The sequence below is a fragment of the Diadema antillarum genome, unplaced genomic scaffold, assembly GCF_040938485.1.
Source record: "Diadema antillarum isolate AM-2024a unplaced genomic scaffold, OU_Dant_1.0 scf00000207, whole genome shotgun sequence".
In the NCBI taxonomy this organism is placed as follows: domain Eukaryota; kingdom Metazoa; phylum Echinodermata; class Echinoidea; order Diadematoida; family Diadematidae; genus Diadema; species Diadema antillarum.
Genome location: NW_027271096.1, coordinates 1,472,378 through 1,585,846, shown reverse-complemented (window position 1 = coordinate 1,585,846; position 113,469 = coordinate 1,472,378). Strand labels below are relative to the sequence as shown.

Sequence of the window (113,469 nt, the reverse complement as noted above, 5' to 3'; positions counted from 1 at the left end):
AAGTCTGACAGAATATTGTTTGTTTTGTTTTTTGTTCAGTTTTGGTTTATTTTAGATGGTAACACTTCAACAATTTGAGGTGTCACATTAGTAGAATGAAATACAGAAAATTAAATTTTGCAAAATGTCCTTTTTTTTAAGGACATTAAATGAGCCCTTGCCACAGCGCCTGGAACAGGCACGGAGAGTGATATTTACAGCAATATTTCTCAGTGAGAGGCTTAGTGTTGAGTTGTTTTCTTTGAAGAAAAGAAGATTTACAAAATTCCTTTTTATATGTTCTTTATATCATTCTATATCATTCTTTTACGTTGACATCACAATCTGTTGCCATATAGAGAAGGCAGTATGTGCAATTAACCAAATCCGTAAAATTCATTATTTTTTTTTTAGGCAAAGCTACCCCTTTAACATAAATGAAAATTTGGGTTGCCCTTGTCAGTCTGGTCTTTTTCCCTCCAAGACACCCATTCAGATACCGCACTTCACTCCAGGTTGATGATTAACCCACATCTGTGAATCATTGTTGAGAAAGCCAGTCAATGAAATATGCTAGTTGTAAGTCGTATGACTGGAGGATGAGACAATGTACGTGAAGGGGATAGGATGATGTCTTGCTTCTTTTTTTTTTTTTTTGGTGTGCGTGTGTGTGTGTGTGTGTGTGTGTGTGTGTGTGTGTGTGTGTGTGTTTGTGTGTGTGTGACTGGGATACCAGCTCCATAATGGTAAAAAAAAAAAAGAATTTAAAGTAAAAAATGGGTGGGATGGGATAGATGAGAATTGCACGGGGTAGGAGATGAGATGTGCATGAGGAAGCTTTGAGACATTTCTGGTTGATTGATGGGACTTAGCGTCATAAATCCAAGGAACGCTATTAAGGTGTCTGGCCATCCCCAGGGACCTAAGTTTGGCTAGCAGTGAAACATTCACTAGAAATTGCTCTTCTTTTTTTTTCCTTTTTCATCTTAAATATGCAATTATTACTGTCTCTGTTGCATGACAGTCAGCTGATTTTGAAAATGCATCCATCACTGATGCACCTGAAAAAGGTTGGTAGAAGGGAAAGAGGAATTAATGACTAACGTACAGTAGACCAGTTTTGGTGTAAAGCTCCCTATGTGAGGTACAGTGTATATTGTGACTGATAACACTACTTTGGGTTACCGATTTTGATGTCAAGCACATTTTTGTACACCTTGAACATCCCAATCTCAAGATTGATTTCCATGGGTATGTCTGACTACAATTAAGGATCTATTGAAAATTTGGCACAACAGTACTATACTGTATACGCTATAATTTTCGCGTATATAAATTTTCGCGAATTGTCGCTGTCACACATTTTCGCGAGTGGTTAAATTCGCGATTGGGGGACCAGAGAAAACATGAAGTGGCAAAGAAAGTGTGAATTTTCAACTTACTAGCAAATAAGAATGATACTAGTTATACACTGCATGAAAAAGACTTGCCAAACTCTGCGAACTAATAAGTTAGAATTCAACATTTTTGAAGTGGTTAAGTCCATCGCGCTAGATTTCTGACGAGTGGTCCCCTTGCGATAATGGATTGGCTCTCTACAGTATTCATAAGTAGACGTGGACATGCGTAAACAAGCTTAGCCAGTATGGTCTGTTCGGTAAGCCGTGACATGGTATACTAGTACTGAAATGTTCGTATCATCAAGGCAAGGGATTCATTTTGGAAGGTAATATTTTCGCGTGTTGTTAATTTCGCGAATAGCTCCCGACTCGCGAAATTTGCGAAAATAAAACCCCCGCAAAATATATAGCGTATACAGTAGTTCCATGGCTCATGAATGGACATGCAACATACACAGTATTAAATCTGCATCATTTTACATAAATTTCATCATGAAGTGTTTATACTTCTTCAAAAATTATCACTGAATAAAATTGAAAATTTAAAAACAGTAACATTTGAGTCTTGCTTTGGCATAAAGTTATTTTCTGTTCAGGTGATAGTATGAAAAACAACAACTTTTAATTTTGGTCATTATACCATAAACAACTATACCAAGGATAGCTAAATACTGATATTGCATTTGTAGGTTGCCTTTAAGGTTATACCCATACACTACATGGTTGATAATGTGCAGACATGAATGTCACCAGACTTAAAAAAAAAAAATGCAGCACACAAAAGCATGAATCATATACAGACAGACAGACTGAAAGAGAGAGAGAGACACACACACACACACACACACACACACATACACACAGGAACAAATGATTGTGAATAAGTTCTCACACAAACTGACATATTTCAGGCTGCAGCTTCTGTTTCCATATGAGAGGACAGCTCATTTGCTAATCTAAATAATACTTCAAGCTGCCCAAAAAGATTGTTTTCTTTATAACAGTTAATGTGCATGATAACACTATCATGAAACCATCAAAAACAAAAATTGCAATGAGCACACCGACAAACACTTTCAATAACGGAAGGCATGCTATAAGCAAGTGTTTTCATTAGATTACATTTCTCTTTATTGAAAAAAAAAAAAAGAGAGGAAAAAATGTCTCATTACAGGCACACTTAAGGTTAGTGCGAAAGACTTCTCTTACATTATGACATATAGGAGTACATTGTGCAGACTGCAGAAAAAACAATAACAACAAATGGATTAAGGAAAGTAAAGGAAATTGCCACTTTTTTCAAGATGTCATCATTGAGGGTAAGTATGAAAAACTAGTGTTCTATTCCTAACAAACTTCCGGTAGTACAAGTGTCAAGAAAACATGATGGCATTTCTTACTGTTGCATGTACTCAAAGGACAACTTCACCTAAATAAATGTCATCATGGATTGACTGAATACAGCAATATTACTAGAAGACGTCAATGAAATTTGAGGAAAATCATACTGTCCCTTCAAAAGTTATGATTTTTTTAAAGTTTTAGTGCCGCTATTGCTGGATGAGAAGACTACAACAGTTTGTGATGTTACTGCAAGGCAATGATATAAGGAAAATATAAAGAAAATTCCACAAAATATCTTCTTCTTCTTCTTCTTCTTTTTCCATGGGAAGTACACATTCCCTCAACTTACCTCACATGTTAATGGTAATATTGTTGCAAAAAGTTTTTTACTACTTCATGAATTTGTGCTCTGTTGGCACCTTCTGCCATCTCTAAATGGTGTTTCAAGGTGAAAGTTATGGCAGAAGTGTTCCTTCTATAAGAGCAACTGTGGCAGCTAGTACTTCATGGAATCATAATCCTTCCGGTGAAGTGATGTTAAATTCTGATGGCGGTGCTCCAAGCTAGATGCCAGGATGCTTGCTATTGCTTGGGGGATGTTTTACTCTTGAGGAACTGCACTTGCCTTCTTAACATTCAATTGAATTGTTTGCCAAATTTCCACAAATTGCTCAAACACATCAGGACTTCACGTGAATGATTAATGAACAATGAAGGAGCATAAGTTGTACCGAATGTTCTGCAGTAAGCCACTTATCTTTTAATGTATAGTTGCAAGATTGTGGATGCTTTGTGGCAATGTGTGGAGAATCGTTTGGCAACATAAAATTAGTGTTAATGAGCAGATTTATCTGATATTATTGAGGAAGTCACATATGAACTTGACACCTTGTTAACTGAGTCAACTGAAAATGACACGTAACGCATTAATGAGCTACTGGACAGTGCACATTCACATTTGATGTTCTGACATTTTTATATAATGCTTTATTGTGGTATACGAAACTCCAATAGTTAAGTTCAGGCTGTGATTCTTAATTTCATGGATAAGCTAACTGCAAGGATAAGCTCTATGGGGTGCCAAGTGTGGCACGATCGATTTCATAATGAAATGACTGATTTTGTAACAAAATCGACCATGTGACATTTGGCGCCCCATAGAGCTTATCCTCAGAGTTAAGGATCACTGTCTGAATGTAACTAATGTGACATTTCTCTTAAAATACTGTAAAAGTGGATATTTTTATGTTGGTAATTTTTCACACTCTGCTAAATAAGATGAATTTTCTGTGTTTTTAATTCTGTGGAATCAAGGCATTACATGGTGGTGCATATAACATGAAAAAGTATTTGCTTGCTTTTATTTTCACATTAGTTTCTGGTCATGTGAAACGAACAAAAGTTTTCCACACCACAAAAATTTCCACTTTTACAGTAGTCAAATTGTAAACACATAAACAGGTATTGTAAAAATTGAACAGAACCACTCATGCAAGAAGTGTGAGTGGAAACGGATCTATACAACATCACGTTTCAATATACATCAGATGATAAAAAAGAAATTACATCACACAAACTGATTCATACATATGTACACTTTAGATATTTTACATTTCATTTATCTTAAAAAAGATATCACGCAATCAAGGCAAGTTTGATCTTTAAGAAAATATCACCGTACAGAGATAATTGAAGTCCATTACCAAAGAATTCGGGCCTCGATTATTAATCCCAGGAAAATAAGAATATAAAAAGAAAAAATAGTGAGACTTCTATCCATCTATGCTCAATTGTTCAGTTGCTCTGTGGAAATGGCAGCTGACACTGATGTTAATCTTCAACAAACCCATGAATTATTGAGAAAAAAATTTCTTCTTTGAACAGCGACAAAATAGTAATGAAATCATCATCTTGTTTTATCACCAATGACAAGAAGATATAAAACATCTTTTTCAATTTAACATATCATGTAGGCATAAGAGAGATACATTCCAACAAAAAATTCATGTGATTTCAAAAATTGGATGGTGCTCAGCACAGATTGATACTGTCTGGATCCAATACTGATAGATGTACAGTGGTAGCCATCTTGGTTTTGCGCCATATTACATAACATTTCCTTTATGTGACATCACTATCACCCTTTGTATGTTTGTGTATGCAATGTGTATGTGTGTGTGTGTGTGTGTGTGTCTGTGTGTATTTAAGTTTGTCTATATGAGTGTTTAAGTTTGTCTATATGTATGGGTGTGTGCATGCGTGTTTGCTTGTGTATCAAGGTCTCTTCAAGCACTCCACAAACTCTTTGGACTGGTGCCAGCTGCATCCTTTCGACGTCATCACGCACGCCGTGTGGTGGTTGGTGCAGGCACTGTGCCACGCGTCCCACTCGCAGCTCATCGTGGGCGCGTCCTCCTTCGTGCCTTCGCCGCAGGGATGCCTCAGCCCACACGTGTCAACCTGTGTGTGTGTGTAGATAAAAGGAGGAAAGTGAAAGGTGGAAATTTGCTCAAATGGGTACAGTAACCATGAAGAAAGTTATATCACAGACGATGACTACCAAGGCTGATAAATTCATCATCACAACCTCATCATCCTTGATGAATTTGAGTGGTAGGAATGCTCACATCCGGTATCATCCATTAAGAGTATTGTCATTGACTAGTTAGTCATCCTGTTTTTGCGAGGCAATGTCAAAAAAAAAAAATCATCTAAAATTAACAAAATGACGATACCAAATAATTGAAAAAAAGAAACAATTAAAAACACAGGAAGGTGATCAGTTTCATTGCATGTGCACTAATGGTACCACCACCAGAGGTTGGATTACACAGAAAGAAAAAAAAAATGAATGAATCATGCTGACTTGCTGAGAGGATAGAATCAGTTAAAGGGATATTTGACCTCAGCTCACACAACCTTATTCTAGGCGAAGAGATTCCTGAACAGCGACAAAATGCATTTTCTTGTGCATTTCAGTGCCAAAGGAAAAATGTTGCTTCATTTTGGTGCTTAACAAATTCCATGGGACCTCAAGAGTAGATTTTTCTTTTTTTTCTGAGTGTTTAGTTTTATTTTGGCAGTCAAACCTAGACCTATCCTGTCTAGTGTGATCTACGTGGCATGTAACACAAAGATTACACATTTAGTTAAGTGATTGTTCTTTAGCAGGGCCAAAGTCATATCACATATGAAAGTTATATCACATGGTTCAGGTTTGTCATGTCTTCATGAGATTTACATACTATATGTAAAGTTTATATCTAACAAAACATTTACAGACATATTTTTAAAAAATAATGATTATGATAAAGAGTGAATTCAATGGTATATTAGTCATCATTACATCGAAGATTAGTGTTGTAATCAGGGTAGCACAGTAACCCAAATTAGAGAGAATAACATTATGAAGTACAAACCAGCCTGCTCTGAAAATACTCCAACCATTAAAACATGACTCATTGCATTTCAACCCCCTAGTTTTGCCCCCCACGAAGGCAACAGGATTTCAACCTGATGAAAAGCTTCAGTGTTTCCCCAGAACTAACATTCACATTCACCCACACATACCATTACATAGCAGTCTTGATACTGTGCATGAATATTACTCCACATGGTCTATGTGTTTGTTTTTGTTTTCAGTGTCTGTCGATTTGAGAAATATTTTAGCCAATTTGAGCAATGTCTCTACCATCTTCTCAATGACACATTGCGAGTTGCAGCTACGGCACTTTACAATTCTTTTGAGAATGCGAGAGGGGGATATATTTACTATCTCCTTGCTCCTTAAAGATCTACAGTGTCATTCCACATGCCAGAGCAGACGAGACGCGGGCGTAAATTTTGTCTGGTGCGCCTGCCACGGCGTCTGCGTCACCAGGAGGAATGGAACTGCAGATGTGCGCTTATCAAAAGTTGGCCATGTTAGATCAATCGATGGCCATTATTTGATTAGGTGGGTGCAGAGAAAGCCACTCTCTGACCTAGAGATGACTCGCTGAATTATTTCACTTCAAAGTTCTGATATTTCTCTTTTCTTCCATCTTGTCTTCCAATCTAGAACTCTTTTAACCATATCTCCAGTCATGATGAGAAGACTCCTATATGCAGAGCCTATTGCTTTCAAGCACATTCTCAAAATCAGGCTGTGTAAACTTCTTGTAGTTAGCCTAACAATGATTTACTTTCATTCCTTCTTCTTCTCTCAATCTGTTTGGTTTATAAAGGTAGGTGTTGAAACTTACTTGACACAAGCAGTTCTCAGCATACCAGTAGCGCAGGCCCCGTCTCTGCTTCGACGTTACTGTCTTCCACTGGGGGTGCCAGTCGCAAAAGTTGAAGTTCAACCCTCTTTTACCAAATGTTCCTGTTAACAATAACAATTACAGTAAAAAGAACACACAAACAATGTTATTTTAGTTCAGGAGAAATGAATTTGGCTTTGGGATTCAATGTTTACTTCAAAAGGTGCAAGACAAGAATCTAGCTTACATCCAAGTTTTCCTTGAGGAGAAGTAGTTAGGCAGTGCAGAAGAATAGACCAGTTTAAGATATGTTTTCAAGGTTTGTGTAAATCTACTTTGTAACTAAGGTTTTTCTTTGAACCAGAAAGCTAGTCCAAGTCTTGCCTGACCTAGCAACAAGTAATGCACATGCAAGGGTTCCAAGTGTTGAAATGTATCTAATAGGAATAGGGGAAGTGCATAGGTTGTTAGTATGTCTGTAGGAGAGAATACGATCTTAAAGGCATAGTTTACCATTTGCAGATGAAACAAATACCCAGCTTTAGTACTTCCAAATAGTTCTAAAATGTGAGTTAGGGATAGAAACAACCAGTGTAAAAATTTGAATCAGTATGATTAATGTTAAGTGTTGTTAAATATACAAAATTTGAACAATAATTATAACAGAAATGTTTCTAGACTAAATTGTCTACAGTTATGGTTCATTGAGAAAAATAGGGATATCTCCTTATATTTTAGGATTCATTGCAAAATTTTTACACGGTTTGATGTTTTGTGATACAACTGATCTACACATATGCATCAAAAGTGATATCTCGAACATCTTTTAAATCACTGCTCCCAATGGTAAACTGTACCTTTAATACGTTAATGAAGCAGCCTATTTCTATTCTGTACTCATATACCTGCATGCATTTATGTATGTGTACATAAAAACATGAAAAAAAAAAAGAGGAATCTTACCCACTATAACATAGACCTCATCACTAATAAGTGTGCCCACTCCGCACATGGAATCATAGAATGGCGAGTAGAGTTTGACCATTGACGAAAGCCGCCTGAACTTGCTGAACCCCTTGTAGACCTTCTGCACGTGACCGGTCCACTCGCGTTGCGACTGGCTGAGCTCCCCCAGAGGCAGCTCGGAGATTTTGGGGTCGCTGATGTTGAAGCGCTGACCGTTGGGAAGCTTTAATACTTGGTTGTATATTTTCACTCTGATGGCTGTGAAACAAAACAGACAGAAAGAAGGTCACAAATTAATGGAAATCAAGTCATTTTTTTTCTCTGAAAAAACAAAAATGATACACTTATTTAGATTGGCAAAATGTCTGAGTGATATTTGGGTCAGCAGTCTTTTTTTAAATGTGTTTACACAATACACAAACCCTCATTGGCATAATTTGCAAAACAAACACAAAACTAAAAAACAAAACAAAAAACAAAACATGTAAATGATGTTTTCCAAAATGGGTTGTCTGATGTGTGGATCTTGTTTAGCTGAATTGCATTAAAGTGATGTTTTTTTTTTATTGTTTTGGTATATATATTTAAGTTCTATATCTGTTTCGCCAAGTCTTGTTTCGGTTTTCTATTCTTAACTGTCATTCCTTGAGTTATTTTTTGGTTTTATTATGGTAACTTCTGTCATCACATATGACATTGATGTTGATCAGGGAATGATTGTGTCCTCATATTTGCAAGGTTAATTGTCTGGGCGAAGTACCAGATGACCGCCTGCATAGCATGCTTGACCTATGATATCATGTGTACTTCAGATCCTAGTGGAAGGCAATACGGAAGGCATACAATATCAGTCCTCTATCTGTCATGCTTCATCCCCATCCGCCTCTTGGACAGGCGGCTGAAAGTACATCATCGTGTGAGCATATCACACAAATGGAAGTGTTACAAACAGCTTATGATGAGCGGAGAATGTCTTGTTATATCCAAAGAACAGTTTTTCATCCGTTTGTTTGTTGTTATTTATCATTTTTTATGAACAGCATGTGTGTGAAACAATATGTATGAGATTTGCTCAAGGTGATTAGATCTGTAGTTGCAGATATAAAGTAATCACTTACTTTGAGATTTATTAAGTCAGCAGGTTAATATTTTCTTCATCTTGTCTTTACAAAAACAACACCAAAAATACTGCAGTGCTACCGTATGGTTATATTTGCCTCAATTATGAAATGATAAAAAATAAATGGAATGATTTGTTTTTATTCCCCCCCCCCCAAAAAAAAAAAATAATAAATGACCTCTAGCTTTAAAGGCATAATTTACCATTTGCAGATAAAACAAAAATCCAGCATTAGTGCTTTAAAATTGTTCTAAAATGCGAGTTAGGGATAGAAAAACCACTGTAAAAAAACATTTGATACAACAGACCTACACATATGTATCAAATGTGATATCTTGAACATTTTTAATGTCACTGCTCCCAGAGGTAAACTGGACCTTTAACGTACACTGCTGTGTAATTGCCCTGTGTAATTGGGTATCTTGCTGAGACTCAGCATGGCAGGAGTGAGCGGTCTAATTCCTTGCAGCCAAGCTCTTGTCTTTAGTGTAGACCCTACATCCACACCACTCAGCGGGAAGAAATCGCAACTTCAACAACTATATGCAGCACTAATAGGCATTCAAATTTATGTTTTCATTGTCAGTAAACTTGTAGCCCCCCCCCCCCCCCCCCAGTTTTTGTATAAATTTTGCCACAAGAGAGAGATATTCATATGTTGCAGCCCCATCTGCTGCAACCGTGAATTAGTAGTTTCGTTGAACTTTAATTGGGAGAGCAGGTTTGATTGTTATGTGGCTTCAGTTGTTGGTGCAGAACCAGATGACTCATTTGGGACTGATTAAGGGTCAGTACAGAGTCAATGTATCCAGTGGGATTAGCTGGTTTTACATGTATTTTTGGTTTCATTTGTTAATGCTAGAATAATTACTGAGCTATTTCTTGTCTCGGTGTATGGCCCTTGCCTTATTCAACCCCCAAAGAAGAAGGAGAAATGAAAACACAACAAATCAGTAGATTGACCACTTTAGTCCAGAGGCAAGCTAACAGGGACTATATCTACATATTTCCACACTCCATAAGACCATATATGGCCTTTGTCTTGGGAGAGGTCAAATTTGAGGTACTACCCCTCCCCCAACCTCATGTGTGAAAAAAAGAAAAGGTGAAGTAATTTTTTGCTCTCTCTGACTTTGATCCGAGCCACACAATCTTTGACAAAATCATTTACTAATCTCCTCTTTGTGATGATCATACAGAAAATATGTAATAAAGGAAATATATAATCTATGTTGAGGGGATCAACTTCCTTGCATAAACTTTTCAGATTAAAAAAAAAAGTTTCATAATGTATAATAAGGAAAGTGTAAAGTTTTAGCATTGCGATGCAAAAATATATCTTATTTGCCACTGTTAAAGGGGATGGCTAGTAACTGATCAGTGGGAATCAGTGGGAATGCTGGAGGGTGATTGTTCCAATCCTTGTGGGATTCATTTAAGAGTACATTATATATCTATTGTTGTGTGAAAATTATTTGCTTCAGAATGGTCTAATATTCAAGTAATGTGCAGTTTAATGTTTCCAGGGTAGCGTGCCTGGTCAGTGACAGGGCATTAATCTGCACATTACTTGAATATGAGACCGTTCTGAAGCAAATAATTTTCACACTACAGTAGATATATAATGTACTCTTAAATGAATCCCACAAGGATTGGAACAATCATCCCTCAGCATTCCCACTGATTCCCACTGATCGGTTACTAGCCATCCCCTTTAACATGCCACAGACAAATTGTTATGAGAGTTTTAAAAAAAAATCAACAGTGATGAGAATATGACTTCGGGCACCTTTTGTACATTTTACATTATGAGATTTAAAAAGAAAATGATAAAGTCTCTGCGTCCCGTTCACACATACCACGCAGGGCAAATTGTTGAAAGAGTTTCAAAACAAATCAAGTGGGACTGACTTTCGCAAATGACCGACCATGATAGTTTACACCACTGCACTAACATTCAATGCATTGTTAAGACAAAAAAACTTTCCTGTGCATTTTGCTTTCGCGAATCATGGCTCCTTGCAAAATTAGTTAATCTTGGCTCCTCCTCGGTAATTAGCAAAAGTTATGTGCACATGAAAATTTCTGGTTTTACATTATATGACTTGATGCAGTCATTGAGATACCTGAAGTCAAAATCATACATACCTACCAAAGGGAATATATTTCCATTTTTTATTTTTTTTTATTGCTTTCTTACAGGTTTAAAAAAAAGTGATACATTGTATTTGTAACAGTGTGAGGGCAAATGGAACATATACTCGTACATGTATATAGGCAAATCTTTCTTCCACAGAGGGCATTTTCAGAAGTTTGACCACAACCTGCTCATATGCCACCTCGTTTATCTCAATCACTTGACAAATCTTATCACAAAGTCGGAGTCCAAAATTCATCTCTATCCCCTATCACTGCTCATTGTGCACAATCCCGGTGTGCTTTGCCACACCTCCCCCGAAGTGTATTCACTCGTTTCTTAGAGAGGAGATAATCTGTAAATAATTTAGCAAGCCAGGTGCACCATTTTCCACAAGAAAAGTCAAGTCTGAATCCATTATATCATTGGCTTTTGTCCTTGAAAACGCAAGAATATCAACAATGGTTTTGGTGAGATCGGCAGAATCGGTGTCACGGAAGAAGGCAAAAGAAAAAGAGACAGAAATATCAGCAAAAAATAAATCATCCGTGACTCGAAATAATTCTAAACTTGTCGGCCGATTTCCTCTCTTTTTTTTCCTGTTTTTCGGGTTGGAGACCATCAATGGGTTCAGGAGGCTATGGTAGTGTCCATTGTCCCAAATAATGCATAGTTGGCACTGTAAAGTTTACAGCAGCTCTTGTCATGCTCAGTGGCATGACGAATCTTAGTTTCATCATGGTGACTTCATTGAAAAGTTTATCACGCATCAAATTCTTGGCTTAGTGCATTCTACAGAGCTCAACACTAACCATTTGTTCTTTCTAGTGGCCTGTTTGGGCAACTAAAATCTTTAAATCTGAAATATTGGTAGCCCAAAAAAGAAATGAAGTTGCCTGAAAAAAAAAGGACAAACGAACATCCATTTTGAATCTTTGTTGCCCGATCAGGCCACCTAAAAAGATAGCCTTTTTGGAAGTTTGGTGGCCCGACATCAATTCTTTTAGTGGCCATGGGCCACTGGGCCACCATTACTGTTTAGCCCTGCTCTGGTGTGAATGATAAACACAGCCCAATGTCCACCAAGATCTCTTCAGCAATGCACTCAGAGCCTTAAAGTGAATGGCAATTGCAAAAGATTATTTGGTATTAAACATAATCAATACACCGTCAGTGCAATTGCAGTTATGATTGTGACAATGTGGATGTGATCATTATATTTTTTTTTTTTAAAATAAATCAACGGTCATTTCCGTTATGATGATCAATATACCCAATACCTTTGAGACGTTACGGGACTGTTCATTGCACTTATCCGTACCACATATCTATCATTACTATAATCGGTATCTGGCCCTGTTCTTCAGAGGGGGCTTAAAATTGTTGATCCCTTGGTTGCTTAATTGCTTTAATTAACAAGCATTCATTGCTTCTAAGCAGTCATGTTAAAGCAAATCAATTCAGTAAATGCTGTATCACCATCATCATCGTAGATAATCATTTTTATAAGTCTGACTGTAGCAAAACTGAGCATTATTGACATCAATATTTTGATTGTTGTTCAAGCTTTCATTTTCATACTGGTAGAAGATTACTGTATACACCATATATTTCGCGAGTCTAAATTTTCGCGAATCGGGAATTCTCGACGATTTCGCGAGTGGTTAAGTTCGCGATCATGGAGTCTCGTACTGAATGGAGAAATGTACACGTGTACGTCACATCCACATCGGGAGCAGGGTCAATATTTTCGCATGTCTTTAATTTCGCGAAGAGCACCTGACTCGTAAAATTCGTGAAAATAAAAACCTCACGAAATATTTGGCATATACAGTAGCTTCGATCACATCCCCCCCGCAAAAAAAAAAAAAAAAAAAATCTGTGCTGTGGCAACAACAGAGTGCAGCTATTAATGCACATTTCCTTTGCTAAAAAGCAAATGTAGAAACTTTGTGAGCCCTGTTAAATTTGCCCCCTTCTTTACAGTTGGTTTATGAAGCATGCATCATTCATATCTTCTTTTAACCCGTTGAAGACTAGTCCTGAGTACATTTGTGACCCGCTACAACAAAAGGATCCGAAAGTCGGGGGAGGAAAATTTTCTGAAAATGGCATGACATTATTCCCTTACTCTTCTACTTTAATTTCATATATAGCACAACGCATAAGATTACTCAGTTGAGGAGATATCGATGATTTTATTAGCGCATGTCAAGTGGTGGTGGAAATCAGAGTTTCGAGAAAAACGCCTTCAAAGTTTTCGTTCCGACGCTATCATGATCAAGGGGAGGCGAGACAGTTTTCACCGCTTGACAATAGAAGGTGTGCTCTTAGCGACCTCCGTGATGTTCATTCAAGCTTACGCAAGCGGTCTACACACGACCAATCAGATATCAGGATGCCACGCACTGACCAATAAGATCACTCCCTCGTTGCTAGGGGCGGAGTCTAGCTGCGGTGCTAAATCCAAACCTTCGGACATGATTCTGTTACGTTGAAGGTCGGAAAATCATGGCTGAGAAAAATGCTGATTTCTTGCCTTTCCTTTGATCATTTAGCTTCGAAATTTCGGCAGATGATAGAAAAAACATTAGACTTTAAAATTATGCCAAAAGCAAAATCCGATTTTTTTTGACCAATTTTGATGAAGTGACTTCAAACTTGATTTTCTCGGCTCAGCCGTCAGCGACTTTAGGATCCTTTTGTTGTAGCGGGTCACATTTGGGCAGGTGTCTATGTTGTAGCAAAATCAGTTCGTTTTTAACGGGTTAACCCATCTCCTACCACATTCGATCTCTTCTAAAAGCTCTTACAGGACCACTGAGTTTCTGTAGACAATTGATTTCAGAGATTTAGAGATCATCCGGAAGAGAAAGAGCTTGGTACCAATCAAAAGGGGAGACTGTGGTACATAGAAATGAGAAAGACACTCAGGTAATGAGGTGTGTCCATTCACGGTTGATATCAGAATTGTACAATAGGACCATAGGGGACACTGGATACACCTTATTGGTGGGTAAAAGAAAAGAGCTGTGAGGTGCTCGAAATGCATCGAGTATTCACCTACAGGATACAGTCAGTGGGTTTGAAACAGGTTTCCTGTTTTTTGTTTTGGATGCATGGCTCCATTGTTCTTGAGTTCTTTTGAAACTCTGCAGTCATCACAGACACATATTCAAATCTGTTTATTGCAGCAGCTTGTGATTGCGAATTGCCCTTTTTCTAACGTGTGGTGATTTCAAGAAAAGGACAAACTGAATGAAGGAAGAAAATTGATTGCAATGATTTGATTAAGATCAAATCATTTATTGATCTCCAGTTCATGCAATTTCTCAGAAAAGGGAAATAAAACCTTTTTGAAACAGCAGATAAAATGCTGGGATCTATAGGTTATTGAGCTCTTTATACAACTAGCTGTATGGAAATACAGGCTTGAAAAAGAAATATATATAGACAGAGAAAGAGATGAGAGAATTATAGAAAGGTGGACAGAACTTTGAGAGATATTTTTTAAAAGGATGGTATAGTTTTGGTTGAGATAGGGCTTCAGGTTTGTAAGATTGTATAAAACTTCTTATGAGATATGAGACAGCATACAATTCAAAGAGGATTTTAAAGTTTATGATGAAAATTTGTTTGGAAATGGCTGAGATATTCCATAACAAAGAGGTGTAATAAAAGTGGAACCCACCTTTTATTAAGATCACTTAATTCGTTGAGTATACTCAGGCAAGTGTCTAAGGAAAATGCATGTTGTAACAAAATCAGCCCATCCTCAACGGGTTAACTTTGTTTTTGGGAGATCTCAGCCATTTCAAAAACAATTTTATCAAACAAACTTTGAATTCATCTTTGAATTGTATGTTCTTTAAAATTTCATAAGTGGTGTCTAATTACATGTATCTCGCAGAAAAAAAGAAATTCAAATCTAGCTAAATCCCCATCTCAACCAAAACTATACCATCCCTTAAAGGGGAAATCCAGTCCAAATATAAGTTAGTCTAATTAGAAAGAGTAAAATATTATGACTTCAACGGTAAAATTTTTGGATGAAATCGGGTGAAAAATAAGGAAGTTATGACATTTTGAACTTTTGCTAAGTTTTTCAGGAAACAGTTCTTGAACGGTCAATATGAATATGCAAATGGCAAAGTGAGCACGTCATACCCTCACAACTTGCCATATACATGTAGTTTGCACATAAAATTTTGGAATTTCCAGTTTTTCATTCAAACACAATTACGCCCTAGGCTCAAATCCTGATATATCTAACTGACCACTATTCTGAAGTTTAATAACATCTTTTAGACTTCAATGACAGAAACATTGAATTTTTGTCATTTTTTTTTGTACACGATCAATAGAAAATTGTGAGGTTATATGACATGGTCAGCTCACTCATTTGCATTTTCATATCCACTGTACAAGAACTGTTTTGCAGAAATAAGCAAAACTTCAAAATGTTAGAACTTCCTTATATTTCATCTGATTTCAGTCATATCTTTACCATTGAATTTGTAAGATTTTACTCTTTTTTTTTATCAGACTCACTTATTTTTGGACTGGATTTCTCCTTTAAAAGCATTGTTAGAGAGAGAGAGAGAGAGAGAGAGAGAAGAGATTGTAAGAAGGGGAGATGAGTTAGTGAGACAGATGTGTGTTGGAAAGGGAGAGAGAAAGATAGATGAAGACACGCAAGGGGCCAGGAGATAAATTTGGAAAAAGAGAGAAGAGATAGAGAGGGAGGGGGGCAGAGAGATCAAGAGAGAGGGTGGAAATAGAAGAGAGAGGATGAGAGATAAAAAGTGAGTGAGAGAAGGCATCGCTGGAATGCACTTTGATGGCAACAATTACCTTGAGGTCACCGAGTGGATGAGTGATCAATTTATTAAAATAGAACTGAGAAGAAGTTACAACTCACTTATAGAGATTGCACGTGTTCAGCTTACATGCAAAAATGCACATTATCACACCTATTGTATTCGTATCTTATATTTATTTATATGCATTCCATAATTATATATATATATCTACTTACATATATCTATATATTCACCTACATATATATGCAGAAAAAAGGGAGAGAGAGATAGAAATAGATAGACAAAAATATATTACGTACATATCATTTAACATTAAGTAGAAAAAGGCCTGTCTGTATTTTAGAGCTTTCTGTACACACAGCGAATGCTTGAAAAGTAAGCAGAGAGCATTTAAGCCCTGCACTCATTCTAAATCTCCTTTGCGCTCGCTGCCCCAGTTTACAAAATCTTCCTCGTCGGCGCTGCCAATCCGATGGAATGGTCACCCTCACCTTCTGTCAAAGGTATCATATCATATCACGTGGCCGGTGAGCGATTATCGCTCTCACCGATCGGGGTCAGTGCGTAGGAGAGGCCGCGCACCACGTTTCGTCTTCCCCCACGCCATGATTGACTGGTCTTTACAGGCATGTGTGGGATTTGCTGGGCGAGATGCGATTTCGGTGCGGACGAGGCTTTTACTCGGGGATTACGGGCAAATCAGGGTGGATTTGGAGGGTCCAGGGCAATGATGATTATGACATTTGCGGTGATGAAAAGTAAAAAAAAAAGAAAAAAAAGAAGAGAGCAGTGAAGGTCATGCAGATATTGAGAATGGTAGGAGAATGTTAAATACCGCCAGGTCAAAATGTTTTTTCCCCCTTGAGTTCAATATTTCACAGTGGGCCTCGAGTTAATGCCCCCCCCCCCCCCATAACTCAAGAGTAAATATTTTAAAGATATCATTATGCTGTGGCCTGCATCCTATTTCATTATCCTTTAGGATGATCACGAATGAATAATCTTTTGGAACATCTGTAGTAAAGACTACCCAAAGAAAACAGTGGCTATCTAGTTGCAAAGCTGTTGGGAAGTGGGGGGGGGGGGCAGTTTGAGATGAAGGAGAATCTCATATTAGATTATAAAAAAAGTGAAAATAATGATGAAAATTAAAGAATTTTTGAAAACTTGTAATTTTCTTCTCTCAACTATCCTACCAAGGAAACCATTAAAGTTCTAGCCCTCATTTGTAATGCTATTGGTGGTAGAGAAAGAAATGCCAGTTGTTTCAGGTGCTTGAAATACAAGCTTTCTGGCCTTTGCAAAATGGTAGCTATTCAAATGAAAATGAATTAGCTTCCAATAGTTCCATTGTGTCTTCTTTCATTTAATTTTCTATGCCAAAAGTGTGGGCAGATTGAGTTCAACAAGTATTGCATTGATAGCAGTAGAGCTCATTGGTTAAATATTGCGGTAGAGTAAGTCAAAACTTCCTCCTTTGTGTTGTACATGTATGCAAGCCTTCTGGGATAGGATGCTATTTCACACACAAGCTGGAAAGCAATTAACACTCTCTCGTGATAATCCTCCTGCCGATCTGTTGAGGGAAGTCTCCAAAACAAGACCTGTTTCAAAAGCACTCATTATCTGGATTGATTGCAGCCTCATTATATACTGCCTTTAGCATTTTCTTTACTCTCAAGCTTATTCAACAGTTTTTGTCAGTTTTTTCCCTATCCCCTTCCTGTTTTCAGTCATTTTTGCGAGTGAATTAAGCTTCTTCAGCACCTCAACATGCCCAGCAAGTCCCCTGTTTTAATGTTTTCTCTCTGCAAACAGACCAGGAACCTGCTGATAGCTGTGTCTGCACTATACCTGTCTTCCTAGGTAATAATTACCCACTGATCAGCCATTGTTTGTTAACCTGCTTTACTGGGACTATGTCCATTGTATACCCAGCTGGAGACCTGTGGAAATTATACCCTGTTATAACTTTAACCCCTTATGTGCCAATGGCGACCAACTTGTACATGTCAATGGAATATTAAAGGGATGGTACAGTATTGGTGGAGATGAGAATTGGGCTTTTAACTTTTTGTGAGATACCAAGAAAACACTTATGATATAGTACAGAACATACCATTTTAAGAGGAATTCAAAGTTTATATGATGAAAATTGGGTTTGGAATGACTGAAACATCCAAAAACAAAGTAAAACAAAGCGATTGTAATAAAGTGTGGGTCCCACACTTTATTAGAATTACTCTTTTTGGGATATCTCGGCCATTTCAAAACCAATTTTCATCAAATAAATGTTGAATTTCTCATAGAATTACATGCTCTTTCATATTTCTTAAGATGTTTCTCATTATCTCACCAAAAATGTTAGAAACCTGAAATTAGGTCTCAACCAAAACTGTATGATCCCTTTAAGGTGATGGTCTAGAGAGGTAATGTGAGATCATTCTGCAATGAGTTGAGGTTTGAATAACTTTAAGGATGATGCTTTCACATGCTCCTTGGTCTAGCAGATTGATAGATATTGCATTTAAGTATATTAATGCATATTTTAAAAAAAGACAAAAAATGCTCAAATTTATGCATAAGGGGAAGGGGGCAGAGAGAAGTTTACTCAGTGCTGAAAAGGTTAAATTATATAATGTTTTGTTGCCATGTCAAAACATTGCATTCATGGTTAATCATTGTTATGTGTGAATCATATTAAATCTCCATGGGTTGACATTCAAATGTCAAAATAGAGACACCATTACAAAATTGTTGTAAGGAAAAAAAGAAGAAACTAAAACAAAAAATGAAGCCAGTGACAAAAGATTCATACCAAGTAGACCAATTAGACAAGAAACCAATGTGATTCTCACTGGTAAGGCACATTCACACTAACAAGTTATCAGTTTTGGGATCATGATGGAAATATTTTTTTTTATATATGTGTGGACAGGCCTATATATCATGGCTTTGATAGAGTATACATTCTGCATGAATATCAAGCCAATTCTATCTCCTTCATATCTCTGACAATGATTCTGTGACTGTGTGAATGTGGGGGATGTATTTTTTAATGATATGAGGATCTCTACAGTGATGCTTGCTTTTTCAACGACAGCCCCATTCCAGCGTTTAGCGTGAATGGTATTTCATCATGCCACTAGTGAAGATATATTGTCTTCCTCAAATTAGAACAACTTTCTTCCTGAATCGGTCTTGACAGTACCTTCATTCTTCATATTCTGTCTCTAAAGTATGAAAGATACGAAAATAGGTTAAAAAAAATCAATTACCAGCAGATGCTCCCCATGCTGGAGCTGCGGTCAGTGATGGTTATTGTCATCCTATCTCTCGTTATCACTGAATGGTGTAATTACGGACTCATCCCTTTGTCCGTATTGAGAAGCGAGGGACGCTCGGGATGCTTTGGGTAGAGCTGCCCTTCTCCATTTATCCCCCCACCCCACTACCTCAATCCTCGTCCGCATCCCTCATTGTTTGAGAGTAAATGATGCGGAGAGCCTGGCTGTCACAACATACACACGTGTTGGCTTCGCTGTGTGACAATAATGATTACATGCTTGTTATGGACTGGACAAAAAGTAGCCTAGCTATAAAATCCTGAACTATTAAGTTGTGGCATCTGTCTAGTTGGTGCTCATTGGTTCATGTATAGTGTACCTTTTCCTGTTTTTTGGTCTCCACATTTTTCACTCTAAAGTAGTTCTATTTGGTTGTAATCATTTATTAAACATGAAACTCTAATCTCATCATGATAATGTGTGCAAGCATAAAAAGTAGAAACATCCACCCCCTTCCAATTAAAAACCATGTCAGACATGTAGGCCCTACAGAAATTGATGTAATCAAAATCAAATGGGATATTGTCAAAATTTTATCCTTGCGCAACTTTTGAGAATACATTGTACAGCAGATATAAGTACTTAGGGTAACATCACAACTGTGATCACTGAGTAAAACAAGTATTCAGTGTTAAATCTAATAATATACATAAAAAAGAAATAATCTTGTCGTTGTAATGTTGCTGGTTTTACGTACCTATATCTATCCTCAATGTTTTGAGATCCTTTGGTGTTCAGAAAATTTTCATAATGTGTAGTGTGAATGGGTGGATGGCTGTGTAAAGTTTGTACAAATTCATAATTTGCTGCATCATACACAAATTCAAACAAAGGTTAGACTTTACCATTGGATGAGAAATATGTTTGGTTTTTTTTCCTGCCAAAATTGACATGCCGGGTTTTTGGAGCCATTTGGATGAGAAATCTATCTAAAATTAGTAAAAAGAAGGAGTCTCACTGAGGCTAATGGACAAAACTAAGTGGACTATGAGTTTAGGGTGGATATAATCCCATTTTGTGAAGCCATAGATTCCTCCAGCACACTGCAGCAACAAGAGGACTTGTTGCCTTCCACTAAGCCATTGTTCCTTGCCAAATTCTTGCACTTGAAAACACCAGCCTGCATGCTCCCAAGACAAAAGGCAGGCGGGTGTGGTCACTCGCACACCACGCGCCCATGCATTCTGCAGCACTGTACCATGGCTCTCTGCACGATATTGCACCGTCAACCCGCCCAGGAGTTCCCTACCTCTCCCTACTAAACAAGTGACAGCATACCAGCTGCCAACTACCCAACCTCCTCAAGCCTATAATCCTCTCTATGTACCTCAATTAACATCTGCTCCATGGGGTTCTTTCTACCCTAAATAAGTCCTGGAACATTTCTTTCTTTCCCTCTCTTCATCCCTCTCTCTCTCTCTCTCTCTCTCTCTCTCTTTCCACGTTGGTTGTTATTGTTGTTTCTACTCAACAGTTGGTACAACTTTGTATGCACCTCTTTCAAACAAAACAAGGGGACTAAGACACATTTCCATCAATAGAGTCCTCTCAATTTTTTCCCCTTTTCTTCAACCCATTCTCCTGGTCCCTCAAAGTCTATTGTTCAGGGGCTATTGTGCTGTCTTGGCTTTATAGGACGGGCGCGTGCCGCTCGCCCCGCTCCGGCAGACTCCAGACCACATTGCTCCATACAATGGCCCTCGTGCCTGGCAACAAAAGCTTGGCTTTGCCTAACTCCATAAAACTCGAATGAAATGATGTTTAAAAATCAATAAATTGTATTTTTTACAAAAAGATGCGCCATTAGCTATGAAGGCGCACTGATGAACTCGCCCTTTCTGTATAAACAAGAATGCGTTTGACACGTGTATTGCTGTTTGTTTGCACGCTAGCTATAAGTACCATAGTGAATATGATTTATAAATCGTACATAAATGTATCGTCTATATTCTTCCATAGCCATTTGCAAGAAAGTAATCTAACCTCTCCTGGAGCAGAATTATACCGCACGATGGTGATATTGCTCTTTTGACTCTCATTTTCCTACTTGGAGATGTACATATTATTAGACTTGTCATCTGCCGCTTTAAAAGTTTCAGAAATGAGCGCCCCTGAGGGTTGTTTTAAATTCATTTAAAGCAGTTGTATTCTTTTTTTTATGTATGTGTGTGTGTCTTTATGTGCCAGTTTACAGATGGAAGTAAAAAACTTGCTGCAAGGGAAGCGAGTTAAAGTTTGTTACATGTAAAACACTGCCCTCTTCTTTTCTTCGCTGAGAAGGGCATTCTATTATCCAGCAAGGACGGAGAAACCTGTGTAAAGAAACCAAAATCAAGGGGATTTGTGGTCTTTTCTCTGCTTTCCCCCAACTTTCTTCACAATGATGTGATAAGAAAGATAGAATTGCAAATTTTCTCTCTTTTCTGGTGGCAACAATTTGTTTCTCTTTTCATATAGGGCTACGCGTATATTTTTGTAATGCAAGACTATTCAAAATAGATTCTTAGTGAAGGCTTAACTAAATTAACTAGAGGCTAGGATTACACAGTTAGCAATTTTTCGTGGGCGGCTTACAATCTCGACTTCTTTATCTGATTGCACATACATTTAGACATTCTGTGTTTGGAGTGCTTTTGTATGATTGAAACAAATTGGGAGTTATTCACAATAAGCCAGCAGCTAGTCATGAATTGACCACATGTAGAAATACTGTTCATTGTTTGCATTCATACAGAGAGAGAGAGAGAAAGAACAAAGTCCAGAGAAAGAGAATAAGTGATGAAGAAATTTGATGAATCATCCTGTTGAAGTCACTAATTGGTGAAGATTTCATTGAACTTCACAGTCTTCCACCCCACCATCTCCCCATTAGAGTCCAGAAATCGTCGGTAATCTCCAATCTTCTGGATGATAATTCTAATCCCCTCAAGCCATCTTCCCTGAGCTATATCTTTATCTCATCTAATCCCCTGCCGTCCTCCAAACACTTCTGCTCCTAATTCTGTGCACGTTGGAGTCAAAAGGAATTATCGCCATGCAGATTTGCAAATCCAAAGGGGGAAAATGTACGAGTCGTGTGGACAATTTTCAGCATGGCTCCATATCCATACTTGTCACCCTGACAAGGAATTATGCCGCAAGGGGGTAGTGCTTTCACACACTTATGCATCAGTCCACATTTGCTATTCTACATACAGAGCCAATTGAGGCCTACCCTATTATATCATCAGTCTGGAAATGACATGAGTATTCTTAAGGAAACTGGGGTTGGATGTGAGTCTTTTAGCCGTGGGTATAGCTTCGGGCTATATATTGGATAATCTCTGTCTCTCCCGTATCCACATCCTGTGCAAATTTTATCCATTGTTACCAAACAGTGACAATAAAGAAACACGATAACAAGTTTAAGCCACTGGTAATGATGCCTCATTACCAACGTACATCCCCTCCCTCCCTCCCCCCCCCCCCCCCCCACATCACCACCGCTGGCTTTTACTGGTGTAAAGAATCATCCTCCCTAACAATTAGCGCTGGTCAGGGCAATGCACAGTGGGGGAGGGAAGCCTTTGTATGTAAGCACATCATTTCTCTCCAAAGAAGATTTAAGATGGCTGAGGGGCATGTTGAGCTGAGACAGGAGAGGAGGGAGGTGGCAAGTGTATGTCCCTTTGTTTGATCAATATTATGGGAACTTATAAACTGTACCTTCTTCTCTCTTACAATTAGTGGCACCAATTAGTTTGCGGTGACTGGCCTGTGTTCATTTTTTTTTGTCCATATCCTCCCCATCTGATAGGTTTCTATAACAAGGAACACCTGATGCGGTGGAAGGATTGGGACAAGAACCTCAATCTTTCTTTCAGTCTTCACCATCTGCCTCACATATTGATTGACTAGCACTCGATCAATAGAGTGAAAGGGCCAGTTTGGAACAGAAAAGTGGGTTGTTTCTTTTGACAACAGGATACATCTGAACATTGTGGTAAAGCTTTACCTGAACCTTGGTTTGGATCTATTTTCAGACTTTTAGGATTTACATGTTGCATTGCTTTCTTCCTACAGCATTGTTTGCTTCTTGAACAAAAGCAAACAAGCAAACAAACAAACAAACAAATGTGCTTATCACTATATGTCAGTATAAGTGAATGATTAATATGAACCTATTAAACAGTCAGGTGATAAGAGTGTTAAGTTCAGACACTTGTGTCGCATTCACACAGACAAACTGCAGGGATATTGGTTCCCTCACTCATATTTTGAATGACAGGACAAAAAAAAGGCCATTCACACACACACACCGCAATGCAAATTATCATGATAATTCCACAATAATCATAGGATATATTAGAATTTGCATGGTGAAGCTAGTCATGCTATCTAGTGGGAGTTTTATGACCAAACAGGCAAAATTCTAAAGATTTGGATCGATTGCGGTGCAAATCTCAAGATATGTATTCCACTTATCCCTGTCAGGGTGAATCCTACTATTGTGGGTTGGAAACAGGTGCGGTCAATCTATAGCAATGACCATCTCTTCCCCCATCATCCAAATTGTACCCAGTTGACCATGGCTTTATTAAATTGAAAGATTTAATATCATTACAAAACTACTCAGTGAGCACAAGCCTGGATGTGCACTTGTGCCTGCACAAAATTCAGTGACAGTACTTCCCTGACCCACCATTACACATTAAGTAGAGCATGGATAAATGTAGATATTGGAAGTGTGTTAGCTGAATTTCTGGAATGGTTTTGTCTCAATAAAAGGTTCATGAACACTTGGTCGAAAATGTCAATGCTTTGTGCACACACTATCCTCCACTTGCTCACTCACAAATCGTGAAACATTCATTCAGTCATGGCAAGGGCATCGATCAGCTTTAGTTACACAGTCAAATGAAATCGTATCAATGTGACGAAGTAAGTCATACAATTTGGCAGTTGAGTCATAATTCATCAGTGTCGGATTTGTCAACTTTCAGATGAAGACCATTATGAGAGTACATACTTTACAAGCTCGGCTGTTGTTTACCTTTTTCTTCCTTTGCTTGCATAAAATATTTGCTCAGTTCCAAGACTTTGAATTCATATTGCATTGGCAACTTCAGCTTCTGAATCATACAACTTTACAACTGCATTATTACACTCTAGTTAGTGCAACCCACTCCATACTGACAATCTTGATTCTGTAATGAAAGTCAGATATTATCTATTATTCAACCTCAAATGATGGTAATGGCCATTTTAATCACTTTGTTCAGTAAAAGCCTGTCAGTTGAAATCATACGCTCTCTTGGCCAGAGAGATGAAATAAAATATAGAATTTTGAAAGCATCTGTTGCTGATTGATAAGACCTGACTCATTTTGTCTTGCCTAGATATTTCATTAACATTTTAAGCAAGACCAAATTTGAGTGTGGTAAAAGCAGAGGGTTAGACAGAGGTGAGAGCTTGAATTTTGTCGGGCTTTGTCCGATCAATCTGTACTCACCATAGTCGGAGTCACAGTAATGCTGCTGGGGATGCTTTGGTAGGCAGGTGCAGGCCCGTACGAGGTCCGACTGGATGACCACGGAGACGATGACGACAACGAGATAGGTGACCACCATCATCCCCAGTTTGGCACAAGCTTGCTCCATCTTGTCTGGAGTGACGTTTGTTTATCACCGGATTGCCTTGCCCCCGCTGGATGGATGAGGGGGGTTCTGCGTGGCTGGGAGTGGGTTCTATTAACCTGCGGTGTCAGAGCGTAACTTCAGGCGTAGAATTCCAGGCGAATTAGATTACATACCCCGTGAGTATCCCATTCAGATTCTTGCCAGCGTTTGAGTCTGGTGCAGTTTACCTCAATTTTTTTTTCCCCGTTATCCCCAAGGACTGTGATGGTAAGGGTGCAAAGGAGCTGAGAGGTGATGTGTAGTACGGGAAGAAAGGTGGAGATTGTTTGAAGCACAAAGTTAAAAGTATTTTTCTCAAAATTGGAGATACACAAGTTGCACTGGTTGGAGATGTCCAGTAAATGTTCACCAGCAACTTTCTTGCAGAGTATGACAAGGATTTATCTTTCTCGTCTGTTCACAAGGTCTGTCGTAATCCCATTTCAGAAATGAAAATCTTGACTGGTAGTACAATGTGTGCAGGGAGGCGCTGTATAGGCGCACCAAGTACCTTCGTCCTCTGCACTTGACTCGGTCTTGACTCTCCTGGTCGGTGCGGCACCCACACCAGTCACTTCAGTTCTTCAGATGAAGGCGATTAGGAGGAGGGATGGCGTGCGTTGTTCATGAGACATCGCACCAATCAAGATGAGGCACGCGAGGGCACGTGGAGCGGAAGATATCTTGTGGATGAATGGGTCCAACACCACAGCCAGACCGCAAACAAAGTCTATTGTCTAAGCTGGAAAGAAAAAAAAATGCAGAGCTGGCTGACTGTAGTGGATTGCCACTACCAGAACGAATGCGGGCTTGCTCTGCACCCCTCAAAACCAAGGCTGATTATGATTATGAGCCAGGAAAAAAAAGGGGGAAGGTGAGGAAAACGAGGGAGGCAGAGCAGAAGAAAATGGGAGAGAGAGGGGAAGACTGAACATGAAAAGAGTTGTACCCCTGTGGCCAACACGCTCCTCAACGAATACGCTCCACCTTCCAATGATGCCAAGCCCTTTTGCTCCCTAGAGCCCCCAGACTCTTCTCTCTCTCTCCTGTTTGCACTCCAGAGCTGAGGGTGGAAACAAAAGAAGTCATGTGGCAGTGTGCCCAAGTAGCCAGCCTGCCAGCACACACGGGCAAGCGAGCGAGCAAGCGTTGGGGTACACAGTTTTTTGGCTTGGGTTAAGCCAGGGCACGCTCTTCTGGAATCAATAACCTCCCCCACCCCCCCAAACTCTTGCCTTGCATCGATGCACATAGATAGACTTTGGAAGCACGGTAAGCTTATGTATAATAGATGAGTAGGCCAGCCAATACATGGATATTTAGCTAGGATTTAATGGTTCGTGGCACGAGCCTTCAGCACCTGGCGTATTCCCCCTTTGTTTACCCACGCGCCTGTGGGTGTACTATGTATCCTCTCTTTGGTTTAGATAGTTCCCTCTCTTTTTTTTTTTTTTATTACCCCCTACCAATCTTTCATTTATCATCCAAACTGAACCCCCATAAATGGAGATAAGTGCTGGAAATCGGCCAGACAAGGGCATATTTGTTTGCTCTCTCTCTCTCTCCCTCTCTCCCTATCTCTCCTTTTTCTCCTCTCTCTCTCCCTCTCTATCCACCTCTCTCTTTCTGCCCCCCCCCCCCTCTCTCTCTCTCTACACAGAGTAGACCAGATAATGATTTTGAATTGGATTTGCAGGTGTACTTGGTATGGGTCCATATTCCACTCCTTGTTGCTCATTCTATACTAGTTGTGATAGTTCCTTCTTTGCTGTCTCTGCTTTGAAAGATTCTACCATCTTTCAATTTCATATCGCGAGCAAGATTGCGCTCAGACTATCGTCATTAAAAACATAGATGTTAATTGAACCAACTCATGACAGTTCATGACGAACTTCCACGTATGACATGCCATTAAAATGTCAAAGTGCATGTACTCACATGTTCTCAATATACACTGACTTGTTCCCCCCCCCCCTCCCAAATTTACAAATTTAGATACCTTTTCTGTGGTATCTATTCTACAAAATCCTTTGAACACTCCATTTTACAAACAGTGTTTTGGATCACCACTTCAAAAGGCTGATCCTGGCCTTGCAAATAATCGATTGAACTATCAATCAGTCATGTTAGCTTTACACTGAGCAAAAATACTTCATCATCTCCCTTCCACTGTGTATTTTTTGCCCTCCCCATCTAACTTCCTCTTAAAACAAATCTTTGTCCTTACTCCTTCTTTATTTATATTGTTCAGAATTTATTCATAATCCAGAGTTTTCATACATTAAGGGCATAATTTTCCATTTGCAGATGAAACAAAAACCCAGCATTAGTGCTTCAAAATATTTCTAAAATGTGAGTTAGGGATAGAAACAACCACTGAAAAATTTGAACCAGTATAATCGAGGTAAGTATTGGTAAATGTATGAAATGTGAACCATAGTTATAATAAAAATGTTTCCAGACTAATCCGTATACAGTTATGGTTTAATGAGAAAAATAGAGATATCTCCTTATATTTTAGGCTTTATTGCAAAATTTTTTTTTGGTAGGATGTTTTGTGATGCAACAGACCTACACATATGTATCAAATGAGATATCTTGAGTATTTTCAAAATCATTGCTCCCAAAGGTAAATAGGGCCTTTAAATCGAAGTCCTCGGGACCGTCATTTTTCTTTTGTTATTGCAGAACAGGTGAAGTATATTAAAGGACAAGTTCACCTTCATAGACATGTGGGTTGAGTGAATGCAGCAATATTAGAACTCATCACTGAGAGTTTGAGCAAAATCGGACAATCCGTTCAAAAGTTATGAATTGTTGAAGTTTCTGCTCAGTCACGGCTGGATGAAAAGACTACTATAGCTCGTGATGTCACATGAGTACAACGATATAAAGAAAGAATAAAGAAAATTCAACATATTTCCATTTTTCTCGCATAACAAAAGAACACTCGACTTCTCTCTTTCAGAAGGCAGGGAGAATAACATTACCCTTAACATACGTCAGTAGCAAGTTGAAGAAATGTGCACTTTATTCAAAAAGTAAAGTTTTGTGAAATTCTCTTTTTATTTTCCTTATATAGTTGTACGCATGTGACATCATACACTGTAGTAGTTTTCTCTTCCAGCAGTGACTGCGCAGATACTTAAGACAGGGCTCGACACTAACGGTGGCCCGGTGGCCCGGGGCCACCAAAAAATGAAAGTCGGGCCACCAAATTTCAAAAAAGGGCAAATTTGGTGGCCCGCCTCCGGCCACCAAAATTTTGTGAAAAGTGTTAAGTTACGTTAAGACGTTGCAACTCATGTGCCTGTCAATGAATATTTATACTTAGTCTTACCATTCAGCAGTTAAATTTGTTAAAGGATGGATGAAAAGGACTGAATGAGTGCCTGAGAGTGAGTGTTGCGAGTTTGTTGAGGTTTATTTATGAGTAGATATGTCCAGCTTCCATTTCTTACTATGATAAAACTTGAATATTTGACTCATCAAAAAAAAAAAGCAGAAATTTTAATGTTTTTTATTGTTTGGAAGGGACCACCAAATTTTTCTTTCGGGCCACCAAAAATTTGAAATTGATGATTTTGGTGGCCCCATCGGGCCACCAAATAAAAAAGTTAGTGTGGAGCCCTGCTTAAAGGCAGCCGATCGCCATCCCTAATGGTACGTAAACTCCGAACGACCGAAGTTTGTGCATGCAATTGCGCAATGCCGAGTCTGGTGCTATATCCATAAACGTGTGGGACAATGCTACCACTGAGACAAGTGTGTGTGTGTGCGTGTGTGTGTACGCATCATTCACAAACATTGTCACCGCGAGCTGCGGTGATTGGAGGAGAGAGGCCAGAAGACGCTGCTGCGGCGTGTGTGTGTGTGTGTGTGTGTGTGTGCGTGTGTGTGTACGCATCATACACAAATATTGTCACCGCGAGCTGCGGTGATTGGAGGAGAGAGGCCAGAAGATGCGTGGCTCTTTTGGCCTCTCTTCATACGCATGCGCACTGAGAGTGTGCGTCCATTCGGAAGCTCTCGTTGCTCGCTCAGACAGCCATTTTGGGTTAGGAGATAAGCACAGGGAGCTCTCTTGTAGCCTACCGTATTTTCGCTGACCCAATGAGCCAGCGCTATTCTCATTCGGGGGTCGCTACATTTGATACAGAATGGGGGAGGCAGCGTGTTGCGTTCGTCTCCGTGCCGCACAAACCACTCGCCACGACTGAGTGTCTTTAAGATATTCGTAACTTTTGAACGGATTGTCCAATTTTCCTCAAACTTTCACTGATGTGTTCTACTAATATTGCTGCATTCTCTCAATCCTTATGTATATGAAGGTGGACTTGTCCTTTAAGACATAATTATACATAATAATTGTGGGACCTAAATTTTTACTTTGTTGCACTGAAGTTTTGTTATAACTGTGTATGTTATGACTGGAGTGCATGTCATATCCGTCTAATCTATCTCTTTTTTTTTTCTCCTGTTCTGTTGTACAGTCAACCTCGCCTAAGTTGAATCTATTTGGACTGAAGAAATAGCTTTGACCTAGAAAAAAATTCAACTTACAAGGGATTAAAGTCAATAGGATATATAGAGAAGCGGACTTGAAAAGACCTTTGACATAGGCAATTGTTCGACTTATTTGTGTGAGGTCGACTTTGGCAAGGTTGACTGTATTTCATTACTTTAAAAAAAACAACAAAACAACAACAACTATGTTTTATTTACTCTCTGAAGGAAAATTCTTTGGAATCATATTTCTTTCTTGCCATTTCTAAATAAGCCCTCCTCTCCTCTCTACCACCTGCTCTGTGAAGATTCTTCCTGTGGCAAAACAGTCATTAGGAAGGAATTTTTTACTGCACAAATATTTAATGTCAATCCTCTTAGCTGCAAGCTGTTTCAATTCCACCCCCTCCAGCAATGTAAACTCCATCTCCAGGGGCTAGCAGAGGCTTACTCAACAATTACAGCTTATCAATTAATCTCCTGTCATTATCATCGAGCTCACAACTGATATTAGGGCACACGCCACTTCAAAAGATCTGCCCTTTTTATTGGAAAAAGTGTGCACATGCTGTGCTGGCTTGGAACTTAGTCCATTTCCAAGGGTAAGGAGCAAAGTACATTAATATTTCAAGCTGGGCCAAAGAATAGAGTAAAACCAATTTACACTGGCAGAAACCTATCTCCCCCCCCCAAAAAAAAGGTATTAATAACAACATCAACAAATTTTCTTTTTGACTTATTATATGTTCTGTTAAAAATGAAAGTTAAAAAGACATTAAAAAATACCTTGGGCTTTACCTTCCTATCACTTTATAGTGTTTTGTTTTTGAGAAGTAAAAATCATATCGTGATAACTTTGTTTTTTGGTTGTTGTTTTTTTTTTTGGGGGGGGGATAAAGACAAAAGGAACAAGCTAATGGTAGAGTAACATACATACACACACACACACACACACACCTTTTTTTTGTTTTATAATATTCTTTATTTGAGTTTCATTCAATGTCAAATCCATATTGACAATAAAATCAATACGTCCACAAACAACCAAAAAAAAGAGCAGCTGTATTCTTCTTTCTTGTGCTGCACACACACACACACACACACACACACACACACACACATACACGCATACACACATACACACACACATACACACACATTATATCAAACAAGATTTTACTAGCAAGTGGAAAATAAGCATGTATACCAGCTATTAGATATAACAAATGCAAATGGCAAAAGACCAGCTTAGTTTAAAGATAAAAAACAACAAAAAAGTGATAATAGTGATTGCAATGATTTTATTTCTTTTTCTTAGAGTAACTTAACTTGCCTGTTTATTCTAAAGTAGCTATCCTCTACAATATATTTCTAACAGGTTTGGCAGAGAGAAAAACAAGTATTTCATTATGGCATGCAACTTCTACTCTTTTCTCTAAATCAAATGGCATCTGTCAGCTGTTGGAGCTGACATTTTGAAATCTGTAACAAATGAAGTTTCTTTGTGAAGATACCCCTGCCACACAGTGATATGCAAATTAGGACTACTATCTTTTCAAGGAAAGTAATTCTATATTTGAAATGTCACTGAATTAATTTTCCATATATCTTTTTTGTTTGTTCCTTAAATATAAGCAGATAAATAGAATGAAATCAGACAAACGGAACTTTTGTAGTTTCATTGAATTTGGAATTTTGAATGTAATGATTTTGATGTAATTATACAGTTTCAGACTTTGTATGAAACAGTCATGTTGATTCTATTTGCATATATGCAAATTAGAAGGGTAATGATGTCATCACTTCCAAAGTCTTTATATGACTTGCCACTGAACAGATATAGCACCACGTCATTGTAGATTGACATTAACCTATTTATGGTGACTTTCAAAGGGGAGGGGGTTGAAGTTGTCAAATTATTGATAATAAAATATGTTTTTTTATGTTCATTTGTATAGAAGTCAGTAGGAGTGGTGTATAGTCATGGTATCATCACTTTTCAAAACTTTTCAAAATGCGTTTCGAATGGCGTTGATGAACGTACACGGTTTAAATGCAATTCTTGGGGTGTGGCGTTTATCTAAGCACAATATGTGACCTGCTATCCGAAAGTCGGGGGAGGACAATTTTCTGAAAATGCCATGATATCATTCCCGTACACTTCCACTTCAATTTCATATTTAGCACAATTCATAAAAGTACTCGGTTGTGGAGATATCGATGATTTCATCAGCGCATTTCAAGTGGTTGAAGAAATCAGAGTTACGAGAAAAATGCCTTCAAAGTTGTCCTTCCGACGCTATCATGGTCATGGGGAGGTGAGACAGTTTTCACCGCTTGACAATTACTAGTAGTAGAAGGCAAGCTCCTAGCGACCTCCGCCATGTTCAGTCAAGCTTAGCACCAGCGGTCTACACACGACCAATCGGTAATCAGGATGCCACGCGCTGACCAATAAGATCACTCCCTCGTTGCTAGGGGCGGAGTCTATAGCTGCCTCGCTAAATCCAAATCTTCGGACACGTTTCTCTTTAACATTGAAAGTCGGAAAATCATGGCCCAGAAAAACGATAATTTCTTGCCTTTCCTTTGATCATTTAGCTTCAAAATTTCGGCAGATGATGGACAAAACATTAGACTACAAAATCAAGCCAAAAACAGAAATTTGATTGTTTTGACCAATTTTGATGATGTGACTTCAAACTCGATTTTTCTCGAATCGGCTGTCAGCGACTTTAGGATCCTTTTGTTGTAGCGGGTCACATATGAAGGCAATTCAAGTGTTGTCACATGCGGAGCTGCTTTGCGCCATTCGACCCGGGAAGTAGAGGTCAAGTGAGGTGCACACCTTTTTTGTAACCAACAGCGTGTACATTATACTAGAAGTTAGTCGTTGTCGTAAAAGCATTTCAAATTGCCCTTTGAATGCCATTTCAAGTTGCCATTTCTAAATGCGCTTGAAAATCATGGTTCATGATTCTGCCTCAGAAATCTTTTAGATGAATGCACCCAATATTGCATATGCAGTTCTGATCAATATAGCTGTTGGTGAAATCATGTGGGAATGTGACATTGATCCTGGGGGGTGTTTCATCAATGTATGTCAGGGCTGACAATTTCAGCAAAATCCTTGGTTTTGATTGGCTGAGATGCTCTGGTCACTGACTGTTACTATGGTGATTCAAGTTGTCAGCGCTGACAAACGTTGATGAAACACCCCCCAGATCTCTTATTGATTTTTTTAATCTAACACACCATTTGTTTTTTTTTTATGCAGAAATGCATTGATATGCTGGATATTGTTAAATGTTTCTTCTGATCTCAATGATTTTGTTAATGAAATTAATGTATATTATCATGAATGTTAGGTTTTTTGTTTTTGGGGTTTTTTTGTGTTTTTTTTTACTCATGTAGGCCTGCATTGTATTATTAATGTTTTTTGGTGATATCACTGAAAAGAAATTTGATTTTGATTTTGACATTATGTCAAAGAAAATAATATCAAACAAACAAACAAACAAACAAAATACTCCTTTTCAGATGCAACACAATGTAAAAAATCAGAACACCAAAGAAGAGCATTTTTTTTTCTATCAAAGAATATTTATTGAATCTATTTGAAGAAAGCAAGCTCAATAAAACAATCAAAGCATGTACACTAAAACAATGTTTTTTTTTCAGTTTTTCAATTCCAAGGCTGCCAGACTTTTCTTAAAGCAAATCAATGATGAGAGAGGGGAAAAGAAATAAAACCAACAATAAAAAGAAGAAAAAAAAACAGACTCGCAGAAATATCCTTTTTTAAAAGCAGATGAGGAACATTGCCAGTTATGGAAATAGAAGGCATTTGTGTCACAAATTTTTGCAATACATCACAACTTACATCACACTTTTTTTTTCTTACTGCATCTCAACTGATAGTACTTCAGCGAGGTCATTAATAAAGTGTACGGAAGACTTGAACACATTGATATACAAAGACAAACCTTTCCACAATTTCAGGGAAGTATGCACAACATTTTGTGAATCTAAGCCAATGAAAACCATTCAAAACTATTGGTTACACTTCTTCATTCATTTGAGATGGCATGTTTAGTTATACATTGTTGCCGATCAATAATATAAATAAAATGACAAAGGCTTGAAAATATTCGTAAATCATTTTTGTTTTCGTCCACATAAAGTTACAGGTGTGGGACTAGGGATTCAGATATTTTTGTTCCATTGAATGCTTGCATGAACATTGTATGATCAACAGAGTGTTATTTTTATGACTGATTAGGTACATTGTAATGTGATATTAGAAATATAGGATGTCATATCAATTTAGAGAGAGACAGACAGACAGATAGACACACAGACACACACAGACATACAGAACAGGTACAACTTCAGCAGAAATGCTCATGAAAAGAAATCTGAGGGGATATTTTCTGTGGAGAATTAAAGATGGATAAACATACCATAAGCAATATGAATATTTACACAAAAAATATATATATTTGACATAATGCTCAAAGTAGCAAGTCATATCATAATGTATGAATATTTACACAAAGTTTTTAATACTTGACTTTGATTTTTCCAAATGAGTATGCATGACAACCATATTTATCTTATGTAGGGTCAAAATACGTCTGATTCTTTTGTTGAAGAAGTAAAGATTAAACAATGATAAACTAAAGTAGAACAAATGCAATGTAAAGAAACTAACATTGCTGACCAATATCATGGTTTAATTAGCGTAACAGAAAAAAAAAAATCTCAATTGTTAGCAAAGGCATTGGTATTGAGATGCTTGGCAGTTAACAATATCAAGTTTTGAGGCAGTTTGATATTTTTAGAGGACAACTGACAAATATCAACAAATGTGTGTGGATTGTGAGCTGTAGAGGGCAGCAGATCAATGTCAAAACCATGTTCATTTCATCTCAACATTTAGGTCAGGAACTTTGCTTCATTGAAAAAAAAAATGTATTAGAAAAGGGAGAGATTGTGATAAGGAGCATTACGATTTTATGGTTATTTCTAGGTGCATTTTGCCAAGTAGACTTAAATGAATGATTACATTGAAAAACATACAACTTCAATTCTAATACATCTGAGTTTATGTTTAATAGGAAGATTAAAATAAATAAACTAGCAATGCAAAATGACATAGTAACAATACCCTTCATTATCTGTACACTTTACTTTACAAAATATACAGTACCTTTCAAATTTCGTTAAAAAGCCTCTGATTTGTGATATCTGGGCCTGAATTCTCATCAATTCCTTCTTTCTTTCCCGTAACGACTCCCATTTCAAATCGGTCTGTTCACATATCAAGTCAATAAAACATCAAGAAGAGACAGGTTTCTTTGTGAAAGAAAAAAAAAGTGACACTGTCGCACCGATCTTTGTTGTACTAGGGAAGTGCCACTGTGTGATAAATGGGTAGATATGTACATTGTACACATTAAAGAGGGTTTCACTCCCTAGCAATAGGTAGTCATCTGAAACCATTCATTCCATGAGTCCATTTCAGTCCTGTTGGTACCGACTGCCATGACAGTCATGATAGCTGGTGATGGTCATGATGATGGGGAGGAGGACGTGGATGAGGAGGAAGAGGAGGAGGAGGAGGAGAAGGAGGATGGTTGGGTGGGGCAGTTTGATGTTCACGGCAGGAAATCCTGGTTTCGCCTCCTGCTTTTCACCCTCCTGCGCACACACCTCTTCATGTCCCCCTTGCCGTACCAAACGCACTGGCCTTGCGCGTCGCCTGTGCAGTAGGCGAACTGGCTCTCGCAGTCAGTACGCAGGTTGGCCATGTCCCACATGCACAGGTTGGGGACAGGGTCCGTTGGGCAGTACCGTCCATAGCATGGGGAGATCTGCAAGAGAATTGAGAGAAAAATGTGTGGAATGCATCAGTTTACATCCTTTTTTTGTTATTAATTGCTTTTGAGCATATCCACTTTGGGAGGTAGCATAGGTGTGCTGAAAATGTTGAGCAAAAGAGATTACTTAGTCTTTCTATGATACCATTTTGATCGATCGATGAAAGAAAATCATCTGCCCAAGGTTCTCTGTTTTTAGGCAATTCAATTTTCTGACTATATTTATCAATACTAAAGGAAGATCATCAAATTTGGCTTGACCATGCAACAGAGTAGACTTTGGATCTGCTTCAAATCACAATAATGTCAAAGTGTATACATTTATGAAAAGATTGGCATTAGTTATGTTTCTGTGATAGGGACCTGTGTATGCAATGTAAACCTTTCTAGCCACTTGTCATGCACGAGTAGATTTATTTGCTTGTTTATTAGAAAATTTGATTATGCAATGGATTTTTTCACTATTCCCAATATCATTGCAGGGTAGTAGGCCAATAAATAGCATCTGATTTTTTTTTAACAGTGGACAAGTAAAAATGTTGTCACAGTTGAATCTATTGTATAAATGGAAGCTGCTACCAATCAAACCGCAATATGTTTCTGCATTATATTAAAAATTGATTAAAGGGATGGTACAGTTCTGTTTGAGATTGGGATTCAGGTTTTATCTTTTTGCAAGATGATAGGAAAAAAAAAAATGCATCTGAAATATTAAAGAGCATACAATTCTAAGAGTAATTAAAAGTTTATTTGATGAAAATCGGTTTTCAAATGGGTGAGTTATACGCAAACAAAATGGTCCTACCTAATAAAAAGATGGGTACAACCTTTTATTACGACCTCTTTGTTTTACTTTGTTTTTGGATATCTCAGCCATTTCAAAACCGATTTTCACTAAAGAAACTTTTGGAATCTTCTTAGAATTGTATGTCTCTCAATATTTCAACTACTTGGTTTTTAATTATATTGCAAAAAGTTAAAACCTGAATCCCCATCTAAACCAAAACTATACAATTCCTTTAAGTTTGAATTCCATGGAAACAAAGAGAATCACAGATATTTCCTTTGTATTCTAAAAAATATATATCTGATGGAGCTGCTCAACACTTAACTTAAAAAGCAAAATTTAGACCGCGTAAGTGCCCATAGAGTTATGGAGGACAAGATGTCAAAGAACTAGTCAATCTGGCAGCAATGACTTTTGTTCAATAGCGCCCTCATGTGGCCACAGCAGTGAACCCAGTTGGAGTTGGTAGACTTTTAAGCCTATGATGCCAGGGTCATATTACGGATGATGTCATAGGATCATCTTTCTAAACTTGCAGGCAACTGGGTTAAAGGGATCACAATATCACAGCCACTCTAAGAATATGAAACACAGTCAGTCCCAGATAGAGCTGACATTGAAATAAATTGATACTTTGGATACATACACTTCAAATACTTCAAATTGACCCCCTCCCCATATTGTTTTTGTCTCGCGAGTTATATTTACACTCTGTACAAATGCAAAATGAATTCTACACCCCCCCCCCTCCAAAAAAAAAAAAAAGGAGAACGAGTAAGCAACAAGAACTATCCTATGTGCTCTTGATGGTGGAAAATATCTTTATGGCAGTAATTCAATGGTTACTTATTTTGCAAAAATTTTTTTTCTTCTGTTTTTGAGGAAGGGGGCAAGGGAAATGTTTGGTATACTTTAACATGACATATGCATGACGTGTTAAAGGGACAGTATAGTATTGGTTGAGGTGAGGATTCCGCTTGTAACTTTTTGCGGGATACTTAGAAAACACTTTATGAAATGTTATAGAGCATGCAACTCTAAGAGGAATTCAAACTTTACTTGATGACAATCGGTTTTGAAATGGCTGAGATATCCAAAAACAAAGTAAAACAAAGCAATCCTAATGAAAGGTAGGTGCCACGTTTTATCAGGATTCCTTTGTTTTGAAATATCTCAGCCATTTCAAAACCAACTATCGCCAAATAAACTTTGAATTCCTCCTAGAATTATATGCTCTTTCATATTTCAGAAGAGGTTTCTCATTATCTCAAAAAAAAGTAATCATAAAATAATGTTGGAAACCGGAAGCCCCATCTCAACTGAAACTGTGCAATCCCTTTAACCCCTGATGATGCACATTTCTTAAATATCAGTACTGACAGATTGTTATGGTCGGCCCTAAATCATAAAACATTCACAAGGGGGCATGTCCAGGAATAGGATAATGATTGCAAGGAAATGATGACTAAAATTACAACCATACCAACAGATTAATTTCATGGTCATGTTGTGCCATTTGCTTGGAAATGAACAAACATTTGGTAAAACCTATGAGTACCCACAAGCCAAAGGATTTTTTTTAGGAAGTTACTATTTGTGGTGCTATAACCCTCCTGTTATTTCCACCAAAATATATAGAGACATTCTATTTTGATGTCACTTGTCACTGTGGATATAGATTTGTTTATTGTTCAGATGACAAAATGACAAACTATACTGCCGAAATCCAGTCAGTGTAGTTGCTTTATGTCAGTATGTCCTTATAATAAATATGTATTTCAGGAAAAAAAAAAATCCCTTGTCTCAACCTGAGATTTAAAACATTCATGAAAGAGAAGGCAATATCATGTTTTTCTTTTAGCTGGTTAAATTGCTTATGGGTTGGACTAAAGTGTTACTGTGGGTGAAAACCATGAATTTATGGTTAATAACCTGTATCTAGATCTATGTATGTTGTCATTATTGTTAATATCATCATATCTATCACGATTATTGTTATCATTATTACTATTTCTAATGTTTATATCACTATAATCATTATTACTTTGATGATTATTATTACTATTATCATCATCAATATCATAATTATCTCATCACCATTATTATTAGTAATTCTAGTAATAATCAGGTATTATTGTTTTTGTTGCTCTTAGTATCTTTACTTTAGTTTATCAAATTTGCTTTTGCCCCCTCCCTCTTGGTAAAAGAAGGCAGGTTGTGTATGCTATCAAATAGACCTTAAGGATCGTATAGTTTTGGTTGAGACCTAAGTTCAGGTTTCTAACATTTTTTGGTGAGATAATGAGAAACCTCTTATGAATATGAAAGAGCATGTAAAGCTATGAGGAATTCTACGTTTATTTGATGAAAATTGGTTTTGAAATGGCTGAGATATCCAATAGAGAGTGATTCTAATAAAGTGTGGGACCCACACTTTATTACGATTGCTTTGTTTTGCTTTGTTTTTGGATGTTTCAGTCATTCCAAACCAGATTTTCATCAAATGAACTTTGAATTCCTCCTAAAATGGTATGCTGTGTACTATTTTATAAGTGTTTTCTAGGTATCTTGCAAAAAGTTAAAAGCCCAATTCTCATCTCCACCAATACTGTAAATAGACCTTAACGGAAGGAATACTCACATCACACTTTCCACACTGCATCTTGTAGTTGTGCTTTATGCCCTGTCTTTGTCGCTTGGTGATATTCTTGTAGCCCGCGATCCAGTTACAGGTCGAGAGCCTCAGTTCTGCATTGTAGAATGTACCTGTGTGAGATTTAGAAAGATATGGACAGAAAACTCAAGCAAAGCATTGCATCAAATCTTCATGCACCCTGTTCACATGCCCTACTCAGTCCACGATTTGCCATCATTGCATATATTTTGCTTGTACTGGCTGCACAACCCTGCACAAATGAATTCATTTTGAATACTCTCCATTTGCAAGAAAAATAACCACAGCTTTGTCATGAAATTTACATCATAGTCAAGGCTTGTAATCTTGTCTAAAATTTTGCTGTACTGCATTTCTACCATTAATGCTTCTTTAAAAAGTAGTGTGGCCTTGAAGAACAGAATAGTTGTGGAAAGCGCTCATGCGTCTCAGAATAATGTGGCACACAGGGAGTCTATACCATGGCACACAGATTGTTAAGACCTGACAAGGCATGTTATTTTTCTTCAGTGATGACTGAAAAGTAATAAAATAACAATTGGAAAAGTTTTTATGATTAAGCTTTGTCAATTTGTTCATGTTTGCAATCATTTGTTAGCAATCAAACCCATTGACATGTGCCAAGTGCACTAATCCACAAGTCGTGGACCTCGACTCATTTTTTTGCTATCACATGTTAGGTGCCTGTTACCGGGCTCAATCTAGGTGACATTTCATGCTTATTATCATAGGGGTACGTTGCCGAACAGCCCACCGGTTTCTGGCTCGTCCCCAACCCTCGTAGGTGAGGGGAATGACGCAGGTTGAACTTGACTTGTGCTATGTTGATGGCCAACGCCCTTTATCCTTTTTTTTCCCTCTCTCTCTCTCTTTGGACAGGTAACCCACTTCACACTTGAATAATTATCCTTCACCTGTTGTATATTATGTATCAGTGCTGGGTCATTGTCTTTGTTGGTATATTATGGTATAGATCAGATTCAACAGTAATAATACATTAAATAATGACAAAACAATTCCTTACACTGCATTCTAATATGGGGATCTTCATTTTTGTCTTCTGTAAAATCAAAATCACATCAGTGGTTTTCGAGGGAGCTGTGCTCTCCTTGACAATTTTTTAAATCATGGTGGTGCTTTTCGTACAGACCGGTTTTTCTAAGAAAAGTTCTTGTAACTTTCTTTTTGGTTTGTTTTCCTTGGTTTTTTCCACAATAACTGCTAATCATTTGCAAATTTAGTGATTTCATTTGATTGTGAAACCATAAAATATATGATAAAAAACAAATCACATCAGTGAAACCAGACAATTACTTTAGGCTTTCCATTCACAAATGCGAAAATCAACAAGAAATGCACGTATGGAAAATGAGACTCCACTGTATTTCTAATTTGCCATTATCCACAATATAGAGCAAAACTACAAGTGTACATAATCAACAATACATGTCTCTCAGAAAGCACACACAGAAATAGATCCCGTTGTGTTTGAAATGTCACACATGCGTGGGACTGGTGTTCATATGTATAGATAGACTTCTCTTAACTTTGGCAGAGAGGACGCGGAGCTGTATCACTTCAAATATCACGGCTGACGCAGCTGTAATGTTTGCATCACGTCATATGTACTTTCCCCAGCCTGTTGCTTTTAAGTCTTTTCTTACAGTCAGGGAAGAGGACTGCAGTTGCACTCTTGATATGTATCTCTGCTGATAGGCTGCACATTTTGGTTTTATATTCAATTCATTGCATTTTCTTTTAGGGATATCCATCTATTTGTTATTATCACTTCTGCAAACAGCTTGTCAACGAGAGAGAATTATGTCCCCTATCAACCAGAGTCAGAGAAAAACGGACAGGATGTTTGGGAATATTTGCCGGATGTCAGTTTTTAATTGAAGGCAATCTTTTGAAGGTGGTCTCGACGGCACCCATGTCAATATTTGGTACCTGTTGCACGGACTACAGCTACCCGTGAACTCTGTACTTATGATGCATGTTAAAGGGGCAGTCTCCCCAAATCCACATGTTGATTTATTTTTTTCGTAGGACTTTGATAAAATGCATGGCCTAGCTCCTGTGGAAGCTACTAAGCATGAAGAAAGATAATGTTTATATTAGCATATCTCAGTATTGAGTCAAATCAAATCATGTTATGTGAAATTCCTTATGATTGGTTGCTATAATTCGTTATAATTGTTCTATTACTCACAAATTCTTGTAAATTTGCCATCAGAGAAGGTGGCATCAGATGGAATTAAATGAAACCTTTTGAACAAATTCCCCACTTTTCCTGAAAAATGTTTTAGTAATTCTTCTGCATGTGCTATAAAATCTCTGAATGTGTTTTGGGAAGCTCTCCATTTAAAGTGTGTGTGTGTCCCTTTTGCAACCGTGTAAATCATATTCCTATCATAAAGTGTTATATTTTAGAGGTAGTCAATGAATGTTCTCAGTCATCCAGGTAAAGTATCTCATGAACTATATCATTAAATCTAGTCAGTCGGCCTGATGAAGCGTCCAACTCCAAATTACAAGTAAGTCCAGTTGACTAGATTTAATGATATAGTTCATTTTAGAGGTGGGTAATTCAGGCCTATGCTCAGAATGATAAAACTAAAAACTTCTCCATGATGGAGGGGACACAATACTATAGAATCCCAGGTAATTATTTGGACCAAAGGAAATAAAAACAGATTCCAACTTTTATTCTTGGTAGAAAAGGAGAACATATTCTCAGGTTACATGGGGTTATTTTTTGTTTTTTCATTTCTGATGTTTGTTACCATAATATTTCATGCACAATTTTTGAAGACATTATTCTTCAATCATGCAAAAATTGTACATGAGACATTTGCACAAGGGATGTACAACTGATCCTTTAAACTTGACTAAGATTTGTGCAGTATACATGTACATGTAGTCATAGATTTGCTGAGCACACATGTAGCCAAGATTTGTCATGTGCGCATCAAACTGGAGATTTGTTTAACACCACTGTGGCATGTGTATTACACAGTCCATACCTGCAGACATATATTTGCTATAATATTCATATACATACAGACAAAGACTTGTTAGCTTTCATGTAACCAAAGATTTTGTTCAAATACACTTTTGTCGAAGAGTTGCTAACTGCATCTAAAGCCAAAAATGTTTCTTTGATTTGTTTAGATATCTGATGAATCATGGACAGTCTAAATCATGAAATGATACATGTCATTTGACTTACAATAGTTGCATGTTTTACCATGCAGGAGGGAATTTATGATGACATGATTTAATATGACCAATACCTTGACTAAGTGTATTATGATGCATGATAAGATCAGTTAGTATAGAATGTTTTCACTGGATTTTTTTTTGTTTTGTTTGTGAATTCTTCTTGAACACATGTTGGTCATGCTAGTAAATTGAAATATACCCCACACTTTCCCTAAATATCACAGAAAGGAAGTGTTTATCATGAAAAAATGTATGAAATGCAAAGAATGTGCTGTGCATTTAGATTACAAGGGTTGCAGTTTCTGTGGATTGGACGGTGTACTAAAAAGTGGAGTGTAGAACCCTACCCCCATTGTGCCTACAAGTATCCTACCATGTGGTGATGAGTTGAAGAATATTGTCATTTGAGACAACTAACAATAAAGAGTAATATCAAAATGCTGGACAGCGTCTTTGCTTTTGGAAGAGTACTCATTCAAGGTTCAAGGCTGCTAAAACTGCCCAATGAAAACCCCTTGTACGTGTTGTAACTCCAAATTCTAAACAGAGAAATGATTTGATTGCTCATCATTGCAAGTGAAGCTGCAGAGAACCCAGTCCACAATGACCGATGCAAAAATTAATCCGTATTGTATGCCGAAAGTCCTGTTATGTCATGTATTATTTACAGGAAGAACTTGGCTGGAAACAGTACGCTGACAGAGTCTTGACCTTTTGGTGGTTGGCTGCATGCAGTTGTAAAGTGCACCTTTAAAGGGTGTGTACAGTTGTGGTTGAGGTGAGGATTTAGCTTTTAATGTTTTGCAAGATATTCAGAAACCACTCTATGAGATGTCAAAGAGCATGCAATTCCATGGGGTATCAAAAGTTTATTTGATGAAAATCGATTTTGAAATGGCTGAGATATCCAAAAAACAAGGTAAAGCAAAGAGATTATAATAAAGTTGTGGCATGTTGCCTTGTATTATTATCACTTTTTTGGATATCTAAGCCATTTGAAAACCAATTTTCATCAAATAAACATTGTACCCTTCTTAAAATTACATGCTCTTTCATATTTCATAAGAGGTTTCTCATTATCTCACTTAGGAATGTAAAAAACATGAATCCCCACCTCAACCAGTTCTGTACAGTCCCTTTAAAATGAAGGAAGAACACGAGGGTTCAAGTATAGAATAGAGGGAGGGAAAAAAAAGCAGAAGGAGGGTGGAGTTTGGGGCTGGATGTTTTCAATCTTTCTTTGCTTACAATACAGGGAGAACATGCCGTGTCATTGTTTAGAAGCCAGACCGGGCAGCCTGCCACGGCGAAGGGCGAAAAATATCGACAATTGATTTTCTGACTAGACCAAAGTGCACCCAACTCGGTACTGGCGCTTCTAAAACTGGTTGAGACTTTCCCTGCCCACCTCCAAATGGACTTTCCAGTCTCTCCTCTGTCTGCCCCCCTTCTCCTCCGCCTTTCCTTCTCAGTTATAAAAGTCATCATAAAGACCTACTTTTTGGTGCATACTATTACTATAAAGATTGTTTTCTTACCATTAACTTTTACAGACCAGTTTTTGTAGATGTGGGAGAAATGGGAAAGGGGGAGGGATGGGAGCTGATAAGGGGAGGCCTTTTACCTTTTGATTTGCATTAGATTTTGTCACTTTTCCGTGAAACTAAATGTGAAGTGCAATGATTCACCAATAATGGACAAAGAAATTATCAGGAGGAGACAGAAAGCAAGAGGGAAAAAAAAGACGAAGGAAAGAGCAGAAGAGGTGGAAAAGGAAAGGCAAATAATAAGATATAAAAGAAAAAGCAGAGAAAGAAGGAGAAGGAGTGGACAAGGTGAGGAAGAGGGCATATTTGACAGCTACATCCCTCACGCCCCCTCATCCTCCACTGTAGCAACACCCATCCAACCCATGCATGGATGACATATCTTCCCTAGCTCATCAGCAGATCTCAGGGAGAAAAACAAAACAAAACAAAATAAAACAGAAAAGAAGAATAAGATGACATATTGGCAGGGACTGAGGCAATCTCTTTGCCATAACTCCACCAGGAGAGGTGTGACCATCTGTTTATGACATAAATATGAGCTTCGGAAGGAACAGCCGCCCAGAAACGAGAGCACTGTTATGCATAACACACACTGAAAGCTGCATGAGATGATGAAGGTTGGGAGGGGGGGGGGGGGCGAGCAGAGAATGACAGAGATTGAGGTAGAGAAAGAACCAGAGGAGTTTCAGACTTAACGAAGAACCAGTTCTTCTGTATGTGCGTAGAGGCATATTTCAAGTCATGTGACTTATTTTTGTCAATCTAGAAAGCAAAGTGGAATCATGTTTTTAAAGTCACTTGTAGCTAACTATAATGTTAGGGAGTGTTTTTTTTTGAGTTTGACTTGATTCTTAATGGATACCTGTTAATGATGTGACCTCTAAATCCTAATTGAGGAGATGAATTATACCTTAACATTGTGTTAACTTCCGTCATTATGCACGCACATCACATGCATACTGCTGCATGCTAGCATATTGAGAGTTTGATTGACATGTCATTGGGTTAGTGGCACAGGTGTTGCAGAGACTCCAACTCTCCCGCTTTCGATGGGAGATCTCCCGCCGAAAGCCCATTTTTGCAAAATCTCCCGTTCTCCCGCTTGAGATTTGATTTCTCCCGCCCTGGCTATGTGTCTCCCGTGAAAGGATTTCTTACTTATTGCCATATCGTATGTTTTGAAAAATAAGCCTAAGATAGCAAGAGAGAGCATCTAGGACCCTAGACTGGACCCCGGCCGCAAGGAATTTTGTGCTTTGCGCACATCAACAGGGAGTCTCCCGTTTGCTAGGGGTTTCAGGCGGGAGAATCTCCAGATCAGAAGGTGCTGGGGGTTGGAGTCTCTGGTGTTGCATGGAACGTTGTTTGTGGTTAGTGGCACAGGTGTTGCATGGAATGTTGTTTGTGGTTAGTGGTACAGGTATTGCATGGAATGTTTGTGGTTTATGACACAGGTGTTGCATGGAATGTTGTTTGTGGTTAATGGCGCAGGTGTTGCATGGAATGTTGTTTGCGGTTAGTGGTGCAGGTGTTGCATGGAATGTTGTTTGTGGTTATTGGCACAGGTGTTGCATGGAATGTTGTTTGTGGTTAGTGGCACAGGTGTTGCATGGAATGTTGTTTTGTGGTTAGTGGTACAGGTATTGCATGGAATGTTGTTTGTGGTTTATGACACAGGTGTTGCATGGAATGTTGTTTGTGGTTAATGACACAGGTGTTGCATGGAATGTTGTTTGCGGTTACTGGTGCAGGTATTGCATGGAATGTCGTTTGTGGTTAGTGGCACAGGTGTTGCATGGAATGTTGCTTGTGGTTTGTGGCACAGGTGTTGCCTGGAATGTTGTTTTCAGTTGACACTCAGTGAGGAGACTCTTTTTGTCATCTGAAAACTCCATACATAACTTTAGGCATGTTGAAAAGTGCACTTTGCGAACGTGATTATAAACAAATGTGAAACATCTCTATGACAGAGCTAGGCAGATGTGGATGCTGATGAGGAAAAACAAGTAGAAAACAAGACAGGAGACGGAAAGAGGCAGCGAGAGGAAACGCTGGTCTAAAAGTAACCTTCTCCAACCAATCAGACAGGAAGCGTTATAAGTAGAAATAAACAGACAGAACTTTGAAATGGAAAATGAGGTAAACTGACAACTTAGTGAAAGCCAGTATGAAGATGATGGATAGCAAAAAATGGGAAAAGTACATGACAAGAAATTTGAAGAAAATGGTGAGGAGGATTTTGTTTTTCAAAAAAGTAGAGAACTTTTATTGCAGAGCAGAGGATATCTGTAAAAAAAAGAGTTGCAAAAATGAATGTGTTCAAAAGCACAGTAGACAGAACTTGATAAGACAAAAGAAAAAGGAATAGAAAATGTTAAAACTGGTAATCATGAAGATGCTGAGAAAAATAGTGTTAAAGACCTGTGAACATGTTGGTGAACATTTTACACACTACTTTGTTTCATGCTCATAAGCATTCAGAGATATAAATGATGCATAATAAAATATGCATAAATGTAAATAGAACTTTAAAGTGGCTACTTGATGTGTATCCTATTCTACAAACTGTATTAGAATTACTGGTTCATTCCAGACTCTGTAAATCATGTCTTGATAGTGACTGATGGCATTTTTTTGCTGGTAGATGTTGGCTCATTAACCCGTTGAGGACGGTTTGATTTTGCTACAACACGCATTTCCCATAGACAGCTGCCCGAGTATACTCGGGACTCGTCCTCAACGGGTTAACCCATTTTGGATGAGTCCTGAGTATGCTCGGGCAAGCGTCTGTGGGAAATGTATGTTGTAGCGAAATCAAATCGTCTTCAGAGGGTTAACAACAATCTTGAACACATGGTATTTCTTACTTGCTTTTACAGATATTATCAATCATCTTGCGTAAGAATTAACACAATTTGCACATGGCCATATCCGAGCCAGCACCTGCAGTGCTCAAGTTTAACCCATTACTGCCAAGATCGCATTATTGCCCATTGGACGAAAGAGTGGAAGACCCCCTCTCGGTAAGCAGTGCATTAACCTAGATTACATCAATTGCTAATTTTGATGGAGAAGGGTTGTGATTGCCGAGGAAATTGATGCTCGTCATTAAGGGGAAGGGTCTGTTTGACCCGGACGGAAAGTATGTCGAAGATGATCTTCCAAGGGTGTCTGCTCAGACAATTCTTGTTTAGAGACATGCATACCATGCCAGTGACCTATCGATTGAGCATTGATGTGCAATTACACTGGCGCAAGGTCATATACAGATATTTTTCTTCTATGTTGAGATGTTGAGCTATTAAACTCATGGCCTCTAGCCCACTTACCCTTTTGGCTCCCCTACACACCCCGATGCCCACCAATTCCCTTCCATCCGTCAACCCCTCTCCCCTTCCTCCCACTTACTCCGCCCCTTTTCCCTTCTCATCTCCTTTGCTGTATCACCGTGGGCTCTTTCCCGATTCCTGGCAGGGACGGAGGCACGTAGGCTCACAATGTATCTGCCATGTTTCTCTCCTCTGCGCGGCACTCATGCTAGCACACTGACAAATTTCTGGCATAGCATCATTCTTGATTTTACACGGCAGGAGAGGGGGAAGTTGGCAGTTTGGAATGGTTATCTCCCTTTGTGCTTTTGTGCCGTCATTGTATTCCATAATCGTAGGTGACAAACAGAGGCTGTTCTAGCAGATGTTGTTGGCTCTGTTCCCATCACCGGAACATTCTACTACAGAAGGGGAAACAAAAATCAAGTGACACCCCCGAGATATAAACGAGCAGCCTGTAATGAATTGCATGTCACTATGATAGTTATGATAAGGTTGCCCCTGATGTAACTTTCAAAGCTGTTATGTCAAAGGCACTATGAACCAAGACCGCTCAAATGATGATATGAGGAGATGCAAAGGATGCCTTTCAAAAGCTGTCATCCGGTTCCATCTAATCATTCTTGTTGAGTCTTGTAAGTTGTAAAGGTAAGAGTCACTCAGGTCCAATCATAGTCCTGATACCACTATGCTTTAGCTTGTTAATTGTTTCCTAATTTCTATCACCGGCTGGGGCATAAGCCTCATTCTTGAACTGATCCCAAGATGTGGTTTTGGTGTCTAGGGCCAGAAATATGTTGGTTGCCTCTTGAGATAAGTTTTGTCAGCACACACTTGTAGGACAAAGCGAATATATATTCTGAAATACAAGCATATGGAAAAACAAGGCCCCCCCCCCAAAAAAAAAGAAAAAAAAAGAAAAAAAAGGACAATCCCAGGAAAAACACAACAACACTTAACCCGTTGAGGATTGGCTGATTTTATATATAACATGATTGTATTTCCCATAGACACCTGCCCGAGTATACTCGGGACTCGTCCTCAACAAGTTAGATACAAACATTGAGTTGTGACAAAGTTTTATGATGAGCAAGTTATTTTGTTGATAATCTCAAGTAATGGTAGACAGTATCCGAAGGCAGAGAGGCATGTTTTATATGCAAAGACAACAAGAACAACAAAAACAGTGAGATCATGAAATAATTTTTTCTGTTACTCCCTCATAATTAGGTTCTTTAACAGCATGCCCCATATTTAGTCGGCTCAGGTGAAGAAATGTAAAAATTAGAATACATGTATACAAAATTGAAATAAAGGTCTTGTTTTTAAGGGAAGGCCAGTCATCCAAATAATGACAGGTGTCCAAGTGTCTATCTATGTTTGCTTCCTTTTTTAAATTTTCGCCAAATAATGTTTTCCACGAAATGGGAGAGGTATCAGCAGGAAGTTGCGCATGCTCTCGACGCGTATCTCGAACGTGCAGCAAGGTCTGGCGTAGCGTGGCCGTGCGACCACCAGGACGCTTCCTGTCTAGCCGATGTCCATCGCTTGGTGATTGGCCGGCAGATGCCTTCGCTCCTGCTGCCATGCCATGGAGAGTAATACATGCCTTTTCCCCACAGACCGCCATATCCATTTAAAAAAAAAATAATTTTGACATGACAGTTTGTGCACATGTGTGTGAATGCGCATGTATATGTTTGCTGCGAGAAGTAAAATCAATCTCCATTTTCAAATTGACTGCAAGGACTGTTATGAAATAAACGATATTGAGTTCATTCATTTTTCAAATATAGTATTACTAAAGATTACTAGAGCATAGAAATGTAGATGGTTCAGACACCAAGAGCTGTATATCTTATAGAAGAAAGATCATTACTTGATTATTTATGGGGGTTGATTTTTTTAATGTCTTTTTTAAGAATCAAAAAGAATATTTATTTGGTATGAGGTAGAAGGAAGAGCAGGTATTGTTCTTGAGTTGAGAAGGTGTGACATATCATCTGGGCTTGACATTGATACTGAGATTGATTAGGAGGTTACGCACTTTGCCAGGACCGAGCATCTGCATAGGTCATTACAAGGTTGTCGCATATGCACATGCCTCGTGCTGATGTGGTTTCTGACTCCAAGTCGAGCGCGGAAAGAGACACCCTATCCATCCACCCCCTCCCCCCCCCCCCCCAGAAAAAAAGTTAATGGTTCCCCCCCCCAAAAAAAAAAAAAAAGAAAAAAAGAAAAAAGAAGTTCTTGCCTCACAATTTCTTGCATACACTAGGTACGTGCCGGTAATTTTGAAGATGGAACCACTTTAGGTTGATCAAAGAAGTATCACATCGATATGATTCTGTGGAGATGGTATATGTCAAGAAATTTCTTTCTCTGTTGTTTTGTTTTTACAGATCTTTCAGTCCTTCTCCCCCCTCCCCATTCTCTGCGTGGTGGAAAGTCGATGATGCGTGCCGGTGCTTAGACGCGATACCTGAGATGCTTGTTGCATTTGGGTTTTTAAATGTCATGGTCATGACGCGAGGGAGGGTGAGAGGGACAGATATAGTAAACGAGAGAGAGAACGAGAGAGTAAAAGATAGAGAAGGAGAGAGAGAGGAACCATCCAAGCCATCCATCAGCGCCGAGTCCGGCAGCAACTGATGTTTTAATGATGGTGTAGCCAGAGGGGGAAGGATACAGCATTGGAAGGGATGCGTGGACAATGACATTCTTACCCCAGATTACCCCAGATTATTAGTTGCACCATCTGAATAAGAGCACAGTGTACAGGGATCACCCTGGTAGTAAGGGCTGGTGGACATCACTCATTTCTTTTTATATCTGATGATGCTTGTTTAACCACTAAAAGTTAGCTCTTAATCCAGAATCCAAAGTTAACAAATCTAATTCCCCTTTCACGCTAGTCTATTGGGGGAAAACCTAGGAGATTCAATAGGGAATCAAATGTGGAACAGTGCCAAAAAGAAAAAGAAATCTTTCAAACTAGCAAATGAGCTCCTGGTTGAAGTTCTCTTGTCTTTTCTTCTTCAGTGAGAGTACACATTATGGTGCATGCGTGAAATGGCCTGCAAGACGTTGGTATGCTGGCCATCTCTTTTCACCAGGGAGTTTACCCGAGATGGATCGAGAGTAAATTTTCTGAAAAGTCACCCAGCATTTTATCTGGATCCCACCTGCAGGTAATTTTCTACTATGAGGTCTCCCAGCTTTGAATGAAGACGTGTTTGGGCAAATTTTCTTTTGTTTCCATTCCATATATGATTTGATTCATTATTTTGTTTCTCCTTTTGTCAAATCAATGTAAATGTCAATGGCTGTCAAGATAGATAAGCAAATGAATGAAAGTAAACAAAATGAATGATGAAATGAATATGTACATGTGGATATAAAGTGTATGTGTGAAAAAAATATACACACACAAACATGTAAATCATACGTTAGAAATCATAGTGAAAGATGAATTTATAAATATCTACTATACTCATGATAAAAATGAATATAAGTCATTGACACTGTCATTTGTAACCAATTTTTTAGATGAAGAAGGACCTTCAAAACCAAAAACACAAAATCAGATATTTCATCTTCTGGAAAAAAAGGGATACAAAAATCCCAAGGGAAAGTTCAAAGAAACAAACAAAAAACAAAGGATAGCAAAGCAGAGCTGAAGAAAAGTTCCACATGTGCTAGAGGGTGAAATCAAAAGTAAAAGTGATTCAGGAAAGATAAAAGTGGAAAACAGTATGATATCCAAGGGCGTTGCTATGGGTTACCTGCAAGGATGTAGACCCCATCTATTTCCAGATCAGTGACGCCACAAGCTGCGTCGATGGCTGCCGTGGTGATCTTAGCATTTGATTTGGCCATCAACAGGTCATCGCCTTTGTAAATTTTCTCCACCTTGACTGTGTACTCCAACTTGATTGGTCGATTCTCGTCCATGTACATTGGTTCAACCCCGGCTGGAAGTTTGACCTGTATCAGATGGATCCATGAATTACAAAACCAAATTGAAAGTGTAGAGTGGTTAGTGGTGATCATGACATTTTTGTCTGTTTGTCATGAAGTGAAGTAGCTGGAGTACTTTCCAATGTTGAGTTTTGAAGAATATTCCAAAAGCATGCAATGAAACTGTCTTTATCTTCTTCTCTCTTTTTTTTTTTGGTATCAAACCTTATATCAATTAGAGTTTAACTTGAGTTTTTCTCAAGCTTTGAACATCTTTCATATGTCACTTAAATTGCCAGCCCTTTGTTTTTACACTCATATAAGATGCCTTTTATAACTTCTTGAAACATTAGCTGTGCCTAGAAATTTGCCTACATATACATCAATAGAATTATGTGACACTATATACACCCTCCTGATTCCAGTGCTGAAAGACATTGTTTGGTCTGGTTGCAATGAATGAAAATGAGAAATGAAGAATGCCTACATGAAATTATGGTATGTAGTTGTAATTGCAAAATACCACTTTTACATCTACTGAAGATGATGAAAGATGGAAGACTGACATTCTTTTTAGCACTCATGTTACGACACCACACAAACACACACAAAAAATATAATACAAAGATCAAAGATCATATTACTGTTCCTTGATCCGTCACTTTTAGCTTATTGTAAAAAGGAGTTACTGTCTCATTAATTAAATAGGCGGATGTTTATTGGGAACATTTCCATTTGATTTTTCTTACATTTTTAACATAAAAATGAATAAAGATGAACCTAATGACTTAGCAGGAACACAAATAATCAGTGACAAATAATGCCATATTACCAAAGTAAACAATGTATATGTTGGGATCTACATACAAAGATAAAAGCTTCCTTTAATGCAGTGCATGTTTAATTAATTGATGTTATTGAATAAGATATTGCAAAATTAATTTATGATTTAAGACCTGATAGGATTTCCCATTACTTGATACTTATACAATGGGGAGGGGTGGGGCGGTGAGGGGAGGGAGTCCTTGATTGGTAGGTTGCTTTAGGTGGTAGGCTTACCTCAGGCTCCCTTGGCTTAGCAGCCAGGCCCAGGGGTGCAGCGATTAACCCCTCCACTGGTGGGATGAGCCCGTCATTGGTCTCCAGTGCCACCATGTCGGAGTCGGAGAAGGAGACCTCACTGAAAGAGGATGACTCGGCCATCGGTTCTGGCTGGGGCTCAGGGTAGATCAGCTCCTTTCCTTTTATTCTGGCTCTGATCACTGTGTAAAGTAAAAGAGAAAGAATATCATAGCATGGGATGACATCAGAATGGAGACTTGGCAGATCATCTTCCAGAATTCTCTGAAAATATTGTTCAGATTCATGTAGACCAGGAGGTCTGTAGGGGATATAAATGGATAACAAATTTTCTAATTGGCATAACAAAGAGAGAGAGAGCTACAGACAGACAGAGACAGACAGACAGACATACTGACGGATATTTTGACAGACAGCAAAAGAAAGACAGAGAAAGCAAGATGCTATAAAATCACATTGAAACTTATTACCAGTATATCTGGGAATTTTATGAGATTTATCAGCAGTGGTTCTATTCACTCAAACAATGCTTGATTAATCATTGGAGAGAGAAAGAGAAAGAGGAAAGGAGGGAGGGGAAGAGGGAATAGAAGGGGCTTCAGAGTGATATGATAAAGTAGGAATGATATGAAGAAACAGGTGCCATATACTTGTTTAAAAATACAATGAGTGCATAAAGCCAACTCCCACTCCTTCCTGTATGAGATGACATAAGAATGGATCAGTCAATTATTTCTGGTTCACTCACACCCAGGACTCTCAATCAATAGGGCCAGTGTGATAGAACCTACAATCAAAAGACCCGAGCAAAAAAAAAAAAAGAAAGAGGAAGAAGTAGGACCACAGCAACGTTCAGAAAAGTTGCCGAGCAGTCTTTGACGTCGAAGGTGGCTCGTTAGTCACACGCTCTCGAAAGTCCACTGATAAGCTGTCTGTTCCAGTCTTTTTGGAACTTTCTGACACGAGGCGATATCTCCTGTGACTCACACTTAACCATCCTGTAAATTTGATCAGATTTTCTCGACCCCATTGTGGGCTACCCCTCTTTTCTCGCTTCTTCCTCCCCCCCTTCCCGTCGTTCCCCTCCCTTCCCCTCCCTTCCCTGCCAATATCAACTACTGAGTATTTACGTTGCTAAAGCGCCCAGAAGCACTGGTCACCTTGAAACAATGCAACAAGTACAAGAGCCCTCGGGAAGAAGTTGCCACAAATGATTTCCCAAAGTAGCTGTTCCAAAGGTTCGTCTCCCGCGAACAACCAGATCTTGCATGCCTGTGAGCCATTCTTGAAAAATAGTTGGAGACATCTGTCATAATTTTGGGGAAATATGGACCAGATTGCTCAAAATATGAGTATGGTGTTTACTGCGTATAAACATAAACATCTGTTATGGTGAAAAGATGCCGAGAAAAATTGGTTAGGAAAAATTCCCCCAGATTATGATCAAAACTTGAAAGTAAGTGGCCTTGTTATGCCAATCAAATTGATGATGTTATTCTTAATGTCATTTGAAACTTTGGAGTTACATTCAATAGGCTTCTGAACTACTCATAGTCAGAAAAATCCAACTTTTAAAACTCCAACTAAAACTGTTTGTTGATCACAGGCATACCAATTAATTTTGTGCTGTAAGACAACATTTGCAGACTGCTACCAATGTTTCAGCTTACTTATGAGCTGGCTAGTTTAAGAATCATTGAATGTAACAGAGTTCAAGCATAATTTGGCTATGTATACTTTATGCCTCATTTAAGGGTGCTGTCAAGTTATAGTAATATGATCTGAGAAGCTCTGCATTATCTGTGATTTCAAGGTACATGTAGATATTGGAGGGATTGACAAGGCCTAACCAGAGTGAATATTTGTTTATTTTCATATTCTTATTTCCTGTTTGTTCAGTGAATTTCTTTACCATGATTCCTCTACAAATGAAACATGTTTTTTTTTCCATTATGATAGCTTGCTTGTTTATTTGTTTGTGGACAAGTATTGATTGTTCAGGTTTGATGTTTCTTTATTGAACTGAATAGTTTATGTTTGTTTTGCTAGGATGACATGGTAAATTAAACTGAAGAAACAAATGAAGAGTTTGTTCGCAAGAACGGATAAGTCCATTTTTGAAGATTTTGAGTTACGGTCTCTGTCATAAAGTGCAAAATAATACCTTTTAAATGATATGTTGGTCACTAAATATAAAGGAACATTTTTGAAGTTATGGTCAAAAGAAGCAAAAATTTTCTTATTATTCTCTTTATTTTTTTTGACCTTTAATTGCAAATATCTCCATTTGGCAAATATGAACTTGATCGGTTTTTGGGAACAAACTCTTCAAATTGTCACCTACATGTTATTTTCAATGTTTACTGAGACGGTAGCTCCCAACAAAGATGCCACTACCAAAACTGGCCTGTTTTCCTCATTCCTTTCTTTACTTACACTGTACTCTTGTGAAAATGAAATGGAAAACCATTTTTGGTGAAATGCGTGCAATTATGCCTAACTTCTGAGGTCCATAATCAATGTTTTGAAATGAGATTAGTGCAAAATATGGATGTGTCCTGACACACTTTGATATAAGCACCACTTCAAAGTGCTGATTCAAAATGCACAAAAAGGTGTGTTTAGTAATTATGATCAGCAATTCTCTCTAATCAGGGATACAGGGGAAGCATAGGGGGGCACACTCCACAATTTGACCTGCCTGCTTAGGACAATGTAGCCACTGGAAACATGTTTGGGAAATCATCTCTTTCTAGAGCTAAACAAAATAAAAAAATAAATGAAAAATGAAAAATAGCATAGACTGTACCCATGTGAACAGTGTATTGGAACAGCATTTCGAATTACCATTTACCATGATTGTGCATTTGGAAATTGAACATCAAATACACCCTATGTCTGTTCAGCTAAAATAATGAAAAGGACACAATCTTGTGAAAATGAAAAGTACATAGAAATATACTAGTTTTGTTTTGTTTTGTTTTGTTTGTTGTTGTTTTTTGTTTTTTAATACATGATAACCATGCTTTGAATGTGCATTGTACTATACTGCACAGAGTGGTGTTGGGTAAGGATTGATATACCAAGACTCTCATTCCCCTCCCCTCCCCCTCCCCCTCCCCATGACGTCAATGCAGTTAAAGCCTCTCCCTTCTAATTACATGGTCTTGAGTGATTAAGCCATTAATGTTTTCCAGTTCTGATGTCTGGGCTATTTTGGCAATGTATGACAAGCATATCACACTGGCCACCTATACCTTGCACATACATTGTACACCTCAGGGGAAAATAGTGGGGAATAATAAGGAATAGGATTTCTTTTTAAGCTTATTTGTGATGTATGAGACCACACAGTCTTGACTTCTGTAAATGCCTGGTGTAAGGATAGTGTAATACGTTCATAAAATAAGTCATCAATCATCAAGATGTAATAAGAAAACTGGTGTGTGTGTGTGTGTGGGGGGGGGGGGAGGGGAAGTGGGCGGGGAAGTAATATGTGTAGTCTCCGACACAACTTCTTGCCGCAAACACCGGAGAGTGTTGACCTGCCGGCCAATCATTTTAGGCCTGTTGAAGTATCTGTCGGACAGAAAAAATATGAATGGCCTGTTTTCCCTGCTTTTTTTTTTTTTTTTGGTCACTCTTGACTACATTCTTGATTTTTATCTAGCTCTGTATTTTGCGTTAAGGCAGGAAATTAGATACAGGAAGCTGTTATATTGAAGTTTGTTTGTTGTTTTGTCTAAAATAAAATGGGAGAGCTAGCAATGTGCCACCAGTACTTCTTCAGTGCTTGCTGTTGTGTGTTGTGTTTTTTTAGATACCATGTGGAATTTTGTTCTTGATATATACTTTAATGTGTACTATAAGAATCAAGTGCAAGGAAAAATAGATTTAGTTCAATCTGTATCTTCCGCATTTGTGCAATTTTCAGTGAAAAATAGAAGGTTCACGAAATAAAACTTACTTAAACCCGATACTGTTTTTTGTGTGCACCCATTGTATTTGATGTTTTCCAATCTAGGAGTCCTTCACAAAGTTTATGATAAGATATTATAGAGTCCACATGAATTCTGATGTCATATGATAACATATCTAATAAACAATTCAGAGTACAGAGTAACGCATTTAAGGAAACATGTCTTCACACAGCTTGACTTCTCTCTCTCTCTCTCTCTCTCTCTCTCTCTTTGTAATCAGAGTGTGGTTATGTAGTCATGACTATGAACACATTACAAAGGAAAATGCAAGTATGTCCCAGTAGCCTGTAGCTTTCAATGAATTACATTTCCTCTGATGTCTCATACAGTGCTTTAATCCATTATATTGCAGTCACTTAAAATCATAATGAGCTAGGTATATCTAGTAGCACTCAAGAAATGCTACTTCACCCCACCAGATTTCCAAACTTCCTCTGACTAGATGCATTACCCACCAGGCTCCTGTAGGCAGTGGATTAAATATTAAATATAGTGCATAAAAGAAACATGTAACTTGCATATTCAAGAGTGAAAGTGATAACTAATTGCTGTGGATTGCATGGTTGCATATCAGCAACCCAAATAATTGATCAAGATTACTGCCAAGTGACAGCTTAGTGTAAGATTTTTATGAAGCATCGACACCGCCAAGGTTTGTGTGACGTTCAGGTGACATTTTATTCACCCATGCAGTACAACATCTAATGTCACATGCGCAGACTCATTCCCTGCCACACAGCATTCAGATGCGGACGTTCTGGCTTAAAACACTTAAAAGCAGTCTGTTGTTCAAGCTGTCAGAGATTATGTGAGAAATGAAATCTTCCTCTAAACCTGAAATAGTGCTACACACAGTGAGTAACATAACAACCATATTTCCATAACCAGAAGCATATTGAGACATCAGATTGAAAGCAAAAGCAAAAGAAAAAAAAAATGTAAACAACAGCAACAACTCATGATATGAAAGTGGAATTTCATCGAATAGATAAACACAGCTGATATCAGCTGTCATGATAATATGTCACATTCCAAACCAGAAGGTATAGCCCATTTTTGCCTTTGGGGTTATCTAAAACCTACATGAGCAGTCACATCCACTCCGTTATCAAAGCAAGCTCCATTCAAAATATCCCAAATGGGTTGTAAGCAAACATATCCTTTTGCCGAAGGAGAATGGATCCCAGAGATTTGTCTGTTTGTATGATTATTTATCAAACAGCACCTTTTCTCTCAACAACTATGGTACAATATGTTGGAGGGAGAGACAGACAGACAGACAGACAGACAGACAGACAGACAGACAGATGAAAAAATGTTGACATTGATTTCTGTCATGGTACTTTTTTTCCTTCCCTGAATCTGGAATTGTCTGTGATTTCTTCAGCTTAAAGAAAAGGAAGAAGAAGAGGAGGAAGAAGAAGAAGGATAAAACACATTCTTGACACTCTCCTTCCCCCCCCCCTATCCACTGCATACACACACACACACACACACACACACACACACACACACACATATGACATAAAAACATGGAAAAAGAGTTGTTGTTTGTGTATGTTGTTCAGGCAGATGCCATCTGGCAAGTGGTATTTTATGACAAGAGGTTGGTGTTCTTTGAATATCACAGAATCCCTCCACCAACTCCAAGAGAGAGGATAGCTGTTTTTACTCTCCTTCCTAAAGTTCTGAGGGAGTTCATGCAGACCAGGAAAAACACAAAACAAAAACTACTGTAGGACCAGAAACTGTTGTGTGTATGAAACTTTTTTTTTTATTATTGCAAGGAGCCAAGATTCATGAATGCAAAATGCACTCTAAAAGTTGTTGTCTTCATGATGAAGTGAATGCCATGAATGCCGTGAAAAATGCGGTCTGCTCCAATTTGCAAAAAGTTTTATGCCGCAAATGTTTCTGGTTTTTCAGTGTAGAAGAAATTCTTGTCACATAACAAATATTGCAAAAAGAAGACCTAAAAAGAACCCCACAATAACACAAGTTTAGCACAGTTGGACAAAGTTCAGCAAAAGTTGTGATTACATGCCTTTTTTTTAAATGCAGGATCTTATACCCTTCTATGTGCCCTGATCCTCAACAATCACATTTGATTTCATGCTTCAATTGCTAATTGCCACAGTAAGCATCCATTTGGTTGAGTGCTGTGGTGGGGGGGGGGGGGGGGGGGACAGAGAATGAGTTATGTTTAGAATACAAACTTTGAATTCCTTTGACTCTCGGAGCCTAAATCAGGATATCACCTTCCCCTTTTAGAGACATGAAAATAGGTAAGCAAATGCCAGCTACATTTTGAAGATAAGCACAGCAGACATCATCTATTCATATCTGTTCTCAGTGAACAAATTTGGCACGTTCGGAGACACAATCATTACACAGAGATTCTTGGTATTAATTCCTTGTTTTCCACGTCGCAACACGTACCTCATTATTTGAAAATGAGATTATTTTTCATGTGACCCTGATGAAACTATCTGATGAAAACACGTTCTTGAAATGGAATCAAAGCAAAAATTTCTTTAGAAATGAACTTCTCGAGACTCTCTTCCTCAGCAGCTTTGGTTGAAATCGATTTTGAGCGTGACTTAGATGAAGAAAAATTGAGGAAAATAACTGATGGAGAAGGAAAAGCCATTATGACACAAAATTGGGGGAAGAGTGTTTTGATATCAATTTACAACCCCCCTGAGCAGCTTTAAGGGGGCAGACGAAAATTGATTTTCTGGCAACCTGCCAGCACTCATTGCTAGCAAAAATGTCCAACTTTGATGCTAGATGAACTTCTACATCCTCCCCCCTCCCCCCCCCCCCCCCCAAAAAAAAAAAGAACGAAAAAGAAAAAAGGAATAGAGAAACAATCAATCATAAAGAGGAGAAAGAAGAAGCATGAAGTAGCGTCAATGAGTTTTGGATGTGCAGTAATGTTACCAGAGAACATTTGTGCTCTTAGATGTTTTGGTGAGCTGCGTGCATGAAGCATTAAATAAAACAGGAGAACAAAAATGCATGGTCTGTCGTGATCAATAACCATATTTTATGTAAAAATAAATAAACAAAACTAGGTTGTTTTACATGACACATCACGTACATGTAAGCTGACACAAAGTGAAATGAGCCCCTGGTTTGTTTTTATTCCAACAAACTATTATGGAGGCTGAACCTGACATGTTTATTTCGGCGAAATAAATCACACTGTGTGGGACTGTGATTGTTATCCCCTGTGCGCAGTCAGTCCATCATATCCGTATCGTTCTGTACTCTCAAGCGGACATTTTTCCATCGATTCTCTGTGGACTAAAATTGGCAAAAGCTGATGGCATTACCTGTGGGTCTGCAGTAATTTTGAGGCTAAATTTGACCCATTGTAACCTGGCGTGGGTGAATCTAGGACACAATCTTGATGATATTTTGGGTCTATGTTTTCCAAAGATGCTTGGCTCTGTTTTGCTGTAAAGCTGATGGGGATATCAATAGCCACAGGATATGAAAAATTATTATGATTTTTTGTATTTTTTTAAATATAGTTTTTAATCATGGCAAGTTGGGAGCCAAAGTCCAAGATAAACCATACAGAGATAGATGTCACTCGCCTTACTTTACCATAAGCATGTGAAGCTGAGCAAAGACTATATATATATTTTTTTTATTATTATTATTTTTTCATTTTTTTGACATTAGGGTACTATTTGGATAGAGGAAATGTATCTCAATTCTATTTTGAAAGGGAAAAAAATATGTTTTCACTGTAATAGATACTACTGTAACAGTTTGTTATTTTATATCATTTTCATTGCCTTCAATAATATTTCTTCCCTGCTTCCCATATGGCATGTCATGTGAGAGGATTTGTTCCAAATGTAGGATAGGAACTCGTCATGCCTGTTGCATATACACGTATATGTGCATATATGAATAGAAAATGGATATATTTAGATGTATCCATATGCGTAATGGCTATATACCATTAGGAGGTCACTAACCTCAAGAACACACTTCTCAAGTTTGTATCTGATGACCAGTTCTCACACCCAAAGCCCCACACTGTATCCACCTGTTCATTCGAATCTCATGGAGTAGCACCAACCCTTCCTGACTTTAACTGACCAACTGCAAATGGACAGAATGAGTTGGTGTTTTTTCTTTAACAAATATCATAACATTTGTTCATACAAATTTTGTAAAATTTATTTTCATCTTTCTCAGCTCAAAAGGCTAGTGACTTACTTGCTCACAAAAGAAGGAAGCAAACTAGGGATTTATATAGCAAGTTAGCGTGGAACAAGTTTTTTGTTTTCAATATTTTGAATCGTGCTGCAATTGATATATCAAGTTTTCAGCTGCTATCCAATTACCCCTTGTGCTAGTGTCAAATGAAACTGTATGCATCTTACATTCTGCGTAGGGTACAAGCCTTCCTCTGCCATGTCTCACGAGACTTCTTCAGATAAATGTTATGTCGTATATAAATTCTAACAGCCAAGAGAACATTAACACAGGAGACATTCATGTCATAATTTGTCACTTGGAATTACTCAGCAGATCTAAGTGAGTCTGATATACGTGAGGGAAGTGCTATATTAAACTCGTAACTGGTATGGTATGAATTTGCTGGTATAACGTCACAACTAAATCTGCTTTTAATATGCCCGGTACTTAATGCATTTCTCTCCCTGTCACATCATTTTCCAGTTGCATATTTGTCATGCCATAGTTCTATGGAAGAATTTGATTGATTCAACCAAATTGAAATGAATTGAATCGTGCCATAGCTCTCTTGAAGAATTTGAATTGAATTGAATTGAATGGGATTGAATGGAACTGAATTGAATTGATTTTTTATTTTATGGCTGAGAAGGAAAAAAAATGAATGCTTACAACAAGCACAAATGGACAGATGGTTCTAAAACCCTTCCAAAGGACTAGGTGATGAGGATTAAGTATACCTGTACCTTGCCATAGGGCACAACTGCTGCAGCCAGGGGACTTGAACCTGGAACCTTTCTGATTGATAGTCTGTGGTCTTAACCACTGAACCACAGCAGTTCCTCAATATTTAGTTAATTGTTTCATTACATTCAATTTATTTTTTTTTCCATTTCAAACAGAAACATAGATGTAAAATTTTACAGAAAATACACTCAAGTGCATAATATATCTGCATTACATTGTAACATAAAGGGAATTTATAAGTTTGCAAGACATTTTTAGCATACAAAAATGCTGGAGATTTGGAGAGGAATGCTAAAAGAAAGAAAAAATAAACAATGCTTGTAGGGTGCATTTTCCCCAAACATAATGATACAAATTACATACTTGGTACATTATTATACATGAAAAACAAACAAACAAAACAGAATTACAAAACTCATTTACACAATCTGATTAAAAATGATTATACAAGTACAATTGTATTTAAATGTATACGAAAACATCCTTGATTTCTTTTGTTTTCTTCTTTAATGACTATGTTGTCGTGCAGCAAAACTGCTGTAAAACTAATAATATAGTTTCAAATATAACTTTAATGAATGTACTATTTATCTTTCTCATGTCTTTTCCCCCTACATGAGATGTGATGAATTTTCTTAGACTGCTGGTAACTTGTTCAAACTCAATTCTGCAGTTGCAAAGGATTCTGTTGTGCTAGGAATTTGACTTTTCTCTTTGTGATCACTATAGTGACACATTCACCAGCCAAGGATGATGATTATGTTTGTGGTCCCTTGATTATCTTTCCCGGTCCAGCTTAAATCTTGTCCTCAAGAGAAGCGTCAGGATTATTCTGGAATGAATACTCCAGTGCCAACAGATGAAAGAAGGAAAGAAAGAAAGAAAGACCCGCATCATCACATGTGTTTAATTAATCACTACCTGAATTATTTTTGGTATCCAAAGCTTTGCACAGTCATGCTTTAGGGACTCTCAAGGCTGTTTGAGTCAGGTGTTTGCGATCAGTTGTCTAACTTTTCATTTACCCCACCCCCAACCGCATCAAAATGTATACGAAACCGACGGGGTCAGACTCATTCTTACCATTAGCTTGGCGAACATTCTTGCAAGGTGCCAATAACTGTCATTCCAGCGTGAAACCGACATAGAATTATTCAGCAAATGTCGCACACTGCGTGTTTTTCAGCAGAGCGTTTGAGCTAAATATAGGTACAGTTTGTGCAGTTTGACGGTCATGTGTGTGTTAGATTTGGGCAGAAGGTAGCTTTTTGCTGTTGTTGCTGGTTTGATGCTAACTCTTATCTTTTTATTAACTGTTATTGTCTTAAGATCACAACAGACCTACCCGACGTATGAACGACGAGTCGCGGTGTTGTCGTAAATTTGTCATAATCCGCGTCACGTTCCACGGCTGGAGAGAAACACGTCTGAAGCGTGTATTGTTTCCTGTGAATAATTTGTTCCGCATCTCTTGAGGCGGCATTCCACTGTGCACACCACATCCTCTTCAGGTGATTGTGGTTTAAAGCCACTTTTTGTACATTGGGAGCAGTGATTGAAAAAAATGTTTTAATTATCACATTTGATGCATGAGTACAGTTCAGTTGTATCACAGAACATCCTACAGTACAACAATATCCCTATAAAACTGCAAATGTAAGGAGATATCACTAATTTTCTCAATAAACTGTCACAGCAATGGTTTATTGTAGAAACAGTTTTTAATGAAACTATTGTTCATACTTTGTCTATTTTACTATACTTAACATTGGTTATACCGATTAACATTTCCATGTTAATTAGTTTGATTTCTAACTCACATTTTATATAAGTTATTTGAAGCACTAAAGCTGATTTTTTTTTTCCATCTGCAAATATGAGCAAGGGGCTTTAAAAAGCGGTTTTGACTGATGCATAAATGCCTCAACATAAATGTGCACAACTCTTCCTTCTTTTACATTTACAGAGTGTCTGCTACACTTTCTGGTATTACCTTTTAACGTAAGTCAATGAATGTGTATCAGTATACACAGGCCTCTGCTCTTCATGAACATGATGATCCCCACACAACAAAACTACCATGAATCCTGCTTGGAAGATACATGCACTTATGACCTATCTGCACCTAGAAGGCGATGGTTTTGTTGGCGATTTGCAAAGAAATACATGCTCCTTCTGTCCTTTTGTCTTCAGTAATCCATCTACCCATCTATCCATCCATCCATCCATCCATCCATCTATCCATCCATCCATCCATTCATCCTTTCATCCATCCATCCATCCATCCATCCATCTATCCATTTATCCATCCATCCATCCATCCATCCATTCATCCTTCCATCCATCCATCCATCCATTCATCCATCCATCCATCCATCCATTCATCTATCCATCCATCCATCTATCTATTCATCCATCCATCCATTCATCTATCCATCCATTCATCCATCCATCCATTCGTCCAGAACTCCTGAACTCTAATAAATCGGATGCAGATGACACTTCGACAAATATTGTCACGTTGACATGTTAAATGGTCAGTTTGATATTGTTTATATGAATATTTTTGTGCACTATTTTTTGTTTTTGTATTATCTTTTTTTTTTCTTCTTTCTAGCTGATTCCACTTTAGTGCCACATGTGATTCTAATATGTACTCCTTGACTCAAGAACATTTTTTTTTCTTTTTTCTTTTTTTTTTGTCACTCCCAGTGGGGCTGACACTCAACTGCCCTGGCATAGCTGGGTGGGCCCTACAATTAACCGAAAATGCGACACTTTATGTAAGCCACATGCACGACTTGGACGTAAATGGGGCTCAAAAAAGAAAGCAATTTGGAAGTGTGGTGACAAGCTTGAACAAAACTCAAATCTGCAGATTTCATTTACATTCGTTCAGTTTTACAATGAGGGTTTGAATATATATTTACACTTTCATAACTCACAAATCTTTTTATATTTCATAATGTTGTAGTCTACATATTGTTGAGGCAGTGCATGGAAATCTTGCATCATCAGGAATGGAAAATAATTTAATGAGAAGGTTTGAATACCTTATAGACATCTAAACTTAACATTGAGGGGAGGGGGTATTCATTTGGGGAGGTATTCTTAATCTATTTTGTATTTAACCTTCATAGATATATTCAAAGAAAACCCATTTCAAGTATGTAATGAACTAGCTTCTAAATCCTGCATACTTGTTTGGCCAGTTACATAGTGTATGCAGGTTTGCATGTGTTCTTAGTAGTCATATATCCCATGCATCTATTTTAATAATGCAACTTGAAGAAGTTGAAAGATCAGAAGCAGTATTTGATACTTTTACCTTGGGTCCCATAAATGCTAATCCTTTATCAAACTGCTGTTATTTTTCCTAGTGGAGTATGTTGAATGTACCCCAGAAGAAACCAAAACAACTACAAAAAAGGTAGAAGATTTAAACAAAAAATGAACTTTTGCGGCATTGCAGACTCTGAATCATTTTATGGAACATGTGACTCCTAGTCCCTTGTGTTTTTACCTTTCCTCCAGCTGTGACGATCCTCTATAACTTAACCCTTTATGCGCCCATTTGCTGAACTGCAACATATAAATCTATTAGGGATGGTATAGTATTGGTTGAGATGAGGATTGGACTTTTGACTTTTTGTGAGATACCAGGAAAATACCTCTGGAATAGTACAGAGCATACTATTCTAAGAGGCATTCAAAGTTTATTTGATGAAAATTGGTTGTGGAATGGCTGAGACATCCAAAAACAGAGTAAAACAAAGCAATTGTAATAAAACAAAGGTGGGTCCCACCTTTTATTCGGATCGCTCTGTTTTGGGTATCTCAGCCATTTCAGAACCAATTTTCATCAAATAAACTTTGAATTCCTCTTGGAATTATAGGCTCTTTCATATTTCATAAGAGGTTTCTCACTATCTCAACAAAAATGTTAGAAACTTGAAGTTAGGTCTCAACCAAAACTGTAGGCCTACTATCCCTCTAACTGTTGTCTCATTATATAATTGACCCCGTTTCCTTATACAAGCACCACAATAACAACTTGGCAGTAATTATATCAGAGCCATCGAGGCATAAATTAATAGTCCCATGCAAAGGACATCGTGATGCAAAAGAGATAATTACTTGTAGTAGTTAAATGTGATTACTTTTCATTAACAATTAAAGTGTCGGGGCATTGACTACTACAGGTAGGCAAACCAGGATATGAAATCCCTGGTGAACAAAGCATGCTGGGGCTTAAAGAAGGATCCGCACTGGGGCATACTCCCGACAGACATATGACTCAAATGCAAGTGATATTTATGATTGAATATCCTGATTTTTATGGCTGTATAAATATTGTGGTCCAGGAGCATTTTTTTTTTCCATTTTGCCCAGGCTATATTTCATAGAAAATCATCTGTGTCCATCAATTTTATAACTCGTGAAGTCTTGAGGGGCTATAGTCATGATCAAGCTGTGCTTCAAGTTTTTTTTTTTTCAGCTTCTCTCTTCTTTTAAGAGTTTTTTTTTTCTGTCATGAGAGATGAAGTGAAAGTGGGGAGAAAAAAGCTATTGACCCCAAGTTTTACCTCCTGCTGTTTGGAAAGTCTCAGAGACGTGATAGTGATGGCTAACCAAAAAAAAAAGAAAAAAGAAAAAAAAAGAGGATAGGTTATCTATAATTCATCTCCAGCAGACATTCTAGAAACAGAGCAGTGTTGCGCCCCTTTGTGTTTGAAATGCAGCAACAATTATGAAACCATGCATTGTATTTTTTACCCTTTTTAAAACCTATTTTACCTATTTAACTGCTAATTCATTAAGTGTTCTTTTCAATTGCCACTACAAGAAACATTTTGAAGAGGCAAGTGTCTTTGGTCAGGTGTGCACTTTGTATAGACTGTATATCCTTCAAATTCCATGCAAGAGTGCAAACTTTATTAAACTTTTCCAAACATTTTGGGTTCTTATGATGAGATTTTCCAAATATTCATAATTTGGTAGCCACATTAAACTACCTGTAGCAATGCTTTACATTTTTGCATGTATGACAGATATGTTAGTTTCAGAGATGATTTTTTTTCTCTGATAAGTTTGTAAGCTTCCCTCCCCCTCCCAGATTGCTCTTTTGAATCATGGCACTATTGAATGAGTAGATGTAGAAATTGTCAATGATTGATGACTTGAGTATTCATTTTTCTTTTTCTTATGGTGTAATTGAAACATTTTATCTTAGAATTGGAGTTAAATCAGTAAAGGAATTCATAACAGGCACTTTTATTCTTTCTTGGATATGATAATGCTTCCTTATCCTTCTCAATTCTCTTTTATCCCACTATCATCTTTCTTTATTCCCCTTCATTTCTTACCTATCTTCTTATGCTCAGTCTGATCTGGGCTCAAAGTGGATGCACCATGCCATATATCATATATTTTAAACTCAATATGTCATCAAGTAGACTTGGTCGTGGCAGCTGGGGAATTAATTCAACACTCCAGCAAGCATTGGCCTGGTTAGGGATAATTTGTGTCTTTTTTAAAGGATTTTTTTCCTCCTTTTTTTGCCCCTCCCCTTGGCTTCTTCGTGTCTATCAGGAATTTGACAAATTGTGACTACCATACCTCAAGCTCAATATGCTGTTTAAAGCCCCATCTCCGGATTTGCATCAATTTGGACCAATCATGGTACGGCGCGACAGACCAATTTTGTGGTCAATGGCAGACTTAAGAGCAGCCGTGATAGATTTCAGGTTCACAGGCAGTGAAATGTCCCCTCCCAGCCCCCCCCCCCAAAAAAAAAGTAACGATAATAATGAAGAACAAGTGAATCGCTAAGCATGGATTACTCGCCCTCTCTCTCTTTCTATTTCACTCTATGTAGCCGCTGTCACACTAGCAAAACATCGCAAAGTTTAAGTTCTCAAAGTTTTGCCAGTGTGACTGCAAACTTCCCAAAAACTTTTTGCAAAACTTCTCTCAAAACTTCCCACTAAAACTCGGGAAAACCCCAACAAACTCTCTTGAAGTTTGTGCAGTCTGAATGCTCACATCTGAAACTTCTCAAAGTTTGTCATGTGATAAGTCCACAACCTGTTTGCAGGGGGTGCCTGCAGATTAAACGTCAAGAAGTTTTGCCAGTGTGATGACTACTTGTTTATCTGTCTCTGGAGGACAGCAAGATGTTTGCTGGCAAGGGGGTTGCCCCTGGAAACAGGATCGCATCCTATGCCACCACGCAAAGGATAAGTGGAAGAAAAAACTTCATGTGCCTTTCTTTCAAAAAAGAATGACAATCACACTGAAAATCAAAATGAGTGGGTTTGCATTCTTGTTGAAAGAGGTAGATATGAGGTTAGCACTTATTTTTTTCTCTATAATGCACTTACAAAAGGGTTATTTGGATGTCTTGAAACCATGTTGCCAAAAGGTCTTTGATCTGCCATAACTTCTCTCCCTCATTTTATTTCTCTCTCTTTCTTTGTCTTCTATTCTTCATAGTCATTGTGTGTTGTTAAGGCTTTGCTGTATGATTATCTTAGAAAATCTGACATGAAGATAAGATAAAGCTGGACTTTTATACATAGTCAGTGAATATTCTGCATCCAAAATGTTTCATCTTTGTTAGGACATACATTGAAATTAATGTAGATTGAAAACATGAATATGAAGTGTCCATACACTAAAGCCATATTCTTTCTGCAATCTTGATTCCAAACCTGTAATGGAGCTCTCATAGAACATCATAAGTCTGCCCTGAAGATATCGGATCATTGAGGTCAACAAACTGTGGACAGTGACTTAAAGCAAACACCATTACATTTAATTCGGTCACGCATTTAATGCTTTGACTTTTCCTTAAGCTGCAATTTGCACTAACGAGTTCTCTGATCAAAGGAGGATGTTTCTCCTGCACAGGAAATGCTGATATGATATTACATGTTTTTGAGGCAAGTTGTGCTGAGTGACATTTTCCATACTGTAAAAGTGGTTTCTTTCGCATACAGATACTTTCGCGGTTTCCATTGGTGCCAACTTTTTCGCGTGTGTTTAAATTCGCGGTCGGCAAAATCTGTGAATTCACAGTCGGCAAAAACTGTTTTATTTTGCGCATGAAAACCCAAACTATAATCCAATTATTCTTTTATTTATGAAATAGAAATTGAAATTAAATGCAGACTTACCTGAAATCCTGTCTCTCGAGTACTTTATAACATGCTTGGACCTACATTGCGCGGTATCGCTGTGTGTGTGTTGACCATCAATACACTCAATGCGCAGAATCTTCGTGTGTGCATGTGCGCAATAGCGTTGTAACAAGCGGCGAGTTCAAAACATTTCCTTGCGTGGTTAATTTTGCGCGACTTTCAAAACATTTTCGCGTGATGTTAAATTCGCGGTTCAACCTCAAAGCGTGAAAAGAGCGGAAATAAAACCACCGCGAAAGAAACCACTTTTCCAGTACTAGGTAATATCAGCCCAACATGTTAAATTGTGCTTTACTGCAATGATGATGATGATGCTGTTGTTGAAGTAGATGTTGTTGTTGTTGTTGTAGTAGATGATGTTGTTGTTGTTGTTGTTGTTGTTGTTGTTGTTGTTGTTGTTGTTGTTGTTGTTGTGCTGATGGATGGCAAGCCAGGGTTTTGGGGGGAAATACAATTTATGTCTTCAGAATACAAAATCCTTTTCCATGTGTTTAGGCGAGGTATACATGTTCCTCGCTTCCAGAAATTTGTAATGTCCGCGGTACAAGTATTTTCTCCACTCAATTCTTCTTCAGGAAGTGTTCCTGAGGGAAGGGCTGCTTTTCCACACCTGAGATATGTTTTGAAGTGCTCTCCCCCTATTTCTCTTTCTAGTGATGAAGTTCAGACTGAAATCTCATCAATATCCAATCTTTGGGGACTCTGATTTTGGAAGTAATCCCCCGGTTGTGTGTACTTACCATTTGGCTGCCATTCTTGTGGGATTCGGAGCCCCCACTCGAAACCAACAAAGTGAAACAAAATATTGAAGAAAAAATATATATATCGCACCCAAACCGCCCTCATTTTCTCTTCTCCCCCGCCTCCCTTGATAGCAAATTCAAATGTCCTCTTCACTTAACATATTGGATAGGTTGGCAGATTCCTTAGCTTGTAATGGGGTGGTGCTAAAGATTGACTGATTTTTCTGTACCCAACCCCCCCCCCCCCCCCCCCCCCCCCCCAACAAGCAAAATAACATGACTTTGTAATAGTACAATTCCAATAGGCAAATATCTATTTCTGTGAATGTGAAAAACCTACATCTTCATCCTTGACAAACCTGTTTTCTGTCACTCACTGACAGATAAAAGAGAACAAAATGAAAAATAAAAATAAAAAAAAACGCACACACACACACACACACACACACACACACATGATGAAAGGGGGGACAAGAAAGAGCTACATTTGTATGTATATGAAGGAAAAAAAAGGAGTGGTCATTGCCTTTTGCCATTGATACTTGTCCAATTAAAGTAAGTAGAACTCTCATACACAAACACATTCCATGCTTAATTTGTGTCCCATGATAGCCTTAACCCTGAACTTTTTGTCTTTTTTGTGGGGGGGGGGGGGGGAGGGAGGTCACATGATCAATGTCAGGCACTGACCTTGCTATCGATATCATGTTGCCATTACAACCACTTTCTCAAGCATTTCTGCACCATCTGTCTACTGGAAATGGTAAAGGTTGAAGAACTTCTAGCTTTTAGCCCCTCAATGATTGAGATGTTGTAGACTGGAATGACTAAAAAATGGCTATTTAATATGATAGGGCAAAAAGTTATACAAATAGGTCCTACATCCTTCTGTCACAAAACTGTTTACTTCAACCTGATCTTCTCTTTCACAAGGATAATGGAATACTAAATTGACCTTTCATAATATGTTGCCGTATATGACCAATACTGATGCGAAACTGTAAAAATAAGTGAGTTAATAAATTATCAACAACCATCTCTTGACAATTTTCTTGGTTTCTGTGACATTTATTAGGTAATAATTATGTAGCTCAGTCAAATGATCTGTCAAAAGACCAAGTTCTTTCTCCCTCAAAACTGCCCTAAAAGAAGTTCAGTCAGAGTTCAGTCAAGGGACATGGGCAACCAAGACCATCTGTTGTTGAAGTCGCTCAGCTAGATAAAATAATACGACCATTTTGTGTTAAGAACATGTACAGGTGTATTTGTACAAAAGATGTTGCAATATTCATCTTTTTTTTAAGGCTTATCTCCTGCTTAGCATTAATTGTCTTTTATCTGACATGATGGAAACTGAACAATTATGATTCATCTAATGCATGTCATGAGTGACAGTGTTAGTCCAGCTGTGCTATGACACCATGATTGGCAATTTCACCCAAAAGAGGGCTTATGTATTAAAGGGAACGCAAACCCAAAGAGCAACGTGGATTGAGTAAAAGCATTAACATTAATAGAACACATCAGTGAAAGTTTGAGGAAAATCTGACAATCGATGCAAAAGTTATGAATTTTTAAAGTTTTGGTGTTGGAACCGCTGGATGAGGAGACTACTAGAGGTTATGATGTATGAGTGGACAACAATATAAAGAAAATATAAAAGGAATTCCACAAAAAAAAAAATCACTTTTATAGCAAAATGAAAGAGTACTTGACTAACTACTTTCAGAAAGCAGGGGGAATAAGTGCTACCCCTAACATTTATGTCAGTATCAAGTTGATGGGATGTGTAATTTTCATGAAAAATGAATTTCTATTGAATTCCCTTTATATTTTCTTCATGTTGTAGTCCTCTCATACGTCATAACCTCTAGTAGTCTCCTTACCCAGCAGTTCCAACACCAAAACATTAAAAATTCATAACTTTTGCATAGATTGCCCGATTTTCCTCAAACTTTCACTGATGTGTTCTACTAATGTTACTGCTTTCACTCAATCCACATTGCTCTTCGGGTTTATGTTCCCTTTAAAGTGCTTGATATTTACATTATATTTAAGCCATTTGGCCGATCAGAAAACTTGAATAGTTATCCTACTGGGCATTGCTTTCAAGTGGGTTCCTTCTTTTTTATACATCTATTTCATGTTTATTTCATTGTTGTTGTTGTGTTTGTTTGTTTGTTTGTTTTTGTTGTTTTGCAGAATATGGTTACTATTCTATCTTACTGTCATCACAGTTTTGTTTTGTTTTTATTTTTAATATCATTTACATTGCATTGTCAGCTAAACAATTCAGACTGCATCAAAGCAGATTGGAACTGAAATACAAAAGATGACATAAATGAACAAAGTATGATTTGCAATGAACTTAACCCCATTTACTATGAGGAATGTGGGCATGATTACTTGACCGCCAAGTGTAGTTTGACAGACGTTAATTGTTAAGCATAGGATTGCTTGACGTAGGCGTACCAACACATGCTGGGGTCTACTTTCAATGTGGGCACCACATGTATTAAAATGCAGAGACATATCAGAGTTTAGTATAGTGTAAAGACCTTGGTTGGCATGATTACCCATTCTACCACATAAGAAAAAAATACTATGAACATTAAGTAGGGCTGTTGGTCAAGTGGAAATCAATTTATATTTCAAATCTGCCCCTCTAATGTCATGTAATCAGAACCTTTGACTTATCAAAGTTTACTTCACAAGACATATATGTGTATCTCTGTGCACCCAGATGGCATTGCTCTCTTTGAATCTTTCATTCGAAATGCCTATACATGGTATATCAAGAAATTGACTCTCTCATGCATCATTATTTTGTTTTTTTTGTTTCATAGTCTACAAATATGGAGGGTTGTCTTCCTAAAACCCTGAACTCAATTAATCTTTTCCCTTCTCGCTTCAAGCCAGCATGAACCACTTGCATCCACTGACCAGACTGCAAGAAATCCTGGATATCTATATTTGCCTTGTACTGAAACATGGTGGCTGTAAGGAAGGCCCTTCAAAACTATGAGAATTTTGCTAAAAATGTCTGTGATTTAGAAAAAAAGAAAGAAGCCAAATATCATCAGAATTTAACCCTTTTCTGGGTCCACAGCTCGGCTGAAACTTGCCAGCGTATTCTATTGTTGTTACTAAATTTTTCTTCCAAATGTGGCCATGCTGCAAGCATCAAAGACGCAGTACCTGTGTACTGTGTAGGAAGAACAACATGACAAGACAATGAGGTGTCGAGGCTTTGGGATCAAGAAGATCACTTACTCATCAGTCACTGATTGTTTCTGGCCATCCCTGCTGATGGGTAAACGTGGTATGTCATTGAACGTGAGGGTATGAGCGTAATCACTCATTGCCCTTGTGGAGATGAAGTGGCAAGTCAGGTCAGTATACTATAATTAAATGCACAGGTGTGAGTGCATTAGAAGAGATGTAGCGTACTCGAGGGTATTTACGATGGTGTAACATGCACAAAAGGTGCAGAGGTATGTGACATGGCATTGTGAATGCCCGAGAGTGAGCTGCATCTCCAGTAACATTACAAGTATAACTAGTGCATTATTTGTTTTATAAACTGGGTCTGTAAACTATGTTTCATTTACCTTTAATTAGGCAAATACCAATCAGCTACATGTAGAATTTGCTCAAAAGCCAAGATGAGTGAAGAAATGTTCCAAACACACTGAACAGGAATTTAGAAATCATTTACAGTAAATAAGGGATTGAGGGCATGTCTGCAGCTGATTGAGGCAACTGTGACATCAGCGAGCGTGATTATGGCAAGCAAGAACTGAATTGAACAAAGTCATGTATTTAAGCAATGATACCACTGAGCGGTTGTTAGTACCAGTCATTAGTAAAAACTTAAATGCCCCCCCCCCCCCCCCCGACATTTTACACAAAGACTTGTCCCGTGCTTTGCTCTCAGCCGATCATTTGAATAATCATGTTCCATATCATCATTCTATAATTATACTTCCTAACAATAGAAAAACAGAAAGGTTACACAAAGGTAAGGATGTCCTGGTATTAAAGGACAGAAGATTGAAACCTGAAGATACAACTATTTGGTGTAATTATTGCCCAACAGAAAATCCACTTGTTATTTGTGCTCTCTTTTGGTTTTCATTGTAACATTTCACTTGTTGACTTTTAATCTAAAAAGAAAAGAAGAAGAATATGTCATGTCAGTACATTGAGGTACTTTAGGTCCATCTGACATGAAACCATGCAATTTTGAAAGGTTGAATTGTCAATGGGGAAAATTAACCTGTAGAGGATGGGCTGATTTTGCTACAACACGCATTTCGTATAGACGCCTGCCCGAGTATACTTGGGACTTGTCCTCAATGGGTTAACATTAATGCAGCTCTAAAAACATTTCATAGTTTGTAGTGCCGATGCAAGTTCATGCGTGGCACTGAGTAATATGCGGTAAAGTTAAAGGGGAAGAGATCATGGTTGAAATGTTTTGTACATTTTGTTTGAGATAAAAATTGAACAGGAAATTGTTTGATTGCCAGAGGCGAAATTTTGACAGAGTGGCCCTGACGGATTTGCACTCGACTTCCAGTCAGTCTGACACTCACCCAAACAATACGCAAGGAACGTAGCGCAACAGGTGTCGGCACTCATAGAGCCGCATCATAGAACAGTTGTTTGCATGTGCTAGACTCGGGCATTTTCAAAACACCTCTGAAAATGATACTTCTATCCAAGAGAATGGATTACACACTGTGAGACTTTAAGGAAAAACAAGAGAAGATGTAGGTTGAGGGAAAGAATGAGGGAAAGAATGACGGAAGATTAAAAAAAAACCACAACAACAACAACAACTAGTAAAGGGCTCAGAGGAAATATTTAGCCCCACCATACATTGTTAACCTCATGACCAAACATCCTTTTATCTATGTCACTCAGTATTCTCTTTCTTGCTAATCACACATACCCAAACTAGAACTGAATGTACGAAATGCTCCTTCTCATATGCTGCAAGCAAACTACTGCTAATGCGTCACCCATAAACATGCTACCTGTGTTTATTCCAACAGCCTCTTCATTGCAGACATTGAAGAAATATAGGCGATAATGCCACACTGTAAATTGATGTAATATTACACCCATTGCTCTAGCTGCAAGGGTATGTAGTTAGATGCCATGCTATCACATGGTTTTGTGTTTGTTTGTTTGTTTTTGTTTTTTAGGTTTTTAACAAATTGGTTATTTTTAACTCTGTCAAATTTATGTTCATTCAATTTTTTTATTTGTTTTTTGTTATTACTATTGTGCTCACTTTGTAATATATTCTAATGCTCCCTTGTAAAGCAGGCCTTTGTGGCTCTGAATGAGACTGCCCTGCTTTTAAAGAAGATAAAATGAATAAATAAATAAATAAATGATGGCTATATTTTAACTATCCTGAAGTAGAAGAAAAGGACACTAAAATCTAAAAAGAATAACACAGTAAAAAAAAAGGAGAGAGGGAGAAAATGATGAGGAGATCATGAGGGAAGCAAAGAATGGAAACATGAAGATAAAATGAAAAGAAGAGATAAACAGAGAAGAAGATGAAAAGATTCAGATTCAGATTCAAATCATTTATCATCATGCACTAAGGCATACAAATCTTCTCAACAGTCTCCATTTCAAAATTTCACATGTAAAGGAAAATGAGTATATATGTATACATAACTGAAAGACAAATAACATAACATAACATAACATAACATAACATAACATAACATAACATAACATAACATAACATAACATAACATAACATAACATAACATAACATAACATAACAAAGGTGTTGAATCAGGGAATATACTCTGTCTGCATTCCTAGAGTTGGAGTGACTGAAACTGAGAGGAACAAGAAAATAAAGTATATGAGATAAAGAGAAAGAGAAAAAGAGAGAGAGAGAAATATATATAGGGGAATAAGAGAAAAATGGGAAAAGTGATCCCGAGCTCTTATTTTTAGCATTCCTCTGTCGGCCAGAATCGCACCAGCTACACGATAAGCAGTGAAAGAAGGAAATTGGAGGTAATTGGACATTGTTTTTCCAAGGAAATGAGGCGGGAAATGTCGTGATTGAGGAAGAGCAAAATAGCTGGTGAAGAGATCCGATTTTCACTTTTCTTTCTTTCTTTATTTTTCCGTTTTTGCGGTCTAGCATGCTGCACTTTGCAAGGTGATAGCAATGCACCCCTCTTCAGGACTAGCGGTTGGTGCACGTGCGTGGGGGGCTATCCAGTGTACTTTGATGGTACTCAAAAGAAATTTAGATAATGACAAACGGGAAGAAATTAATGTATTGAGATTACATAGCTACTAATTACAGCCAATCACTAGCAAGTTTAATTGCTCATATTTTTTGTTTCTGACAAATGTACATTTTCTGTGATGATTCATTGACCATCATTAAAATTTCTAGTTTGTTCAGTAGACTGTTTTCCTGCAAAAACTTCAAAGCTATAAGTTTTGTATTATTTGTGGGATTTAACCAAGATTCTACAGGCCCTTTCATACACATCCAGAGTTGAAATGGTTTTCAAAATGTAACGTGATGTGAAAACTGTTGGTTCTTACGTGTTGATATTAAAAAAGAACGAGAGAAAAATCACTGTCATGATTGATACTGCAAGGAAAGTAATGATCAATCCATATTGATTTTTTCCTTTAAATACTCACAGTAATTTGCTTCACACAGCAAGTGATAAAGTAAACTTTTTATCAATCCCATGATAAAAACCAAAACAAACAAACAAACAAATGAAAAATGTGACACCAGGGGGGTGTTTCATCAACGTTTGTCAGCGCTGACAACTGTCAGTACTGACCAATTTCAGCAAAATCCTTGGTTTTGATTGGCTGAGATGCTCTGGTCACTGACTGTTACTATGGTGATTCAAGTTGTCAGCGCTGACAAACGTTGATGAAACACCCCCCAGGTCCATGCACTTTTGGAGTTCGAGGGCCAGACCATAGTGCACGTTTAAGCCTTTGGGACTCAGTAGTTCTTTTCCCCTGTGGCCCATTACGAATACCATGATAAACAATGAAAAACTTAGTGGGATAATGACCTCCCAAAACTTGAATGCGGGGCAAAAAACTGGGCAAAATCCCATGGTGCACTATGTTTCTGGTGAATAGGACTACCATGTCCATCGGGATTGTAATGTAATCCTAGCATTATGATGGAATCATATTTTTCATTATTTGCCCTGTCTAGTGATGTGTATGAATATATTTTATATTCATTTGTTGTTGCTTTTTGGTTGCTGATTTATTTCATTACCATGCATGTTCTCTGTTTGAGTGATTGATTGCATCATATGAACAAGTTTGTATTCAAAATTGGTATGGTGAAATGTTTTGCCAAACCATTTACTCCCCAAGGTGCTGTTTCCAAAGAGTTACAAAATGTAAATTTATGACTATAAGAAATAAATATTGATGTCCTTGAACATTCGTTTTTTCGTATTTCGGTCATGCCAAGATGCTCTCCACTGGGAGTTCACTCTTCCCTTCTTCCTCTTCTTCTGTCTGGGCTGGTTGATATAATTTATATGATCATAATTATGCTACACCTTCCTGAGTTGAAGTATAAATCATCGTTCACTGTAAAGTGCATTTTTCCTTTTTCACATTATTTTGCCACTAATGTTTCAAATCTAAATGTTCATGTGGCTCTGAATTCTTGCTCCTTGTCATTTTTTAGAATAATTTTTCCTATTGCCCCTCTTATTCCAGTTTGACTTCATGTTTCAACTCTATGGCCTAAATTCACGAAGGTGGTTTAAACTTAGACCATGGTACGAATTTAGACCATGGTCTAAAATAAGCGTGAAATAGGCATACTTTTGACATGCGTGTGTCAATGTGCATTTGTTACTGGACTGTTCAATTCAAATTCAAATTCAAATTCAAATTCAATTTACTGTTGGCATATGCAATCTGTCAATCATATTTACGCAGAAGAAATTTGTGTAAACCATGGTTTGGAAAACGGAAAAATCATTATCATGATCCACACTACAAGGAAAGAAAAGATAAGCCTAAACTTATCCTTTATTATGTATTATGATAAAATTTATGTATTCAATTTCTGTAAAATATTTATATGTTTCTGTTGGAAATGGAAAAATGAATGAATGAATGAATGAATGAATGAATGAATTATTTAAACCACCTTTGTGCATTTGGGCCTATCTGTCTCTGTAACTTTCTCCCCCCTTGTTCCCTCCTTTTCTCTATCTTTCTCTCACCCTCCATGTCTCTCTCTTTCCACTTTCTCTTTCTGTGTTTTGTTTTATATATCCCCCTCCTTCTCTCTCTCTCCTTGCCTCCTCTCCCATCCCTCTCTTTCCCCTTCTTTCCCCTTCTTTCCCTTACCATCTCCTTTTATTCCTCTCCCTCTCTCTCCCTACTCCTCTTCAATCTTTCATCTTCCATCCTTTCCCCTTCCCCCTCCTTCATTCTCTCACTCTTTCTCTCTCTCTGTATCCATCTTCCCATCTCTTTCATCTTCCTCCCCCTCTCACTCTCTCTCTCTCTGTCTTGCTCTTTCTTGCTCTGTCCTGCTCTTTCTGCTTCATATTTCATCCCTTCCTGCTTGCCCTCATATTTGGGCGGGAGGGGAAAATAGTGCAGGGGATGGGGAAGCAAAGTTTAACCTTGTAGGCAGAGGACCGGTAGGATGTTACTCCTTTGAAGCAAGAATTGGGATAGATGTCCTTGTATTTTTCCAGTTGATGGCATCTTTCAGCTGAAAAGGGCTGGGACCTTCTGATTAATCTTGAATGTCGAAATTTCTTACATTGATAATCCTTGATATACTATAATGTTTAAATTTTCATAATGTTCTCCCTTCAAACATGTACCTGTATACTTTCCTACACATATTAAATTTCATACCTTTGTTCTTGCCAAATCAATGCCATCTTTGATTTATACCTCACATAGCTGGCCTAGATCTTGGTGGGATTTTGATTTTGATATAGTGTTGATTTTGGAAATAGCAGTCTTCACCTCCTCACCCCTAAAATCTAGCATTTTATTTTTCTAACCCTTGCGAAATTGGCTCTATCCTTTTTGTGGTTACAGCTCCTAAATAATAGCTTTTAGAAAAACAGAGTTGGCAAATCTTTCCCGATCTGATGGTTTGTGTTGCATAATCATGAAGGTCCTCTGAGCAATTTGTGTAATATTTATGATATTCGAGGGGAATTTTCTCCTGGGTTGTCCTCTGGACCCAGCCAGAAGTGCTGTCGGAATTGGGTCGGATTATAGCGTCGATCCCCGTGGTGCCAATAGATTCCGGATATCAGCCGAGAGGAAAGCCCATTATTTCCTCAATTGATATCCTGCTTGTTTCTGTGTTATCTGACCACATTTTGGATCATCAGGCAGGAGTAGGATAATTTGACATATGCTATATCATGCAGATTGATGATCATTCTAAGTAACATGGCATTAATGCCTCTGTGAATGCACAGACGTACAGTTTCTCATTAGGCGTTTTCACATCAGCCCGATAAAAATCCAAGCTCGCGATATTTTTTTATTTCCCAAGTCAGAAAATAGCGCGCTATTTCGAAACATCGGGCTGATGTGAAAACGCCTATTACATGCACAATGCTCAGTGCTTACTGATGTGTGAAGTTTCAGATGATGCATTGTTTGTGTTGCCAAGTGCACTTGAATCTTGCATATACTGTAAAACGAGGAATTTTCGCGTGCATTTTAATTTCGCAAATTTCGCGAGCGCCAAAATTCGCGAGCGCCAAAATTCGCGAAATTAAAATGCACACGAAAGCTTTTGCCTACACTACATGCATTGAATGCCAGTAGCAATTCGCGAAAATTTCATGCCACGAAAAAGGCTGTCGGCTCCAATTCGCGAAAATTTCATGCCGCGAATATATCATGTTTTACAGTATGCAAGATCTGCTTTTTTACTGGGATAGATGGCATCTACAGTGCATGAACCAATAATTTATGTTGAAGGTTACTGGGAACACGTAATTAACAATTGCATCGTATCTTTCTGTCTAGCGGCTTCCTCTCATTCAATCTTCTTCTGATGTGAATGTGTCATTACATTGTCACATAAGAACTGTTGGAATATAATACTACATGAAACACTCTCCTTTCTAGAAAATTAGAAAACCTTCTAATTTATCAACTTACTACAGGTGCATGTCAAGGAAGCAGCGATATCTCTTTAGTGTGTAAAGTATTGAAAGGACACTGTCCACTCTCTTTCCAGGTAAAATTTCCCTTGACTCATCTTGCTCCCATGGGGGTAATCAGTCTTGTGGTATGACCACTGAGATAAACCAGTTATGTGATGTATCCAAATTTGGGGCATATTTCCTTTATGGTGGTTATCTGTTGCAATATCCCACAGTTTACTCAACGTCATGTCAATGATTGGCAGATTTGATAGCCACAGTTTCTTTTTTTTTCTTTTTTTTTTAAATAGTGAAATACCATTACATGTTCAACTCCACATTAAGTAACCAGATATAACAAAGAATACACTGTAGTAAGAAAATGGAGACATATGATGAAACTATGCTATACTCCCACCTCTATTTGCAAATAAAATAAGGTAGTGGCGTACTGAAACACTACAGAAATCATATTTCATCAACGATTAAGCAACTACAGTCTTTTAACCCGTTGAGGACGAGTCCCGAGTATACTCGGGCAAGTGTCTATGGGAAATGCGTGTTGTAGCAAAATCAGCCCGTCCTCACCGGGTTAAAGTCATCACTGTTAAGTTTGACAGCTCTACAATGTATTTGATTCAAGTGGATTTATAACACATTTTTCCACCATTTTTGAAAATGAGGAGGTGAACAGGGAGATTTGGTGTAAGCCAATGAGAGAGTTGTAAAGCAATGGAATCAACACCTCATGAAATTTTCAGTACCTCTTTTTGAAACTTAACTTAACAGGGAGTTGCATTTCGATGTAAAAGAGGAATCAGTACTAACATACTCAGTGTAAAGTGAAAGAGTCAGATATGAACTAGGATTAAAGAAGAAGAAGAAGAAGAAGAAGAAGAAAAACACAAAAAGAAAACTTGTTCATTGAGGGTTTTTCCCCGGAGGCTTCCTTTACAAGGCAAAAACGAATTCTGGCCAAATGTATGTGTGTGTGTGTGTGTGTGTGTGTGTGTGTGTGTGTGTGTGTGTGTGTGTGTGTGTGTTTGTGTGAGTGTGTGTGTGTGAGTGTGTGTGTGTGAATGTGTGTGGGCAGGTAGGGGAGGGAGGATAAAATACAGAATCAGGTAAAATGAAAAGCTTATAAATGCTTGACATGGCTGAAGAAAAAACAAACAAACAAACAAACAACAAAAACAACGAAAATCTTCAGATTCAAGCTGTTTGGAAAGTAGCATATCTAAAACTCTGCCCAAACATGGAGAAGAGGGAGGAAGCTGCAGTGTTTAAGGTAGTGTTGATAATGACAGTGCAACAGGTGGAAACAGGATGTAGTCGTGACAACGAGGGTGGCGATAAAAGCTGATGAATGTAATACATAAGATTGCTCCCCATGGAGTTGTTTTTTTTTTTTAATCGCTGGTGTCCTGTTAATCAGCTACGATATTCTAGAATTTAAAAGCATGACAGAGATATATGGAAAAAAGGGGGGAAGGAAGAAATGAATGCTCAAACTGATAGCCTTGAGTCTAGAAACGTAACACAAATCTTGAATTCCAGATAACTGTATATTTTGGGGAAAAGAGGAAAACTTATAAAAGTGATATGTTAAGATAACATGCTGTTCCATTGCGCTTCTTTCTTAACTACCTGTCACAAAACTTTGCATGATAATTTGTGGGAAGAAAACATATGGTAAATAAAGTGATAGAAAGGTACGGCTTTGAAATTTATGAATACAAAACATATGGTAAATAAAGTGATAGAAAAGTACGGCTTTGAAATTTATGAATACAGTTTAAAATGTAGACAGTGATCCAGTTTCTCTTTTCTGACTATTTTTTCTTTACTAAAGTTTTGAATAAAGATCAATATGCAAATATGATATATTACATATACAATTATAATACCATAAAATCACACAACAAATACCTGGGATGCATACCATGGACATAGAATGTAACACCAGAATATATGACATAAACTTATCACATAACAATATATTATCTCATAATTTGAATTATGAGAACATGCAGGAATGTCAACAGATTGTAAAAGCAAATAATAGAGTAAGTATGGCTACCTAGACTTCCTTAGAAGACATTTAATTACTAACCCGGAGGGTGTACATGTAAAGGGGGAAGGGGGGGGGGTTGATATAGGTGGTTGCTACAATTTAGGAGAGGGTGGATTCCTAATTTTGGTGCCCAATGACTAAATGTGGCCATTCCCAAATTGGCCTTGCATATAATGACCACACAACCTCATATTTCCCAATATCTCACCCCAGTCAAGAAGGCAGACAAAAATTATGTCCACTGATGGTTAATTTCCTCCCTCCTAGTCTTCACCTTCTTTTTCTTCTTCTTCTTCTTCTTCTTTTTCTTTTTTTTTCAGACTTTCATGTTCACAGAAAAGAAAATTGTCCCACGATTAGCCGGAAGGAACTCCAGAGTACACCGCAAATTGATGCATGGATCTTTAATCACTGGAGAATTTGAATTACATACTAAAGCACTTTAATGTCCCAAGATGGCGGTATATTTTAGCCTCTGAGGAGCGTGAAGTCGTAACCCAACAGATAATGGAAAAGGCCAACGTGTCTGCATACTCCCTGATTTAGTTACTTATCTCAACATAATTTGATAATTAAGCCTGAAGTCGTGCCAATGTAGGGAAGTCGGAGCTGTTTCCCGTCGATTGATTATTGTTAGAACGTAATTATTCTGATATCAACACAGGAAGTGATAGTCTAGGAATCCTTTTTTTCCCTCTCTTTCTTTCTTTCAAGCATGTCTAAGCAGTGGTGACACATTTGCAAGGGAATTTCCACTTCCGTGTAGGCCTACTGGTGTTAAATCAATGCAATGTAATATTTAGTCCCATCAAACCATAAAAGGGATTTTTTTTTTCTTTGTCAAAAGCTGTAAGAGCCTTCCCTCGCAAAGATTTTAGGCTTTGTCTGTATAATTTACTATCATATCGACTTACAAATGAATGGAAGATAGATAGATAAATAGATAAATGAATAAATAGATAAGTAAATATGTAAATAAGTAAATAGATACATAGATAGATAGATATATAGATACATATATGCATGTATACATTCAAGCTTATTGTGAAAAACGTATTTCCACTTTCTTATCTGCACTGTGACTGCTTTGGTAAACTTTTCTGACAGTTTAAAATCTTTCCTGGTATACATGGTAGTCAAGACAATGACAAACTATCACATTTGCGTATCCCATTGTCTCCTGCCGCGTCTCACGTCCATCCCGTTTTGTCTACAGTGGCCTAGCTGAAACGCAATGGCCGTGGACGCCAGGAACATGGTGTAAATATACTATAAGAGGCAGCAAGTGATTGGTTTATTATTGTATGTGAGGAAAATATGCCCACAAATTAGATCGATATACTGGTATTTCGTACCAGTAAAATACACACCGATAATGTTTTGTTTCAGGGGCAAGTATCATCATTCTGTAAGGATAGTGGTTGGTCACAGAGTGGCAAGCTGATGCCATATAGAAATGATGAACCAATCTTTTATCTTTGTCACTTTCCTCATGACGGCTGCTCCAGTGATCCAACTGTCATAGCCATGTATGATTTGTAGGTGGTCTCATTAGTAGAGGGATGATTTGCATATTTGATTAATCTTGAAGGACTTGATCACATGATGCTGCACTTTTCTTCCATCTTCTCTCTCCCATACTCCCTCTCTCTTACATGTGCTCTTCCTTCACCACATGGTATGTGATTCAAGGTGATGGAAGTGACCGTAATGAAAAAGGTTGAACTGGTGGAAAATATTTGGGGCAATTGCCAGCGAGTTTAAAGACAAGAGAACGGATGGTATGTGAGATCTTCACAAACTCTTGTCTTATTTTGCATGGACAATGATATGCAAAAAATGGGTTCTATACATCTGGTTTTAACTTGATACAAAAATGATTTGGTTTCATGTCCTGACATGATCTGCAATGTTCCCATGATTAGATATTTAAAGATTGAAATTGTATCATCACCCCCCCCCCCACACACACACACACACAAATGAATGAAATAATTGTGAATACACATTGGTCCATGAGATGATTCATTGTCACTTATTTGCTTGTCACTGTGGTTTTAATGTAAATGACAGCCGGAAGGATACTTTCCTGAAAACCCACCCAGCTTCCGACAGCTTTCACAAAAATGGAGGACAAGAAATGACATAGACATTACGTCCAAAAGAGTTCCTCCGATAATTGGTCATGAATACTGGTGTACACGTCGATTCCTCATGAGATCCTCCATTTGGATTTTTGACTACCAGGGACCATGTTTACTTTCTCTCTCTCTTTTTTCAGCAAGCTTCAAATTATGGTCATGTTTACATGGGTGTGAAAATCAAACTTGGTAGTCAAAATCCTAACTTTCTAGAACATACAAAATTCAGAAATTAAGTAGTTTCCATCATTAGTAGGCCCCATACTGTACATCTTCGTCATTCAGCTGACTTAAAAAAAAAAAGGAATTTAGTGATTCTTATCCCTCATTCAAAATGACTTATTAACTTCGAATTGGAAAAGCCCATTTCTGTTACGCAACATTGTCTTGTTACAAATTTCCTGTGTGAACATTTCCTTCTCAATAGATTGTCAGCACAAAGTGCATACACCTACTACACTGTCCCCTTCAGTTGCTTTGTTTCCTTATATGGGAGGTGAAATACTCCACCAATTCGTCATTCAGTGATTTTTTTTTATTCCTTTTAACCACAGGATATGGGGGGGGGGGATTTTATTTATTTATTTTTTTTTTTGGGGGGGGGGGTTAGCAGGTAAAGGAAAGCTGATCCTTGCATGCTGGACAGAAACACACACAAGCAAAACAAAACAACATCAGCAGCAGCAACAACAACAACAAAATAAAAAACAATACAAACATTTTAGTCAACCTCTATTTGTAAAGCTCTTGTATTTCTGGGTGCTGATCTGTGTTAACAATCAAAAGCCTAAATAAGCTGAAGAGAGAAAAGAGGAATGGAGATAAACAACAACAACAACAACAACAGAAACAAGGCAAAGAAAAAAAAATCATCCGCCATCCCGCTATATATAGTTTTAAGGGGGGAAATACAGCAGACAGTATGATCTCTGCTCCATGTGCTCTCTGGAGGGAGGGATCGCGAAGGAGTTCGTGAGCGAGCGCAGTTGTTTTGCAAAGAAAAAAGTGCTGTCAGTGAATCCGCACGCTACGCCCCACTACACACACACAGGAAGGAAGCGGCCGTCAAGGTAACTGTGGAGAGGTAAGAGGAAGGGGGGGGGGGAGATAGAGGGGCGAGGTAAAGGAGAGGGGTGTCACCATGCCCCTCCGGTCCTACCCACTATAACCCCAACCCTTTAGATCCTTTACACAACCATTTTACATCCCTTGGCGGGTATACGGCTTCATCTAATCGGCACAACATCTCAGGGGGTCTTGATCAGAAACGGGCCGATCATACATTTAGCTAAGAGGGCAGACTTCATTGCAAAACATCAAATCCTTGATGTCCACTTGATGATTATGTGATAAATTGCATTCTTTCTTAATAGCATAAGACAACTTGATTATGCCTTCAGTATTTATGAAATGAAGAAAATGAAAAAAAAAAGATTAACAGAATGCCTTATTATAGTTTAATTTGACTCTACTCATAAGTGAGCTTGAGCAAGAGCCCAGTATATGTGCTGTCTTCGGTAGTTTTGTTTGTTTGTTTGTTTGTTTTTGTTTTTGTTTTTTTAGGGAGAGGGGTTTGGGAGAGATGGGGGTGGGGGTGGGGAGCAAACAGACTTGGGAAATCTTGGGAAGAAGGCTAAAACTTGCTGTGATTGCTTCTATTGTAACACAGACCTTAACAATGAAAACCTTTATCACATTTCACAATGAAGCTTACTCCAAATGAGTACTTAAAAGTTAGAAGTGGTGTGTATGCTTGCATATCCTTGTATACTTTCCTTATTAGCATTCAATTGAGTATTCAAAATAAGAAATAGTGAGTTTTGTATTCTATTTTGACGTCCCGTTTGTGGCACTAATATTTGCAGCAGGTTGAAACGTTGACGTACAGCTTTTCAAGCCAAACAATTTGCGATCATCATAAATGGACAATGATGCAACCCCTATGATACACAACTGTAAATAGTATTGCACTGACTGTTGAGGTGGTTTAAGTTGTCCTTAGCCAACATTTTAAGTGACAATTGGCCATTTTACTGATAGAAACCTCCTCTAATGCATCAGAGAAAAGGACTAATGACCCAGAAAGGTCGTAAGTCGCCACCCTGGGGCTTCTACTCCACTCACTGGTCAATGAAGAATCCTGTAACATCATAAAATGAAGCCTTTCTTGTATAAATGCTCTCTCTTTGCCTGCCTGGCGATGATTTCAATAACATTTCACCAACAGCTACATTCAATGTCTTATTACTACATGTACATTTATCTCACACCACACCTTAAGGAATCAATGAGAAATATACAAAAAATATGAATATCCATTTTCCTCATTCATTCTTGCAGTAGTAACAAGATGATTCTTCTCTGAAGAATGTGGTAATGTTTCACATTCCTCCAGAGTGAGCTCAAGGAAATTTGCCATGTATTGCTCTCTATGAAGTGTTTTTGTTTAACTTTTAACATACGAGGCTGCTCTGGAGCTGCTAGAAGCCCCTGAGCTAATCAAACAATGCAAAGGTTTTATACAGCTTCATGTCAAGAGGGTCCTGGCTATCTTGCTGTCTTCAAAAGCAGTTGTTACTTCCGTTACTTTCGTGATTTGTGTTTTTGCCTTTATGTTGAGGGTCTTCCCTGATACAATACAACACAACAGCAGCAGGGGCGGATCCAGGGAGGACCGCAACCGGCGCACGCCCCCCTTTATTTTTTGTTGAAACAAAAGAAATAAAAAGAAAAAAATGGGGGGAGGGGTGTGTGCGCCCCCCCCCCCTTTAATTTTGTAAACGCGCCCCCTCTTTACGGAATTCCTGGATCCGCCCCTGCAGCAGACAGACAACAACTTCTAGTGACTAAGGTGAAGTCTTGTTAAGGGCGGAGTAGGGGAGATACTGATCGGTTTTGTAAGTTTACACAACCCCAATACTTTCCAAACAAATCTGTCAAATTAAGTTCATTGCTATAGCAGGGTTCAACACTAACTTTTATCTTTAGTGGCCCATTCAGGCCATTAAAATCTTTAAATTTGAGATTTTAGAGAGTTAAGCTTATACTTGTTCTGCAGCAGAGAGAAAGAATACAAGGAAAGGGTCTTGATACCGATCTGTGTATGTCATATCTCTTTAGATTAGACCATTAAGAGCAATATAACGATATGAATTGTGATTATTTCCATTATCTGCTGCAGCATGCTCGATGCTGGTTCCCAAGATGATGAAGTGGTTAGAATCTGTAATTTTAAGATTATAACTCACAAAATGCATGTTCTTATATACTAAATTTGTTTGACATCCTAAATGTAGCATTTGAGTGGCCTTTATGTGTTTACAGACTGCTTTGCAGTTTTGAATACAAAACTGAACCATATTCCTATAAAGACATATTGTAATTAAAATGGTGAGGTGAGCCCATGGAGCAATGGCATCTGAGCTGTGAAAGGATTAACCAATGAGTCAGGTGTGTTTAGATGACCAAACACAATCACCCCTTGCATCCTTTTCCTTTTTTTTTCCATCTTTATTTTCACAAACCTATTCATGAAACACAGAAAAAAAAAGTCCTGCTGAGACTTGTGGAGTGAAGAATGAAGAAACACTCTGTGGTTTAGAAAGGATACCACGGCATGACTCACTCATTAACAGCTTACTTTGACCGAATTCTTCTCTGGGCAAAATTGTTGTTCTTTGTATAGACAGTGTGGTTTTGTATACATCATTGATCCCCTGTGCCAAAGCAATGGAGTGTTCGTCAGCTCCTAAAACTTGTCAACAACACATAGGAAATGAATTATCAAGGATATGGCTTTGTTACTAAGCGTTAGACATGACTGCCATAGTGGTATATACTTGAAAGTTTCTTGAAAGATAAAGGTTTTTCTCCTTTTCTTTTTTTTTACACTGGCAGAGGTAACAAGTGACATGTTATCTCTGTATTGCATCAATTTCAAATTCAAAATTTTTTATTTCCCCTTTCATCATCTAGGTATTCTTATGATCCATCATAACAGTGTACAGGCCACAGATCATATAATTTTCTCTAAAGATAGCATATACTGTGCACACAGTGCTCGGCACATAAACTGTACATGCACAAGAATAAGTTTAGTTGAATACTGTCAATCAAAATATCTATCATATTGAAAATTAGTAGTCAATAGAATTGATCCTATCTGAGATATTAAGCACTAAAGAATTGTGTTGTTTGTTTGTTTAGTTCTCTCTTTTTTTCACGTTCAGTATTCTATACCACACCAGACTACATTGTATACACTCATCCATTTATTCTCCTTAAATGCAGGCCTTTAATCCTACTGTGCTTGTTATACTGATTGACATACACTCTGGAGTGCTTTATGTATTGATTGGCACATGGGTGTCTGGACACTAATCATTGATATAACCTATTCCCCTTAAAATCATTGTCACCATGGTCTTCCTTATGGAGCAGGGCACAACTAGATCAAGTTTTGATTACTGAAAGTGCTGGTTAAAAAGCTTGGCAGTTGTTAAAGGTATCAATTGCCCTATGATGTAGCACATAGTATCATATCATGCCAGCTGAAGAGCTAAGATGCTGAAGAAGTCTGATTTGGAGGTCTTCAATTCCTCATCAGGCAGGATCCATCATTGGGCGAGACTGAGGGATGAGACTTAGCCGCTTTCCCACCTATCTGTCTGATCACCGTGGCGATCAAATCTGGCCTGTTACACGACAGGAGCATGAGTGCCACCGAATCCCTAAGAAAAAGTTTTAGAAAGAAGCCCCTCACGTATCCTTGGTTGTCTATTTTTACCGCGATACCCAGTACCACCCAGTGGAATCCTTGTAGGATTTGTTGTCGATCCACCTCATCCGCAGAATGTGATGGGGTGGATTAAGAAAGAATTCATCTTCTAAGATAAGTGTGCTAACGAGACTGTCTCTTTTTTTAGCACCCTGTATGTCTCGAGTGTGATCTGCGATTAGACTGCAGCATTTGACTTTAAGTCATGTTTAATGTGTTGAACTCTTTGTTTCCATAACAACCTGCCCTCCGTTTGCCCTTGTGAAGTAAATGTCACATGAAACACTCATTCTAATGTGAATCTAGCCCGACTGTGAAGTACAATTAATAAACTACCAGATTATTGAAAATCATTCTTCTGAAAATGCCACTAATGATTTTCTCAATTGAGTGTTTCATAGAGGAAAAAATGTGTTATGGTTACCACAGAGATTTGAGAAATTTGTCTTGTTTTATGAATTCAGAATGAGCTAGGAGAGCTATTAAAAAGAATGTTGTATTATACCCGCAAATCAGCAATTATATTTAATCTATCCACTGGGAATGTTTCCCTGAAAAGCCTGAATGCAGGTGAATGTATTCATTTGAAAGATTTTATCATTTGTCACCACAATGTCAAAAAACAAGACAAATCAGGAGCATTGATTGAACCATGAAGTAGCTCTATGGCTGAAGGTAACAGAGCGTCCAATGTCATTGCAATGAACAGATAGAACTGCTCATTTGAATTTATGAGGTCCAATGTAGTGGAAGAGACTGTTGTAAAAGACAGCAGATGAAAAAAGACTCATGAATTCATCAAGTTCTGGTGGAAAATTAGCTCTCTGCCACAGTTCTCTTCAAGGTCAAACTGTTACCTCATGAATGCCGCGACATTGGACTAGTTTTCGATAGGTGCGTTCACATTAGAATTACCATTATAAAACTGTATATATGCGGAATATTTCGCAACGTTTTTATTTTCGTGAATTTCGCAAGTCAGGTATGTGCTATTCACGAATTTAAAGACACACAAAAATATTGACTGTGATCCCGATATGAATTTGATTTGCAAGGATACATTTCTCCGTTCAGTACTAAACTCCACGATTGTGAATTTAACCACTCACAAAATTGTCAGGAAGTCCCGATTCGCGAAAATTTAGACTCACTAAATATATGGCGTATACAGTATACTATGGTAATTTGTTGGTGCCGTTCTCATTGGTGAAATATCACAATAACAGACTAATACCTGAAGTAAATCACCCGGTACCATTCTCGTTTACAAAATACTCTGGTATTTCTGGTAAGCATTGAGCTTCTGCACATCTCCAATGGGAAAAAGACACAGTTCTCTGTGTCAGGTCATATCAGAAATACACAGCTGTTCGATCGATGGTGTTTCATGACACGCTTCACACAAATCTCACATATGTATTTTGTGGTAAGTTTGAATTCCCACCGTGAATGCCAAGATATTTTGTGATGCATTTTGCAATAAATTTGCATTCACATTTTGATATGAAATACTGTGCAGAATATTGCAACATTCCACTGTAAAAGTCAATGTACCTAACAGGGATAATAGGAAGAGAACCTGCACAAGATATGATGTCATAGCTCAAAGTGAAATCATTTTCATACTTGTATTGCTCTTAAGTGATTGGCTGGATGAGCCATTTAAATATATACAGTATAATACCAGTTTTGAGAGTCGTATAAGTATGAATTATGAAAAAAGAAAGAAAATAAAAGATAATGGACAATTTTAACCAATCAATAACTATGTATCTTTAATTCTGCTGCATTGTTTGGAAATGCAATTGATTGAGCCTGCCGCTAATACTTATGAAGGAAATGTATCATTATGGCAATTTGTCACTCATTTCCTTCTGGTTGTTGTCGCAGCATACACGGAGTTAGCATGACTGGGCAATCGAATAAACAGCTGACAGAATACATCACATGATCTTTCTTATGTCACTCAAGCTGCAAAATGGACGATGTCGTACCTGGGGAGATGGAGCAAACTCCCCGCTGGCAAGCCAATTACCCAAGTCCACTTCAGACAGTAATTGAAGGATCTCAACGGAATGAGGACTTATCCTTCATACGTGTCTTTATTATCCTTTCATATTTCCCTGTCACCTTGCCCTTGAAAACTAGACCATAATTGATATTAAAGGTGTATCTTTTAAGATATTTTTTTTTCTTTGTGTTATCTTTGCTGGCCAGAAAAATCCATTTACATATTTGGCTCAAACAACTGCTGTCCAAACTCACCTCTCCCCTCCTCTCTCTACAAATTTATGTATGTGTGTTGTGGTTTACATTTACTAAATTTTTCCAAAACTGGACTAAACTACTGTATACGCCATGTATTTTGCGAGTGTAAATTTTCGGGAATCAGGAATTCCTGACGATTTTGCGAGTGGTTGAATTTGCGATCATGGAGGCCTGTACTGAACGGAGAAGTGTACATGCATATGTCACACTCACATCAGGATCAGAGTCAATATTTTTGTGTACCTTTAATTTCGCGAATAGCACCTGACTCGCACAATTTGCAAAAAGAAAAACCTCGCGAAATATTGGCGCATACAGAAGCTTAAAGGTAGGGAATCCCATTTGCATGCCTTAAATGAAGAGTTGTATAAATACAGTGGTATGTTGAAGAGAGTATCATTTTAGAAACTCCCATAAAGTATTGAAAGTGGAAGGTAACATTTAGTACACTTTTAATGACCGTTAGATTTTGAATTGAATTTTTTTCGGGGCTCACCGTAAATTCCAGTACATTACTAGGCTATCTTTGCAGACCCATGTACTGCATATGTGTCCATCATGTATATTTTGTGAAGAAAGTTCATCAAAACTTACAAACATTTCTATATACATTCTTGCCACACACTCTATATGTTATTACATCAGCTCTTATACTATTAGATTTGTGTTTATAGATAAAAAATACAGAAGACTGCAACAAAAAGGCTTAAGTGTGGCTGACACACAGAACTACTGAGTAGTTGAGTTTTGTGCATTATTCAAATTGTAGATAACTGTTGACTTCCGAAATTCTCAGCAGTGGCCTAAACAAGTCCCCTGAGGTTCATATTTAATGTTTTGCTGCATTTTGGGAGGTCTGTAAAAGGGAACCCCTACCTTTAAGCATATTATTCAACTGGATGCTCTATTCTGAGAAAAGCTAGCAAAATACAAAAACATTTAATCGATTCAAATTAAGCAGTTAGAAAGTTGGTACACTGAACTAGACAGACTGCAAAAATGGAAGAAAATAGTGAAATGTTCATTGGCTCTCTATATGAAAAAAAAAAAATCATGAATTACTAGAAGACAGAGAACGATGCAAAATAATTTGAAGACATTGCACAAAATTCACCATGTAAGGTCCTGTATATGTTTTATGCTGCCTGCTGTACATACAGGGGGAAATTTGGGAGTGGACTAAAATGAGTAGTTGCGTAAAGGTCACCAGTAACATGTAATGAAAGGATGACTACTGAATGTTCGCCATGTGCTGTTTTCTTGGGCTATGTCTTCTGAATGATAATATTAAAAAAACAAACAAACAAACCTGGAGAGGTAACACTGTGACTGCTGTCAGTCTGTTAGGGGAGCTGAGAGGCCTGAAATCAAAGCCACGTACTGCAGAGAGAACCCCACATATTGATGGCGACCATGAACTTTCACTGTCACATTCATCTCTACCAACTGCCTTTCATCACAAGCACACTTTCAAGTCGAAGCCAAGATTGACGCGACATTGTATACTTTGTAAGTAGGTAACCTACATAATTGTTTATTGAGTATGTAATTATGTATTACATGTAGGCCTATGTCTATATTCAAACTTACCTATTTTTTTATAGTTTGTTTAAATTGTTTAAATAAAGTGAACAATGCAGGAATATATTAAAGAATAATAACTCTTTGTATATATGTCTTTATGCAAATAAACAAATTTGTGTTTCATTTATATTCATATACATATAATCATCAATTGTTGTTCAAGGTGAGTTTGAAGCGAAGTAGTGGATTCCAAATGTCTGAGTTTACATGCATATTTACTTGCTCTTTTGTATGTCTTTCCTTGCCCTGTTTTCCAAATGACTTTTTCATGACCCAAAAATGTTTCTGGTTTGTATGTGACTCTGCGATACAATGTCTGAAGGGAGAAAATATATAAATATATATTCCACCAGACCCTGATATTCATCAGCCTCAAGCTTTTGCTCGCCCAGTACACCTACGTTGTTAGAACTGGAGGCGGGGATAATTACTGGGAAGTCAAACTGTGTCTCTGGTGCATATGACACCCAACCTTGTTGATATCTGGAATAGATCCCCGGTTGAGTAATTGGGCTTAAAGGAGACACTAATGTTCGTCTGTCACAGGGCGGGGGATACTTGTCAAACAGTAGATCTGAAACATCTTAGTGGGGTGGCTTAGTGAAATTATCGTGACACGGCGGACAAAAGCATGATTTTTTCACCAAAGGTACTTCATGATGTACCTTCTCAAAAAATAGGGTGCTCCAAGAAAATTGATGCTGGGAAGGAGGTCAGAGGTCAAAGGTCAATGACCTTTATTTGTGAAATTGGTTTTTTGACTATTTCTCAGGTCAGGAATATCCAATCTGGATAAAACTTGGCAGGAAGAATATTGAGAACAAGTAAAATATTTTGATTGAATTTGGAGTGAATTTTCCAAAGGTAAAAGGTCAAAGGTCAATGAACTTTTTCTAAAAATCATGTTTTTGTTTATTTCTCGAGGGAGGAAGATTCAATTTTCACAAAATTTGATATGAACGTTGTATAGAAGGTACCAAGAGTATAAACCAGGGGTCAAATATAATTGTTGATTTGTGCGTTGCCATGGCAACCCAAAACTAGGGTTTTTATTGAAGTTAGTTACAGGAGGCTATTTTCCAGTTTGGAAGAGATTCCATTTGAATAGGTACAACTGATCGACGGGATGTATAGAGGTTTGAAATACTTTTCATTAGTGTTAAGTGGTATGTTGCCATGGCAACTATATATATAGATTTTGGTTAAACTTAAAGGAGACTTCAGAACTTATGAATTTGAAGAGATTTCCATCAGGGTTGGTATAATTGATCAACAAAAAAGTCGCCAGACAAAGATTTGTCACCTTTATAGCATGTGGGTTGAGTGAATGCAGCAACAATAGTAGAACACATCAGTGAGAGTTTGAGGAAAATTGGACAATCCGTTCTAAAGTAATGCATTTTTGAAGTTTCTGCTCATGCAGTCGAGGCTGGATGAGAAGACTACTATACCTTGTAATGTCACATGTGTACAACGATATAAAGAATGAATAAAGAAAATTCAACATAAATTATTTTCGCTTACAAAAGGATACTCGACTTCTCTTTCAGAAGGCAGGGGGAATAATATTACCCTTGACATACGTCAGTAGCAAGTCAAAGAAACTATGTGAACTTTATTCAAAAAGTATGGTTTTGTGAAATTCTCATTTTATTTTCCTTAGAATGTGCGCATGTGACATCATACACTGTGGTAGTCTTTTCATCCAGCCGCGACTGTGCAGATACCTGAAAAAATCATAACTTTTGAACGGATTATACGATTTTTTCCAAGCTTTCTGTGATGTGTCCTACTAATATTGTTGTATTCACTGAATCCATGTGTGCATGAAGGTGGACTTGTCCTTTAAGGACAGATTCTGAAAGAGCAGACTGTAAGCTTTAAAATGATGTATCACACAATTCAAAGGGATTCTCCTAACCTATCTAAATAATAATACCGGTACTGGAAAGAAAGCACACACTCTGGATAAGTATGAACTGAGAAAAGAGGCTGCATTGTCTATTATAGCGTTTAATCTTTACCAAGCTGTCTCATGTCAATATGTTCGTCTTTTCTCCCCCCCCCCCCTCCAATTTTCATTTGAGTTTGTCATTATTAATTTTTGATGATAAGAACGATGCCACAAGGCATTGTTTCTTAAAAATGCTTCAACTGCTCCTTCAGGTCCAAAATCTACATCAACCATATAATTTTCCTGATCTCCTCAACATTTTCCAAAAATAAAGCATACACCTTTTATGCATTGAGTCCTCCTTTTTGTGGATAATTAAAGGCAAAAACCCAAAATTAGTGCTTGAAAATTGTTCTTAAGTGTGAGTTACGGATAGAAAGAACCTCTGTAAAAATGAATCTGTATAATCAATGTTAAGTATTGTTGATAACACAAAATGTGAACAATATTTCTATGATAACATGTTTCCAGACTAAACCGTCCGCATTTATGCTTTAATGAGAAAAATACTGATATCTCTTTATATGTTTGCTTTGATTGCAAAAACTGTATAAAAATTATGGTAGGATGTCTTGTGATACAACAGGGGGGGGGGGCATTTCATGAAGCAGTTTGGTCAGATATTTTTCTGACAGACTGTTACAAACTACAGAAATCCTTGCATCTGATTGGCAGAGAGCAAATTTGTCCGACAACTTGTCGGACAAAATGCTTCATGAAATGCCCCCAGACCTACACATATTATGCATAAAATGTGATATCCTGAACATTTTTTTCAAGTCACTCTCCCAAAAGTGTATAGGACCTTTAAGTTTTTCTTGTTTTTGTTCCTGGCAGATTACTAGTACACAAATGCTCCAATCCATGATGACCTAACGGAAATTAAGGAAATTAAAATGAATATACTGAAAACCAAAACTACAGATACTAATAACTTACTTCATTCTTCTCTCCCCACCCCACCCCTTCTTTTTGGTTTCTTGATATACTAGATCTAGCTGACTTTGATAATTGTCATTATGTAACATCATCTTCAATTGACAAGGCGAAAAACTTAACAATCATTTCATTATGCTGCTGGACTAATGGGGTTAGTTGAACTATATTGTTTTTAATGTACTATACTTTTTCCTCCTATCAATCACATGTATTTTGGTGAAATGTATTTTGACATAAAGCATCATAGAATCAACCGCCTTTGGGGTCGGGAATTTTGTCATATTATATTGTGATTTAGATTCTGCTCTATACCGATTTTGTTTTATTTCTATCAACTTTTTAAACTCCCCCATAGACTTTGTTCACCAGCCAACTACATCCCACCCTCTTTGGATAATGTGAACCAATCAAACATTGCTTTTACTTTTTAATAACATGTCTATACATAGCTATCAGACCAAAAATATTCAAACCGCTTTAAGTCTTTATGAGTGAAATTACAAATATCAATATATTTTTAAAAATATTCAAATTGTCTAAATTCAACTTCATCTATGAAAACAAACTTTTAACCTTTTTAAACATTTGAATAACCCCCATAAGAAATAAGAAACATATAGAGAGGGGAAGTGCGGACAATAAAAATTGCTTACGGGAACCAGGTAATCCCTGCGCTAAACCTATGGAATTCACACAATCTTGGAGGAAACGGGTTAAATTTGTTAGGAAATATGTATGGCAATACCCAAAACCTTAAGTTCTCAATGGAATATGCAGCTCTTCTACTGGTGAACTAGTAGTTCTGGGAGAAAAAATGAGCTGTGACATAGTCCTACACCTGGCTAAGTCATTGCCCAAGATTTAAAGTATCTGAGCCAGAGTCACATGTCACTCTTTGCCATTTCTCTACAGGAGGTAGACAGTACTAAAAAAATCCTTTACCAGAAATTATATCAAATTATTTAATGAAAAGGTGCTTAAGAAAACTGGACTATTCCAACACACCTCCCTCAGGTCTGCAACACAGACTAACCACCTGTTACCATAGGAAAACCAGTAAAAATGGTGTATTACTGTAAACATGCACATAATATGTCGTATTATGGGTCTGAATTTTAAGACTAGCAACCATGTACATTGCATTGCATTGTACAGAAACCTGGCGAATGTCCTGTGTATAGTCTTTGAATTCAGACATTATTGTTATGTACAAATTAAGGGCGTTTTCTCATTTTTTCTGTTAGTGGATTTCTTGGAGCACCCCCTAATTTTGATCTTTATATATATACAAATGTCTGAGGAAAAAATGACACTTTTGTCCGGCGTGTCACGATTATCAGTATATTTGTCACTAAGCCACCCCACTATCTGGTGCTGAAAATATTTTCCCTTACTCTGTACATTCATTTTACTTATTTATTTTTTCAGCAGTTTAAATGTTCTGTGTTTGAGGTATTCACAAATGTTTGCAGAGAGTTTAAAACAGGATTTCTCCTCCTTCATACCTCTACACTTACACACTCTTTGCATTCTTGCAAGTGACATTCCTGGCCTTGTAAAGTTCAAGTATGTCTAAAACAAAACAAAAAAGAAATCTAACAGGCTGTAAATTGAATCATCGTGCACTGTGACCAGTGCCAAATCTGTGTCTGGACACAGCAGCGAGACTAAAATTATGCTGATAACAAAAGGAAGACAGAGAGATAGAAAAAAACGCTAGAGGAAGAAGATTATAGAAGGGGGAAAACGATGCCAGTATCTTATCATCTTGCGTGACAGTCCTTCCTTAGACGTGGTCTGCACGGACACGTGTTTGACGTTACGGAGGAAGCGGTTGGTACTCGTCGCCTATTTACATACCATAGACAAAAACACAAACAAAAAGCAAAAAAAAAAATGGAACCGTAATCACCACTGGCTCCTGGGATGTATGACTTGCTCTCCCGACTCAAATAATCCCGCCTTCGTCTGACCATTTCTTCCCATTAAGGTCTGCCGGGTTCCTTCTCAGTCACAGTTTACTTCATTTGATTTGCCCAATTTTTTTTGAAGGCTCCCGACAACTGATAGAGATGATTTACCTATGTCTGTTCCCTTTCCCCGGGTACGATCCTAAGAGCCCCGATGACTAACAGCCATCTCGGTGGTGGCTGCACTCTTTGGCCGATAACACTGGTCAACAACAAATTTGTTGTCTGCGTTTTTTCAGCTGATTTAGGGTAAACTTGATGCGCTGAATCCAAAAATCTCATTGGTTTTGCTCAATCAGGTCAAGTTTTTGAGCTACGGCCACATGTCGTTTTTTACGTTTTTGTTCACATAAACGCATGTGTGGAGCATTTTAGAAGAAGTCGGTGGGGGTAAAATGCCATTTTGATTGATTGTTTTGATTGGAAATGTTTATTTTAATGACAAAAAGTATTCGGGTCCGATAGTTCTGGGTGATTATGTCGAAAAGGGATCAGTTTGTAGTCATAAAAACCTTGAAATCTTCCATCGCTCACTCAACTACACTGAAGGAGAAGTATGAAGCGGTGAAGTATATGCTGGAGAAAATTGGTTATGATCAGCATAAGTGGTTTATTTGTGTTGACCTGAAGATGGTGAACTTTTTGTTGGGACAACAGAGTGGCTTCACCAAGTACCCATGTTTTCTGTGCATGCGGGGTAGTAGGGACCGTACTCTGCATTACATGAAGAAGGACTGGCCTGTACGAGAGGAATTAGTGCCTTGCAAAGGAAGGAATGTCATCAACGACCCTCTGGTGGACCGAGACAGAATACTCTTCCCACCGCTGCACATCAAGCTCAGCTTAATGAAGCAGTTCACCAAGGCTCTTGACAAGGATGGTGACTGCTTCACTTACTAGTCTTGTGCCAGGCTTTTCCAGGATTGTCTATGGAGAAAAAGAAAGCTGGCATCTTTGATGGTCCTCAGATTCGTCAGCTCATTAGAGATCCAGAGTTCGAAAACTCAATGAATGAAGTGGAACTGGAACCTTGGAAAGCATTTGTTCTGGTAGTGAAGAACTTTCTTGGCAACATTAAAGCCAGAAACTACGCAGAACTTGTCAACAACATGCTGACTGCTTTCAGAAACCTTGGCTGCAACATGAGCATCAAGATGCACTACCTATTTTCACATATGGACCAGTTTCCTGAGAACCTGGGTTCAATGAGTGACGAGCAGGGAGAGAGATTCCATCAGGACATGAAAGAGATGGAAACCAGGTATCAGGGTCGCTGGGACGCAGTCATGATGGCTGACTAATGTTTGACTCTGAAGAGAGACCTCCCTGATGCTGAGCATTCCAGGAGTTCGAAGAAACGGAAGTTCAAGCCCTGAAGTTTGAACAATGGTGAAGCAACATGCAATTTACGCGTACTTACCTTTATCAATGCCCACCATTCAGTTTACAGTAATTGATGTTTCTAAGATCAGGTAATCAATATATGTTGTTGGAAAAACATTTTTTCTCTTAAAAGTATATTTAGGGTGATATATGTGACAAAAATCAGCTGATAATACCACAAAAATGTAATCAATTTTGTCACAAGATCTTTTTTTTTTTCAAATCAACCTAACCTGTTGGCCACTGTGAGTGGTCCCTGTACAAAGTCAATGGGAATCACAGAATTGAGTATTCAAAGGGTTAACACAAAAACTTGACCTGATGGAGAGAAACGGATGCCATTTCCTGATTCAGCGCTACAAAAATACCCTGAATCAGTTGTAGAAATTAAGACAACATTCAAAAAGTTAAAAATTGTTGCCCAGTGTAATGAGAACGTATCCATGTGAACAGGTGTGGACTTGAACTGGCTTTCTCTGAACACTTGTAACCATGGTAACTGTTCAACACTGTTATGAACTCATTTTTTTATTCACATGAAATCATTAACAGTAATAGGAGTTGCCATGACAACAGCTTTGTACTGTATATGAGCTCATTTCTGTCCCCATTGAATCATTATGAGTAAAAGGGTAAAAGGTTGAAAATGTGAAAAAAAATGGCCTTAATAGAAAAAGAAAAAATCAATAAATTTGCATGTATGTGTAACAATAACTTAAAACTCAAGCTGTGCAGACTGCATACATGCTTCCTGCGATAATTCGTTTTTATTGCATTGCCTGGTATTGATGAATTGTGCATAGCACATTTGAATCATGGCTGGAAAGAAAAAGTCTCTTCGGGGGTTGAAATATTCACATTTATTGATCTCTACCAAAACCATACAGGTTGAGTCATTGAAGGTTAAAGATATTTCAACAAACAGGAAAAGCCCCACTTTTTTTTCTTAACTGAATATCAGTCTGAATACATAACAAACCTTATCTACTGCTTTAAACCACCTTTCTTTACATCCATTGACATGTCCTGGAGCCAGAAATTCTTGAATTGTTCAACCTTAAAGAATTTCGGCAGCGTTTTCTTTGTTGGTGGTGTATACGTCTGTACCACAGTCTTTGTAGACAAGGCCAGCCACACCTTGAATTGATCAAGGATTTTTTTATTACCCTTTTTTTTTTTGGTAAACAAATATTTGTAAGCCAAAATGAATCATAAAGATATTATCTCAATTGTTACCGAGATCTCAAGATCTTTTGAGGTATGACAACAAACAAGGTGAATAACCTAACTTAACCAAAGGGTTAGAGGGTAACATCCGTTAATGAACGTGCAGGAAAATGTTTTTCAAGTTTGTCTTTCTTACAAATGCAGCTACATTCCTCAAATGTCAGTCTATGCAATATGGACACTAGAATATGATGTTGTATGTGGTGTATAAATGCCAATATCACTGACCGTCTGTATTTCTTGAATTTTAGCAAGGGCAACAGAGCCACTTGTCTTGAAATGAAAAACAAAAGAGGCCTAATTAACAGAAGTTTAACTGAAGATAAGAGGGTAAAGACTCCCTTTAAAAATGTCCTTTCATATAACATGTCATAAGGAAGAACACCTATCTTCAGCCCTACATATTGTTGTGACGTTCCTCGCCACATTGTAAGGGTCATGTTCAGATGACGTTGTCAAGGGGTGGAGTGCTGTATATGATTGTCCCACCGGTCCTCGAGGCAATGTTAGTCTCACCACGCACAGATACGCAATGACGCTTACCGTACCGCATGTGCCTCCGGTGGCAGAGTCCTGTGCTACGTGTGCCTCGCAACGTGCATTTCCTATTTCCAATCTGTCTCATCTGTCATTAGTACTATTACGATTGGGGGGGGGGGGGCTAAGTAGAGAATGCTGTCCTTTTTTTCTTTATTTTTAACGGATACAGGGTTCATGTATTCATGCAAAAGGGGATGTTGATGCTCAGCTTGAAGCGGCAAATGCCAGGGGCTACTTCAGAGAGTTGAGTAACCTTCTCTGGCTTGTACACAACATCCCCTTGCTCTTGATTTTACAACTCAACAAATCAACTTTATTATACCTCCAAGAAGTATGAAATGATGTACGATTATTCACCTTCCGCTAAATCTAATATCCTCTAGAGAAAAGAAGAAGGAAAAAAAAAAGTTCCTACATTGTACCTTCCCTGACCTTTACTGCCATTTTACGTGAACAAACCAAAAAAATGTACCCGATGCGTGAAAGAATGCATCTTCAATATTAAAGTCTTGTACCTGTTCTGTCCATGACTGATAAAATCGTAAATGGTTACCATGAAAGCAATAATAAAGAAAGGGTGACAATGAGCTCAACACAACACCTGGAGTTAAATTTTGGAATGTTCTGAAAGCCAGTAAGGCATTGTAGATGTCAGACCACTCTCAATAAAGCACTCAAGATTTTATCTGTTGTATAGAAAAATAATATGCTTTCAAAACATTTCAAATCCACTGCTCCAAGCTTTAGTTCCTTTTCTGTTTTTTTTTATTTGTTCATTCTTGTCAGTTTGGTAAGAAAAAATGGATTTCATGATTTTTTTTTTATTGCTATTCGTAAAATATATCACGTAAACCTCCTTGTCAGTGTTGTTGGGTCACTGTTGATGATCCCATTGTGGGTAAAAGTCAAACAAACGAGTCTATACGACCATTCATGACAGACTGTGTCAACATTGATATGTCAAGTTGCTCACAATTTATCGGAAGAGAAGTCATGTTGCCAAGGAAGATATTTGTACTTTGACATTACTGATTATTTTGAGGAACAAAAACTTGCCAAAGCTACAGTTTACATTCTTTTGTGAAACATATTTTTCATGCTATTTGATCAGTGAACATTTGGCATGGTGAATTTAATTCCTAAATGCATAACTCCCATTCAAATCAGTTATTCAGTATGATTTCTTGTTTTCGTTGTTTCCAATGGTGCTGAAATATAGATGTGCATTGAAATAAAAACAGAACAAAGGGGCAACAGAAGCACTTTTGATGAAAAATTCTCAAATGTGTTTTTCACTTAGTGTGGCCCATCGCTTGGATGAAGTGTGGGGGGGGGGGGGGGGGGAGGAGTTGAGCAAAGTCAAAAGGAATTTATCTCACCCTACTGTCTTTCACCCCTCCAGTTTTTAAAGTTTTCGCAACCACTGCACGGTCTGTTTCCAACCACAAACGTGAAGACAACAAGAAGAGAAGATGGCAGAATCGCTGTCATGCGAGGCAAGGAGCTTCCCTCCCCTGAGTACAGCTAAATTTGGATTAGCCAAGTATTGATTTCAGGACCAGTGAGACACCAGCTAAAAATTGCTTAAACCAGTTGGGGGTAGACTGATGAAAACCTAGTTTTTTTTTTGTCAACTAGAGATGGAATCTGTTTCGTATTTCGAGAGAAAGCTCAACCCCCCACCGATGTATCTCAGTGAAGGAATCTTGGGTGGGATAAAGATTGGTTTTGGAAGTGTTCTTTCTTTGTAGCATGACATGGCTTTTTCAAGCAAACATAAACCAAAGCTAACAAACAAACAGAAAATAAAAATAATCCAAAAACATAGAATTCGTTGTTAAAATATCTTGGTGGCCATTTTGTCCATTTGTCTGGAGATTACAGTCCATACAGACTTTTTTTTTCCTCTAGCTCTTCTCAAAGACCAATATCTTTTAAACCTTTTTTATACCCCCACGCTGACAAAAAGCAATAGGTGTGCAGTGTGATTATCATCATGTTCTCTCTGTTTGCAGAACATTTCTATGATAATGGAATATATTCGTTTCACGGTGACTTATTTCTGGGGACCACGGCTGAATCCGTAAATGTACGATTGTCATCACAGGTGCACAATGTATATTGTTGACATGGCATCTGGCTAGTGTTTGCTCAGAGAAATGGAAAACCCACAGAGGCCTGAATTAAAAGTCAATCTTTATGACATGGCAATAATGTGTTGTGGTACAAACAAGAACTGGCAAAAAGAAAAGAAAAGAATAGAAAAAAATACCAAAGTGGTGAATGTATCACAATCATTTGATAAACGTTGAGATATGGAAAGGATAAAAAAGTGGTTGGAAATTTGCAAATACATCACCATGATGTAAGTCACTCTAAGTCAGATAAAGAGAGTTAAACAAAAGTTGGTAAATTTGTGATATATTTTGAGGTATTAAATGAGAACTGACAAAACAAGTGACAAATGTTTAAATGCATTACAGTAATTAACCTATTTTATTGTGTGATTATACTATACTCTTACGGATGTAGAAAATGTCTTTTTTTAAAGCATGATATGTTTTGTACATTTTCTGTTTAAAACGAAAGTGAATAAAGGAAGGCAATGAAATGAAATTAAATGAATCATGTATGAGTGACAGGGAAAAAGAAGTTTGCAGGTTTTGAGAAATTGTCTCAAAAAGAAGAGCTAGCAAGATATCCATGAAGGAATGACTTAAGACAGTACTGTACGGACTCTAAAAGACTCACCATATGCTGACCGGCAGAAGTGATCTTGGGGATGTGAGGGTTGGCAACTGCAGGCGATGGCGTCATGAACCATACATGCCAGCATGGCCACCACCAGCAAAACTACCTCCATCGGATGCATTCTGTCCTCAAATTTTTTTGCAAAATATCCACGAGATGGAACACTCAAGTTTTATTTTGTTTTCTTTGTTGTTAAATCACCTACAAATCCACAGCAAAATTCCTCAGCATAGAGAGACGGATTGAAGTGTTCTGAGAGTATACTCCTTGAATCTCCAAATCCAGAGGACGAAGTGCGCCCGAGAGTGGCTCGAAGTCCTTAGCGGGGGCAGATTATCTGATGGTCGGCAACACGTATCCCGGGTCGTCGCAGACAGATCTGAGATTTGGATCTCTCTCTCGCTCTGATGGGAAGTGAAAGTGTCTGTCGTCTTCCAGATCAAAGTTGCTCCATTTAACTTTCTGATTTCTTTCTGCTTTTTTTTTTTTGGATGTGTGTCTTCTCTCTCTCTCTCTCAGTCGCCTCTTTTGGAATTTCCAGGGTGTTTTTTTTTTTCCGCAAAGACACCTCCCAACTCACAGATAGCACAAAGCTTCTCTTACTTCAACAAGAGGAAGCTCTAGTAAACTTTGCGTCTCATTCACAACACCAAGTGAAGTGATGATTCGGGTTCACGCAGTGAGAGAGACAGTGAAAAAAGTTGAGAGGGAGAGCTTGGAAAAATAGGAGCCAGCGAGAGGTTTATGAAGCGGTCCTGTCACTCTTGGTCCGTCCGGTGCCGCGATGCAACTGATACTAGTCGAGTCGCTGCCGAGGGGGGAATTATTTATGTATCTATGAAAAGGTGTTCTAAGCCTGGAACAGGCAATGGGACAGCTTTTATCTGACTCACACTTTTATTGCTGCTGCTGCCGCTGTGCAGAGAGATCACTGGAAGTGGAGCGGTGGTGAATAGCTCTTTCCGAAAAAAGAGTGAGAGAGAGGAAGAGATGGGGGGGGGGGGGGTGTCGATCTAGACTGACTAGACTATAATTCACCACTTGGGGGCACTCTCCGGGAAGCATTGACCTCCTCGTGAGAGAGGTGTTATCAAGAAATTCATCTTTTTTGGGGTTTGGAAAATGAATGGACTTTAAGGAAATATATATGATCACCCAGCTCAAAACCCACAAAAAAGTAGGCCAAATTAAATTTCCACTTTTCTACATATTTCAAAAGAATAAGCTCTATTAAAGCTTTAAGATGTTACTTGTTAAAATTGAACCATCCTAACATATTCAGAAAGTGATTGTTATTAAAAATAAGAGAGTATTATGAGGTGTAGTTTCATAGGAAAGGAAGTAGAGTCCATCAGGTGTGCTGTTCACAAGTAACTGAAAATTGAAAATATGTTCCATTGCCCAGTGAAAGCATATCTTGTTAATAGTAATTAAAGAAAAAATGGTCCAGAAAAAACTGCTGATATCTCGATTGAGTTTTGTTTTGAGCCAACACATTTTAACAGTAGGTAGAATTGAAGAAAAAAAAAAAATACTCTCCCGGGTAAGACAAACTTTGAAAATCAGAGTTGACCAACCCAAATGACTTATTTTAGTCCATCACAGAGAATCCTTATACGTGACTTTTGCTGGTTTTGAGCTGGGCGATTAAACATGCAATATACTATTTTGGAATATTAGTTAGTATGTTCCTTGGTTGCATTTTGTTGTCCCTGTTGTATATCTCCATATCTTGTCTCTCCATCTTCCTTTAACTTCCTGTCTCTTGTGGTTGCTTCACCCTTCTGACATTTTTATGCATATTCAGGTTTGGTAGAAGGGGTCTAGGTATCAAATACAAGTGTAATATTACACATGAATATGTGTTTTTATTTTTTGGTAAGGCATGTTTGGCAACTTGCCTTGCTACTTTCTGAGTTATATATCTTATGTGACACATGTGATACAATTTCTTTGTTGTCTTCTGTTGACTTCCTTGACCTCAACTTTTCATCAAGAAATTTGTTGAGTAGTCAACCCCTTACTGTATACAGAGTCCTTTCAACTATTTGCACAATTTTACAACCAAAATCAGCCTTGAAATGATTAGGACCTTTAAAATGGATGTGACATTGTCACAAACACATACTTATTTAAACTTGGTCATCAATCGTTGTGATGCCAGTTACCATATTTATGCCATTTTCTTTCTTTATGGGTGTGGTCTGTTTCCAAGTACCTTTCTCCTTCTTTAGGGGTGTGGTCTGTTTCCATATACCATTCTCCTTCTCTAGGGGTGTGGTCTGCTTCCATATACCATTCTCCTTCTTTAGGGGTGTGGTCTGTTTCCATATACCATTCTCCTTCTTTAGGGGTGTGGTCTGCTTCCATATACCATTGTCCTTCTTTAGGGGGTGTGGTCTGTTTCCCCTCTTTCCAGCATCCTCTTTCATTGGACTGGCTTGATGACCCACTTCCTCCATGCTCTTGTGTTGTAATTCAAGCTACCATAACAGCAGGGTTTGGGTTTGGGTTGGCATGGTGAATTTTCAGAGTTTTTGGTTACCCCACTGGATGGAATCGATGATGATGATGATGATTTAATCCTTCGTGACATTTTGCATGACTCTATCAGAAATCTCATTCCAAAGAGAGTAGGAATTCAGGAAATAAATACATTGATAAGCTCCAAGTGGAAATGGTCTGCCATAATTGCATAATGCCATCCTATTTCATAATTTTACCTGATTATGTCCTTCAGGGGTGAAATGTTGTAATGTTGGCTGAAAGCTCTTGGCAAACTCCCAAACAAGTTTGTCATGAAGTTGGGATGTTATCGTGTGTCGCCATGTTCTTTTCTGGTTGAAGTCACGAGAGATTCCCTGAAATATATCACCCAAAAATATCAAGACTGCTCTTTTAGAAGTGGTACTATTCTCAAAAATGGAAAGAGACAAGGCTAGCACAGTTTATGATAAAGAGACTACCGCTCTTGTTTCTTTTGGCTACATCATCCTTGACTTACATTTGTAGTTTGATAAAACCTTCAAGTTGAGGACTGTTTAAGCAGTCCATGGGCATAGTCTAGTTGATTTGAATATGACTTTCCATAATTTATAGGTTAGCTTTTATTTTTGATGTGATGTATTCTTCCATGAATTTGCATCTGAACTGACATCATTTTTTTTTCTCAAGCAGTGCCTATCTAACCCATTACTCTGACAGTTCTCAAATTCCCCGTATATATATATATATTTTTTTTTTTTTTTTTTTTTTTTCCCCCAGAACCAGGCAGGCTGTTTGAGCAGTGGTTTGACTCACCAATTTTAACACAAAATTGAATATAATCTGGTCATGCTGCTCTGTAAGTAAGATATGTTGAACAGATTCAGGATTAAGATCCCTATTGTTTTGTTTTTTAAAGAAGAAGAAGAAAAAAAAAGAAGAAGAAAAAAAAAAGAAATGTTGAAATGCTCACATGCTGACGTGCTTAATATGAGAATGTTGATGTACCAACACAGCTAGGGTATTGAGTGTTAAGAAAAGCATGATGAACCTTTTTAGCTCTAATAGTTTCATGTGATTTTTTGTTGTTGAAACTTTTGGTGAAATAAGGAGGATACATCTCACTTAAGTGATCTCCGCAAGGCGGGCAAGGCAGGAAACGTGACAGAAACTGTTTTGCTAATTCCTGTAAAGATTTGTTTTCTCTGCAGTTAGTCTGGTCAAGGTAGAAAATGGTGTATGTTATCACACCTTGAACAAGAGGCTAGGTGTATAAACATTATCTTGAGACCTAGATGTTTGTTTTGATATCTTCATCCCATTTTTGTTTGGCAGTGGGAGCAAGGATTGTAAATAGTGGAGCTTTTCTTTTTCTATGTTTTTCTTCTTTATTGTTTTCATACCAATGAATACACCTTGATAAATCTTGGAATGTTTAAGCTGTTAGAATAATGACATGAATTTAAGTTGATAGGTTTGTGTATTTAAGGTGCAAGGTAATAGTAGGTATACATTTTTCTTCTATTTAAAAAAAAATACACTGATGATCAAGATGTAATTTGACTTCATTTGCCATTAGCTATGAAAACGTTACAAAAGTCACAGTTGGATACATTCTGTTTTTTACAAAAAAGTGATTGCCAGTTAAAGAAAAACAAATATCCCTAGTTGTTTTTTTTCTGTTTGTTTTAACTTGACGATGTATGTTCCCCCTGCAAAAAAAACAACAACATGTTTTTCAAAACAGTTTTTATAGTTTTCACAAAGGACTTTTCAGACCTGTTGAGTATGTGATGTAGGTAATTGAAAGATGTCTGATAGTAAACATGGTCAGCTTGATCTTTACTTGATAATTCCTGTTAACTCCTTAATGTGGGGGCCCTTTCGTGGAACTGCACAATAATTAGTGCTCATCCTGCCTTCCCATTACCTTTAATCGTCATCTTTTTCTCTCTGTTCTGTGTCATATGCCTTCATTACCTTGGCATATAGTATTCAGAGAACTATCCCATTACCTCCAGATTAGATAAATTTCACTATGTTGTGCACATAGTTCTCCTGGTTCCTGTGTAATGACTTTTAAGTCAACATGATCATTCCACTTTTGACAAAAAAAAAAAAAAAACAAAAACAAAAAAAAAAAACACTACATCAATTCTAATGCTTTTATGCCCTGCATAAAAAGATAAAGGCAAATTTTACAGTAGCAAATAATGACAAATACAAAACAGAAAATTATTGATCAGAAAAAAAAAAGTTGTTACATTGCAAGTTGTTTATACTGGAGTGGTTGTCAGGAAATAGAAGTACAGCAAGTGGCCAGGGACTGTTGATTTGTAACTATATACTTGCAGAGAAAGGGTATGCTGGTCAGTACATTGACATTTTACTCTGTTTAGTAAAGAATTTGATAACAGCTTAATTATTTGTCACTAAGATTTTTCTGTTAGTCATAATCCAAATGATATATTGGTAACTAATATATAATAAGTCAAGGAATGATGAACAGACTTTAAATGTTTGGGTTTCCATGATTGAGGCTCATAAAAACCGAAATAGTAGAATGTCACAAACATGGGAGACATTTGATGCTTGCATGAATTTTTCCTGTAACGCTATGACGTGTATGATTACAAGCATTTTGGTAGTTTTGCTTTGTTCCATAAATAATTCCCATCAACATCTCACCAGTGGGCCAGAACATTAAAGGGCTTTTTACACTTGTAAATTTTTGCTTAGCCCCGGACCAACGGTGGGGCTAAGGGGGGGCCTTAGCCCCACCGTTGGTACGGGACTATCCTTAGCCCACTTTCTGTTTACACTCGTTTTTGCCAAAGTGGGCTAGCCCCACCGATAGTACGGTACTATCTGGCCCTGCAAAATAGCAGGGGTTAGCACCGCAATTGCGGTGCTAGCACCGCAATTGCGGTGCCAAGCAAGTGAGTGTAAACAGAACGAAAAAATAATCCTGGGCTAAGCGACGGAGAGGAAGTCCGACCCTCACTGACCAATCAGAAACGAGGTAATCAAGTGCTGCCGGTGCGTGCGTGTACGTGTACAGTACACAGCGTAATTATGAATATTCATGTGGTTTGGAAAGTCCGGGGCTAAGAAATACGAGTGTAAAAAGGTCAGTTTTCTCCTTAGCCCCGGACAAGAGATAGTACGGGACTAATTGGCGAGTGTAAAAAGCTGAAAAAATTGGTACGGGACTAACGATAGTCCTGGGTTAGAGAAAGTCCGGGGTTAAGAAACACAAGTGTAAAAAGCCCTTAAGAGCCTGATTCTTGCTCAGGTATTATGACTAGATTTGAAAATGAAATATTCCTTCACTGGCACCCAAACCATTAGTGTCAGATATCAGGCCACTCAGATCCTAGCCATCTCCACCTACAAAAGTACTTTGGATCATTTCTTAACCTCGCAAGGGAGTTATTATTCCATGAAGTAGATGTAGGCCTAACAGGTCAAAACAAAGATAAAAACATAATAACAGATAAAAAAATAATCAAGTGAACAAACAAAACACACCACACAACAAATATTAGACATCAGTTATGAGACTCAAATCAGACATGCATGTAGTTGTCAGAATATAGGCTTACTCAGGGATGTTAAATGTTATTTTTTTAAGGGGAAGGCCTGTATCATAAAGAATTGCATTACATTGTAAATCTTATCAAAATGTGGTTAACCATAAAGCTCACTTTCAGGTTATGTAAATCTCAGTAGAATTGTTTAATATTTTTGTTTAGGCCTTTGTTTTTTCAGGAGTAACATATTTCATGTAACTTTGTCTCGTCTGCTCCCTCCTTTGATTTACAAGAAAGGCATGTAAAATATATACACAATTTTGATACCCACAATTATGAAAGAAAACAGTGACCCAGTTCTTACTGAGACTTCCATCAAAATTTTTGAAATAGTTGAAATACCAAATTGTCTATAAATCCGTGCAAATCCACAAACATTTGGTCATTTTCCGTGTACGTGTTTGTACTACCAAGTACTAGTGTTGATCTTGTCTCAACTCATTTACTACACAAGGATTTATCTTATATTTCTTTCTTTTTTTAATCAGTGTGTGGAGGGCAGTGTTGTGTCGGAATGTCCGTCGTCTTCTTTGTCTGTTTCTCTCGGTCAGTTTTCTCCCTCAGTAGCCTGGAGGCCAAGAGTCCAGGCAGATTTTGCCACCTTGACCGAGTGGTGCTGATGACACGAACCACATCGGCCAAGAAATCTTTCATCTCTTCGTGGTATTTTGATCATACAATATTATGGACACGTTGTGTCTTTAGGGGACATTAAAAAAAAGACTCGTTGAGGATAACGTTTTGTGCAAGTTACCTTATTAAGTGTGGAATGCAGGGGCCAATCTTTTTAAGGAGATGAAGCGACGTGCTTGCGAATTGTGTTGATTGTAGTATCAGCGGAAAGGAATTTGTGCCGCTTTCCATTCACTGTAAACCTGATAATTACAGCAGGGTTTTAAAACTTGAGGAGGAGAGACTTAAAGATAAAATAGAGAGAGAGAGAGAGAGAGTGATGGAAAGCGAAAGAAAAAAATGTGAAGACAGAGAAAATGGGGGCAGGAATGTGGAGATATGTGTCTCTGGGTGCAAAACATAGCTTATGTTATTGCCTTTCTTTCAATAAAACAACACTGATCATGTTTGTCAGTGCAGTTTTCTATATATTTATCAAAGGTCTTGATAAATGGTACATTGGCTAATATATGTAGCAAGGCAAGACCAAATATGTAAACCTTTTTTTTTTAAAGGCTCAGATGAAAATTCAAAAGAATTGATAAGTGTTACCAATATACTTTATGGACAGGCAGAACTACTTCGACTGTTTTTGTTTGTCGTTTTCATGTGGAACTTGCAAGTTTGATATGTTTATATAATATCTGTAGCAGTTAGAAATTCTGCATAAAATCATTTTAGCCAGTAGTATGCTGTAGGGAACATAAAGCTCCAATTTCTATATCTAACCAAGGATCACAATGCACTTAAAAATCACTATACACCTAAAAACCATTACTTCTGCTCAGCTTTTAGTCTTCATACAGCTTAAAGGCATTGTTTACCATTTGCAGATGAAACAAAAACTCATCTTTAGTGCTTCAAAATAGTTCTAAAATGTGATTTAGGGATAGAAACAACCCATGTAAAAATTGTGATTGTTATAATCAGTTTTTAAGTATTGGTAAATATACAAAATGTGAACAATAGATACAATTGTATGATAAAATTGTTTCTAGACTAAACCATCTGCAGTTATGGTTTAGTAAGAAAAGTTATGATCTCTCCTTATATTTTAGTCTTTATTGTACAATTTTTATATGGTAAGATGTATTGTGATACAACAGACCGATATGCATCAAATGTAATAACTCAAATTCTTTTTTAGATCACTGCTCCCAATGGTAAATAATACCTTTAAAATAGGATTTGAGTAGAAATATGTGGGTGTTTTCTCTTTAAATGGCAAACTTGTTTTCAAAAGCCAGCCCAAGACGATAGGGTTATTTCAGATCCCAATTTCACCCTTGGCATTAAGAAAAAAGAAAAATAAAAAGGAATAAAAATCATTCAAAATTCATGATGCATATGGCTTACACTTAATACTGCCCGATATGTCTTGGATGATCGAGTGTGTCTGATCGCCTATCCCCTCAGAGTGACTTTAGTGTAATATTTAACCGGCTTTCTTGGAAGACCTTTCCTGACCAAAAATGCCAAACTGCCCCCTACCCGTCAAAGTCGTGATGACATACTTTTGCAATACGGAAGCTTGGTGTTGGTTTGAGGCTCATGGGAAAAAGATGAAGGAAAGAAAATAAAAAGGATAAGAGTGGGGAAAAAATCTTACCCCAATAGTTTTATATAACTCTATAAGTGCTATTGATAAAACTGTGGTGGGTTAGGAGTTACGACATTACAAAACAATCAAGCTTGCCATCAGGACAGAGTGTAACACACTTCTTTTTGAAGGTACTTATAAACATTAAACATCCTTCTAAATAAAATGTTTGTATGTGTGTATTATATGAAATCAGCTAATGTATCAATTTCTCTTTCTCTAATTTTCCTTTGCATATCTTGGCATTCTGACATCCGTGATTCCTTTTTCCAGGTAAGTCACAAAAACACAATATTAATGGGAAAATAAAGGATTCTTTCACTATAGGATGTGTTAATTTGCCTGTCTCCTCTGTTAAGATCAGATCAAATCTGATTTTATCTCCTTGTATCTAGGTACAAGACTCTGAACATCTTCTCTGATGCCCATCATTTTCTTTCATTGAGACACTGTAACAATTTTTCTGTGGCTGCCAAGAAGCACATCACATTGATTTTTCTTGCATATTCTTGCATGGTTTGTTTTTTATGTTGATTTGTCAGTTATCCCATTTGCAAAAGCAGTCAGCAAGCAGGGATAAGTGATACATTTCACTCTCCTCATCTCTCTGGACTTGGGGTGCACCTCAAACTTTCCAAGAGGGGAAATCCTCCAGGATTCAAGAAAGTATGCTGCATAAGTGAACTTAAGAATGTGACTTTTGCATTGGACGTTTCTTATTCAGCTCCTACATCCAAGTGATACAGTGATGTGTGAATGCAATGTGGAGGTTGTATGTGATGCAAGTCTATCCATGTATCTTGACATCTCGCTGTTCCTTAATAAGTAATGGAAGCTGCCTTGTGCATCATAGATATGGTGGGCTACGCAGGGCAATCGCACCATCCTGGTTGCATCGATACTTGTTCATGTGTTACCACAAATGCTTGACGATACCTGTTTAAGCTGCATATGTCATGTAATGTACCCTGATCCACTCCATATGGTGCACGGAAAGTGTGCGACTAGAATAAGTTAATCTCTTCAATTCATAGAAATTAAACTTTTTTATTATATTTTACAACACATCAGTATTCATGGTGAAAACATCATATTCATGAGGATGCAATTTAGCTGACAACACAATCTGGATAGTGTAAATAGTTTACATATGAGTCTTATGTCAATCTGAGCAAAGTAAAAAAATATATATATATATTCTGTGAAATATGGAATTACTGAAAGGCATTGCCCTATAAAGTATGATAGATTCCTCGAAGGAAATCTCAAAATGATATTCGGTGGAAAAAGGGAAATGGCACACAGAGAAAAGATCCGGGATTGAGATGAATTTCATGAAGCCAGAAGCTTACGGAGCTTTACGGAGGAGGGGGAAATAAACCAGTCTGTAATTGGTTGAATCTCAAAGGATTTCAGATTCTCAGTCTTCCCGAACGTGAGTAACAACAATTGGCTATATTTGTGTTTGGTCGTTACGTGACATGGATGAGGGAAGAAATTGACTCTTGACTGGTACTCTGATTTTAAATTTTGTGTATGATCCTCGGCTGGAAATCCCCACTTTGTGCAGTAAAAGCGTGACATGGAACCATATACATGTACATTATACATGTATCTTCACTGCCTTCGGGAATTTAGAATATAACATGGTAATACTGTACATTTCACACAAATTACAGGCCTCAATTCTTCATCACTGTGCCTGAAGTTCAACATATTGATATCAAGTACTCATGAAGCTCTATATTCAAGCAAGGACAAGAAATTAAAGGGATTTAATTTGTGGAAAACATAAGGGTCAGAGTGCAATGATCAAGATAAAAATTAAAAGACAGTACTACATAATATTGTGGATGAGTGTTTGATAATTATGATTTACTTCTGATATTCATGATCTTTTTGTCACTGATTAGAGGTGAGGCATACTCAGATGTTGAAGCAAAGCAAGTTGAAGCAAAATGTTACCATTTGTGCAATAGGTTATATAGAGAAGCATATGGATCTCACATTTAATTTCAACAAAGTTGATCTGTGTGAAAACATAATATGTGACCGTGCACCTCAAAACGAACATAAAGTCGCACGCACTGATTATGCGTGAGGACTGAAAATAAGTGAAATGGGTCAACCTAGCCGAACTTGACTTTTTCATATTTTCTGAAAGAGCGGGTCTTCTTTTACATTATGCTAAAATTTGGTATCATAAAACGAGCAGGAAAGTGTGTTTTTTTAGCAGTTTATCTCGAACATTTTTAGTAGAATAGTGTGATTAGGTGTGTCTTTAGAATCCCTTTTTCATTTCTGAAAAAACTTGTCCACACTCTTCACTTTCAACTCTAATAACTTTTGAAAGGATAGTGCTACTGCTTTGAAAGTTGGCATTAATTATGGACAGAATGTGTTAATGAGGCGTGCTTAATTTCAG

At 37.8% G+C, this 113,469-nt stretch overlaps 2 protein-coding genes across 2 annotated transcripts; both read right to left on the bottom strand.

Moving 5' to 3' along the window:
• Positions 1 to 4,905: 4,905 nt before the first annotated feature.
• On the bottom strand, positions 4,906 to 25,374 carry LOC139724111 (metalloproteinase inhibitor 3-like). Its single transcript, XM_071635313.1, has 4 exons — positions 24,852 to 25,374; positions 7,931 to 8,191; positions 6,968 to 7,089; positions 4,906 to 5,183 (listed from the first exon to the last, which is right to left on the bottom strand). Exons 1-4 carry the CDS (start codon positions 24,997 to 24,999, stop codon positions 4,998 to 5,000), a joined length of 717 nt encoding a protein of 238 aa, XP_071491414.1. The 5' UTR covers positions 25,000 to 25,374; the 3' UTR covers positions 4,906 to 4,997.
• Positions 25,375 to 34,161: 8,787 nt separating this feature from the next.
• LOC139724110 (metalloproteinase inhibitor 3-like) lies at positions 34,162 to 103,612 on the bottom strand. Its single transcript, XM_071635311.1, has 5 exons — positions 102,696 to 103,612; positions 51,990 to 52,192; positions 50,756 to 50,957; positions 38,834 to 38,958; positions 34,162 to 35,399 (listed from the first exon to the last, which is right to left on the bottom strand). The coding sequence occupies exons 1-5, from the start codon at positions 102,814 to 102,816 to the stop codon at positions 35,184 to 35,186; spliced, it is 867 nt and encodes a 288-aa protein (XP_071491412.1). The 5' UTR covers positions 102,817 to 103,612; the 3' UTR covers positions 34,162 to 35,183.
• Between the last annotated feature and the right edge of the window lie 9,857 nt (positions 103,613 to 113,469).

Excerpts from the sequence above, each read along its gene's own strand:
- LOC139724111 (XM_071635313.1), bottom strand. The coding sequence starts at position 24,999 with ATGGAGCAAGCTTGTGCCAAACTGGGGATGATGGTGGTCACCTATCTC. Across the intron at positions 7,090-7,930 it reads TGAGGTCTATGTTATAGTGG|GAACATTTGGTAAAAGAGGG; the intron begins GTAAGATTCCTC and ends TATTGTTAACAG. Across the intron at positions 5,184-6,967 it reads CTGAGAACTGCTTGTGTCAA|GTTGACACGTGTGGGCTGAG; the intron begins GTAAGTTTCAAC and ends ACACACACACAG.
- LOC139724110 (XM_071635311.1), bottom strand. The coding sequence starts at position 102,816 with ATGCATCCGATGGAGGTAGTTTTGCTGGTGGTGGCCATGCTGGCATGT. Across the intron at positions 52,193-102,695 it reads CTTCTGCCGGTCAGCATATG|TGATCAGAGCCAGAATAAAA; the intron begins GTGAGTCTTTTA and ends TACTTTACACAG. Across the intron at positions 38,959-50,755 it reads TGGGGTCTACATCCTTGCAG|GTACATTCTACAATGCAGAA; the intron begins GTAACCCATAGC and ends AATCTCACACAG.